Source organism: Papilio xuthus, unplaced genomic scaffold (genome assembly GCF_000836235.2).
Source record: "Papilio xuthus unplaced genomic scaffold, Pxut_1.1 DF827756.1, whole genome shotgun sequence".
NCBI classification, from domain to species: Eukaryota; Metazoa; Arthropoda; class Insecta; order Lepidoptera; family Papilionidae; genus Papilio; species Papilio xuthus.
In genome coordinates this window covers 2,700,568-2,843,287 of record NW_013530893.1, presented here as the reverse complement: position 1 = coordinate 2,843,287, position 142,720 = coordinate 2,700,568, and the positions used below count along the sequence as shown (strand labels likewise).

Here is a 142,720-nt window from a genome sequence, read left to right as displayed (position 1 = left end):
ATAGGATGGATGTTTCTTAGAAGTTATCGCCAGAAAGGCTGCGTAGATCTCGCTGAAATTTGTCATATATACAGAACATAGCCTGAAAGAACACAAAGGCTACTAATAAGGTTTTTTTTAATTCAACCAACCAAGTCGCTAGGTAATTAATAACCGATAAATAAAATTCATTCTAACTGAAATATTTGCAACATTACCTTGACAGTTTGACATTGACCACTTGTCACGTTTAATTTATAAAGTTTAATGATTAATTCATTGAATTAGCGACATATGTTTCCGCATGTTCAACACAACTTTATTTATTTTTAATTTAGAATGCAGAAACTTTAATATGAAATATCTTTCTAATATCTTACTAATGTTATAAATGCGAATGTTTAGATGGATGGATGGAAGTTGGTTAGAAGGTGTGTCCAGAACGGCTGCATAATCATCATCACCTCACTGTATGTCCCCACCGAGGGGGTCGGAGCCTACCCTAAGTTAAGGGTGATTAGGCCATAGTCAACCACGCTCGCCAAGTGCGGGTTGGTTGGCTTCACACATATCTTTGAATTTCTTCTCAGATATGGGCTGCATAAACCTCGCTGAAATTAGGCATTGATTTAAAACATAGCCTGAAAGAACACATAAGCTACAAATTAAGTTTTTTTTTTGATTCCGCGAGAATGGAATTTCAATCGACAGCTAGTAAGTAAATAACGAAGGTATGAAAAGAATCGATAATAATCTTATCTTTACCAATGAAATGACATTAATCATTGCATAACAATCGATTTATTTAATAAAGTTGTAGTCTACAGAAGCTTATCCTTGCGATCATTCGATTGGTGTAAAATAATTATGCAGTCGGCAATAACTAGTAATTGAAATTTATTAGCCTTAAAGCCTTATAAAGGATCCGTTAGTTGGCTCGAGTCAACTTAACACTTGACTTTCCATCGTAAAAATATACCTCAGTGGAAAGTATAATGTGTTAAGATAATCTGATAGGTAAGCATGATCCTTATGTCAATCAAAATACAGGTCATTTTAGCACGGAGTAGTTGATTATAGGTAAAATAAAACGAGGTACTGAGTGTGGACAGAAAGACACTAATTGGTAAGTCATACAAAAACTTACGCACCATCCAAGCTATAAGCAATGATAATATTGTATAATACAGTCATTTGTATGCTGCCTTTGATCAGGCAAGTCACTGGAATGCTATTAATTACCCGTTTATTTATTTGTCGAAAAAGATCATTTTTATTAACATTACGCTAGTTAGGTATTGTAATTGATTATACTATCTTCTATAAATGGACTGGCTATAAGAGGTAATATTTTGTGCTTATTTGATTTGCGCCATTTTGACGATAATGGTAGCGGTTTGTAGAGGTTGTATGGATCCGAAAATGCCACGAAATATCAACAGCGGGTCTAGACTAAGTTCATTCGGTACGAAGCGATTCCATAGCGAGCTTCAAAAATGTTTAGAACTGACGATTACTTTTGATAAGTCACGTAATTGTCGCGCTTCAGTTCCATACATTTTTGAAATTCATTATAGAATCGCCTTGTAGAGAATGCATTTTGTCCAACGAACGAAGCAAAAGATGTAATTTCCAAGCAATCGCCTATCCATTTATAGAGATCCGTGGTTATGCGTAAATGTGAAACTCTACTGTCTTCTCTCTGCATTGACATATATTGTTGTCTTTGTTCTTTTCAAAGAGTAAGACAGGTATGACTACTTATATTAATACAACTATCATATCAGTGTAATAATGACCAGTTTAACCTGACCTATCTTGCAGCCTCGTTTTTATATTACTCAATGAAATATTGCAAGTTTCGAGAGCTCTTATATTTTACAATTTTTATAATGAATTGCCTTTACTACCTTTTACGTGATCTCTCTATAGGGTCAGTTTGTAAATTTTTGTCGTGAATTTTTAAAAGGTTTTAATGGCTGAGTTTAAAAGAATTTCAGTCTTATGCTATATATTAATTAAGTTATTTTTCCTTTAATAAAATTATACGGTTTAAAATAATAATGTCAAGATGATTATGAAGATTTTTTGCGATATTTCTTTTCCGTTTTTAATTATAGGTCAGAAATATCGGAAAATTATTAAATTAATTCCGTGTATTTAACTTTTTTGTTTATTAATAATAACGGTTTACTTGAATATCTTTTCATTATGTAACCGTAAAATTACCACATCTACAGAGCAAGTTATAAAAGTAAGTAAAATTTACTTAAGTTACATTTTAATTTTAGTAACTAAGCATAAATTACATTAACTTTAAACTTTATCCACTACCACCAATATTAAATTAAATTTAAAATAATTTAACCGTGGGTTTCTGTCAGCAAAATCTCTGTATAAACATATTGTCATCCCTGTCTTTTATCTATGAAAAAACAGAGATAACAATATCTTTGAAACGTCGATTTAGTCTTAGTAACACACGATACCAAACTTTTGGCTTTAAAGTTACCAAAGATACATAAGGGTACCAAACTTTAGACTTTAAAGTTTTAATAAAACGAAACATACAACTCAGTTAGTCAATACTTTACAAGATTATCTGATCAAGCGAAATTCCCAGTTTATTTCTTCTAATATTGGCAACTGTTATTCTTTATAATTGCCAATTGCCACCAATAACTAATCCGACCACGCCCTTATCCCGCCATAGTAAACGATTCCATTTGTCAGAGTCGAGTTGCAGAATCGATTACATGTGCATATCGTTTATGTACGAATCGATTTTAATCACACCTTTACACGCGATGTTTAGACGATACATATTAATATAACTATCAACACTCTTTTTAATAATTAAAAGGGGCCTTAAGAATGTCAACCTAAAGTTACAAGTCAACAGTTTACATTTATAATATCGTCGTTCGAATTAATTATAGTACCTGGATGACCGAGCTTTGCTCGGTATTTTTTTTTTGTGAATTGTGTTTATTGGAAATTATATTTAAGTACGAATTCCTAATAAAATGATGAAATATGAATAATAATTTTCGATCTTACCGATAGAAAAAGTTAAATTTATGTTTATGTTGATTATCGATAAAACACGAATAAAACGACATTTTCTAAAAATGATTCCTAGCTAGATCGATTTATCGCCCCCGAAAGCCCCTTATACTAAATTTTATGAAAATCGTTGGAGCCGATTCCGAGATAATATATATATATATATATATATATATATATACAAGAATTGCTCATTTAAAGATATAAGATATTGAAAATAATATTCTCCTTATTATTTTTAATTGTATAAGCTGCTCTACGTCTGTCAATCAGTATTAAAATGTGTAGTTACGTGTGTCATAAAAAAATATTGAAAGTTTTCCACCAACATAAACTAAAGAATCCAATTAAGTTATAAGTCTGTATTGCAGAACGATTTAAGAACAAAACGAGGCGTCTGCAATTCCTTTGAAATTAGCATACACAATTATTAACTCAAACTGGAAGCGTAAAGCCCGGGGCCGCAATCGACAGTTAAGACAAAATATGAAAGATTATATGTCAGAAGCAACATGGCTGCCGAGCGGCGTGATGTTTTAATTAGCCCAAAGGCAAAAGCACTCTGCGGTGTACAGCCAAATGGAACCCTTAGGGCTGATACAAATGTAAAACTGTAATGAGACTCTCGCCACAGACGTTTATTGAAAAATTGGATAGTTCATTATTATTGAAAGCTATACAACGAGTTATTAGATTATTATTTCAATTGTCAAATGAATATAATAATGGTCCATAGTCTGCATGCATTTATAATAGTAAAAGGAATATTTAAAAATAATAATTTAAGTTACAGATATGAGCGGAGAGAAATATAAATAATTGGCAGTAGTTTTGCATTATATCTGTACTAGCTGCAGCGATCTATCCGCGAAATTAAAAAAAAACTTAGTGGCCTGTGTTCTTCCAGGCTTTGTTCTACATCTGTGGCGAATTCCATGCATCTGTTCTGGAAATACCTTCTAACAAACATCCATCAATCCAATCATTCGCATTTATAATATTAGAAAGATTACTTAGAATTCTAATTGTTGCCAACCCTACAAGATGAGTCAATTGCGAGTCCATGAAAATTGTTTTACGCCTTTCCAATGTTGGTAGATCTCTTCATTTGGTCTGCTTAATTGAAACTAAAGTGTGCGAGAAGAATGTGCATTCAAAATCGTCTAAGTAAGGTAATTTAATAGCAGATTATTCTCAAAATCGTTTAATTATATAATTCCAATAGTTTAATTACCATTAAATAGATAAAACTGCATTTTGTTAGCGATTTTAATGTTTTATATTTCATTTTAATTGTTTTAAAATATTTCAAGCACGGTTTTATTGAGTTTTCAATAGTTATTTTGGTTTTTTGACAATTTATTGCAACACGATGCTGTTAATATTATAGATAATTCATAGAAATGTTTGAAATATGTCTCAGCAGACGAGTACAGATTATAAAACACTTAATAGACACAATCAGAGTAACTGACGAGTATATTGACACTAAGAACTGAATTAAGGTTAATACTTTTTAATTCTCGAAACTCTTAGCCACAGAATGCACATTCGAGTTTCTGTACTCGCAATCGGGAGTGAGTTATCAGCTCGAATGCTTTACGTCCGCACAAACCAATTAACGGAACGCCGCTCACTATATTATCCGAGTCGGATTAATCGATTCCAATCGCGATTTTAATATTCGATAACGATCGATGTCAGGCCAGTTATAAAGTAACACAACATGAGTTATATTTATTTGTTTTTCGAATTTGATTTAATTTGACATTTTTTAGAAAAAAAAAACTGGCGAATAAAACTAGCAACCTTCTTATTAATAGTCCTATAAGATAGTCATTAATGTTCAATAAAGAAATTCATCAAAAAGTTACATTGTTTATGGCCTTAGTGAAACCACGCTGGCTCAGTGCGGGTTGACTTCACACATATCTTTGAATTTCTTCGCGGATATGTGTAGGTTGTATCAAAATGTTTTCGTTCACCGGATAAATATACATATGTAAATCGAAAACCAGAAAATACATGGTGGGATTTGAACCCCGGACCTGCAGATTGCAAGTCAAGTGCTTAACCCCTGAGCCACCGACACTCTAAATAAGCTATATAAAGCTCGAAATATATTTATGTATCAATAAAAAACAAACCGATTATTAAACGGCACAAGCTCTTCAATACTGCTGTGGTATTATACAATCTTTGATCAATAATTCAACACCTAAATTAAATACTTATAAAATTTCTAAACCCAAGTCACGTTGCATCGAGTTTGAATCGATATCTGAAAGCCGGTTTCAAGAAACTTAAAATCGATTCTATACAATCGATTCGTAACAACGACCTCATTAGAGCGCTCCGATTAGGTGTAATACTGAAATACTGCAATAATGTTTTATGATAAAATTTATACTGAGCTTTGGTACATGTCACAAGGTAATAGCGATTTGAAAAAAACTCATATCTTAATCTTGAACTTAAAATTCTGGCCCCAACCCCGTAGATATATAAGCTATGTAGTCGGCTCCAACTCCGTCCGCGCGGAATTAAAAACAAACTAGCCTATGTGTTCTCCCAAACTATGTTTCTATGTTCTACATCTATGCCAAATTTCAGCGACATTCATGCAGCCGTTCCGGAGATACCTTCAAAAAACATCCATCCATCCGTCCATCTAAACATTTCATTTTTAAATATTAATAAGAAGTAATAAAGTAAGAATTAATAAGAAGTAAGAAGTACAATAGAAATCCAATATAATAAATCTAAGCATAATATTCCGCGTGGACGAAGTCGTAGGCAACTGCTAGTCTGTATTAAAATGTTTTCACTGTGCTTCATGTGGCTCGAAAGCTCCGTGTAATCCCACCGTTATATACATATGTATTGTCAATACAGCACATCTTCGGTAATTATCCGGAATCGGTTCTCGGAAGCCCACCACACCGGTTACTTTTTGCTCGATACAATTTTCAACTAATAAACATCCCCGTCGCGCTACAATTACGAATTCTGTTTTTTTGCATGCTTTATTTTTAAACGCCCCATTCTTATTAAGAGAATAACAGAACGCTATAAACGTTAACTAATTACGTTAATTCATTGCTAATTTTATTTAATTTATTCTTGAAACTTCTTAACTACATTATATTCATGCTTTTCTTTCTATATTAAAAACAAATGTTAGAAATATATAAAGAGCGTTGTTCTAATATCATCGGCAAAACAATACTTTTTGTCACAAAGAATGGTGTAACCTCGTCAGTTTATGAACTAACGAAAATTGACATTAAAACTATTCTATGTTGAACATTTTTGTCAGACATTATAATAAACTTATATAAAAAACGGCTAAACTCTCACGTATATTCGTCCGGTGGCGGCACCGACTAGTTTCTAGCCCGTCGGGGGCCCTTCATCAGTGAGTGACGGGCCGTGTCTGCTAAATAATACCAGGCCCACTCACCCTGTTGAAGGGCCCCCGATGGGCTCGAAACTAATCGGTGTCGCCACCGGACCAATATATGTGAGTGTTTAGCCGTTTTTATATCAGTTATTTTTTGTCAGATTTACATTTAGAGTGTTATAAAATTCACAAATTAATTTTTAATTCCAAATATAATAGCAGGTACCTATGACTTTGTCCATGCGCATTTAAAAAAATCTAGTATGTCACCCGGGGAATAGTATAGCTTTCCAACAGTGGTATTTTTTAATTAGGTTTAATATTTTCGGAGCCTATTCAATGCGAACAATCGAATCTTTCCTCCTTATAATGTTAGTAAAGACAACAATATTGTTTTTTTATATATTGAATAAGCTAGGTGTGTGCGAAGAGTATTCACATGTGCCCACACCTCGGTAAACAGTGAGTCGAGGGAACCAGAGGGGGTTTAGTGGGTAGGCTCCTTGTCCCTTTAGGGATGTGGAGAGAGTCCCCGAGGCACCCGGTATGCGTAACGCATTCCCCCTCTTAAAAAAAAAGGTCTTCACCACGATCGCACTTGATGTGGAGATGTGGTTTATATATAGCTAATTAATTTAAACTGATGTTTATAATAATGACGTTGAAAGTTAATAAGTGTATAATTTTTTGATTGCAATTATTCCAATTATTAACTGAATAGACAAACAGACAATGGAACAATCGTTATAATAAAAACTGCATCAATTGGAATATTAAATTATAGTGCGACATGCTTTTCTGCTCAGGAAAGAGGGCGCTACTATCGAGGTTTATTCTATTAAAATATGTAAAACCTCTTTGAACATAGAAACTGGCATAAAAGAAAAAACATGACAAAACAGCTAGTACGATAAGCATTTTGTGTTTAATTTGTACTTTTATATTAGAATACGATTTTCATTTCTTTTTACGTATCATTTCTAATATTCTAAATAGCAGTTGGTAATAATTGAGTCATACCTTCCATATCTATATTATTCTGGTGGATGCAAAGGAGCCAACTGAAAACCAGCGCAGAAACTGTCTAGGCTCTCCCTGCATACGCTGAACTGACTCTTTTTGGCAAACATTTCTTTATTTTTTTGTTATAAATCTGGGCTGTATTTATTTTTTTGTGTTGTTGTGTTTGTTTCTACTAGGACATTAATTGGGGGGCGCTTGTGAGCAATCATAATTTAGTTTGACTTATACACACCGGGTCAGATAACTATGTCGGTCTATATTCACAGTCAGATTATCCATTGTCAAGTAACTGTTTGAAATGTCAGAAGCTATGACGTTTTTTTAATTGGAACATCCATGTATTTATGCCAGAACATTATTACGTTAAGCGTATAAATATTTTTTATATGGATATCTTTTTTTTAATGGTAGTATAAGACCAAAAGCAAAAACAAAGTACTGATGTTATTACTACGTAACTGGACGATTTAACGATCTCAACACTCATATAAAACCGATTTAAAAAAACCTTAATAAGTAGCCTATTTGTTCTTCCAGACTATGTTCTACATCTATGGCAAATTTCAGCAAGATCCGTTCAGCCCTTTTGGAGATACCTACAAACTAACATCCATCCATCTAAACTTTCGCATTTGTGATATTATTATAATAAAGTAAGATTGTTTTAAAATTCAATAAACATTTTATAATTCCCCATTTCTTAATATTTTAAAAGCGAGTAACACTTGATTTTATTCCCTTTTAAAATAACCAAAAATATCCGACCATCTTATCCGAAACTGGCTGGTTCTTAAACTTACACACGCCGCCTAATTGACTCCAATTCTAAGAAAGTAATTTCACAAATTACTTTTAGCTACCGGATTTTAAGTTCGACACCGGCACACATACAACCTTGTCACAATAACACGATCCGGTTTTAATGTTGAATTTTAACTCGCTATAAAAATAACTATTGGTGCGACAAAGTTCTTGAGTTACGGATGAGTAAAAAAGCAATGAAATTGAAGCGACTCAAAGTGAATGTCGAGGTAAAGTGAAATCTTTACAGATTATAAAATGTTTTAATGCTATAAACTTTATTATAGCGATGATAAAGATAAATAAAATTAACGACTACTATAAATATAAATCACAATCCGCAAAAAGAAGTTGTTTCTTCACTTTTGTATCTGCGATAAAAATTCAAAGATGATTTTGGTCTAGTCGCCTCTGAGTAAGGATAGATTCCGGGCCCCTCAGTGGGTACTTATATTGACCTGGTGATGATGACGATACAATTAATTTATTGGACTTCTTATTGAGCTTTGGTTTTAGAATATCTTACTATCATTATAAATGAAAATGTTTAAATGTATGTAGGTATCTCCAGAACGGCTGCATGGATCTCGCCGAAATTCGGCATAAATGGAGAAAATAGGCTAATAAATTTTCTTAAATTCCGCCCGGGCAGAGTCGCGGGCAACAACTAGTATTATGTATAAAGTCAGTTTTCTCTCTCACACAAGTTTATAATACACATAGAGCTTCATATGAACTATATTTTAATATGTCGTAATTACGATAATTTATTCTTCCTCTTTTCTAAATAGGTGTGTAATTAATTTCAACTCAGTCGAATTCCAATTTAAAACCATTGGTGTTCTTATTAATCTAACTCCGTAAGAGACGCAACGTTCGGTATCCGATTTTTTTTTATTCCACCCAATTAACTTGTTAAAATCTCGCTTCCGTAGACATGGTTAACATTATCAAAGGCGCGTTCCCCGAAATATGACCATTATCGGGCGGCTACCTCCCAAATAGAGTGAGATTAGTCGAACGATAACACCATCCCACGAGACACTACTAATTGGAACAATAAATTACATAGAAGACAACTCTAAATATCAACCCTTTAACAGCTAAGATATCGCACCGGCTGGAAATAACCGGTTTTTAAATTTAATCGGAAACTAAAAACATTTAATCGATATAAAAAAAAATCTAGTTTACTTTTAATATTAAAATGATGACTATAAATACATTCTTAAATTGATTGTTTTATGAAAATACTAAGGAACAATTGCTATAGGTAAAATAAAATTATGATGGATTATGTAATTTTTTTAGGCAAATATTTCGATAGTGAGTTGCAATCCTTATGTCCTAAAGTCATAGAGCGATGTGGTCTCCGAGAATTATTGAGACCGATTCTCAGAACAAACGATTCTCATCTCTATCGACCCCAATTAATGAACGAACGCGACCAGAATCGCTTCAATATCAAACGTAATAAAGAATTGTCATCTCGTTTAAATTCCATTTACCAATTCGAAAAAACCAACTCATAGTATTTAGTAATCGATTTTCAACTTTATCGTAAATAGTTATGGTTGATAAAAGGTTGGAGTAAGGTTTTTAAAAGGTGACGGCACGGTGACAAAATGTTGGACAGACAATTAAACTTGCTATAGTAAATTCAACTTTATCTGTATTCATTAAAGTGTAATTTTAAAAAGCAGTTTGAGATAGCCGTTGTTATAGAGTCGTCGCAAACTCGCAACCGTTTGTACCCGCGTCATGCGGACGGACGCTTTTTGTCGTTTTTAATTATATTTATTGTTCTCCTTATTTATTTATTGTTTTGTGTTTTGTACGGTTCTCGCTACCGTGCGTGCATTTTAACGATTCCGGAGTAGATAGGGACCGCATCCAAATTAGGATACGACGGACGAATGCAAATCTCCTTCTCTTTTGCATATAAGCCAAAAAATGTCCTTGGCACAGCCCTATCCATCGTTAGCGATATGCTAATACGAATCGGATTTTTAAAAACCAAAATATAGAAACTAATTTAAAAAAAATTGCCGGATACAGGGTACATCCCTAAAGAAAATTGTCTTTAAAACATTTACAAACAAAAGGCCAATTGTAACCAATAAAGTCGATAAGATACAGTGTCTTTCAATGTGGAGACAATGAACATAAATTCAGACTTTTTCTTTTATTTTTAATGATCTGTGAAACGGAGAGAGTTAGTGATGGGCATTGTTGCAGCTGTCAAAATACCCAAGGCAAGTCGCTCGATAAATTATTTTGCAATTTATCGATAATATATTTATATCTTTATTTGTTTTTATACTTGCAAAATTGAATTTAACTTTTCAGCTTTTTATAAATATAATTAACCTTGGGTTTCTGAGGTCTTAATCCCTGTATAAACATATTGTTATATCTGATTTTTCAAAGATGATGACAGGGATCACGTTACTTTTCTATAGAGATTTGGTCTCAGAAACCAACGGTTAATTAAAGATGATTTTTTTTTTATAATTTTATATTTTTATCTACTCGTATAACAAAAGTTAACTGTGTTCTTGAATTGAATATCATTTTGGAGAAAAACACAAATGTAATTTTATGTAAAAACATCACGAAATCGCTTCTAACTTTCTAACAAAAGCGAAACATAATAGAGATAGAAATTATTCTTTATTCAAATATAAGGAAGCTAAATTGTCATAAAGGTAGAGTAATTTATCAATTACAAGATTCATTTCATCTCAAAAGAATTTAATAGACTCCGTATGAGGCATACTACTCAATGGAATACAATTGCAAGATTTACGTAAATTTTACAGTGGATTATGACGACAGTGATATACATATAGCTGTCTCTCTTTTTTACAAAGAGCAAGTAAAAGATAACAATATGTGTCATCAATCGAAACCTAAAGTAATAAGTCAAAACTGTACGTAATGTGGGACAGTTATCACAACATATAGGTTTTTGAATGCGGTCAATGTTTCTGAGAACCTCGACACCTACTCGCCAATAATAGATGCAACATGGTATAGTGCGAGTAATAAAAATTGATACTTTGGAATAATTCTTTAAAAAGTATTTTTCAAGACGACTACCAAGAAAATAATAGCTTTGTAAATTGCAATTTATGTATTTAGTTTATTTATTCAAAATGATAAGGTTATTGAGTCTTTCGTTTGAAAACACTAATATGAATCAGATAAATAAGTAAAATATTTCATTAATGTTGCAAATTAATTTAAAATTCCTCACAAAATACAACCAAAAAAACATTTATAAAACGACTTTCTTTGACAGCGTACAATTACACGCGGTATTTTTAACTTTAAATTGTATTTAATTAAACGACAATTAACCGGTAAAGACCACCCACTGGGTTGATAAAGAATTCAGTAATATTAAAAATGATCAAAAACATTAAGTCGGACTTGATATAATTTTTCCTATTAAAACGTACGTATGAATGAACGATGAGAACAATGAGGCAGTGGGACATTTTACACAAATGCTGTTATGATTTCTTAGAATTAACAATAACAAATATACTATTAATAATGTCTACATACAGCGCCATACTGTCTGCAAAAACAGGTAAGGAATACTGTGCGCGACAGAGACCTTTTTTTTTGTATCGGGGGGGAATCTTCGTAAGATACCCTGCCTTTTGGGGGAAAGACAGGGCTATGATTCTTACTCACTAAAACCCCCTCGGTGGCCAACCTCTATTGCGACTGCGAGAGTCCCGGGATCTACAAAGGAACGCACCGGTACCCTTTGCACTGGGCTTTTGCACGGCTCCAGGAAAATACTTCCTCGTGCCTTCGCAAGATTCGGCAACATCGGACCACGCAATGTTGTCTTCTCGGTATAGCTTGCATTGGCGATCAGGGCCTCCAGCGCGACAGAGACCTACAAGTTAATCTTTGACTTTTAATTTGTCTACTCTATCTCACATATTCAAAACAATTTTACTGAACATAATTAATAGAGGAGAAAAGCTTGGCATATATTAAAGAGGGATAGTATAATATATCCTAACAAAGAAAGTGTTACTTATCATTACAGCTCTTGTATTTTAAATAAAAAAAATGTTTTAATACACAGACAATAGATGGCGTTATTTTAGCTAGTCAGGCTGATTGTACACCTACGACTACGACTTAGGGTCCTTCAAGATGCTAGCGTATCACCGTCTCAAAGGCCGGCATCGCATCCGCGGTTCCTCTTGTATAGCTGATGTCCATGGGCGTCATTGAACACCTCGGTGTTCCCGCTGCTCGTTTGCCTCCTCCTGTTATTTTTTTAATTAAGGTTAGGTTCTTAAAAATAGTACTTTTTCTTATCAGCAAATATATCTGGCGACCTACAAAATACCATTGGGTCCATTAAATATTCTTTTCTTGATTCATTCTCCCAATACTTAAAAAGTGATGACCAGTTTTACCCATATTATTCGTAAAGAATCTCTCCGATACTTATAAATACTTCCTCGAAATATTTATATTGTTTTTAACATTATTCTCTTTAAAAATGGTAAACAGAAATAAGGTCATCGTCATTAATTGATTAAAAAACCACATCCATAATTATAATAACGTAACTTCATTACCAAAGACCTCCAACAAGGATTGAGTATTTCACTAGAACATGCTCGTTAAAAATTTCCCCATACCCTTAAGACATCAGAATGGGCATAATTAATAAAAATAACTCTACCTTGTTGGACAAATTAAATACATTGGCTACCGGTATCTTAATAACAAGTACAATCGTCAACAGAATACAATGCGGACAAATGTAACAATATTTTTTTATTAATTACATGTGTAGACTGTGATAGCGTCATTTTCTATATTAGTTACTTCGAATGCAATAAAAGTAAAATAATAAAAAAAATCATAATTGCTAGATGGAAAGATAGATTGAACAATCAAAAAATCTTAAATAGCGATTGTTTCCCGTTGGGATGATCACCTTACCAATCAATAATACCAATTGATTTTATTTATATTACTATTAGAAACGTAAGAAAATAATTGTAATAACATTCGGTTCATCGAGGTGATCAACGACACCCATGGACATCTGCAACATCAGGGGAACTGCAGATGCGTTATCGGCCTGTAAAGAAATAGTATGCTCGCCTCCTGAAGGATCCTGAGCCGTATTATTTTTATTTAATTCTGAAAAAACAATCAATAAGTATATTAGGATTATTTTGTATTTCGTAACATGGACGTGTTATAAATGTAAAGTTATATTTCTATAAAATATTAAGAAGGTTGTCGTGGAATTAATAAAGCATGATTTATTATACTTAATAAAGAACATAACCTTGTAGATGATTAAATGGATAAGTCTTAGTATTGCTCTCAAGTGATTACCATTTAGTGACAATTAAAATAGAATATATTACCCATATTTAGAGTATAATAGCAAACAAATTACCCCATTGTAAATATCGAACGGTTAGCTACGCGTGAAGAAGGTTGGTCGAAAATGTTTCTTCAATTTATAATATAATTATTCAACATTATTTAACACGTTGTCGTCGACTGTACTTTAATGGTTTCCCAAAAACGTACGACTAAAAACTATCAAGTCTTTTTATATACTTACAACTGACAAGTACATAACAAAATTACATGTTGTCAAAATAATCTAGGATCATTAAAAATTATATCAAACAATAACATAACTCACGACCGTACATAAAGAGGTGGGCAGAGACAACGGACCTTCATTTGGCGCGATCATGGCTTTTTTGCTTTTCTTTTAAATTTCAATCTTGGGAAATTACAAGCAACAGCTAGTATATCTTACTTCTTACTAATATCATAAATGTGATTATTCAAATGGATGGATGGATGGATGTTTCTTATAAGATACCTCCAGAACGGCTGAACAGATCTTGATAAAATTTGACATACAAATAGAACATAGTCTGACAACACATAGGCTACTAATTATGTTTTTTTAATCCAGCGCGGTCGGAGTCGCGGGCGACCGCTAATTCATAAGTAAATCAAGATATAGATTTTGATTTGCCGATAACAGAGAACTTAATGCAATATGTATAGCATAATTAATGTAATCAAGCTAAAACAACTTGCTTAATAATACTTAATGTTAATATAATTGCCGTAATTGTAAGTTGCATTGCATTTTATGATAACCAATTTACTTGGTTAATTAATGTTAAAAGATTTATTATAAAATCAGATTGCGTGACCTTTTCTTTTGCTATATTATGTAATTATTCATGTACTTAGAAACTTCTTAAAGAAACCTTTTTGCTTACGTAATTTGTATTAAACTCTACAAAAGACAATTTTTTTATTTTATTTAAGATTTAAATTATAAGTATGTTAAATACAGATTTAAATAACATCGTAGGCACTATGACGCATTTACCGGGGGTTTCGGAGTGCAAAATGTCAGTTTAAAACATATTGTTACCTTAATTTTGTCAAAACTAATGACAGGGATGGCGACATGTTTTATCCAGAGTTTTCGGTCTCAGAAACCATCGGTAAGAGACTTAACTACTTTGAGTATGATAGTAAACAGCAAGAAGCAGAACAATTGAGTTTGAATATATTTTTTCATGCCATAGAGTTTAAGGATTTCTGACAAGTTTTGATAGCATTATTTATTTCCCTATAAAAATTATCGCTCGTATATTAAATAAAAAGGATACCACTTGACTCAATAAATTCCCAGTATAGTACAATAGTTTCCAAATAATAAAATATAATATTTGACAATACAAATTTTTATAGTTCCACTTTACCTTTACTATAATAGTCTAGTGTAAAAGGTACAGGTTGAAAAAATACAATGCTTCATTCATAAAAGGTTCGTTCATTCATGAAATGCAAAAAGTGACCAAAAGGTATGAAAAATGTTATAGAATTATTATGAGGAGTTATTTTGTTATGTCTTCATTTAAAAACCCGTGGGGCAGACCATGTCATGATTAATCTTTACAAAAGACGATATATTAATAAAATAGACAACCTTATTTGAAATAAAGACATTTCAAATGATTTCACTTGGATATATTTTAAAAGTAGCTGTTGCCCTAGACTCCGTTAGCGCGGAATTAAAAAAAAAACATAATTAGTAGTCTTTTTTTTGTATCGGGGCAAATCTTCGTAAGATACCCTACCCTGCCTTTTAGGGGAAAGACAGGGTTATGTGAGATTCTTACTCACTAAAACCCCCTCGGTGGCCAACCTCAAGTGCGACTGCGTGGCTCCCGGGATCTCCAAAGGAACGCACCGGAACCCTCTGCACTGGGCTTCGGTACGACTCCAGGAACATACTTCCTCGTGCCTTCGCAAGACTCGGCAACATCGGACCACGCAATGTTGCCGTCTTCTCTGGATTGCTTTCATTGGCGATCAGGGCCCCCACCCATAATTAGTAGCCTATGTGTTCTTACTATGCCAAATTTCAAATCCATGCAGCAGTCTTGGAGATACCGTCTAACGACACACACAGATTATGATCCTATTATTCTATTTTTACTTTATAAGAGTTTTTGATGTTAGAAAATGAAATAAAATCAGATAAAATTTTTATGCAAATCTTTTAAAATTATAAAAAGGCAATTTAAGCTTCGTAGGCATAATACTTTTTTAATTATATTCATAAAAAAGCAATAATAAACACAATAATTATATAAATTATCATTTAAAAAATTAATTGTAAACCTTGAACTTATTCGCAAATCTGTCATAACTTGCTCCAAGATATATCATGAATGATAATAATTGGACAAGTCCTTTCCCACGCAAGAAATGTTCGAAAAGTATAATTCAGAGATATCAAGTCTTGACCGCAACCAATTTAACCTTTTAAAGTAAACGGAGTGAAAGAAAACACATTTCGCGCTGTAGTCCCTACTTATTCAAGCCACTGTTCCCACACATCCAAAAAAATCAACGCCATCCTACATTTATTCCGTCTGATTTATTAATAATTCGCCATTGTAATACTATATGACATTCACAGACTATTAATTTCAATTATTAACTTAGTATAAAAGGTTTTTTAAAAGATTGTAACTTTAAATTATTTTTATGGTCTTCATTTTTTTTTATATCATAAGGCTGCAAACGAGCGAGCGGCCGCTTGAAATCGCTAAAATAGCGAAGTGACCGTTTCCCACAGACATACGCAATTGCATATGCGTTGCCTACCTTTAATCGACGGAGGAGAGGATGCACAGGAAGAAACCTTTCCACGCATCCTTTCGTCCGGAAAGTCCACTTCCACTTCCCATCCTTATAAAAAAAAGTGTAGGAAGGGAAACAGGACTAAATTAGGCCTCTGGGACGCACACTCATCAGACGAAACGCGGAATTTCTTCCACTTCACGTCTGTCTTCTGTGTGGTCGCGGTATTTCACCGGACGAGCCGGGCCAAGTCGTGCGAAGATGTTAAAGCGGGCTCTGCCACTGTTAAATTTCACAAATGTTGCGTATTCCGTGGACTGCGAAACGAACAAATAAGTTCATTCTAAACCAACTAAAAATATCCACCAGACTAGCTAGACTAGCAGACTAGAGTCTGATCGATCCACACAGTTGTAAAAAATGCAGATATTATTATCAGAATTTATATCGTAATCTAATTGAACCTTAATGTTTGAGTACGACAATGTTGCCATATTACGTTACTGTCCAATGCCAAAATTACAAAGACTTTTAATTATTTTCACCAAATAATAAAACATCAATTCAAACTTTATATAACAAGTACATTCATGAATAAAAGTAGCTGGTGTATAAATTCAAATTTCCTCTTCTCCACACGCTCATTTCCATATCTCGGTTCATTCTCCCCCTATGCTTTATTAAAACTCGTTGCAAAAACCAACGACACCCAACTTTATTCGCTATCTACGTTCGGAAATGGCATTATCGACGACGCGGCCCGAAGCACACGCGCCTCAGCCAATAGGCAATTCTTATCAGAAAATGACTCATTCCAAATGACAGAGTGTTCTAAAGCTTTAACAAATTTAAAACGTAGCAAAACACATATCTATTGCAAAAAGAAATATAATCTAAAACGTAAACTTTAAGATTCATTTTCGTATGTTCCTCTACGACGTTATAAAGCTCTACAAAACGGCGTAGCTCGTAGCTAGAGGAAATTGGAATAAGAAAATTTGGGGTGTAAAATGAAAGATAGACGAGTACTAATTTCCGGCTATTACTACGTCTCTTTCTTTCCCGCACATCTGTCGCGGCTGTAGGGTCGCCAGAGTAGACTGTCTTTTTCTATCATATATGTAGCTTGATTTTTAATATATCGAGTGACGCGAACTAATATTATGGTTCGAAAATGTGTTTGTAACATAATATGTTAAAAGAAAATGTGATTATGTTAAAGTAAACTCATCATACTTTAAAATTTTAAGTTTATCTTAAGTTTATTTTTACTAGAAAATTGAGTTTCAATATTCGGTTTGTGTTACAGATTCTGATCAATAAATTTTCTTATGATGTCATTTTCATAAAAATATCGATGTTAACATTTCAACATCGAATTTTATCGATATCGATAACGATGTTCATCCCTACGAGAAATTGTTCGATTACCCACAAACATCCTTTGCCGCTGTGCAACCGCTTTGCGGTTTGCTTTGTTGACTGAATTACTATACCTAAAACCAATTTCTAGCTTTAATAACAAATTGATTATTAATAACAAATTGATTTAATCATATTTTTTTATATTATACAATATCAATTTATCTTATTTTAAGGTATGGCAATACAATGCTGCTTATCATATTGTGATGCGAAATCTATGTTTTGATCCAAAGCTGTTAATACAAGGCCATAAATATGTCAACTTAGTGTCATAGCATATATAATATCGCAAATGACACACTTCGTCAATGACATCAAACTTGGACCTGTGCTTAAGCCCCAGATGTAAAGGCATAGAAACTAACATACAGAAGCTATGAAATTAATTCTAGATATATTTTGAAATAGTCAACTTTTATAGAATATCGACAATTCTAAGATGTGACGGGTACATCACTATTTGTGTAAAATTAATCGACTATCGTTCTCGCCGCCACTTGCCACGGTTACTTTGCAAACTGAATTAGGGTTCGTCGCCTTTCTGTTCAAGTTATATTATACTAGAAGATTGATAGCTGCCTTATTGTTGTTAAATATTTATAGCTTATAGCTTATTCTCGTCTGTTTAATGTAAAAAGATATTATTAGTTACTCAATTTAGGCAATAAGGATTAGTAATTGCTTATGTTGAAGGCTCTTTTCGAATCTAATCCTACTAATATTACTTACTAATATTAGAAATGCAAAAGTTTTTGAGGTATGTCCATACGTTGGACGTTTGTTAAGAATTATCTCCAGAACGGTGCAACAGATTTAGATGATATTTGACACAGATGTTGAATGTGTTCTTCCGGACTATGTTCTACATGGATGATAGATTTAATCGAGATCCATACAGTCAGTCCGCAGATACCTTCTAACAAACATCCATCCAAACATTCGCATTTAACAGTGGTAGAGCCCGCTTTAACATCTTCGCACGAATTGGCCCGGTTTGCCCGGTGAAATACCAAGACCACACAGAAAACAGGCGTGAAGTGGAAGCAATTCCGCAGGCCTTATTTTACTCCTCTTTCCCTTCCAACCCTTTTTCTTATAAGGAAAGGATGGGAAGTGGAAGTGGACATTCCGGATGAGAGGATGCATGAAAATGTTTTCTTTCTGTGTATCGTTTCCTCCGTAGATTAAAGGTAGGCAACGCATATGCAATTGCGTATGTCTATGGGCAACGGTCACTTCGCTATTTCAGCGATTTCAGGTGGTCGCTCGATCGTTTGCCACCTTATGAATAAAAAAAATAAAAATATTAGTATGATGAATGAACATAACTTTTCCAACATAGGTTTCAACATAATTGGAATATGATTTCATTATAACTATGCAATCAATTTTAGTGATGTTATGTTATTCGATATGTTTGCTATTATCACGGTCTACCGATAAGTGGCACATTACGACCCTCGTCTTGTCTGTCTTCTTAATTGATCGTAACACTATATCTCTATTATTATTAATACTTATATTAACCCGATAATATGTAATGTGAGTTTCCATTGTTGATATACTTGAATAGAAACATATCACTCCTGTCATTCATGTCAAAAATGATATCTTCATGTAATTAGTAATAAGTTTCTGAGACCAAAATCCCCGTTTCAAACATACTCTGTTTTGTCAAAGTTAATAGCAGGGATGACGATGTTTATACAGAGATTTTTATCTCAGGAAGCAACGGAAAATTACTAAAATTAAATAATTAATTTATGTATAAAACATAAATAACTTAGTATCATGTTGAAAAAATAAATATATGTAATATTACGAAATTAACGAGTCAAGACCGATTTTCATCAAATTAAAGTTCCTCGCTGACAAAAAGTTCACATTTACCACAATTAATTCAAATCGATTTCCACTTAAGCGAACTCTGGTAGTGAACGATCAGAATTTCAAATTCTACTTCGAAGCAAGCTGGTAGCACGGTGTAAAGGTCTTTTGTTCCATTCCAATATGCCATTTAAAATGAAAGCACCAAAAGAAATTGTAGTAACAGTTAGGGATGTATTTATTCGATAATTACGACTTACATCATATCGATACAATGTATTTGACGTGACGATAAATTAGCTTCGAGTTATAAAAATGTAGAATTGTTTTAATATATTTTCATCCCTTTCTATATCTTTAATAAAACAGAGACAACAATATCAAGCTATATCAAATACATTGTATTTCCATCCCAAAATAAAAGGTGTCTACAGTATGATTACAAGACATATTTAATAAACTAGATAAATAATAATTAATGGATTATTTCATGTTTCGAATTGATACATTTTAATTGTACTTCAAGTTACAGTTTATAATTAACTTCTGTTTATTATAATCATATATAGATGAAGACAGTCTAGAAGAAATGAAATTAATAAATAGAACACCATGAATGTACATTTAATTTGCAAGTAAATTTATTTTCCAATTCTTGTATTTAGATCTCAAATATGTATAACTGAACATTTAACTTTTTAATTAGTTGACGTCAGCGATGTTATTTAGGGATTTTGGTCATTCTAATGTTTCATTATGATAAAGGATTACGATAAAATCACATTGTGGTTATTTGACTGAATTATCGATATTTAGTACTCAATCGTTGAATTTACCAATCCCGTACCACGAGATAAAATTACATCGCTTTACTGGAAAATCTATATATACTAAAGCGATTGTTATGAATCGATTTTTTATTATCGATTACATAGTGTTCGAAGTCTACTCGTGTAACGTCTCTAGACCGAGCCGAGGCAAGCGGGCCGATTTTATCATGGCAGTTGGCACACCTGACCGACGCTAATTGGACAATAAATCAATTCTCCCCCGTTTCTTATTGGCGAATCGAGGCATTCCAATATTGAAAATTTGGCCGAGATATTGACGTGATAAAAAAAAACAATAGAGAGACGGGGTAAGAGAAGGGAATGGGGAGGAGGATTATCTGTTTCTTTTGTGACCATCTCGTGGACTTCGGTTCTTATTAAGGTTGATTTGTTTTGTTTGTTGTGCTTCGTCCTATCGCTTAGACAATTTGTTTTCGAGACCTCGTTATTGAATTATTAATATTGTTTGTATGTTTTTTTTACATTTACAAAACAGTTCGTTAGTATATTTATAATACCAATTACACTCTGGATAGAGATGTAAGAGTATTTGTTTTATTAAAGTTGTCGATGATTAATAACTTTTGTATTATTCATGAAAGTAAAGTATATATCACTTCTTACTAATATTATCATTCCAAATAGATGTTTTGAAGCATGTTTGTTAAAATCTCCAGAACAGCTTAACCGATATATTTGGCATGGATGTAGAACGTATCTGGAAAAAGACAAAACTTTTGTAATTAAACATTTTTTAATTCCAGCAAACAGTGTCGCGGGCGACAGCTAGTTATTTATAAAATACATTGCAATAGAGTTCTAGAGTTATATACATTATCTCTACCTATTCTCACCTTTGATTTGTATTAATGCAACATTTTTACTTTAATTTTTTTTTGGTGATTTTTTTTCTTACTAAAAAGTTTCGATGTAAAAACAAACCTCTTTGTAAGCTTTGTTTATAGGATTGCATTGCAGTGAGGTGCGCAGGCGTCATCCATTATTGCTGTTATTAACAAAACGGAACGCCACAAGCCAGCCCTGCTAATCCGGCCGCGCTCTGCCCGTAATTAAATTCTGTGAACAAGCAATCTAATAAAGCTGTCTACACACTAACTTATTCTTCCACAGTATGAGAGACAAAGAAATTTACAATAATATACGATGGAAATAAAAATTTCGATTTTTTTGTTTTTATATTCAATCTTCCCAAGGCGATATAATGTTAATTGTTCGAAAGTAGTCCCTCAAATAGAAGTTGTTAAATACTATAGAAGATAAACACTTACTTATAAATAGTAATAACGTTATAGTTAACAGGACATTCGTTGTTTGTTTTTGTTCTTATTTTATTACAATTTCTATGTAAGTCGTAATAATATCCATTATTTTTAAAAAAATTTCATACACACTTTGCGTATTAATAATAAAATAATACGTGTGCACATAACCTAAATGGAAACGGTAGCGCGACACCCATTACGAAACGGAACGTGCATAATTATTTCGTTCCCGCCCTTTTTTCTTTCTTTGCTCAGTTCGATTTTCGAAAGCGCGCGCTAATGTAGCGTCGCCAGTGCGCGGCACGAAGTCTTGTAAACAATGTCCTCATAAAACCTCATTCAATTATCGAACCTTTTCATTAAATTACATTGATTAATTTTAATTACATTTTTATATTTATGATGATTTATTGTGAAGTGGATTTAAAATTAAATTTCTTAGTCTTGCGACAGCTACTTTTATTAAAAACTAGCTTTCGCCCGACCACGCAGAATAAAAAAAACTTAATAAGTAGGCGATTCGTTGCTCGTTTGCCCCCTTCTCCTATAAAAAAAAAAAAGTAGCCCATGTATTCTTCCAGACTATGTTCTACAACTGTACCAAATATAAAGATCCGTTGAGTTATTCCGGAGATACCTTCAAACAAACATCCATCCATCTAAACTTTCGCATTTATAATATTAGTAAGATTTACCATTTCCACTAGCGCAACTATTACTTTAATAGTAGCAGTCTCTTAGTCGTTTAGTGGAAAAAGGATCTAACATTTATAAACTAATTCCAAATAACTGAAGAAATATGTAAATGACAGCGTCCTTATTCCTTGCAGCTGTCCATTATTTAGTTCAAGTAAAAAAAACTGGGTTAATTTTTCCCTCATCCAGACCACCAACGCATTCGAATAATGTCATATCATTAACCGGTGTACAATGTCTTAAAATGACAAGCGTCGCTGTCACTCGTATAATATTATTCATGGTACGGTATCACGGCCTCTCATCGCTTCCACTCGTACTGTTCACATATATTTTGACAGATGACATAAGTTCGGCGCCATATCACCGAGCTGTCATCTCGAATTCAATTCGGATACAATAATAAGCCTCCCCGTCTTTACGTTCACTGATAAAGAGGTATATGTAAATCAAGCTAATGATCTTATTTCAAATGCAAAGTACGGCGCCTGATTTTTCTAACTGTTTCGACTTGGTGACATTTGTCATTTGTCACAAACATATTGTTGTCTCTGTTCTTTTTTAAATAATATCAGGGATGACAATATGAGTCATGTGACAATTTTTTTGGCGCCATGACACCTAAGGTTGCAGATTACATAGATAATATGAATAGCTAAAATATTGAATCCGACAATAAAATCAAAAACTGAAATTCGTATTTTGGCCTGTATAATAAAAATTAGTGCTTATTAAAAATTAAAACTTTTTATGCACGTAACTAAAACGTTTTTACCTTAAATTAAAAATGAATGCGGGCCGGCACTTTGATACTCTGATAAATTAGTGATGTTTTATTTATTCACGTTCTAATTAATATGTGCTCTATGTATTTAAATATGCACACCTTTGCTCATCTTACATTTTTTTTCAAATTAAGATCCAGCCACTTTTTTCGTTACTGTATTTTTAAAATTGAAATATCCGGAATTATGGCTGTATAATTGACTTTACGGCCTCAAAATATTTTGTATAGATTTTATCGGTTGTTAAATACAAATGATCCTAATACTTTAAACTTAACGTTTAAAATGTGAATTTGATGTTACATTTCGGTATTAAATATTTTTGTGTTATTCAGAGTTGTTATAACATAGTTATTATGTTGAATTCTTATAATAGAATTTTTCGATTTACAAACAAATTAATTAATTCACCTATTTATGCTAAGATTCTGTTATAAGTTTCTTAATTCTTACAGCTAACGCCATCTATCGATAGCTAGTACAACTACGGAAATATAAGCGTAACAGTATCTATTTGAGACATTGGTTTGCTTTCAATTTTAAAATATAAATTAATTAATCATTGTTCAGTTACCCTTGTCGCGATCGTATGGAATGCGTCGCGTGGGCAAGAGTGGGCTTCATTCACTTCTTGACAAATATGAATCAGTATCATCATGACATCTGTCCACGAAGTACGAACGGCTGTTTGATTTAAAATAAAGATAAATTCATTCACGCTAACGAAACGTTAAAATTAATTGAAATAAAAACCTGTTTTGATTTTATTTTTGACAATACAGAGTACTAAACTTCTTGATTACTTCCAGTTCATAGAAAGTACCTAAACTAAAGGTTTTAACAAAAACATATGAATCATTCCATATTATCATATTTCATACGTAAATTACAAAACCTAATGGACTTAACTAAGTTATCATTTATTTGAAACACTCGCAGATTTCTATTTTTTTTTCTTGATTACTCTCTTTTTTTATATAGCAACACTGCAAAGCGTTACTGTCACTTTCAAAATCAAACAAAAACAGCCAAACGTCAAGCTCGCGAATCCAAAATATTTGCTGAAACAACGTCTTACAAACTGGATGTTAACATCAATAGTGCAAATTAACTCAGTTCTAAAATATTCATATCGTAAAATAAGTGTCTAAAACAAGTTTACATTTGTTTGAGACAAAATGGGTGATAAAATGCAGGATGATGACGGTAAGTTTCTCATAACCTATTTAATGTATTTATTTCATATATATTATTGTAATATTATGCTTAAATTATCCTTATTTATAGGTCCATCTGATAGCAGTTTATTAGTGATTATAGTGGATACTAATCCAAATCAACGATATATCACTGAAGACCCGAAAGTTTTAACTGGGTGTTTAGATGCGGTGATAGCATTTGCTAATTCGCACTTGATGCAGAAATCTAGGAATTTACTGGGCGTTATAGGATGTCACTTTCATAAAAGGTAAGTTTGTATAAAATTTCTAATTATTTACGGCAATTTTTAGTTTTTAAACATAAAATGTGTTAGGAAGATAATTTCCAATATATCATAGTTCCCAGACACTGTTATTGTTATATTGTGCAAATGATTCAGACTAAAGTAAAGTATACAAAAATGAAAAATATCTTATTGTTTCAGTGAATATCTTTACCCGTCTCCAGGCAAACCTCTGGATGTAAGACAGATAGATGGACAATATGAACTATTTACTTTAGTAGAGAAAACTATTAAAATGAGGTAAGCCTTCATGGAAATTTATAGTATAATAGCTGGCGCACATGGTTCCACTCTTGCTTACAATTTAAAAAAATAATTAAAAGCCTATGTATCTTTCCAGACTATGTTCTACATCTATGCCAAATTTCAGTGATCCATGAAGCCATTCTGGAGATACCTTATTATAAACATCTTTCCATCCACACATTTGCATTTAAAATTAGTTAAACTACATTTCCATATAATTTTGTAATGTTAGGTAAAAATTAGAGACCTTTTAAAATCTGGATGCCAGCCACATCTAAATGATTTATTTCATTGTTTAACCTTTTATTACAGATTGGTGAATTTAATAAAAAGTCAACCTCAAGAAGATAAACCTGGAGAATCTTTACTGGCCGGAGCTCTTGCTATGGCACTTTGCTTCATATCTAGGGTAATACTTTTATTGTCATATACATTCATCATCAGCGCTACATCACCACTGAGGGGCTCAGATACCCTGTGAGCAGGCCTTAGTCAATCATGCTAGCCTTGTGCGGGTTCATTGACTACACACAAATCTTTGAATTTCCTCACAGTTAGGGAAGATCAGACAGATCCCAACCATGGTTCTTCTTCTTCATCCTTCTTCGATTTCTTGTTATTGCTACTGTTAGGAAGAAAATTAGACACTGTGCCAGTGTATTGGCGCTTATTAAAATTTCAACATTTATGTTCCCTCACTATTCATTCCGACACTTGACTTTGTAACGAAAGCGCGCCATTCGCGCCAAATGATTCTAATAATGTCTAAAACTACTGTTATTATTCAATTGTATTACAGATGCGTCGTGAAGCAACACCTGGTCTCCGAATGAGTAGTCGAATTCTGATAGTAACAGGAAGTTCTGACACCGCTGCTCAGTATATTAATTACATGAATGTCTTCTTTACAGCACAGGTGAGAAAACATTGTACCCATTAAATTGAACTTCATCAGTTAATAATTTACCTAGTCATATTACAAACTGTGAACTTAAATAAAGATATGTGATGATAGTACGTTTTATCAAACCTGGATAAGCGAGAAACCTCCCTAAGCGAGAGTCATTGTCCAATAGACAATGCATAAGCGAGAAACTCTGGTTAGTAAAAAACCTCTATAAGTTAAATGCAATCCCTTGGATTCTTGTTTATCCAAGTTCGATTGTCTATGGGTTTTTACTGCTGGCCTGAACAGCTGAGTCTATTTTGACGGGTTAAGTGTCATAGACAATATTTTTTTCTCTTTAATTAATTAATATTGTTTTATTTCAGAAACAACAAGTATTGATAGATGTGTGTTCTCTTGATAAGCACTTAAGTCTGTTACAACAAGGATGTGACATCACGGGGGGTTTGTACCTCAAAGTGCCTTCACTTGAAGGATTATTGCAATACTTATTGGTTAGTACTATACTTTGCTCTAATCCATATTCTTAACTATAGAGAAACAAAATACGCTAAAACTCAGAAAAAAAATCTATTATACTAAAACATGTTAAAAATAGCTTTCACATTAGCTTCCTTTAGTTTACATAACCACTTATGTTTGGATGGATGGATGTTAGTTAGAAAGTATCTATAGAGCGGCTGAATGGATCTCGCTGAAATTTGACATAGTAGAACATTGGAAGAACACATAGGCTAGTTAAGTTTATTAATATCGTAAGGACTGAGTCACAAGTGACAGCTACTTTTCTCAAATAAAACCATAAAAATATTAAATAGCATCATGGCCGATGTGTATGGAATTTGATAAACATAATGTGAGCGTTCAGTTGGTATTAGATATAGATTTAGGTATGTGTTCAAGCGTGATTCAATGTCTTTCCTTTAAATGGCGCCACCAAAAAATAAAAAGTACTGGCACATATTGGCACTGTGAGATTTTTATGTTTTTATCAAACCGAGTATTCTTTTGTTTTTTTTTTTTTTCATTATAAGCAAGAATGAGTTTTTGCAATGAGCTAAGAAAGTGTTCTTAAAGTTCTTATTTAATATATCGTAGTGTCTTTTTGTATCTGTTTTGTGTAAAGTTGTAATGATAAATTCATAATAAGCATTACAGTGAAGTGTGTTGGCTTTTTTTTTATCAGTATATTTGGTATATTGTAGTGGGTATTCCTGCCTGAAGCATCAGAACGTAACGAGCTAGTACTACCTGGGAGAGGTAGAGTGGACTATCGCGCAGCTTGCTTCTGCCATAGAGAACTACTGACTATCGGATATGTCTGCTCTGTTTGTTTAAGTGGTAAGTTTGAATAACTTTGGCCTCAAATCTCTTTTTCTTATAAGGAAAAGATGAGAATTTGATGGAGGAACAGTGGGGGATGTCGCTTCGATGTTTTGGCGAATTACAGTGGCAGCTCGTTTGTTTTGCTCGTTTATATATGTAGTAGAATCAGCAAAATGTTTTTAAAGCTATTGAAATAAGTATATAATATGGGGTACATCAAAAGTTATTGTCAGTTTTATATTTTTTTGATCAGATTTCACTAATCAAACGTTACTTTGTCTATGAGGGCAAGCAAAATACTAAAGTATTTATCGATTGATTGTTTAATATATTATATATTCTTACCTTGATAAGCGAGTAATTGCAGTCCCGGCTGGCAACCTCCATAAGCGAGAAAATCTGTTAGAGAGAAACCTACATAGGCGAGAAAATATCGCAGTTCTTTAGAATATTAGTTATCCAGATGAAGACATTTTCAAACTATGTTTTTTATATAATAGTTTGTTTTTAATAATGCCTTTATTTCAGTTTTCTGCAAATTCAGTCCAATCTGCACAACGTGTCAGTAAGTATCATGTTCTTTTTAAATGTATTATATTAACACGCCTCATGCCTAATGGGGTAGACAGGCTTACACATTGATACTAAACATACACGTCGATTTCTTTACTTAAATACGAATTTTATAATTTAATAAAATACAAGCTAATTTGGATAATCGAGAGTCCAAGGGAGCGAGATATTTTTCTCGCTTATGGAGGTTTCTCGCTAACGCTGGTTTCTCGCTTATCCAGTCTGTATTTTTTAAGCAATAATATTAGAGTTATATTTAATCGATATTTTTTTTTCAGTACCGTATTTAAAATTGGCGGACCTCTACCGATTAAGCCTAAAAAGAAGAAGATGAAAGTCTGAAAAGATTTCTAATAGGTTTGTAAATAAATTATTGATTAAGTAATTATATTTTATTATTTTTATTTTAATAAACAAATCTTTGTTTTTTTTTGACCTGTTATATATATCGGAGAATTCCGAGCGGTTGGCTATTTAAATGGTCGATATTACCGTCAGTCAGTCCGTACATCGTCGCGGGGTCAGACTCCAGGCCACGCACCACAGTCGGTAAAAAGTTTCGTCCAACGCCAGTAAGAAGCACTGAGACAACCACACTTTTATTCTCCTTGAAAAAGAAAATAGCACTCAAAAATGTTTTTCGAGTGAGCGGTCACCTGAAATCGCTGAAATAGCGAAGTGACTGTTGCCCATAGATATACGCAATTGCAAATGCGTTGCCTACCTTTAATCGACGGAGGAGAGGATGCACGAGGGAAAATATTTTCCCTTTCCATGCATCCTCTCATCCGGAAAGTCCACTTCCGCTTCCCATCTTATAAGAAAAAGGGTGGGAAGGGAAAGAGAACTAAATTAGGCCTTCTCCTGTGTGGTCGTGGTATTTCACCACACACATATTATATATATATATATATACATATATATATATATATATACTACTGTGAAGATTAATAATACATTGAGTATATTATTCTTGACTTAACAATTCTGAGTACAGGTAGTAAAGAGTTGTAAAATTACTAGTTGTAGCTCGCGACTCTACCTGATATTAAAAAAAAAACTTATTAAGAAGCCTACGTGTTCTTACAGACTATTTTCTACATGTATGCCAAATTTCATCAAGATCCATACGACCGTACTGGAGATACATTCTAACAAACATCCATCCAAACAATCGCATTTATAATGTTAGTAAGATTAGATGTTATCATTTAATCTTTTTTTTTAATCCATTGCGTATTTGATTTATCGGCTTCGGTTCAATTATAGTTTTCTGAAAATAAGTTATCGATTTATTATCTTTTTTAATAATCTGAGATTCGTTTTTATGCAACCTTAAATATCAAATCGAATAATCGAAGTTTCTTTTTATTATTGATTTAAATCCGTTTTGTAATGATTTTTAAAACTTTCGAACATGCTACAGGAAATAAAAAACACAGTACTTTTAAGAAGATATTTAATTTCTTACATCTATGTTATTTATATAATACTACACTCAATATACTAGAAAAATCCAAACCATAACTACTAAGCTTAAAAACTATAAATTAATAACTACATCACAAATCATTTTATAACTAACAATTTTTATCTCAAAAAATAAAAGTTTTTTCTGTCTTCTTTATGAAAGGTTTCCTGTCTTAAAACTTCGATGACTCCCACGTATATAATCGTATATTTTCCTTCAAACTTTACTACAATAAATTACGCTATATCATCATCAGCTCATTATACGTCCCCACCGAAGGGCTCGGAGCCTACCCTAAGTTAAGGGTGATTAGGCCATAGTCAACCACGGGCCGCGGACGAGAGCGAAAGAGTGCCCGTGGTCCCGTCCCGATGCGTTGGAGGAACAGAGGGGTTTAGTGGGTATGCCTCCGCTATGGAGGAGAATCCCACATAACTACCGCGTTCCCCCCCGGGGCGCGGAGTATGCATAAAGCATTCCCCTCTGAAAAAAAAATGGCCATAGTCAACCACGCTGGCCAAGTGCGGGTTGGTTGACTTCACACATATCTTTGAATTTCTTCTCAGATATGTGCAGGTTGCATCACGATGGTTTCCTTCACCGTAAGAACGTCGGATAAATGTACATATGTAAAATCGTAAATCGAAAAACACAATGGTATATGGCGTATTTGAACCGAGGAGCTGCAGATTGCAAGTCAAGTGCTTGATCCCTGAACCACCGACGCTCTCAATTACTCAATTACGCTATATGCAAAATGATAATAGACAATGGGGATATAAAAAAATATTTTACTCTCAAATAAACACATAATATTTTTTACCAAGAGCTTTAAAAAGGTATAAAATATTGTGAATGTAGCAATACATTTTTTTAAATAAAATGAAATACAGTTTATTGACAAAAAACAAAACTGTTTACATTTATTAAATTATTCAAACTTTCGTGAGATAATAACCTTATATAAAAACGGCTAAACACTCACGTATTCGTCCGGTGGCGGCACCGATTAGTTTCTCCCTTTCTGTTTACAGTTACTAAAAGTATTAATTTACGTGGGAGTCATCAATTTATATAAGAGTTCTATTTATACAAATTTTAAAACGTTCTTTGTCCAACTATATCTTAAATCTCAATATAAAATGAGATAGTATAGTCTTTAAGTTGTAGAACATATAAAATTGGTAAACGCGCAAGATTTTATTAAAAAAATCATGGGTAAAACAAGATAGATCTAATCTCTATATCTACACTAAATAAAAACTAACTTGACAACATTAGTGTAACAAATATGTCTGGCCCGATGAAATGGCGTTATCGCGGTTTGTTCGTTAATATGGAAAATTTACGGCTAAATTTTCATTCCGGCACCGACTAGTTTCGAATCGGGATTACTTCAAGTTGAGTTTTTATTCTGAGTTTTTCGCGGTAGCTCGCGCTTCACACTGATACCGGTTAACCTAATATTAATAACACAAAACTCAAGCCTATATTCCAGAAGGGTAGGCAGAGACCACGGATCGCCACTTGTTGCCCTTCCGGGACATGAATTTGCCGGGTGAACCGCGTCGTCGTTTTTCCTCTGGGATATTCCGTGTATTAATCTGTTTATAATAATTCATTTTCTCGCGAATCTATGGACATGGAAAATGACACAGGAGATAAGATAGCTACAGTCTGTTGTTGCAGTTTTTTTGAGTTGTTACAGAGCGCCTATTTAATACACCGGGCCAGATATGTTTGTCGGACTATACAAACGTACTTGTCATATCTTATGTTTTATCAATGACATTGAATGCTATATCGATTTCTTCCTCAGGTGTCCTCACTTCCATACTGTGTCGCCTTTCAATTTTGTCTTCTTGTTTGAGATCATTTTTGACTGATTGATTCACTGGCTTATTGACGTGGTATTCCACCGCCTTTGTCTTTTCTGTCGACTGGAGATTCTAAAAAAAAAAGATACACTCATCTGGCGTAAAGAATATTTTTTTTTATGAGATTTGATACTTTATGTCGGATAAATTCAAATAGCCCATAGTAAAGAAATTTGTCATCCCTTTTCATTCGCCGTTCAAGTATAGTATGGACAAAGTGGTTTAACCATAAATATGTATCACCACACTACTTTCGGTATGTCAAGAACTCATTTCGAAAGCCTACGATAATGTTTTAATTAGCCATGATTTGTCAAAAAAATCCACGCTGGTTAATTTATTTACGGTATAAAAAGGTTGACGTATGCTTAAGCTAAAATGTATTTGAAAGATTGTCTAATATTTTATAGTAAAGCTCCGATTCCCAACAGACAAATAACTGTGTCAAATTTCACGTTTATTAGTAAGCGTAATTACGTTAAAAAGGGGTATAAATTTATCGCTTTACTAATGATTCAAACACATATGTTGGCCATCAACTTGACACAATCTTATTGTATATTTATTTAGTTATCAAGATTATTAACATTATATACTGAAGAAGATAATTATTATGTGCAAATTGCATTGTTTATCAATCGGCGGCATGAATTGATAAATGTTTAGTGCGCTTTAAAATTAATGCAGTTTTATTGTTTCTATGCGTGTTATAAATTTAATTAAACTTATAAATGCATTTATTGATTTACAAAACCATAAACATTGTTGTGGTGACAATTTCAAAGACTAAGGCAATTTTTGGCCACCATAAACAAAATAGATTTCGTTTTAATTTAAATGGTTACATTTTTAAACAATAGATTTTTTTTATATACGAGTATAATTTTATAGCTATGGTTTTTATCATAGTTGGTAGTTATTTTGTACTATATAAACTCATTTTTCTTGTGAGTGGCGTGTACGCCTGTTGTCCGTATGTTCTTATATTGTTTGTCTAGTATAATTTTTCTAGTACTTCTTGAACATGCAATTGGTGTATTTTAATAAATAAATAAAAAGTTGTGTTCAGTAAAATTGCGTATTACAGACAAACAACTTATAGACACAATCTCTATAAGATAGAAAGTTATTTTGACATGTATAAGGATACAAAATATATACACAAACAGAGATTCACACTGAGCCTACAATTTTGTAGTGTTTATTAAAAATAATCCTATCGAGTAAAAGCACTTGATACAAAATAACTCTCGATAGCCTTGTTCTATGTTTCGTTAAAATCATTTACTTACCTCGCCGTACATATCTAAAGATATAGAATGTCTCTTCTTGTTACTCTGTTTCATTCTACCCGACCTCGATATAGAGAGCTTCCGTCTTCCGCCGAGAGGTGGCGTTAATGTACCATCATCTTCGTTACCATATTGAGAGTTCCTCCTCTTGTCAGATGGTGTTTGAAAGAAAGATTTAATGAACTTCGCCATTTTTCTTCCAATGCAACAGTTATCGGATATATTTTTGCATTGTATTTGCTAGTTGCTTCCTAAAAAGTGAATTCATTTTTATCGATTATTGTATAGGACTTAACAGTTCGTTTCGTCTTCCATAACACGTCTAATATTAAATCTTGTTATCCCAACAAAGGCAGCTATATATTACTTCTTACTAACACAGTCAAACCTGGATAAGGCTCCTCAATAATTTGCTTTAAGCTTACAAAGATTTCTCGCTAATCAGAGTTTCTCGCTTACGAAGTACATCCGACGGGACTAGGCTCTCGCTTATAGAGGTTTCTCGCTTATCTAGGTCCGTGTGTGTTGTAAATGCAAAAGTTTAGATGGTTCAATTGATGTTTCTTACGTATCTCCAGAACTCTTAAGATCTCGCTGAAATTTGGCATAGATATAGAACATAGTCTAGAAGAAAATAGACTACTAATTTAGTTTTTTTTTTAATTCTACATGGACGGAGTAGCGGTCAAAGCAAGCGTCGCGGCAGTAAAGTTATGTTACACGACATACAAACCTTAATTGATTTTAAAACCTACTTATTTAATAATTATTGTTAACTGATCTTGATTATTTAAACAGATATGAATTAAAACAACACTTTGAAACATGACCACACATTTTTCGAGTGATTATCAAAATTCGAAACATTTTCGTCCGCGCGCAATTAAAATAATAATAAATATTTCTTAGCAACCGTGTTTTTCAGAGACCAAAATCGTCATCCATATAATCATCTGACAGAGATAACAATATATTTTAAACAGAGATTTTGGTTATAAAAACCCACGGTTAGCTTATGCGATCATCCATCCTTTCAGTCGCTTTGTAGTTACTTGATAACAAATCTATCTAAACTTTCGCATTTATAAAAATAAAGATAATTCTATTTATTTCAAACGTAAAATAAATTAGTCTAATACCTTTTGTTAACACTCACTGATTTCAAGCACTTTAGACCGTAACGCACAAACACTCGCGACGTATTAATTACACTTCTCAACAATGATAAGTTGCAAGTCTTGCATTTGATAAGATCTTAAAGTTTCTGACTGTAGATTTTGTATAAAATCATATTGCCATCCCTTTCATTATCTTTGAATTAATAAGAGACAAGTCACGGTTCACATTAAGTCAGAACTTGCACTGAAATATATTACAGCACTTCGTAATAACCTATCATATTGATAAGATATAAAACTGATATATTGATAGACTAATGATAATCATAATGATGTTAATAAAATTGCCATTTTTTTGGCAATTCTGTATACATTTGAACCTGGATAAGAGAAACCTATGCGAGAGTCAATGTCCTATCCTGACGGGCGATCTTTGTAAGCGAGAAACACTGGTTAGAGAGAAACCTTCATAAGCGAGACAAACATCGCAGTACCCTGGACTCTCGCTTATCAAGTTTTCAAAAATTTATAAATAATAAAAACCTTCAGCCAGTTTTAAAGCATCGTTATGTTAAAAACATAGATTTTAATTACCGAAACATCTGAATTTTCTTGTAAGGAATGGATGAGAATGACAATTGGACTAGGCGAGGGAGACGCTTAGTAAGGAGAAATACTGTCTATAAATCCCTTCCCTCCATTTAAAGTAGGTAACGCATAGACAACTTATTTGAGATGTCTGTGGGTAGATGTCGTTTCATTTTAGCGAAATCAGCTGGCCACTTGCTTGTTTTAATTATATTATTTATGTTACATTTTTGGTAATTTATATAAAAAAATATTTCTAATAGTTATATATTATTCAAGTGGTTATATACTTACGTATCATATCTAGACATTATCTATAATCCGATTGTATAGTTTAACATATTAGATAGAGCAAACGCCGTCAAAGCTAAGTTTTTATACGTTTAGATAATGATTCAGATCATCGAGATAGTTTGTAGACTTCTAGTTCATATTTATAACGCGAAACACATTGTTCTACCAGCAATTACAATATACTTTTGTAATAACAGCAGTGGAAACGCTCTTTAACTTTGCTACAATATACCGCCATTTTGCGGCGGCCATCTTGGACCGATTTATATCAAGCATAGCTAAGAACACTCCAGACTAATTCACAGGCACACACAGGCACGTCAAACTTATACCACGTCGTTTTTGCGTCGGGGGCTTAATCCATTGCAATCTTGGAGAGTAAAATTTTTGTTACATTGCCTAAGAAATAAATAAAAAAAACAGTCTTGATAAAAATACCTTTAATCCAACTATACAACTCACAATATATTTAATTAAAAAGTTAAATATACAGAAAAATAACTGGGCTCTAGAGGCATTCAGTCTAGCAGACAAAGTTTAGGGGGCGTCCATACTTTATACTTCTTCCAATCTTACGTTGGAGAGAGGGGGGATCTCTGCAAATATCACGCAATTTTTTTCTGATTGAAACAAAAAAAAGCAAAAGCACGAAGCAAATTTTTTTTCTTTTAACAATAACAATCCAACGAGTTTACGTAAGAAACTCACATTTTGAAAAATCTCACGTTGATTGGGGTGGGGGACGGGGTTGAATATAATTTCACCAAGTGAGGGGCAGAAAATTTAAAAAAAACACCTCGTGTAATTTATGGACGCCCCCTTATGTGTTTAGAAAAATATATAACATAATCTTACAATCAATAGACGAAACAAAGTGTTTGTATATTAACTCAAATATTTTAAAACCATAACGGCCATTATACAATAATTGTAAAAATCATGTGAATTCAATTTTACAAAGAACCTTTACTTGAACTATTTTAGAGCAAATCACAAATACCTTAAAATATAAAACGAAATTTAACACGTACATTGGAAATTAAACTCTAATTTAATCACCAAAAAGTCTAAAATGAAAAGACCTTTCCAAACATAATTTATATGAGTAAAATGAAATATATTTGGCAAGTTTAAAAAAAAAGACCCAAAAATAAATAATCTATTACATCCACTGAATAGCACCTAAAAACATAACATTAAAAATACAAAAATCAGTACATACAATTAAAAAATAAGACTAAAGTATTAGTACAAAAGTGATATACATAATATTTTCATCAGAAAGGCACGATTAAACACTCAATAACAGTGGGTTTCTGATACTTCAATCTCTATATAAAACATCACCTTATATTTCACCTTTGACAGAGATAATAATGTTTTAAATGGACAATTTTGACCTCAGAAACCCACGGTAAGTGAACTTCATATTTTTATATCATAATATAAAATCTATTTACTGCAATTTATTACTAAGAAAGCATATTACATATATGTATGAACATACAAACACTAAGATTACGTTACTATGTTAAAATACATTACCGTATTTTTACTCCAATATCATATTGTCGTCTCTTTCACTCTCTTTGACAAAACAAGACAGCAAATACAAATATCAAATTCGATGTAAGCAATAAACAACAAGACTTTAGTTCTATGACGTCATAGCGTTTGTTAACCGTACCAAAATATTACCCAATAAAAGTAATTCTTCACAATTAAAAAATTGCTTGTATCTGTTTGTAATATCGTAAAAAAATCATTTTCTAGAACGTGATGTAATTTTGTTGCTTATAATATTATTTTTAAATTCCTTGCTGACGAATTCGCGCGCCACCGCTAGTCTATTTATTGTATTTTTGTATGTAACATATAAACTCAAAAACCACTGGACCGATTTCATAAATTATATTATAATTAGAAACCTACGTAATCACTGAGTTAACATAGTCTATATTTATTAGTATTTGGGCAAAAGCTAGTTAAAAAATAATTGTTTGATTATGCGTGGGTTTCTGCCGTCAAAACCTCTGTATAAAACATACTGTCTTCCTCGTCGTACATCTTTGACAAAACAAAGATGACAATATTTATTAAACGAAAATTTCGGTCTCAGAAACCCACGATTTATCGTTCAAAACCCAATGGTATTAGTTATGACACTTGTAGGAAGAATATGAATCAAGACATGTCAGCCTTCAATATCCTTGTAGTTTAAGATAGAATTAAAAAAAATATATATGGCTCAAGGTCACCTGCGTAGTGCTCTCCCCCCGCATCCCTCTATTCCCCACGCGTAACATCGTGTTCTGCGCTTGCGCAGCCACTCGTACGATGTTCCGAGCAAAAATTTATAAAGAACTCAATAGATAGAAATAGTTATTATTGAACGCGTATAATGTATACTCGAATACAATGGAAATGAGAAATTATATCAATGGCTGTCAATTATTGTCTATAGATTTGTTTACATAAGTTTTAGTATTAAAATTTCTCATTTCTTGGTTCCTTCACTGGTTTAAAAAGATGTACAATTTCTAGTGATTTTCGTATCGTATTCGATTGAAAATAAAATTTTTAGGTTATAAATTTAAAAACGCAATAAAATATCAACAGACAGATATGTATTTCAAGTAATTTTAGAAACATTTATAATACACAGGCTTTCTAGATATTTCTATAAAGAGAGATATTGTCAATAAAAATCCAGCGATAAAATATATTTACATAAAATCACAAAATATCACATAACATAAGTACAGTTATCGTTAATATTTACATGATTTAAATCGATATTAAAAATATCGATTATCAAAATTAAAAATCGATATTTAATCGATCAAACGACTTGTTCGGTATCGTCTCTATTCTCATTGGTTTGTACATTCGTAGCTCCTCTGTACAATTTAAGATTCGATTCTGTGTAATCGAGTATTTTCCTACTCGAATGTCTGATATAGAGCATTTGTTTATGGTAGATTTTTAACGCGCCTTTAATCGTAATATAAGTTAAACCACCGAGTATAGTTCTGTGAAGATTATTTTGTATAGAACGGAAGAATAGTTTGCCTATTATAGTAGATATTGTGGGTAAAAGTAAAGCGGAACAGAATATCCTTGTCGGAGATAAATGCGTCTCTGTATTATTGGCATTGGTCGTTTGACCAGTCACTAAAGCACTTCTCTCGCCGTCCACACTGAAAACAGAGTAAACAATATATCTTACTAATTTTACTAATATTATAAATGCGAATGTTTGGATGCATGGATGTATGTTTGTTAAAAGGTATCTATATGACAGCTGCATGCATTTAGCTAAAATTTGGAAAAGATGTAGAATATACTCTGGAAGAACAAATAGACTACTAATTAAGGTTTTTTTTAATTCCTTGCGGACGGATACTTAGTAAAAATAAGTTTACAAAAATCTGTTTATTCTCGAAATGGATCAATAGACATCTAAACGATATATATCAGATTTTAAGATCGCCATCACAATTCTTAAATAAGTTTAATCAATAAAATAATACTGAAGATAGTGAATTCAGAATTGTCTGATAGACATACTATAGTTCTTATCAAATATCTTAGCAACCCAAGGTTATTGAGTTCTGCGCAGACTCACGCGAAGTTAAGAGCCACCAAGATATCTGAAAATAACTATACCTACATATCCCGACAAAGAAAAAGGCATAAATATGACTGAATGTGTACTCACTTTCCAAAGGGCAGTATGTATGTTAGAGCGGGTATTTTAGCACAGTACTTCCTCAGGAAGAGAAGCACCGAATCCTCCCAATTGTACATCTTGGCACTGATCAAGGTGACGGGTATCGTTGGCAGGAGGACGAGCAAGACCAATGGGTCAGCTGACTCCATCATCTCTAGACCCTCTCTATGTCCCACCACCTGGAAAAGTCAACCAATATTTTATATAACTTATTGTATTTACCATAAGATTATCTCTCAAGCGACTGCCGAATGTTGTTCATACGATTCTGGCTTAGGTCTAAATGAACCCTTATGGTTAAGGGTACGGATATCCGATCGAGCACAAATTCTTGAAAAAGATTATTGTAAAAGTTAGTAAACTATTTTGAATTTACTTCTAATATTTACATCATAAGACGGAAGAGAAAAATATTATTGATAAATGTTGCAGAATAGATGTGTTATAATTAAGGTCATGTTAAAAATAACCTAATTCGGTATTTACTAACAGTTGAGGCTTAAATTTTGTACGCCATATCATTATTCTGACATGACCAACCCTGAATTAACAATACATGAAAGGCGTGACCAAATTTTGACAACAAAAACCGGAATAAATTTGATGGCTGACAATTTGTACGAAGTGAACAAAATGTACTTTTAGTGTGTTTCTTTTTTACTTTCAATCTAATCGAAATATTCCAAGGGATATTCTGCCTTCATTTTGTAATAAATATTCTTGCCTTTATTCATAAATAATTTAATGACATTCAAACAAATTTTATCGACTCAGTCAAATTAGCTGTTTCTGTGAATTGCCTCTCACGTTCTCTTTATAAAAGAGTTCCGGTGATGAAATTTTACAGATAGATTCATTTTTTATTGTATTATATGTTAAAATATATGTGATTTACAGTAGGTTTCTCAGATCAAAATCTACGTTTATAAGATTTATCTCTCCTTTGTCAAAGATAATAAAAGAGATGATGCATTTACAGACATTTTGGTCTCAGAAACCGCAGGTTAATCAAATTTTATACGTAAAAATATACTTGTAAATAAAAATGATACGTTAAAAATTAAATAAAAGACTGCATTTACGAGTTTATCGTGAGAAAGTTATAAAAACAAAAGATAACCGCTCTGTTTGTTTACATTACAACTGGATATTTTAAAATAAACTTAAAACTGTGGTCATATTGAATATACAGCTAATATTATAAATGCAAAAGTTTGGATTGATGTTTGTTACTATGCATCTCTAGAACAACTCAACGGATCTCGATGAAATTTGGCACAGATGTAGAACATAGTCTGGAAGAAGACAGGCTACTTATTTTTTTTTTAATTCCGCGCGTACGAAGTCGCTGGTAAAAGTTATACTTACAATATCTCTTTCATTATATTCACAACAAAAGGTAAAATGTTTAAATCATGTTTGTAATTTTTTATCTCTGTTAGGTAGTAATGACTTTTAAACTGTAATAAAGTCTTCGTCACAGCTGACTTTTTTAAAATGGACTAAAAAAACTACTTTTAACCTTTTTACCAATAGACGGTGTGATTCATAAAGAAAGTTTTTTTTACAATTCATTGTAGTTTTATGCAAAACTAGCTGTCGCCCGCGACTCCGTATGCGCGGAATAAAAATAACATACATTACAACAACAATTACATCGACAAATTTCAACGAGATCCATAAGGTCGTTCTCGAAGATACCTTCAATGACATCCATCCATCCAAACCTTCACATTTATAAATTAGTAAGAGTAAGATAACGTAAAATAAAAGGTTGGTTATTTAAAAAAGAAACCTTGGTATATGTTCGGCGATTGGTTTATTCAGGGTTTTTTTTGATAAAAAGTAAAATAAATACACCGGAATTATTAACTAGGAACTTGTACGCGGATATAAAGTAAAAACAGGCCTAATTAAAATTATAAATATACATCTATATCATTTAAATTGTAATGGAAACAAACTTGGTTATAGTAAAAAATCAAAATCGGAGCACCAGGGGTGGAGTTCCGCGCTAAAAAAAAAAAAAAATTAACCCGACACACAGTTACTAGATTAGCAAAACCCCACTGGGTTACTTTTGTTATTGTTTCTCCTAGTTACTTGAAATAAGTGAATTTTGTGAAAAATTATTTTTGGTCCGATAAAGTATTTTATTTAAAAAAAAATTGCTTATAAAGAATATTTTTTTATCCAACCCACACTAGTTCGAGCTGGTTGTCAATAGCCTGGTCATCCCAAACTTGGGTAGGCGCCCGTCAGTGGCGACATACTTAAGTTGACTTTAAAAACGAAAATATTTGATCGTTTTAAAAAACTGTGTAAACTTTACCAGTTAACCCACTAGCCGCAATTCAACGAGAATACCGTTCAAGTCAATGAAATGACAAATAAATATGACAAAAAACCTATACAGTTATTTTTTCACATATGCTAATTATAGAAACACGAACAACATGACCAATTCAACATCTCACAACATTTTCGAACATTTATGAATTTACAAAGCAAATAATATACGCATACAAAGCATTATAATGTAAAATATTCAAGCTTGTTACCAAAACGAAGTGGGTAAGTGCTTAAATGCACGTAAATTATTGTGAAGCAATTTTTTTTTATATAGAATAAACCATTGTTTGACCACAAACCCACTTGATAGTAAATGGCTATGTAAAGGATGGTACGCATTAGCTTAGGAAATACATAATCACCCTACTCTTGAAGGCACCCACATTATAGCTGGGCGTATTTAGGTCTAAGGATTGTTTGCTGTAAAAGTAAATCTAATATAACATGAGAAAGCTATTACTATTAATATTATTGTGATTGTATTACAAGATTTAATTTTTCTATAACCTTAATTTTCGTACCCCGTAATGACATCTTAATGTAATTTGTTAGTTACTAAACATTCCATCTGATAGTACTCCTATGACACTCGAGAAAGGTATAAGAATCAAATGACACCTCACTTGCTAAAATTGTGTCATTCATTTAGTCTCTTAGCCGTTACAAAAGAACTCACAAAAATAGAAACACATTTACATACATAAATACTTAGATACAAGAAAAAAACATTAAATAAGGATTATTATATAGACTCCAACATACCTGCATAACAGTAACTGCACCATACGTAATAGCAATCCAATATATAGAACCGAGAAGCACCCCACCAGCAATGAACGGACTGATCTTATGTGTAATCTCCTCGAGTGCATCCAACAAAGCTACAAATGTACCCATTGAGGGGAACACAACAATGTATTCAGCTTTGCACTGTGGGCAAAGCACTTTACGCGATATATTGCCCCGTTGCTTCTCATCAACCCAACGTTGTAAACAGCTTTGATGTACCTGAAAGAATTTAAACTACAAGGTGATAATGCTTTTTAAGTGTGTTCATGATGTTATCATAGGTTTCCCCTGCCCTGCCAAACTACCTGTATAAAGGCTTTGTCATCTTTCAGAACAGTTTTAAAAAAAAAGAGATCTTTAGAGAAATAAAAATCTTACTAATGCAAAAGTTTGGATGTATAGATGGATGGATGTTTGTTAGAAGGTATTTCCAGAACGATTAACAAATCATGATAAAATTTGAAACAGATGTAGATCATAGTGTGGAACAAATAGGGTATTTACTAAGTTTTTTTTTTAATAAAAAGGGATTTGTGTAGCGTCTTAAAATTTTGGATCTCTAATTTTACTTAAAGTTTTGCTTCACACAGATGTTTATTACTTCATAATGTTCTTAAACTTGAAGTTATTCAACTTACAAGCTACATGCCACTACAATTTAGAAATGTTTTCACCCGACAAATGCCACTAAATCTGGCAATTATATATCTTTTTTAGTAAGTCAGTAACATATGTTCCGAATAGTGTTTGTACTCACCAAACAATATGTAAACAAATGTTTAATTATGTACTCTTAAAACCTATTATTTTTTTCCATATCAATTGGTACTTATCAACCACAGTAATAATTAATATGATAAAGGTATTAACACCAAAAACTTATCAAAAGCAGATAATATTTATTGCATATAACATTAGTAACAATGTATTAAATCACAATAAGAAATATTTGAAATTTGACCGAATAATGCAACTTTAGGATTTAGTTTGTCCTGGCTAAATTACATAACAATTTTAGGGGTCTTTTGACGGTAAAAATTAACAGTAACATTTTTTACTATCTTTTGTTATATTAATAAAAAGTTTTAACATAGACTTTGGAACCTTCAGAATACCTAAGACTACTAAGTTATTGTATTGGTAGATCTATATTTTTTGAGAGTTAGTTTCATAAGTAGTAAATGAAATATATGCATGACTTCTTTATTAAAAACTATAACTTTTATGGCATTTATTATTTTAAAATATGTGTTTGATGATTTGTTGTTTATCATTGTAACTGCAAATTTAAACTATTGTAGTAATAAAACAAACACATGCAGAATAATTAAACTTTTAAAACTACATACAGGTAAAGTAATTTATTATCTAGATGTTTGTTGTTTATAATTTTTTTTTTGTGGAGTGTCTCCAGAACGGCTGCCAGAATCTGGATGAAATTTGTTATGGATATATTGCACTGTCTGGAAGAGAGCATAGGCAAATGTTTGTGTTTTAAAACCGCATGTACCATGTCTCATGTGACATCTTAAATCTATCATAAATAAAATTATTTATTTTTAGAATCTTTACAAATACTTTTTTCGCAAGAACAAAAAACAACAAATGCAAACTATTTACTACTTTCTTCACGAACAAAGTATTGTTTAAACTTAACAATCAATCATTAGTTGACACAACAACAAACATGTTAAATATGATAAAGATATGAATCAACAGGAAAATAAACATGTAAACAAACAGGCTTTTATTAAAAAACATTGTTTAGCTATTTTTAAATGCAACAAAGAGATATCCATCATGATAAGGGAATTACAAAAAATACGTGTGAGAATATAATTATTAAAACAGTCCTATTTTTATATATGGGAAAATACTTAAAAAAATTATTGTCTTATTTTAAAGAGATCGAATGAAGGGGAATCCCTTATCCTCATTCTTTCTATGTTTTAGGAGGGTGCCCTTTTCTGCCTAACACTACTATACTATTGACTTTGTACATTGTTATTGAAACATTTTAATACCTACACATATTTTTTTTTCGATCTACAATTTAAATGTCTAGTTGGTATAGTCAGTCTAATGGCATACATTTTCACAAATATAATAAATGTATCTCTCTTAATAGATTTAAGTATAGTAGATTAAATCATACTATTTTTAAACCCTAAAAAAAATGGAAGAAATGAGGAACTAAAAACTTTGTTCTGAAAGCAACAAAAGAGTAATTTTTTGTTTAATTAAAAAGAACCATGACCTTTAAGCTACGTACTCTGTGCAGAATTACAGTTGTATATGTTTATGTACCTAAATATTTCATGACAAATAATGCAGTTTATTTTATGTTGATTGATATTTTTAATATGTTTTGAGATTAAAATTCTGCTTTAATTTTACTCACCCATTTCGTAGTGCCAATGCACTTGCAGGGTTGCACCCATGCTGCTAATCTGTCGTCAGATTCTGTTGCAAAACAAACCCAGCAAGACTTTTGGTTTTCATCTTCTGTAGTTTGCAGAGCTTGTGAAGCACTCGGATTAACACTTGAAGTCGCGGAATTAGATTTATCCTGGTTAGCCATTATGTACGTAAGCAATATAAAATGGATTCACTCCTAGAACTCGATGTCTGATAAAGGTTTTACTTGTTGAAAAATAATAAAACACCGTGGATATTGGACAGACTGTAAGATATCTTTACACCTCGAAGTCGTAAGTATTAATCGTAATTCCAAGTTTTGAAGTGAAAGGTTAACGTTATAAACATAAATGAAAAATAAATCCGCATTCCGCATTTACATTTGCAGATTGACGTTTGCTTTCAAAATCAAAACTCTCCAGTTGTCACTTCTGTGTTCTGTCACTGATAATCTGCAAAAAAATAAGAAACATTTTATGTTATTTTCGTTCTATGATTAGTGGTTCAAAAATTTCACACAAAATTATATTTTACAATCATGAATAATAGAGGGGTGCAATTTAATATTTATTTTGATACGAAAAAGTTATCTCACTTTCTGGCAGATTATAAAGTGAATGCCCAACGAGGAAACTTTCCATTATGTTCTCTTTGACATCGCTTCTTTCTGTCTGTATCATACTCTTTGAATTTTGAACCGACTTGACATCTTGTCAATTTGACATTGACATTAACATCATTGAAAATGTGTTCTGGCTCGAAGGCTTAAATTTATTCGCTTTTAAAGTTATTTTATTTATTTTAATGCTAACATATCACCGTTTATTTCAAAAGTTTATTAAAACCCAATAACAACTTTCAGCTGAGGACCTATACAGAAACAACTGTAAGTTTTTCTTAATACTTACCTACTTTGAATAAAACACGTATACTACTGAAATAATTATTTAAATATTTTTTAAATATTTATATACATGTTCTTATGCTTCATATTTATTGTTATTGTGTATTCAATTTGACCGGCACATTTCGAAAACTTTTATGTAATTATCTCAACTATCTAAAATTAGTTACAAACTTTTACATAACTACTGAGTTCTTTAACAAGCGCAAGCAATACCTTTTTATACCTGAAATGAAAACTACGGCAATATGTAACTTAATCTAGTGCTTGTACTAGAGGTATTGCATAACCAGGTAAGTCTTTACATGTTTTGATTTCAGAATAGATTCGAAAATTATCTTTTGTTGTAGGTAATTGCACATTACATGTTAACCTCATTTTTTATATCCCTTTTTATATAAAAGAAGAATTAAATGAGCAGTTTATTTTTATCCAATTTGCTTATACTTCTAATAGTACTTAATAATAACATGCTTTCAAATTAAAGTCATCTTAAAGATTATTTATCAATATTAACTCATAGTGTTAAATTAGGGTGAAGATACTGCAAGACTGTAGAACTTGAGATACTTGTATCATAAGATGCCAAGGATCTCCTTTCTAACTAAATGCAGCATCTCTGCACCATCTATTTAGAAGAGATTTGATTATTTGTTCTGAATGTAGTCATAAACTAGTATATCTTTTTATTTAATTATTTTCTGTGTTTGTTTTTAATATTTGTCTACCTTTCAAACTTTTATGTTTAACCTAAATTTTAACCTAAGGTTAATTAAATTAGCTTTTAGATCATTAATTTGTTTATTAAGATGTAAACTAGTGTTAACTTAGGTCACTTCAGTGTTTTCTGTTACAAAATTAGGTCCATAATTACTTTTATTATATTTTTTAATAATAGCATTCTTGAAGTCATTTTATTTGAAGTTTTTTTTTTCAAATTTAAATTAAATTTATTTTAAACCAAGCAATCAAATAAAAATTCTACACTATGCATTAGTCTGCAGTAGGAACTTAAAAATATTGATTATTACTTCTTGTCATGGAGTATGTTACTTAAATTACACAGTTTGGAATAAAAACAAAGTTGTATTCCAGAAAAAAAACTTCTAACCTTGAGAATAAGAGAGGGGAATGCTGTATCACTAAAGATGCAAACTTAGTGCAGTGTTACCATTAAATGAGATTTTACCATGATTTGGGGAGTTTTCCATCGAAATAAAGTAAGAAATAGTTTTTATTTTATAACTGTAGAGAAAGTAGTAGTAAATATTCTTAATAATATTTCAATCCTGAATTATTCCGTATTGTGATATTGGTTTTAGTAAATCTTGAAGATACTGTATTAATTGCGTTTTAATTGCGAATATTCTACGTAATATTATATTTAGTAATACATATTACTAAAACAATAACAAGGAATTTGGTAGGAAATAAAAACGAATTCATGTTAATAAGTAATTTTTATAATATTTTATGGCAACACCAATTAAAATGAACTCTTGACCGTCAGTTAAAGCGAGCGACTCGCAAAACTCGGTCGTCGTTATCATTCGGTTTCGCAACTAATGTGAGTTTTTATTTTAACAACTTTCACTTATACGAGCCTGTTTAGTGTTACATCATCTATATTATGGTGACACGTGATGTTACTATATCGTTTATATACTACATAATATTTAATACATACTCCGGTATATATATGTAACAGTAACAACATGCTTTGGTAAGGTTAAGCAACGTTTATCGCGTTTATAAGTTTGACTTAACTTTCTAAAATCGACGTATGTGATGAAAAAGGTTACATCCCTTGGTAGATATGTGACTCTTTTCGTCAGAAGTGTCTAGATGTTTTGTTTTAAAATTTATCTTATTGGATAATTTATTCAAATAAGAAATATCAATTATGGTGGTTTGTATTTTTATGTCTTTACTATGGTCGAAGAAAAATGTAAAATTATATTACTGTCTATTTTTTTTCTGATACTCTAGAAACTGTTATAGAATACTTATTTCGGCTAAAATATACTTTGTATTACTGTGTCCTGCAGCAGTTCAAGGTTAAATAGTAATTTACTTTTTACTACAAGTAAATAAGGACTAGTTTGAGCAAATAATTTGTCCATTTTATGATTCAAATAAGTTTTTCCAATTTGTTTCCTTCATGACGTTTAAAAGAGTAAAAAGAGCTTTTAACAAAACAAAGAGGTTTTGCCATAACTTTAAAAAAAAGTCGTATTATTTATGTTATCTGTACTTATATTATAAAGAGGAAAGATTCGTTTATTTGTTTGCATTGAATAGGCTTCAAAACTACTGAACCGGTTTGAAAAATTCTTCCACTGTTGCAAAACTAAAAATAAAATTTTTAATTCGGCCGACAAATAGTTTAAACATTTTACTAAACAGTGTAACTTCTTACGGGCGATTTACAATACACAAGAAATTGACTCCCAATCCTTTAACCTCCCAATCCGGTAATAATAAAGAAGTAACGGCCCGAGCCGAGGTTCCTGAGGGAGCCCTGTAGCTTAGTTACTCTTAAACGAGGTTTAGGCTAAGTGCCATCTGCGCTCGGCCACCTTAAGCCCGGTGAAGCTGTAAATGCCTCCTTGAGGCAAACAGTTGCAATTCAGTCACAAAAAACAAAAAATTGCCATTTTAAGATATAAAAAAAATTAAAACTATTGTGTTGCTTTTACAGCCTGAATTTAAATTTTAAATGTATCAGTTTTACGTATAACTGAATGAATTTGTGTCGAACGTCACATCCTGTATGGCAAATGATTGTGTATTAACCCAACACAATTTATAGAATTTGACGATTCATTCACCACTCTGAGTTCCTTTGAATATTATCTATACCATGAATATGGTAAAGTTTCCTTAGATATTTTTGACTTGCATTTTACCCCGGATTTACTTAGGTACAGGGACAAAAAATTAGTTAGTAATTTCTAGTCTTACTAATATTATAAATGCAAATGTTTGTTAGGTGGTATTTGTATCACGCCTCAACGTATTCTATGAAATTTGATATATAGATGTAGAACATAGTCTGGAAGAACACGTAGGCTACTAATTAAGGTTGTTTTTTCGCGCGTACGGAGTCTCGGGTGACAGCTAGCTGTGAAATAATTTAGAAAAAAGTTTCAATATTTCTTAATTAAAAATCTCAACAAACGCAATCAAAAGAGTTTTTATAATATAGATCAAAATGTCAGAGGTAAAAGATCAAGGGTATAAGGTAATAAACCTTTACCCTATAATATTGCATACATATCTTTATATATTAATATTATGTTTTTGCTTAAATATGCGATTTGCAGTGTAACTGATAACACTTCACCTCGACTGATAAAATGCAGCCTAATTATAAATAAAAAACATCATTACGATATCGCGAAAATGTTCCCGGAAAAAATATCGAAACAGAGTTTTTAATTTTTGCTAATTTCAATGTAAAGAATATATTTTATTAAAAACATATTGTAAAGAAAAGTCCATATTGCAAAATGTTTTACGAAAATAGTTACATGTCTTTAGATATTATATATAATAAGATGGAACTTTTTTCTTTTCATTTTATAGGGGCCTATAGAGGGTCGATATGATCAAAAAAACATTGACTATAAATTAAAGGTAATATAATTCGTAGGCCGATTCACATAAATATTTATTACAAATTATAAAATATTTTTTTTATAAAAATACTGGCCGTATATATTTTTTGTCCTGAGATCTGTATTGTTAAATGAAATTAAATCAATGAATTTAAATAATTTGCGCGCGACTGTCTGTTGTTGAATTCCAAATTTGAATTTTTTTATTTATTTATGAGTGAATATAAAATCCGATCCCAAAAAAGTGTTGCCAGTTGAGAAATCTTATGTCGTGGTATATTTTTAACAAAGTATTTTTAGTGTAAAACAGATTTCCTTGGTTTAATAATAAAATATGAAATTTATGTTTATTTTGTCCGTAATCACCCATATTTATTTCAATAACAATATATATTCCTTGAAAAAAAATATACGTACAGTCTAACAATATAAGAAACTTGTATATACGGTTATTTTTATTGAGTTTTTTTAATATATTATAATATATGCTGCAGTCGCTGCTAAGATATTATCAAAGACATTGACCCCGCTATATATATAACGATTACGTTTTGACTGTTTGTCATGCTAAACAATATTACTTAAATAATCTACATTTCTACTGACATAAACACAATGACCTTTTATTGTAACCACTAGCTTTAGCACACAACTTCGCGGTCGCCTATTGGTCGATATTAGAACGTAGAATTTTCTTTTTTTCTTATTAAACATAGCGTAAAGCACTATTTTTCCATTAACTTTATCTTTTTCCGTAAATTTCACGATCATACGTTTGCGCAATATCCTTAAAAAGGTGTACAAAATTTTCGGTTCAAGTATTCGGTTCATAATTATTCCAACTTTTAAGTACTTCCAAAGTAATATAGCACTTCATTATACAATATTCAAATTTGTAAGCGAAGCCGAAGGAATAGAGTAGTATTATTACTTGAAATTGTTGATTAAACGATCTGGTAGGAAATTATCTCTTGGTTTTTATATTCTTTTCATTCCATTTAAATGTTATTAACACTTTTATAAACATGTAATCAACGTTTATTGTGTTGTACTTAAAGCTGGCTACACACGTACAGTTTGAAAAGTCTAACTGTACAGTTAAAGAGCATAGGCAAAACTGAAAACTGAACAGTTTAACTGAATACCATCATTAAAACATATTTATAAGCATTTTCTTTCAAATAAAGAAGAATTACTACTTGACCCTCAAGACTGGCGATATTTTTGATGCATTTAGAAAGTTTTCAAAGAGAAGTTTCAAGATAGTTTTGAAAATCGAAGGCTATATAAAAAAATCTGAAGATTTATAAATTCTTACTTATTTGTGCAAATAATTGCACAATTTACTTCCTTCACAGCAAAAACGTCGGATAAATGTACGTATGTAAATCGGAAATCGAAAAACACATTGGTACATGGCGGGATTCGAACCCAGGACCTGCACAAGTCAAATGCTTGATCCGTGAGGCACTGACGCTCTAAATTAATTAATTAAAATTTATTGCAATAAAACAATAATTTTTAATACGTTTGTGCTATTATACAAAAAAAACTGCAGAATCAGTGCAGTAATCATTTTTTAACGCTATGTTCGATGCAAATTTACCAAATGTATGTATAAATTAAATTAATAATGCTTATTTTTTTTGTATTTGTCTAGTCATAATGACAAATCAAATTTGCTTCTTACTAATGCGTAAGTTTAGATGTATAGGTAGATGGATGTTAGAAGGCATCTACAGAATTACAGATAATAGTCTGGAAGAACTCATAGAAGTCGCGGCCGATAGTTACTTATAAGATATTCGTCAAATAACCATTTATCACATTTTTTACAAAGATAAAAACTTGATAAAAATTTCAAAAACTACTAAACTCATTCTGAATCATTTTACCGATAAAAAAACTCTTCTGTGTGTGAGTAATAAATTCTTTTTTTTTAAACCAAGCTATGTAGAGTAAAAAAATAATGTGTTTTATATCTGTAGCTCGATATGAAATGATGTTCACTGTCAACAATCTCATAATAAGGCTATGTAAACAATCATACCGTCACTGAACGAATTGCAAACTGAACTGCACGTGATTGTGACTGTACTAACAAGTACAGTCGCCTGCATAAATAAAATAAATCTGATTAGATATTTTTTATTTATCTTTCATGTAAGTTTTTTCTAGTTTTATCTTTAAAAAAATACTTTGCGTAACGCAATATTGACTCAAGCACTTCACAGAGTGTTTATTGATAGTGAAGACGTGACTTATTTTTCTTGGCAAGAAGTATATATCATTATCTAAAGGTGTTCTGAAAAACTATAAATGGCTTTCAATTAATAGAATCTTCTATTTAGGTTGCTTAAATACAATTTACTTTTAGCGTTCTTATAAGAATTTTGTATAAAGATATGGAATTTTACAATATATGTAACATGGGAAAGAAAAAGAAGATTATAAATGTAGTTTGTATGTTTGTCTTCGAATCATTCTTGAAGCTTACTAATATTATAAATGCGAATGTTTGGATGGATTGTTGTTAGAAAGTATCTTCAGAAATGCGTAACGGATCGGACATAGACTGGAACAATATATAGGCCACTTATTAAGTTTTTGTAATTTCGCGCGGAGGGAGTCGCTGGCGACAGCTAGTTATTGAATAAATTCTTATTAAATTAGAATATTGTTGAGGTTTTCTGAATATCTTAATCTTATTTTTTTCTCTAAAATGCTTCAATAAATTCGAATAAGCAAAGTACATTTCCGTAGTGTAGTGCGATTTTTTTAATATGCAAATGTTTAAAATCGTGATCTCTATAGTTTACAATAATTTTAAACTTCCTAACATTTTGATGATACCAAAATACACAGCAAATATACGTAAGTGCTAAGCACTAATACTTTATCTTTCTTGTTATCAATAATATAAAAAGAGTAACACGTAGACTCGTTATAAAAATGAACTCCTATTTTCTTGGCTAATGCATACTCACGTAATATGAGGATTAAATTACATTTATACACGCATTTAATTAACCACATGTGACCTTAAAGGCGTCGGTGGCTCAGTGGTCAAGCAATCTGCAGGTCCTGGGTTCGAATCCCGCCGTGTACCAATGTGTTTTTCTATTTTCGATTTACATGTGTACATTCATCCGACGTTCTTACGGTAAAGGAAAACATCGTGATGCAACCTGCACATATCTGAAAAGAAATTCAAAGATATGTGTGAAGTCAACCAACACGTACTTGGCCAGCGTGGTTGACTATGGCCTAATTACTCTTAACTTAGGGTAGGCTCCGAGCCCCTCGGTGGGGACGTATAGTGAGCTGATGATGATGATGACCTCAAAGGTACGCGTCTATTAGCCCGCGTCGGACGAACCGCACGCACCGTTTAAACGGATTTCCTTTGTCTTTCGATGCGGGCGAAGCAGATGATACACGCTGCGCTTTGTAAATTCATATATAGCAAACTAAAATTCGTTACTGGTCGTGAGTGCGGTGCGTCCGGTGCGGGCCAATAGAATCATACCTTTATGATAAATATACGTGTCTTATTAACCAAGACAGAAAAAAATATCAATGCTATAAATTGCTAATTATGCCGAGTATCTACTTCAAATGAAAAAGGTTACATCTCTTAAAATATCTGACAGATGCAACTCTTTTCATCCGATAGGATTTTGTTTTTGATCGTTACCTGTAACCTTTATTAATTTTAATGTGTATTCTGACGATTCCCGAGATCAAGTCAATAATTTTACCAACAAATACAGTGTGTAAGCTATACAATGTATGCTTAAAGAATGCTAAGAAGGATATGATAGTATTAAATTACAGTAACATCCTGTACATACTTCATAATTGTTTTGCCTTGCAAGCTGTAAACACAATTACTCATGAATTTATAAAATGTTAAATCTACATAAAAGGCAATACACATATACATAAGTAAATACACAGGACATTATAAACAAAACGGTCTTCTCTGAAACATATAGTTTTATAATACTAATTTTCCTATGTAATTTTCGACATATTTTTATGTTTAATAGACATCAAAATGTCGGGCATTGATTCATTTTTACTCTGTGCACGTATTATGCAAGTTACAAGGTCAATCTTAATAGCAGAAACCGGTTTACGGATGTATTCAATAACATCCAGTTATCGTTATAAATAAGCGTTACTTTAATGCCCTAGAGCAGGGTTGGCTAACTTAAGACTAAAGATCTGTTTGCTGACGAAACCCTGTGCCATCTACCAATTACAAACTTCTTGAAATCTTAAATGAAACATCATAATTGACTACACAATTATATAATATTTTTTATTCAAAGGGAAATCATGAAACGGCAATATTTTTAGAAATAATTATTTAAATTGTCTAGTGTCTGAGCAAAGTCCCCGCATGACCGATCATTTTCATTAGTCGTTAGCACATAATCGGAGACTATCTGCATGGTGTATAAAGACCGAGTTATCGACGAATGAGATTGCGACTTTAGTATGATGCCTTCCTTTCGCTTATAGTAGCGGCGTTAGGTTAATAAGACAAAATGGGGCGCCCACGAAAGGCGCCAGATATAAAAAAGTGCCCGGCGCCCCTGAAGATAAGACTCTATCTTTGGAAGATTTCCCCCCGAAACTCAAAATGGGCGCCAAGAAAATCTCACCTGTGGCACCGGTAATGCTCATGAGTCATGTAATTTTTGTATACAAAAGAGCAATACCACTCGATTATATCTTTTTAAATGATCCATCACTGACTTTATGCTAAATACATTTTTATCAGTTGTTATCAGTACGTGACAAAATCCACGAGAGGCTATTTCACGTGCACGATCGACAATTTTACAGCAAATGTAATTATATCAATTACTTTGAAAACATCTAAGATAATGATTGGTCGGAAAGTTTGAGAACCACTGAATATACAGTTAGTAGTAATCGTAATTGGTAGACTAATCAACGTCTTAGTAAATGATTAAAAAAATATTTAAGATATTGTGATTAATTAGTGAAGTGAAAAGGAGGAAAAAGTGAGTGACCTTAACAATTTAGTTATTAAATATAATCCACCATTCTCCATTAAGAATTTTAAGAATGTCGACTATAGGTCATATATGTTTCTACCAAGATGCTCTAGACATAATTGGAGTTTTTCACAAAATCTGACCACCACTATACTTCAGCGTAAATAATATGTGAACAGGTTTTATTATAATATTTAAAAACTATAAAATTTGCTTGCTGAAGGCCTTATTTTGGTCTCCTTTCCCATCCCAAGATAGGCAACACATCTGCAATTAGATATGACGCTATTTAGACGAATGTGGTGACTGGTTATTTTTTGCAATTTCTGTGATATTAAAAAATAAATTCGGACAATAACATTTTGGTGAATTGATTAGCTTTCTTTGCGCGTGATTTTGATATTTGATATTTATGTGATAAATATAAACGACAAGACGAAAATTAACAGTGACAATGAATTGCTATTTAATTATTTTTTTATATTATATAAGATAACATATATTATTAGATTATTATATTAACGATTAATATAATAGATTAGACGATTAACTTACAAATTCCTGAGTAAATTATAGAATTTTTTGTAATTTTTCAAGTCCTTACATAAATTTTCGGTAACTATTTTTTTAAATATATTATTATTTTTAAATCGTCGGTGGCTCAGGAGTTAAGCACTTGACTTGCAATCTGCAGGTCCTGGGTTCGAATCGCGCCATCCAATGTGTTTTTCGAATTCCGATTTACATATGTACATTTATCCGACGTTTTTACGTTGAAGGAAAACATGCTACCTGCACGTATCTGAGAAAAATTCAAAGATATGTGTGAAGTCAACCAACCCGCACTTGGCCAGCGTGGTTGACTATGGCCTAATCACCCTTAACTTAGGGTAGGCTCCGAGTTACTCAGTGGGGACATGTAGTGAGCTGATGATGACAATTTTTTAAATGATAACAAAATTTGCAGTTAAATTGGGGATTGAAATTCATTTATGAAATGACGTGATATGGAATGTATAGGTATTTATTTGGTTTTTATGTAAGTGGTAACAAGCAAGGTGAGATATAGATTATCACGCGACTTTAAATGTTTAATTATTTGATAAATATTGTAATTAGTGTAGATAAATTCAGTCAAGTTTTTATTGAACGTAACTAAATTTGCGACGAATTTATTCGTATCCAATCTGTTTAAATTTAAAATAAGTTTTCCACCGAAGGTATTCACTGTCGAAACATGCAAAAAACACTGTCATCTCCTTTATATGAGACAAAGACAATGTTTTTGTATATGTATATCTGCAATGGAAACTCCAATAGTCACACGAAAACTGCTGATTCCAAATTGTTTTAATTACATATTTAAGTTACGCCGTAAATGTAAAATGTTTTATGTAAACCACACACTTTAGGTTATGCATAATTAACAAATCCCAGCTTGTTAGGACATTAAGTTTATTTATAGAAAAGCGTTTTTGTCAATCTTGGGCCGTCTTAACGTGAGGGTCCAAAGGTTGCGGGTCGTTGACGCGCCAAAACATAGAGACGTATGAGTATGAGTACGAGCCAATGGACGTATTATTTTTGGGGGCGCCAAATTGACTTTCGCATCAGGGCGCCCTTTACAAATAACACAGCCGTTTTTTTGTTTCTGAGGGGAATGCTTTAGTCATACTACGTGCCTCGGGGAAGGCACGGTAGTTATGTGGGATTCTCTCCCCGAATGGGAGCATACCCACAAAACCCCTCTGTTCCCTTATAGCCATAATGTGGGACGCCACGGGATCGTGTTAACTTACCACCGCGACGTCCCACTGAATTAATACAGCCCTGTGTTTCGTCTGCAATTTTCAAAACCTAACATGTGTGGACGTTAATAAATGTATCTGTCATCTGTATGAATGTGTATGGGACATACATACAACAATTATATGCTCAAACAATGCGATTGTTTTCTGAGCAAGACATTAATCGCTCTATATGTCGTAACAATGAAATTCTTTGTACAGTCTGAGATACATAAGTGTTTGTTTGGACTAAAAGAATGAATGGTTTGAAGTGTTTTGTACATATTTTTACGAAATCAGAGGACTGTTAAGATTTATAAGTAAAGAGGATAATTAACCTTGGGTTTTCATTGTTTTAATATTACTATAAAGAGAAAAGATTTTATTGTTTATACCAGGTAAAGTGAACACTAAAATAACTAACATTTATCTTATATCGAGTTCAATATACGATTAACATGTAACCTTTTATTATTTATATACTTCACTACTATTGTATTATGCATACAAATGCTATTTACCTTTTAATAAAAAAAAAACACAACGTAGAGATATATTTTATAAATACGGTTATAAGGACCACGAAAAGGAAATTCATTGGTAATAAATGATAGTTTTTAAATATCGATTTTGTACTATTTTAAGGCAGTTATATGAGTTTTAGTCGGGATTTACGACGAAAACATCTGGTAGCGATACATGAAAGACGTAACTCTTTTCGTCACATAGTATGGTTTATCGTTGTAAAAGTCTGTCTTGTATTCCAGTGGGCCGCGCCATGTGTCCGATATGGCCCCTCCACATCGTGATCCTGTACATCCTGGCACTATGCCCCATCTGGGTGATGTGCCAGTCGGCGCCGAACCTCCTCGCCACATTCAAACCCAACAATCTTAGTCTGCACATGGCATATTATGATTTCATCGATGTTGAAGTTAAAGGTAATTTTATTTAATTATTGCATTTGCTATGCCTGTGTTGATCCAACTTGGTGTTAACTGGGGTTGTGAACGAAAGACACAACAGTTGAATGCACACGCATGACTTGGACAATGGGAACGTACTGACGCCAGAAACTTGATCCAATCCTTTGTTTTATGCACGAGGAATGATGATAATGTTCCCAGCCTTTTTTATAAGGAAAGGATGGGAAGGGATATGAATTCTACGGAGGAGGGGACGTATAGGAAGGGGAAATGTTTCTGTGCGACATCTCCTCCGTCAATTAAACGTAAACAACGCATCTGGAATTACGAATGGTCATAGGTTTGCGGTCGTTTCGTATTTCAGCGAATCCAGGTGTCCGCTTTGTCGTTTGCCACTTTTAAAAAAAATATTTTATTTGTACAGCTTTCATAAAATCTTGAAGTTTTATTATGTTAAACCGTTTAAATTCCCCAGGTGATGGGTTACAGCCAGCCGACGAGTTCCAGATAAAATCCAGGAATCACCACGTGGCCTACGGAGATTGGAATTCAACGTATAGAGTGGACGAGGCTGCATCTAATTGGAAGGGACGGTTTCAGGTCACCGCTGAATTTCTTGGTAAGTATTGATTTTTTTTCTAGTTTTAATGTATCTGTGTACGTACGTTTATAGTTTTACGCTTGTTTCTCTCTTATTCCATTTCATCGTGGATGCCTAATTGATTGAAATTAAAAAAGTCTGCTTTGATTCTTACTAATAAGTAAGACAGTTGAGTCTTTATTCCACGAATAAAGACGTAAGTGACAATAGAACCTTTAGTGTAAATTGTGTCCAGGTCGTACGGATTTATACCTGGAAGTGAAGCGTGGTACTACAGAGTTCCCGGTGAACGGCACACTGCCTGTCACCGTGTTGAGACCTCAGCGAGTCATTGACACTATATTCACCACCAGTGTTGCCGTTTTCGTAAGTATATTTCTGTATGTTTAGTGATATTTAAACTAACCAATGTGATAATTTAAAACGAAGTTTTAGTGGCGATAGATTATTCAATTTTCTGTTAATAGTCAGCTGACATGAAGTTTTTATACGTCGTTGTAGCGATTTAAAAAAGATGTATTCTTTATGACTGCTCGAATTAAAAGAATTAAAAAAAGTGCGCCGTAGCCGGAATACATCCCCAGATGAAATAAAGCTATTTTTAGTTATAAATAATTTGTGAAAAATATATTTAAAAAATTACTTATTTTGGAAATTTTCGTGCATAATTTGTCAGAAGTCGTTGCTATGACTACATTCCAAAGAGCACTTTTTATTTTGTATATCTAAAATAAAGTTTTTTTTGTATATCTAGCGTTTTTGTAGTGAACAAAGAGCAATTCTCCCCATTGTTATAATTTGCTTATTCAGTTCATTTTTACAATATCTCCAAGTTTTTCATTCTAGTTGATTTTAATTTGATTGTAATTGTTACATATTTGAAAGTAGAAATAAATTAATTTTCAGGTGTCGTTAATCTTTATAAACTTCGGATGTGCGATGGACTGGCCCACAGTGAAGGAGTGTGTGCGCAGACCTATCGGCCCAATCATCGGTCTCTGTGGACAGTTTGTTTTTATGCCACTGGTGAGTATAAAGTAGTATACTTCGAACTATCTAACGAAAAGAGTTATATCTCTTATGGGATTTATTAACTCTTTTCGTTGAAATGTAACTTTTACTAACAGTACATTCTGAAGTTAACCGTATACTTTTAACATACATTTTTTTAACTTTGAATCATATTTGATGAAAAAAAACAGTTTTTTTTTAAAGTAATAATGTGAAGAACAATCTTCTTTGTTGTAAATTTTACTGTATTTTTCCTGTATTCCTAAAGTAAAATAAAAATTTTATCATTGTACCAGATGTGTTTCGGTCTGGGTTTCCTGATCTTCCCCACTCTGCCGGAGATGCACCTGGGCATGTTCTGCACGGGGGTGGCCCCGGGGGGTGGAGCGTCCAACATCTGGACCTTCGTACTCGGTGGAAACCTCAACCTGTCCCTCGCTATGACCACTATATCTACACTATCCGCTTTCGGTAAGTAATCTCACTTGTCTGACCATTTCAATAAATACTTAATTGGTCTTTAATTAATAAAGAAATCAAACCATAACTTTTTAATTATGCGTAACGAGCTGTCGCCCGCGACTCCGTCCGCGCGGATTTAAATAAAATTTAATAAGGAGCCTATGTGTTCTTCCAGACTATGTTCTACATGTGTGTAAAATTTCATCAAGATCTGTTGAGGCGTTCCGGAGATACCTTCTAACAAACATCCATCCATCTAAACTTTTGCATTTATAACATAGGTTAGGTTACGATTAAAAGATTTTATTCATTAACTAACAATAATCGTTAATAAAAACCTTAAACCAAAAGACAAATAAGACTGAAACATTATAAACTTGTTGCAGGATTCATGCCTCTGTGGTTATTCTCATTGGGCCAGTTGTTGTTCCGTAACGCGAACATAGCGGTGCCGTACCAACACATCGGCATGTTCGTGGCGGGCCTGGTGGTGCCCCTCGCTATAGGTCTCGCTATGCAGAAGTTCACGCCGCGCCTCTCCGCCTTCATGGTGCGGATATTGAAAGGGTTCTCCACTCTGTTGCTGCTCTTCATCATTGTCTTCGCTATTATTACTAATTTGTACATCTTTGAACTGTTCACTTGGGAGGTAAGGATATTTTGTTGTTATTTGACATGTCCAGCGAAAACAGTTATATCTAACAATAGATGTAACTGTTTTCATCGGATGGTTCGATTTTTGTTTTTATTTTAAAACTAATTAAAAGAGTTACATCTTAAAAGGTTTCATAAGAGATTTAGCTCTTATGAAACCTTTTGAGATGTAACTCTTTTCGTCGAAATGGTCGTTTTCGTCACTATCCCTAAGATATTATATTCCACGATGTACTATCGGGTAATCTGGTGATATTCCACCGTAAACTACAGACGTGTCGAATGTATTAAGACGTTGACGTAACCTATGGAAAACAGCTTTTAAATTTGCTTACTACCAATGACTTGACTAATCAATTAGAAATTTTATAAGAAGTAGTAGAATTTATCTCGTTGCAAGGAATAAGGCACTTTTTCTATATGTGAATGACCGCGGATGACCCTGACTGTACATGTATTCGTAGATAATAGTAGCGGGTATGGGTGTGCCGTGGCTGGGCTACATCTTCGGGTACCTGGCGGGGCGCGTGTGCCGGCAGCCGCACGCAGACGCGCTCGCCATCTCCATAGAGACCGGCATCACCAACACCGGCATCGCCATCTTCCTGCTGCGCTACACGCTGCCGCAACCTGAAGCTGATCTCACCACTGGTAACTATACATATATGTTGATGAATTCAAAGTGTCTGTATGTACGCATCTGTTACGGATAATCTTCGGAACATCTGGACCGGATTTTGACGGGACTTTAACGGACTATATGATGTATACAAGAATATAATAGTCTTCTTTTCTTTATTTTGTGCAAACGAAGTCGAGGGCGATCGCTAGTTTATATAGTTAGACAAACTTGTGTGACATTTTTACGATCTCATTATATGTGGTAAAAATGATACTCTAAAAAACAAGTTCAAGTAAAGGAAGTTGACAACTTTAATGTCGAAAAAGTGTCACATGATCCTTGTCGGATCATATCTGTCTTGTCTGTCTTCACCGACATCGAAGAGACCGACAGTATTCCCAATAATTGGTATTATATTTATAATGAAATTATACGACATTCAGCTGGAATGTATTATAAGTCGTATTAAGCGGTATTAACATATTTTCCAGTTGTCCCAGTGTCAGTGGCCATTATGACACCATTCCCCATGATGGCAATATACATATATCAGAAAATAAAGGCTTGGTGAGTACTTTATGTAATTTTACGAGTGATTTTATGTTGTTTTGATTGTGTTTTAAATCACGGAGTGTTTTTTTTTTACATTTTTATGCACACATTATTTTTATTTATGAAAATACTTCCACAGTTTTAGATTTTTAGAATTTTAATATTGGACCCAAATAGCTCTTCAAATTTTAATGATTTTTTTTTACCAGTATACTTTTTTATTGGTTACAAATTTAAAACAGTCAAAATATAACTTTTCTTCTAATTTTTTCTTATGCATTTAAAACATGAGAAGGGGAAGGAATTGGGAAGGGAAAGGGACACGGAATATGTTTTTTACACTAATGTCCTATCAATCCGTTATATTTTGACTTAAATATAAACTTAAATTATTTTTTTTTATTTCCATAATATTGTCACCACCCGTCATCATTACCATACCGCTTAGTATGGGAGGTATGTCGCAGAGTTTGATATATACCAGACACAATCGACGAAAATAGTTACATCTGTACATAAAACCTTTTACCTCATAGGAGATGTAACTTTATTCGCCGAATGAGTCGAACGGTGGTGGTTGGTCGTGGTACATTAATTTGGGATACAAATGGCTCGCGCTTACATTGCTTTCAGTTATTTGAGAGAATCGTTATATATAATTTATTCTATCTCTCTAAAAATAATTTATTTTTGTTTGCTCTCAAATTACTAGAAGCATAATAATTGCTATTTGCTTATTTTTTGTTGAATGCTTTAATTAGTTTTTGTTCAATTCTTTTTTTAGTAGTACGTAGCTATTTTAAGATAGATTTTAAGCGAAACTTACCTTTCTAATATGAATATTTCTTTGAATGGTCATGGTCTTGCAAGAAAAAGCAATATACAAACCATTACTCACTAGTACTATCCTTACTTTTCGACTGTTGAAAAGGGTTACATATCTTAATAGATGTAGCTCTTTTCATCAATCACCTAATAAGTGATAGTATAAAAAATCTAAGTAATATAAATACTTTTGCAGTTTCAAAAAGCGAAGAGAGGACAAGAAAATCCTCGAAGAGAGTAACACCAGCTTCGTACCCGGGCTCCCCCAGCCCGCAGTCCTCGCTCCCCCTGATGTCAAGTGAGCCCTGAAGGTGGCGCTGCAAACTCTTACCATACACACACTCGCACTCATGTCATGTCAAAACTGTCTAAAAACAATACAATATCAAATGCTTGATAATTAATTAATAGTTAATTTCTTATTAAATCTACACTTAGGGCCTGTTTGCGTGACTATTAAACTTCTTTTGTAAGTATGGCCTTTCTGGGTATATGAAAAACTGCGTACAAAAAGGAAAAAAATAATTGGTTACAGAATATATTTATTAGTATTTTTATTCTCTAATTGTGGTAAGAATTTGCGAAGCGAAATGTTTTTTTTTTATACACTTGTCAATTATATAATATATTGAATGTATCTTGATATCGATTTTTGGAGCTCAATTTAAGAGCTATTTTTATATTTTAAAGAGGTTTTATATATTTATTAAAAAAATAATAAATGTTTTATACTCTACACACGTGTGTGTGGCAGATGCCTTCATATGTTTTGGCGCCGCACTGACAAATGTCACATTCCGTTTGACATTTATAATTGGTTTAGTATGACAAACTTATCTGGCCCGGTGAGTGGAAGTCATTGCCATTAAGTCTACTAGAAAAATATGTAAAACTTCTCACGGTATAGAAAAGGCGACTATATTTAAACAAACATATCTGGACCGATGAACACTGCTACTGCGGTTAGTATGCCAGAATAAATGAGTGGGCATAAAAAATTCTATTAAAAGAAAAAAAACATTACACTACAGTAAGTAAAGCATCCTTGTGACAAGGGGCGCTAGTGAGCTATCGTACTTTGACTGATGACCAGATTAGATATCCTTGTCGGTCTACAGCGACAATAATCTTGTGTCTTGTTTTGACAGTAACAGGGTGGTTAGTAAGCTAATTTAATTTTACTTAACCACCGGGTCGAATAAGTTTGTCGGGCTGTGTGATTCACCTATAAAAATTTAACCAGTCTGCATTAAAATCTATCTGCCCACGACACTTTCAATTTAAGTTTTCTGTTAATTTAAGCATTTTATAATCGATTATATTTTATCTTATTAAGAATCCTCACAAAAAGTAGATTTTCCCTGACACTAAAAGTAAAACTGATTTTATGGAAAATAATTTATTCTACGTGCTAAAAGATTTTTTGCATTAAATTTTCAAGTTGAAGTTGATAAGAAAGTAATATACTAGAAACAACATATGTATGTTTTTTTAAATGTTTTCACTCCAAAAACAATATTTGAAAAGTTTGTTGGAAAAAAATTAAAAAGTAAAAAGCATTTTTGTAGCATGTTTGGAAATAGTGTTGGGCAGTAAGTATATAGATAGTTATTTTTAAGTTTGCTTTTCGTATATATTTTATGAATGTTTATTTTTCGCTTTTTATTATACTTGCTTCTTCATTATTTTTAAGGATATCTGATTAAATCAGTTCGCAGTTTCTTCACATGACTGGTTTTATAGGTGAAACAGATGTGATATAAGTCTGCTATTTATTTGAAAAATATAATGTTTTTTTAGATCAGTATTTATTTGATCGTTTATGTATGAATAATAAAATGTTTTTATAAAATTATTTCGTTTTATTTTTATCTGACAAAGAAGGTACTTTCTCTTTAACCCAAACAATTATGACCAATTTAATGAATGGGTCCGAGATAGTATATGATTTTACACTTTTAGAGGAACTTTCATACTTACGTCAATTGGTAATTTTTTTACAACAGGAGATTTTTATTCTTCTTCTGCTTACATTACTAATATTTTAAATAGACGCCTTGGACTATTATAAATATTTTTATTTTAAAACATATATCAAAACTTTTTTCTCAAACCAACAACTCTCCGAAAAAAATTAACACCCATAGCCAACTGATTTCAAAAACGTCAAACGTCATTCCGCGTCATACCACGATCAACTAGAAATCCATGTAAAAAAAATTCAAACCATGACCTAATAATAATACCCTCAAATATCACAAGAACCATGTGATTTCATACAGTAGTACCAAAACTCTCAGGATAGCTAGCTCACAATGCTTAAGCCAAAGTACGATCCGCCGACTCCGACGTTCCCATACAAAATCAGAAGACGGTACAACATGCTCAGTGTGCCGAGGAAATACTTCACGGACACGGGCGAGGGAATGCCGGCCTACACGCCGCGAGGCATCCGGAAGTCCGCTCTTAATGCGCACATATCTGACAGGGTACACGACGCCGCTTGGCCATATTTACGGTAAGATTTGAACAACTTACATGAACAAAAGCATGTCATCTCATTCTTTCTTTATATCAAAAGGGAGACATGCTTTGGCTCACGCGACTCAAAGTATAAGGGATTGCCAAAGCATAAATACTTCACAGCCCTAGTATTCTGCCGCACTAAACAACTCTCAACTCTCTCTCTCTGTATTGCCAGCGTTGAACAACTATTTCGCTTGGCACAGGACAGGAAAGGGTTCGCTGAGCTGACGGCCAACCTCCAGTAATGGAGAGGCATTGGAAGAAGAAGAAACAACTCTCGTGTGAAACAAGCATTATGACGAATTCCGCTAAAAGTATTATAGTTTTCAAATATCTTGGCAGCTCTTACATTCGAGTCGCTGCGCAGAATACAATGTTAAGTGTATTAGGGCGTTATGGGATGCGGGTGGAGGACACTGCACCTTGAGCCGGCAAGATATTTGAAAAGAACAATACAATTTATAATCGTTGTTCTTTACAGTCGCATGCTACTAACAAAGCGTGCGTACAAGAGTCGTTTCAGCGTGGAACGTCTGGAGCGCTTGGATCGTATGATTGAAGCCGCGAATGCGACTTGCTATTCGAAACTCGCGAATTGCGTCATTGATTTGAAGAAACAAGACACTAAAGAGGTTAAGAAGAAGAAAGGTTGGACTGAAAGCGAATGGAAGAAACATATGGATTATATCGGACAGATCGCTGGTCCAAAGAGAGACTTTAGACCACCACCTATAGTGGTATGCTTTTATTTAAGTTAGCGTGGATTTCCACTGTCGAAACACAAGACAATATGTTTTAAAATAAGTGTTAACGCAGTGGAAGTACACGGTCAAAATACAAGACTAGATTTTATTTACAAAAGAAAAAAAGTTAAAAAATTTGTTCTCCAATTAGGGCATAGTTAATTTTAACTGCGACTTTTAATCTATTATTGTAATGTAATTTATCAGCGAGGACCGTTCAAGCCGCTAGAAGCGCTGCTGCCGCGTATCAAACTGATGACCGCGGTGCCCAAATTCAAGATCTACAGAAGATTGTCGCAAGATTCCAACTACAGAGACCCTATTAAGGTATTTTTCATAACTATCAAATTACATATTACAGTGATTATAAAAAAAAAGTCGTGACCTTTGAAGAAATAAGGAAAAGCCGTTGAAACACTAAAGAAAATAACTGTCCATTTAATCAATTAATGTTACACATTTGCGTATACTAAGTTTTACTAAATCTACACTAAGGGGCTCTCATAGTAACTTTTTAAAGACTACGGCAATAAAAATGAATAGTTTTGAAATTAATTCAAAAAACAATTACGCAAATTTTAAATGTAAAATTTAAATAACCATTTAACAAATCTTACGACAGTTTGATTTTTTTTATATTTAAAATAAAAAAAAAACAAAAACTTACCTCTTTGCGTTCCACTCAAAACTTTTTTTTTTGCCTGTACAAGTTTTTTTTATTGCAGGTCCCTCCAGCCGCTCTAAAATACGTGCTAACAGATAGAACAAAGAAGCTAGCTACCCCGAGAGTTATCCCGCAGTTCTAGATTTACGTCTAAAGTCAAAACTAATCGAATTAAAAAAAAACATCATAAAAAAACTACTGTCAGAAACATCACAAAAGCAATAGTCAAATAGTTCATAGACAATAAAACAATCATAGACATATTTTTTATTTTTATTTACAATGGTAACATTTTCAATGTCAAAATGATTTGCAGATTCATAAATACTGAAATAAATAATAAATTATTCTTAAACTCTATGAGTTTAGTTACAACGATATTCAAACGAGGCTATGAATCACAGCGTAAGTAAAATCTTTGGTCGTCGATTGACCTCCCAGGTCTTTGGTCCTTACCTTACCGTCTGCGAGAACTCTGAAATATATATAAAAATATTATTTTTTTACTCTCAAATCCAACTAAAGCCGATAACCAAATTCTATAATTATTTTGAAAGTCAAATAAATTATCATCCTCCATAGAATCGTCCTCTTCACTTATCGTTGATTCCTGAGATCAAATTCTGTTCTTAAAGTTAAGTAGAGGTGATGATAAAGAGATATTAAACAGATTTTGGCATCAGAAATCAACCATTAGTACGTGAAATTCGAAATTAAAGGGGATGGCAAAAATAAATGGGGTCAAACACCCTTACATAAGATTACTATATAAGACTACAATCTCATTATTACTATTATAGAAAATCAGTCAAAAAGTCTTTAAAATAAGGTTATAGGTCTAAAAAGGATATCTAGACCTACAAGAGACTAATCGCGAAAAGTTCTTTAAGAATATATGTAAAATCAGCCATAATCAGGAGGGCGCTAGTGAGCTGTCTGTTTTAGTTTAACTTATGACCACCAGGTTAGATATCTTTGTATGTATGTATGGATAGATATTAGAAAGTATCTGAAGAACGTCTGCATCTTGATTAAATTTAACATAGATGTAGAACATAATCCGGAAGACCACAAAGGAAACGGAAGGCACGGGCGACAGCTAGTATGTATATACTCACTTGTTGACAGCGTTCTTGATCATCTTAGAGTAAGAGTGCAGGTTGACATGAGCCAGCAGGTTGGCGGAGCAGAGCAACATGGCGGTCGGGTTGGCGATGTTCTTACCCACAGCTCCGGAGAAGATGTGACGCGCACCCTTCATACAAATTATAATAGATATTGAATGAAAGGGAAACACATAAAGGTTTTGTTTACATAAAATCCATTGGATATAATGTATGGGTTGGGTCTATATCCCATGGATATCCATAAACCTATTATAACAGGATACATCAATGGGTATCCGTAATCCATATTCTAACATAAAACATCCCACGCTAAGTAGCAGACACCCCCTACAAGTGTGTGTCATGGAAGAGTAAAATCCATCAGATGGATATATCCATACACGGATTGGATATGGATACCTATTCAAACACAACACTTTCGGAACTATAAATAGTAGACTCTCGCTGCCCAACATACTAAACTAGGTTAATTTGCTTAAGTGTTTATCAATGGATATATGGATACATGGATGGGATACGGATACCTGTTCGAAGACTGCGCATTCCGCGCTGTAAGATGCGCCTGCGACGACGCCCGCACCACCAACAAGGCCACTGGCGAGGTTATCAACGATGTTACCATACAAATTGGGTGTCACCATCACATCGAACTGGTTCGGGTTGGATACCATCTGCATTGTGCAGTTGTCTACTATCATCTTCTCGAATTGTATGCGAGGGTAGAGCTTCGCCATCTGTAAAAAAATCCATCATTTCTCCTTTTCTCTTAAAATGGATATCCATATCCACACAATTTATCCATGTTTTCTTTGACCTTTTTTTTACCTTAAATGTTTACATTTACACAAAATATTAAACTTTAACGGTAAACATTATATTTATAGTCTCCTAGAACCAGGAGACAGACATAGGATACTTTTTATCACGTTTCCTTTTTTTAATTCCGCGCGGACAAAGTCGAGAGCATAGAGTTCTTTTATACAAATGTTCCGTCAATCGAAACGAGTTGGAAGTCAAAGTGTTAACCTCTTCGCAGCTGCGCAAGAAGAGTCCGTCACCGAGCTTCATGATGTTGGCCTTGTGGACTGCAGTGACCTTCTTACGGCCCATCTTCACCGCGTAGTCAAACGCGAACTTTGCGATGCGCTCTGACTTAGCCGCAGTGATAATCTTCAGACATTCCACCACACCTGTAAAATACGATATTTTTTATCAACAACAATGTATTATGTCAGTTGAATAGCTTTGACTTTTAAGTGACAGGACTCGTCAAGCGATAATATCTTCTGTGAAATAAAATCTAAAAACAAGTATTAAGCTATTAAATTTTGAGTCTGCATGTATTCTTAAAGCAGTGGTTGTCGGCATGATATGTGCATGTGTAATTATCATTTGTACATCACGCCCCGCGAAGAATATCCGAATGAATGCATAGTCCGTTCCTTTATAGATTACAAGTACAATAAAGATTGGACAGTGCCACTGTCAATAAATTATTGAATTTCCATGGTCAAACAAGACCTGAATCATATATAAAACCTATACAAATAGAAAATGACAAAAGAAAAATGATATGACAATTACAGAGCAAAGAGGAAATTGTAACATTTTTTATTTTGACAGGGGGCGTTAGTGAGCAGTCAGTTTAGTTTGACTTTTGCCCACCAGTTGAGATAGCCTTGTCACTCTATACCAGTGTCGTTGTCCTTGTCATTATGTCATGTCATTGTGTCATGTCATTGTACTACAACTCACCGGGCACAGATTCATGTTCTAACGCGGAGTACTCTCCTTCAGTCTGCTCTCGGATGATGATGCAGTCGACGTCATGATGACGACACTTCACGTTAGGCAAAGACTTGACGTGGACCACATTGGCGTACAAGTCCAATGCATTCCTCAACTTCATGTTGAGAGTCTGCAGCTCACCAGTGTGGGAGAAATCTGGCGTTGCTAGGATACCCTGGAAATTATCACAACGAAATCAGCGGGTAATATTCATATGAACCAATGTCAGATTTAGGTCTACTAGAGCCCAGGGCGAAGTTTCTGCGGCGCTGTTTGTCCTTTGCCCTGGGCGGTTACTCGTCCTAGCCCTACCCAAACACCGGCACTGTATATTTATTTATAAGGCAGATATATAGTATGAAGTGTAGATGTATGAATGTAGAAGAGACAACAGAAATGTGTAACTGCGCCAAGTAAATCCATTGTCTCTGCTTACTCTTATAGTTTGGTGTCGGCTTGTTTAGTCGCTGTAACCGATATGTCATTCTATCCGATATCTTATTTAGCACATAGTTATTTGTACTTACTGTTAGGATGAAAACCCGACACTGTGCCGGTGTATCGGCGCAACACTAGCCTTATTAAAATGTCAATGCTTATGTCCCCTCACTAATCAATCTGACATTTGGTAACGAAAGCGTGCCATTCGTGCCAAAGAATTCTAACTAATAATGTCTAAAATTACATACCTTAATACAGATTTTATTCTTGGCAATAGAGTTGACAACATCTTCAAGAGGGGCACTCAATGTAGGGTTCACCTCGGAGAAAAAGAATGATTCAAAGTCCACTGGGATATTTGCTGCCTGTAAATTAATTATCATCATCAGCTAACTTTACATCCAAACTGAGGGGCTCGGCCTATCCTGAGTTAAGGATAACTAGGCCATAGGTTGACTATAGTAGCTGGCCCATTGCGGATTGTCAAAAAAGGAAAATATAAGTATCTTTTTAATTTTCCAACCCAAAGAAAAATTAAAAATTTTGCCTTTTTTCATTTAATTAATTTTTTATTAGTAATACACGTAAGTGACAGCCCTATGAATAGCCATCATTGAAACCTATAAAGTAACAAAAGGCCTTGACGGCTACTATAAGCCGTTTAGCACATTGTTTCTGTTATGGATGTGTGTAATCTTACTAAATTACTAAAACAAACACTTAAGTAAAATAAAAACCATGTTATAACATACTAAAGGTGGCTAAACTTCATTTAAAAATATATTATTATATCGTGTTCCAACATAAAACCTAAATCTATACTAATACTAGCTGTCCTACTAGTGTGAGATGTTGGCCGATTCTCAGACCTACTCAATATGCTCACAAAATTTCATAAGAATCGGTCAAGCCGTATCGGAGGAGTATGGGAACGAAAATTGTTACACGAGAATTTTATATATAAGATTATAAAGTGGAAAGATTTCCTTTCCGAAACCACTGAACCATGTATGGATTTTGTTATTTCATTGTTTTACATTATTTAGATGAATAATTGTAATAAGATGTAGTTTAAAAATGTATACAGACCTTAAACACTTCTTGAACGGAGTACACCATTTCAGGTCCCACACCATCTCCGGGAATGAGAGTGCATTTGATGCGACCCTCTTTAGTTTGCTATATTAATACACATAATAATTAATATTTATAATATTGTCGTGAACAATATATACATAAATATCGATCAAATATTCTAATTATTTTACTTCGATTTTTAAACTAAAATATTTTAACCAAAGAACAAATATATCATAAAGTGCCAAACGACCCAAAGCCACGTGAAATTCGCTGTAATAGCGAAGTAACCGTTGCCTATAGACATACGCAATTGCAGATACATTGCCTACCTTTAATCGACGGAGGGATTTCCAAATAGGGATAATATTTTTTTTTACAAATTTCTAATTGTGATATGACACTTGAAATCATACAGATTATTATAAATACAGATAATATATATTGACACAACATCAAAGTTATTTTTATTAAAATACATTTGGACGGCACAAACATACCAAGGGACATGCTTTATTATATATAATAACATTTAAAAACAGAACAAGAACATGCTTCAGTTATATACTGAGCCATTCTATTCTCTCAAATATATAAACCAAATAACCACTAATTATGTATATGATCAATACATATCAATTCCAATTTACCTCTTACTGTGGGTTTCTGAAACCTAAATCCACATTTAAAACATATTGTTATCTCTGTGTTGTAAAAGATAATGGACAGGGATGACAGTATGTTTTATAAAGTTATTTCGGTCTCAGAAACCAACAGTTACACCACTTCAGCTAAGCTATTTTTATTTGTCAGATGGGTTAAGTCAATAGACAAATAGTAATTTTAAATTTTTGTTTGTTCAAGTGTGAATTGTATGTTATCATGTATACTGTAGAACTATTAGAGTTTTTGCATTGGACCGATTAATCAGAAGAACATTCCGCCAAATAGAAAATACTTAATATTGACAAATATTTTGCCTATAATTTATTAACTTGTCTATTGAACTTTTTTTTTGAAAATGAAGTGTTTTTTTGTATATCAGTGGAATCAAAATCACCCAATTTTTGTATAATTTGTGTGAGAATGTAGAATGGCTGTAATGTATGGAATCATGCAAAAAAATATATAATCTTACACATATATACCAGTTGATCCTGAAGAAACTAATAAATTCACTTTAAAGAGCACTGATATGTCTTCAGATTTTTTCCTAGGCAAGTTCAAAGTTACTATGACATAACATATTAAGTTCAATCAGTTTTAAATAATGTTGCTATAAAAATTTGTATGGAGTCATACAAATTTAACTCGTCTCATTTAAATCTGGGATAAATAGAAAATATTACATAGGAAAATTTGAACATATTGTTACTAATTGCCTTCAAATAGCAATCGTAAAAGAAGTCATTTTAAAACCAATAATGTGTTTGTGTGTGTGTAAAATTTTGACATAATTGTATAAACATAATATTCTAAATACCAAGGAAAAATATAGATTTTTATGTAAAATACCAAGCAATGAATTATTTTAATATTGTTTTTATATCACATTATACGTAAAGTATATGAACATAGACTACATAAAGCTGATTGACCGCAACTCCCGTTTGATATCAACCAATTTATATCAATTACAAGCTGCAATTATTGAGTACTAGCTATCGCCCGCAACTCCATCCACATGGAATTAGGAGCTTATGTGTTCTGCTAGATTATATTGTATATGTGTTCCAACTTTCATAGAGATCGGTTCAGCCATTCTGGAGTTATTTTCTAACAAACATCCATCCAAACATAGCTAAAGATAGCAAAGATAGCTTGTCACAAAAACTATGATGGAAAGATGGGTAGCTATGGTAGTGGAAAAAAGATTTATATCAAATCTAAAGATGTGTTTTAATCCTTAACTATGCACGTAATAAATTCGTTGGTATATTTTTCATTGCTTGTTATTTTTTTTAATACTTATTAGTAAACCAGTTAGTATCTCACCAGGGTGCTGATTGTGTGTTGCGCAAAACATACGTTTTTATCCTTGTTTACCGCTGTAGTGTGGACGCCTTTGCCGACATGCTGCGATCCCTGAAAAACAATTGCTCTCATTGATATAGGTACCTACATCACGTGAGATATTTATAGTTTTATAACGTCATAATTTCTATGTTGATAAATGCGACGGAAAATAAAATAAATTTAAGATTATGATATTACTGACAAACCCTACGTTTCTGTGAATTAATAAAAATAGTTTTGAATTACACGTTACGAAACACATTTAGACACTTAGCCTAATGTAATAAATAATGTAGGAAAAGAGCGAACACAATATGTAACTCACCTGCACAAGGGCGCGGAAAACATTTCTAGATATTAGAGACATATTAAACCTTTTTTAAAGGTATATTTTTAATATTATATTAGAAAATTTTCTGCACATCTACCGTCGCAAAGACGACACTTCAAATTTGCAAATTCCATTTCATAGCAATTGTCAATCAAAAGTTTAAGTAAAAAATGATTAATTAAAGCTAAAGATGAATATAAATGATAATTTAAGATACATTTAACAATATAAATAGGATTAAATTAGTTTTTGATTGCAAGATAAAATTGTTCAACACAAAAAAATGGAATTTGCAATCTCTAGTATGCGTAAAATGAAACGGAAAATTTGGTAGAGAATAAAAAAGATGCAGAATGACAGTGACCAAACAGGACTATGAGTTTATGAAATTGATAAAAATTACGAAATTTATTTTCATTAGGCATTTTCTTATATTTATTTTATTTTTGTAAAAATAACTAAACAAAAGGCAAAAAATTATGTTTCTCATTAAATCAGAAGAAATATCATATTTCATAATTTTCGAGACTGACAACACTAAAAACCTTAAAGAATTGATTTTTTGTGTCATTCTTCAGATTCTTTTGACGGCGCAACATTTAAACTGCATATATCATTTAAATCAAGCCCTATAACTTAAATAATCAATTAAAAAATGAATTCGTAACACGAAAGGAAAGCAAGATATTTTGTTGATCCAAGAAAATCATACACATTACAAATAACTGTCTATACTGCTCCTAAGTCATAGGTATGTACATTTTTCAAGTAAATGCTTTTAGAATTCCATATCTTTTAGAAAATAATTTTAATAACTAAAATTGTGCAGTTTTTCCGTTTAATTAAGCTCGGTCTGCCTCAAAGTGTTGTTGTAAAAATTTAAAAAGCTTTGGTCACATTATCGATTATTTTAATATCAACTTGACAGCGTGTGTTGAAAAGACCTGATAATAAGGTTGTGCTGGGTCAGGGCTTCCATAGATATGACTATTATTTCATTAATTTATTTATAACTTGGTCAAAAATAATGAGGAATTACGTAATACACTATATCAAGAATATATCTCGGCTACATAAAACTTTCCTTGTTTCTTTTAAATCTTATCGTTCTTTTTATATATTATTTTGATCTTATCAACATAATCGATATTATTTTTAAGTAAGTTGCACATTAATTATCTAAAAAAAAAAATTAAAGAATAAAAATTGCTGATAATTTTAAATTATTTAAAGTTTAAAATCATCTAAATTATTGGAAATTGTTTATTAGAGATATTTTCCAAACGATTTTGTTACTATGAGTTTTATTTTAAATTTTTTTATATCAATGATTTTTTAAAAAAATGAGTTGCGAGCGCTAGACCACGAAATATTTGCTAACACCGCTCTCTGGGTTAGTTTTTTTTTTATTTTTAAGAACTTTTATTATTTCAAAACAAAATTTATTAAATAAAAGTAGCTTAACTTTCGAACGAATTAAACCCATTTCGCAAAATAAAACTAAACGATTATCATCTTTTAATACGAACCATTTAACTGTGTATTTCTATTGCCGAAACAACTCAACAAAATATTTTCATATCTCTTTCATTATCTTTGTTAAAACAAAGATGATTTTTTTTAAAACAAGCCTTACGGTAGTGAACAAGATATTACGCATACAAAATCACTCTAGGGCTTTTTTGATTATAAAAAACTTTAAAAAGCATATTATACTCTTTTTTATTTTATTCTATCTTTACATAAATACAATATGTCATGTCATCTTGACGCGATTTATGTAAACAATTGTCAAGTTTGTAATATTTCTATTCATAATATTTAAAATGAAAATCGATGCTTTTAAATCTAACGGACATGAAGTTAAATTAAGTGACGAATTAATACATTATCAGTTTTACGAGCTATAGCAAATGTGAGTTGTTTACAATAAAATTAGAATCGGAAGAAACAGCTTGATATTCTACTGTATCCGAAAGTCTTGTAAGGTAAAGAAATTGAAAAAAGGTTAGTTGCAAAGCGTAAGCAGCGTTTAAGGTTATAAATAATAATACATATAAGCTATCTTACTTCTTACTAATATTATAAATGCGAATGTTTATGGATGGTCTGATGGATGTTTGTTAGAAGCTATCTCCAGAACGATTGTATGAATATTGCTGGAATTTGGCATAAATGTAGAACGTAGTCTGGAAGAATACATAGGCTATTAATTATTATTTTTATTAATTACACCTGGACGGAGTCGCGGGCGATAGCTAGTACAACATAACATTAGTTCCATTGACCTAACAAACATAAAACGATAATCCCTGCCCTGACAAACAATGTTCTTTGGTGTCGAAATAAATCGATAAGAATATGTCACCAGTTCAAAGTTAATTATTATACTTTGAGTTTCCACTTCCGAAAAACCCTTACGAAACATGTTGTTATCTCTTTTGTTTCTATTAGAATAAGAGGGATGTAGAATATGTTTCGTTACAAGTTTGTCGGAAGTTGTATCACAAGGTTAAAGTTGTAAGAGATACTACGGTTAGAGTTTGGATTGAATTGTCCTAAATTGAATAGAAAAAATCCAACAGAGGTATGAACGCAGGCTAACTTCCGTCAGAATAACGGAAGCAAAGAAATATGGTTATTGGCTTTCTAATGCATCCAATCTCCTGCTTAAAACTGTAATAAGAAAAGGGTAGGAAATTTAAGACGAGTAGAATTAGGCACTCGACACACAAATAATCAATTACGATAGAGTATGCCTCCAAGTACTAAATTGCCTCAATATGATTAAAAGCTGTCGCCCGAGACTCCGTCACCGCGGAATTAACAGAAAAAATATAATAAGTAGCCTATGTGTTCTTCCATACTATGTTCTACATGTGTGCCAAATTTCGTCAAAATTCCTTCAGCCGTTCCGGAGGTACAATCAAAGAAACATCCATCCATCCATCTAAACATTTATAATATTAGTAAGATATACATATATGTTTGTAAACAATGTTTGTAGTAATGTGATATATTACGTTTTATGTCAGCCAAAAATTCGCGGAAGAGCCACCTTCTAAACCAGTTTACCAAACGGGTTGGGTTCGCATTATTTAGTTTGGTCAAAAAATATCGTACGAATAATTACTTCCCAGACATTGAGAAGGTCATCGCAGACTCGATTAAAAAATTAGAGTTATTTTGAGTAGAACGTAAGATGTGAAACTTGATAAATTGTTATAAACTTAATGTAATCCAAAGTAAAATTACGTTTTATTTGATACCGTGCAAAGCAGAGTGGGATTATTATAGTATTGAGTTATTTTAAATAAGCAATAATCAAACTGATTCTATTTAAACGTATCTATTTGGCCTTCACAAGTTCATGACGTTCTATATTATTAAAGGATTTCATCAGTTATTAATTATGCACCGCTCAAGTCGGTTGTTTCGCTGAAATAAATATTGATTTAATTCGATATAAAAAAAATTGTACGCCATAAATAGTTTTGAGGTTAATTTTTATAAGTATAATCCTAGTGTTTTTATAAGTGTTTATTGTGCGTATTATTTTGTTATTTCTAATATTATGTTATTCCTACAGATTACAAAATATTTAAAAATTTATAAGGAGGATATATTACGAGAATGTATTTTTTTATAATATTTGGCCCAGTACAATTAAAATAAAATAATAAATAAAACATTACAAACATAAGTGCCAGAGTTATTATAATAATAGGATCGTGTGTATTAAAAGTAATATTTTTTATTTTATTTCTTTTTCTGCTCTATTTTTGAAGAGTCAATTAATATACGACTGATATTTAGTTAATTTTAATCAATTCTTAACGTCTATTTTCTACTTAACTTAGGCCAATCTAATTTAGTTGACTAAATAACCCTTTCAGTGTAAATTTTACAAAATAAATTTAGACCTAGGCAAAAAAATATGTATTTTTTGTTATATTTTAAATTGATTTGACAGCTTGAAAAACTATCAAAATGAGCAATATCGATTTGGACAAGCCGCGCTACGACCAAAGCACGTATACAGGTCGCGCGAAACACTTTCTCAGGCTCACGAATCCTCTCAACGTCTTCGCAAGTGACAAGGATCTCGATGAAGCTAAGAAGATTGTCAACGAGTACAGGTACACTGTTACACTATTATTCCACTAAGCAACTAGACGTCAGACACTGGACGCACTTCACAAGTTCCAAATAGTAAATTTGATGGTCTGCATTCTTGACATTTCGGTCCGTGTATTCACGGTTTATAGTCCGTCTACTGATGATAATGCTCATGGAAGTTCGTGTATGTCGGCCTTTTATTTCCACTTGTGTTGGCATATCTCACATTCTCATAGAAAAAACAAAGACAACAATACCTACCAATGCACGAATTCTGAATTTTGAACAAACATATTTGTTCAATAGGAGGTCTCGTCGGATGCCATCCGGGTACGACGCAGACAAGCTATGGGAGAAGAAATATTTGTATGACAGTGCCTTTCACCCGGACACTGGAGAGAAGATGTTTGTGCTAGGCAGGATGTCGGCACAGGCCCCCATGAATACACTTATCACTGGCGGTAAGTTTTGCTACTCAGGCGCAATAATTTGACACCCGTATATGCAACTTGAGAACGTAAACTTTTTAATGCAGCTATGATGTCACGTCTGTGTTGTTTTTTTCTTTGACATTTAAACTAAAAAGTAAATGCGGGTAAAAAAAGTTGTAACCATTTCCGGTATACGGCAAAACATTTTGACTATTTGCGGTTTCCTACAATATATTCTGACTATATTATCGCTTACAATTTTTTTAATGACATATTATTTATTAAGATATTGTATATTTTAAAATTGTTATTAAAATTCTAGCTCAATTTATCGATTTCTATAATATTATCATAGTCTATAACCATTTTAAAAATAGTACCCATGTTACTTCTCATCAGCGTCAATTGATTTGCTTTACATCTTGAGTAATTGATCGATTGCCATTCGTTGCCATGGAAACCAAATTACGAATATCGCGAATCGCATTGACTAATTACGTATCTAACTATGAGATATATTGTCATTTCTCTCATTCTTAAGGAAATAAACAGAGACATGTATATTTTAATACATATACGCGAATTTTATTACTTTTGTTAAATAGTTTGTTTTGTTTAGTTTGTTTTGTACTTATGTTCAGGTTACTAGGTCGGTGCAAGGTTGTGACATTTTCAATGATGTTTATTGATAACTCTTGACGTATTGTTATATTTGATGACCGTGTAATAAACCTGCCACCGGCCACCTGAAATCGCTGTAATAGCGAAGTGACCGTTGCCCATAGATATACGCAATTGTATATGCGTTGCCTACCTTTAATCGACGGAGGAGAGGATGCACAGAAAGAAAATATTTTCTCTTCCATGCATCGTCTTATCCGGAAAGTCACCTTCCTCTTCCCATCCTTTTCTTATAAGAAAAAGAGGACTAAACTAGGCCTCCGGGACGCACACTCATTAGACGAAACACGGAATTGCTTCCACTTCACGTCTGTCTTCTTTGTGGTCGTGGTATTTCACCGGAGGAGCCGGGCCAATTCGTGCGAAGATGTTAAAGCGGGCTCTACCACTGTTAAATAATTAAAGATACCAAATATTAAAAAAAAAACATCTTCAAGTTTCATACGTAATTTCATTTAAATTATGCACTCGTTTTTCCGAACAGATGTCATTTAAATATATAAAAAATATATCTTAGGTGAACATACTTTTTAAATTGTAATCAATAGGATTTTTTCATTTTTTCCGATGAAAAAAATCCAAAAAAAAAATGTTTTTTTGGAAAAACAATTTCAAACAATCTCGTCAACGTCAAGTAACGTCAGCTCGTATGACTGAAGTGATGGATTTTTTTATGAAATTTTTTCATTTTTTTTTATTTTTTTAAATAGGTATGATAACATTCTACAAGACGACACCAGCGACAGTATTCTGGCAATGGTTGAATCAAACATTCAACGCACTCGTCAACTACACCAATAGATCTGGTGATGCACCGATCAGTACCACGTGAGTGTGACGAAGACATTTTTTTTTATATCATAAGGTGGCAAACGAGCGAGCGGCCGCATGAAATCGCTGAAATAGCGAAATGACCGTTCTAAACATTCGCATTTATAATATTAGTAAGATTTGGAACCATAACTATTCTTTTTTTTTAAATGAGACTTTATTTGTATATTTCCAGGCAACTTTTAGCGTCCTACTGCGCGGCTTGCGGCGGAGCTCTCAGCACGGCTCTATTCCTCAATAGCAAAGTTAAGGTAAACAAGACACGGACATTTTTTTGTATATTTGATTTGGCACGTAGAAAACAAGAGAACTGTTCTACCCGACGTGCCAACTTTACCGGGATTCATAGTTTGTACATGACCAAATAACTTTAACATTTTTAAATAATTCGACTATTTAAAGGTGTAAAGGCTAAAGGAAATGACACTTTAAAATATATTTACTTGCTGAATAATAAAGTGAGGTAATATTGTAATTAACAAAATTTAATTCTACGCGAATACAAGCAATAAACAACTAGCTTTTGACCGCGACTCTGTCCGTAGTTACGTACCTAAAAAATTTAGTATTGTAGCCTATGTCTTCTTTCAGACTATGTTCTACATATATACCAAAATTTATCATATCCATTGAGCCGTTCTGGAGATACTTTCGTTAAACATCTATCCATCCATACATCCAAATATTCGCATTTATAATTTTACTAAGATTTGTACTATTAGTTTTTATTTCTATTTCCTCATTCGTCTAACTTAATAGTAAAAATTATACTTTTATCTGATCTAGTCACGTCACTGACATTTGTACGACAACGTCGTAGTCATAGAGGTGTGTCGCCTTTAAAAACAGGCGTAGTATAAGAGCACATCCACACGAAACGAGAAAAATCGCATGATATATTTTCAAACGTATTGTGTTATGACTAGGTGGTGTCCGCGACACCGTCCGCTTGGAATAAAAAAAAACTTCGTATGTCGTCTATGTGTTCTTTCAGATTTCGAAATGCGTTGAGCTGTTCTGCAGATATTTCTAAAAAACACCCTTACTTACAGTATTAATCTGACCTGACCTAAACTGAATTTCTGTATCGCGTTTGTTATATTATAAACCTCAAACCCGTAGTAATTATTGGAGTAGGCTAGAGTATACATTTTCTAAAACTTCCATTAACATTCTGTATAACAATATTGTCTTCCCTCTCATCTTCTTTGAAAGAAAAGAGACAAAGACACTTTTGAATTTTTATTTAAATATAGTTGACTATACTTTGACTACATAACAGCCTCGTAACCGCATCGTGCTGTGTGGAATGAATCTAATATAATTAGCACATACTGACGTAAAACGTTTTATTTATATGAATATTTTCACAAGTAATAATCGATGGATTATTTATGTAAATTAAAGTTCTGACCCTCTTTATTTAATTTAAATCGTAGACATTAGATTTAGAACTAGTTGTCGCCCATAACTACGTCCGATATTAAAAATAAACTTAATAAGTACCAAACAAACATCCATCCATTCAAACATTCGCATTTATAATATTAGTAAGATGTAATATATGTATATTCGTTAAATGATCTTCGTCTATATGAGAAATGTTATTAAATTGACAATTAAATAACGGTATACGACGAGAGTTGCCAGGTCGCTAAGCCTTATAGCCGGACAGACCATCCAGTTTGGCCGGACATTTGAGTAGAAAGGCCGGACACCCTACATTATTCAAGATTTCCCTAGATCATTGAGGCGCTTGGCCACTCTCATTTGCGAAATGTAAAAAACAACAAAACCATACAACCCGGACACCGTATTTAAGTAAAAGCTTACTTATGTCCGGCTTTATCCGGACGTCAAGCAACGGTATATGCGACAGTTAGATGTCAATAACTAAGGTAAAAAATGCTTTATCATCGATGAAAAAAAACACTTTGATAATCTTTGATTTTTGTTTATTTCCGTGAAACTTTATCTTTAATATCTCTTATCAGTCAAGGCGAATGTCTTCGTCGTAGTTGAATGAAATGTTTATCGTAATTTTTTTACACAAAAATATAACTAATTGCGTTTAAATAACTGTTTATTTAACGTAGAAAATAACCATGGGAATAAACGGTTACTTGTTTCAGTAAAACGATAGGCTAAGCATATCCACAGATTTAAGGATATTTATTCTTTTTTTTAAATTCATGACTTGAAGAGCTGCTTTTTATTTAACTTACTAAAATTATGAATGCGAATGTTTAGATGGATGTGATGTGGGGATGGATGGATGGGTGTTTGAAGATATCTCTAGAACGGTTTCATGGATCTCGTTTAAATTTGGCATACGTATATAACATAGTCTGACAGACATAGGCTGCACTAATTAAGTTTTTTTATGTATCCATTGGGACGGAGTCGCAGGCGACAGCTAGTAACACAAAATAATTTATCATCAAACATTCGCAATACGTAACAGCCAACGCCTACTAATCGAAAAAGTTTAGTAAACATGCAAACCGGAAACTACTGCGTTTGTTTCAATTTATTCCCAAAGAATGAGAGAGATGGTAATATTTGAATGTACCAACAGTGTAAACCTACGGTTAGATTGTGATGAGAAAGTAAACATTCCGACCTGTTATTTGGTTCATTCACTTACATGGAAAATTATAGATTAGATAAATATTTAAGTGTTTAAACATGCCTAAAAAAACATGCCTTAGTCTTGATGAATGATCTTACTACGATCTAAAAATGCCATAGTTTCAAAACATGACTTGGTTACATTAACTATTTAACCTAGTAGATGAAGGTTAAACGTACGTTTCTAAACAAAATATTCCTCCCTAAAGACCGGCAAGGCATCTGCGGTTCCTCTGGCGTTTCGAATGTCCATGGGCGTTGGATCAAATAATTTTAGGAGATTCGTTGCTCGTTTGCTCCCTTCTTCTATAAAAAAAACCGATTATTTAATATTATAATCTTACTAATATTATAAATGCAAAAGTTTGGATGTTAGAAGGTATCTCTAGAAGATGTATGGATGTCGATGAAATTTGGCATAGATGTAGAACATAGTCTGGAAGAACACATAGGCTACCCCCTGAGTTTTTTTAATAACGCGCGGACAAAGTCCCGGGCGACACCTAGTTAAATATAAGATTATGTATTTACAAAATTGTAAGGACGCATCTCAACTTCGGGTTTGCAGAATTGAATAAACCATGTCATCCCTTTTATCAGAGTAAAAAATAATATCACATTCTTTCGTCAATCACATATTAAACTTTTGCTAAAAATATTCTAGCAAAAAATGTGTCACAATGTACGTTGACACAAAGATTATGTCTTCAAACAATTACATAAAAGACATGATAAAATAATTATCACGAATATGCTAAATAGATAACAAGCCCCCTAATAACAAGCATTATAAGTTCTTACGTGATATATACGTCATTGTTCCGCCCACATTTTCATATCTTTATTACATATTAGTCACTTTCAAGGTCAATTTCTTTACGTTCTTTAAAAGACAGCAGTTTTAGAAAACATATAGGAATCTATAAAAACTAATACAGAAAATGTTGTTAGAAAAAATGAAAATATAATACTTAATCGTTAATTGTTACCCTTAGTTTAGATTAAGTTTGAAATTTACAAACAACCACACTTTTATTTGTAGAACATGCCGCCAATATTCGCTCGCCTTGTGCCTTTCGCGGCGGTATGCGGTGCTAACTTTATCAACATTCCTATGATGAGAAGCAAGTAAGTTTAAAACATCTTTAATCGTGGGTTTCTAAGACCAAATCTCCATATAAAACATCGTCATCCCAATGAAAAAACAGAGATAATATTTTTTAAACGAGGGTTTTGGTCTAAGAAATCCACGGTTCCAAATTTATGGAAGATGAACTGATGTCTTATGAATGAATATTTTACAATTGTATACAAATATAACATTTATTTAAAGAAAATTTTACAAATAGCCGGAGACAGAATGAAAGATGTAATATTCAGGGTTTAACACGTTAAACGCCATAGTACAAATAGGAAAAATCACTAAAAACTTTTTGCTGGAAATAGACGCGTAATGTCAAAGCTTTAAAATATCTGGTTTAGGGTTCAAACAGAAGCTGGGTTCCGTAGATATTATAGAAAAAACCTTGATGTCATAGGTGCTTTACGCTCTTAAATGCAGGCAGGGATTTGGTCACCTGTAACCTGAGTGGCGTTTAACGTGTTAATGAAAATTATATGCTCATATTTCAGATCTAATAAGCTTTATGGTTTTTTCTATATTGTGTTTGATATCCACTATAGCATAAAGCTTTAATTGAAATGGATTCAAGGAATGTAAAAAACCAAAAATTCTCGTAGCGAGCTGATGGGAGGTACGCCTGTGTTTACGCCGGCGGGAGATCGCATTGGGGAGTCGAAGCGCGCGGCGCAGCTCGGCATCATGCTCGTCTGCATCTCACGCACGTGCATGGCTCTGCCCGGCATGAGTTAGTATTGTATACAACGCATTTACACTGCACACACATGTTGCATAGTCATAGCTGATATGGCTCTATCACACAGACACAAACATTCGTTATGTCTTAACAAAGTTCATATAGGTATATGAACTGGAACAATTTCAAATTTATTTTTTAGGGTTCCGTACATCGAAAGGAAAAAACCAACCATCCAACTGTCTGTGTGTCAAGACACTTTTTTTACTAAACTTATATAAAAATGGCTAAACACTCACGTATATTCGTCCGGTCCTCGAAATAATAGCAGTCCTCACCCTGATGAAGGGCCCCCGATTGGATCGAAACTAGTCGGTGCCGCCACCGGACGAATATACGTGAGTTTTCAAATTTAGCCGTTTATATATTATAATGTCTCACGAAAATTTGAATTATTTAACACATTAATGTTTCAAATTATATGTTTTAGTTATAACGCAACTGAATTAATATTTTTTTATTCAATAAACATTAAATAATATAATTATTTTCAAATAATTACTTAATATTTTTGTAAATCGGGTTTTAGACAGGTTTAAGAGATAATTTGAAAAAATAAAATATATATTACGTTTTCGCGTGACGAAAAAATTATACCTAAATGTGGTCGCATCTTAGATTTTTACTGAATAATTTTTAAAACAACTAAGATATTGTTTATTTTTGTGTGAAATTTCAAAACAAGTGAATTTAAGACGGATGCGATATCGAATCGATAAATTAAGTTTTCTTTTCTTTTACTTAATAAAGTAGTTATAAAATGTATTATATTTAGATATTTTTATATAAAGTATATAGAAATTTAAAAAACATAAAAAAAAATTATAAATTTAAAAAAATGGTATAAAAAATTAGTATTTTAGTGGGTATATTGACAAAAAATATTACTAGGTACTATTAGCTTGTTTAATAATTTTCTAGTAAAGTGTAGTTCACTGGATAAGTCACAAATAAATTAACTTACATATAAAGTTCCTGATAAAATAGTTTGCATTTCACAAGTTATTTGGAGTTTGTGAAATTCCAAGGACTTTATTGGACAAAAAGGTTCTATGTAGTTTATTCTAGACTTGGACATTGTAAAATAGGATTCTATAGTTTTACGTACTTTTCTTTTTTTAACGATTGATATAAAATTTATCAAATTTTCAGCTTTAACCCCCATATTAACAAACATGGCGACCAAACGTGGTCTATTCAACAAATACCCGCTGGCCGTGATGCCATTCCAGCTGGTGTTGGTAGGTATGTGTGTGACCTTCGCAACACCAATGTGCTGTGCGTTCTTCAACCAGCAGGCCACCATCAGCGTCTCCAAGTTGGAACCTCACCTGCAGGTGAGGATAAGTCTACCGATATGACGATGTTTAATTTTCAGAGCCACGAATTTGCACAACGATAATATACTTCTAACTAATCTACCTTCTAACTAATATTATAAATAAGAATGTTTGTATATATGGATGGATGGATGGATGTTTTTTGGAATGTATCTTCAGAACCGTTGGATAGATCTCGCTGATATTTGGCAAATTTGAAGAACACAGTCTGGAAGAACTCTTAGGTTACTAATTAAGATTTTTTTTTATTGCGCACGGACATAGTCGCGGGCGACAGCTAGTTTTGGTACACAAATATTAAACGATGTCTTATAAGCAAAACGAATCAATATATATTGTTGAGTTCTGATCGTAAAGGAATATGATTTTGGGGTTTGATTCCTGACAGAAATGGCACTTTGAGTTCACTTACAAAGTGAGGGTATTACAAAAATAAAACTTTTTAGATAAATATGTGAATCAAAGCGTTAAAACTGTATAATATTTTATTTACAAAAGAAAATGTTTTATAGGAATTATAACATTTAGAGGTAGTTCAAGTTTTCCATTTTTTTTTAAACTACCTACAATTTTTTTTTTCAATTTCAGGAGATAGTAATGAAGAAACATCCGGATGTAACGGAGGTGGTATTCAACAAGGGTTTATAAATCATAACGAAATACCTGTAGGGTAGTTTTGATCTTGTTGCTAGAACAATTGATTTTGTAGGTAGTTTTAATTTTAGTGCAGTTATGTTTAAGTTATTAGTCAAATGATGTACTTTTTCAAATACATTAGTCAATTTTTCGAGATAATTATCACACAATTATTATATGTTTTAGTTAATTGTGTATATTTTAATTTTGAATTTGTTATTTACGATATTCTCTGTTATATATTATATATTTACATATATAAAACATTCCATAATTTACATTTTAAAACTTTAGTTGCTATAAATATATATGTTATATACAATAACACGTGTCTCGTGAAATATCATGTACAGTCAAATAAGTTCGCGGTGATGCAGTTACGAAAAAATATATCAGAAACTCGCTAATAATTTACTACACCTTTACTAAATAAAAGGTGTAATCGACGTTTGAATCATAGAAACAACGTGCATTTTTTTATTTATAAATAATTAATAATTTTTTTTAACTTTTTGTCTTATAAAACGATATCCGACTTATGTCTGTGGGATCTAGATATTACTACATTACTACATTTATTCTGCTTATTTCTTTTGTACCCAATAACATACACTATTTTTACAACTAGTATTATTTCAAAGCGCTATCTCCTTTATGGAACACAAAGTGTTAATCATTGGACGGCTCAGCCTACCTAACAATCGGTCCTATAAGATTTTTTTCTAGGACTCAGTTAACCCAATGGAAAAAAATCAAATCTAAGCAAATCGGCTCAACGGTAAACAGTCGGAACAACATTTGTCTCGATTTTTCTGTATACTGTACTTTGTTACGTAATTGCATTGAAGTCTCATGTTATTGTACACGTTTAGTAGTTGTTTTTAATGCTCAATTTTTTAGGTTGTGACTTCAAAATGATCTGATTTTTATTTAAACTCATGCGGTTGCTTCGATTGTAATTGAATTGTGGATTTGGTTAAAAACCATTCCGTGCGAAATAAGACATTCCGTAATTCATTGGTTTTCCTCTTTAATAATTTTTAAGACATTTTTTTTAATATATAAAATGAAGTTTTAAAATTTACGTATTTTTTTTTTGACACAGAAAACTTAAAAAAAAGCCATTTATTTAGCTGTGATTAATATTTAACAATTATTTATAATTTTGTATGTTTTTCGTTGATTGTGATTTCGTAATTGCGTTATTTATGAGATAATTCTATGTTTTTTTTTGTTATTTTATATATATATTATAAAGCGGAAGAGTTTGTATGTTTGTTTAAACGCGCTTATGTCAGGAACTACTGGTCCCATTTGAAAAATTAAAAATTATGGCTATAACGTTGCACGCATTCCATTTTTTTTTAATTCCGCGCGGTCACATTCGCGGGCGTCAGCTAGTTTATCATATTGATAAACAATTGTTATTTACTTTTTAAATTGTGATTTAATTGAACCGTAAATTTTTTTTGTACTGGAAATATCTCGTAAATAATTATAAAGTTTTTTTTTTAAATATATTAAACGTTGACAATAATAACAATTGTGAAGTCGCCTTTATTATGTTAAGCTACACACGTACAAAATATTTACAAAATAAACGTATACATATTACAATGTGGTTTTCTAATTTTTTACCCTTGAAAAAAGTATTAAAATTCACAAAAATAACCTTAAAAAAATATTAATATTTATTACGAAGTATTTAATGTTTAAATTAAATTTTATTCATAATTAAAATGCCTTATTATTTCACATTTATGTATAGAAAAATTTCTGGATGGGAAAAAACGTCAACTTAAAAAAAAATTGACAAACACAATGTTTGTAGAAATTACGAACTGTCAAACATTGCGATGTCAAAACTTATTCATCAATTAATTTCAGTTATATTTTGGTTATAATACACAAATTACCGTTGTTTTCTCACATCAAAATATCTGTATAAATCTCGTAATCCCTGTCATTGTCTTTGACAAAACAGAGATAGCAATATATTTTAAAAGAGAACCAGGCGGTTACAGAAATTTTATCTGTGGATTTCGACTGACATAACATTTGTATTGTCGTCTCTTAATTTTTTTAATATATGTGAGAGAAAACATGTATTAATATAATGAAGTAGATTTCTGGAATAAAAGCATATCAAAATTAAATATATTTCCAGCTTTAACACCCATTCTAACGAACATAGCGACGAAGCGCGGCATGTTCTGCAAGAGTCCCATGATGGTGATACCCTTCCAGCTGGGTCTGGTGGGTCTCTGTGTGGTATTCGCCACACCACTATGTTGCGCGCTGTTTGAACAGCAAGCGTCTATCGGAGTCGACAAAATTGAACCCGAATTACAGGTATTCCTAACCTCACTACAAACTTAACAATTAGCAAATCGATCCTAAACATAGTTTAAAAAATAACCTAAGTTACTCCCGCATAAATCAGCTACCTTCCAGTGAAAGTCCTGTCAAAATCAGTCCAGCCGTTTCGGAGATTACCCGGAACAGTAGTGTGACGTCATAGCCTCAAATCGTAAAACGTAGTCTGGTATTAGTAAAACAGATATTGAAAATATTTTTTTTTATAAATTTTCGAGTTCTATAAAAAAAAGTTTATGCAAAATAATATTAATATATGTTTTTTTAATCTGTACTTTTCTAACGACTTTTGACAGGTTGAGGTCATTGACCCGCACATACCAAAAGAGGTTAAAAATGATATTAGTTTTTTGGTTACAGAATGTCGTGAAGAGGAAATGCCCTTCTTGTAAAGTTGTTGTTTTCAACAAGGGCTTATAACAGTCTGTGAAACATTTTATATTAATACGTTATTGAATAGTATTTTTTTTTCGATGTGCTTTTAACAAAATTATACGAATGCCTTAATAATTGTAATTTTCAATTATTTATTTAAGTTATTACATAATATGGACTGTATTTATTATCATCGAAAATTGGGTTTTGTACATTTAACCTGTTTGTTGTTTTTTTTATAATGAAGTTTTGTATATTGTATTTGTTTACATTATAGTATTTTTCTTTATATTTATCAGTTTTTTTTTAATATTATTTTAATCGTTCATATCCAACACAGTATCACTCCTAATAAATAACATGCTATAAGGATTTTATTATTAACCTAATAACGAATATCGTAGTTACATTTTGTTTGCTTAAATATTAAAGAAACAGAAAATAATAGTTTCAAAGCTATTAAATACAAAAATGATTCAAAATAAATTGTTGCATACCTTTATAAGAGTTTTATTTATGACGATTCATATTACCTAATGGTTTAAAAGGTTAACCTGACGCAATCAAACGGTAAGTTGGTGAGGGAGCTTAGAACGGGACGGACATTGGACATATTTTTCGTCTACTTTTATTTAATTCCGGGCGGACGTAGAAACGTGTAAATGCTAGAATGTCCATAAATATTTATATTGAAGATGACTTACCACCTCGATGCCCTTGCACTGCTGATGCCTGCACTCTTGTATACTTTGTTTACACTATTCTTAACCAAATTAAATACTTTTTAATTTAATTGCAACAATTAGCGATCTGAACTACGAACTAACAAATGGCACGCGACCAAGCGGCTTCGCGTTTAAAACGCAACTGAATGATTTTCAAAGTACCCACATGTGAGAGATAAACACTATTATTACGGGTAATTTTTCTTCTACTACCTACAATTAGGAAGGAAAAAATAACGTAACCACGAAGAAATTATTTAAAATGCAATTTTATACACAAATTATTTTTTTATTTTTAAATAAAATTAAAGAGTATTAAATAAGACAATCAATATTAGGAGAAATATTTATTGATACTAGTAAAAGCAAAGAAATTGTGTCAATGAATAAAATAAAACCAAATTCACGATATTTAAAAAGCAAATACATTATGCAACTTAAAAATAATTTTAAACTAAACATTATAACTAAAAATCTGCTATTTTTTTTTGCTTACGAAAATCACGTAAAAATACGTAACGAAAACTCATATCATGGGTTTCAATACTAGAACATTGTCATTTCCCACATTATTTAAATGAGACAACATGTTTTTATGCAAGTGTTTCGACAATGGAGACACGATTATAGTAACAATTATTTTGAAATTACACTATATCCTAAAAACTTACAAAAACAGAATTTTAAAACAAATATTTAGTCATAAATGACCAAATTCAGACTACATAATATAATATTAAAAAAACATAATTGTAATTATTGACCTTTTTTTTTAATGTTATACAAATAAAAAATACTATAATAATTATCTCTAGTACGTAAAACTAAATTTTAAATTATACCTTCTTACTGAAGTTTACAGAAAAACGACTTAAACATAGAAAAAGAATCAATTGATAAATATTAAACGCATCGATTCAATAATTCATATACATATTACATAATTTTTTATTTTTGAAGCATTTTTTTTATTTTTTTTATTTGAATAAAATATGGTTGTGATATTCTGAAATTTATATTGAAACTCTTAAGACTATATAATTTTTTTTTTCTAATATTCCTTTTTAATTTTTTTTGTCATATTATACATGTAATTAAGAAAAAGCATATAATTTTAAGAAGCTTGTTTTAGTATTATTACTAGACCTAGCATTTTTTTTTAATTTTTTACAAGATTACTTTTATATTAGTTTTTTTATTAATCTTTGAATCACAATGTGAAAAGAATAATAGAAAAAAAGGGAAGTAAAAAAAAGCAATGTGTATTTTCTGTTAATGTTTGATTACCTTGTATAAATGTATTCAAACATCTCGGTAGTTCGGAACTTCGCAGAAATCTTTACAGAATACAATGTTTCGCAATAAGCATTACCTTTGCAAAAAAAAATCCTACTTGTGTCACTAGATCTAGTCTAGTTTATTGTCTGACGATCCCCTTACTTGCCCCTTAGTAGAGACTAATACTAATACTAGCTGTCGCCCGCGACTCCGTCCGCGAGAAGTTAAAAAAAACAATTAGCAGCCTGTGTGTTCTTCCAGACTAGGTTCTATATGTATGCCTTTCATGGAGATCCGTTCAGTTGTTTTGGACATTTTTTTTATAAGAGAAGGGGGCAAATGAGCGACGGGTGCACCGAGGTGATCAACGACACCCATGGACATCTGCACCAGAGGAACTGCAGATGCGTTGCCGGCCTTTAAGGAAATGGTATGCTCGCTTCTTGAAGCTCCCTAAGTCGTATTGTCGACAGTCGACATACCTTCAAACATCCATCCATCTAAACACTCGCATTTATAATATTAGTACCTTTAGACATTATTATTTAGTAGCTTTGATGTGAATGGCGTGCTTTAGTTGCTAACTCTAGCGTCAGAATAATTAGTGAGGGGACATAAACATAGACATTTTAATAATTTTCATTCTAACGGCAATTGTAAGATGATGGTAATACAAAGTTATTCATCATTATAAGAGATATAAGCGTGCAAATAATCAACATTGTCGAGCTCCACTTTCTGCGGGACAGGCGCGGAGACCGGCAATGTAGGCGCCTCCATCTCACGGCGTCGCTTCCTATATACAGAAATACAAACATTTTATTTATAACATAGTAAAATTCTACATATTGTATGATAAATGTATGATGGCTGGTAGAAATGTATGGAAGAGACATACAACCCATTAATTTTCTATAAATGGATAGGAGATTGCTTTTAAAGGTAATGATGTTATCAACATGCGCGACAATTAACTTTTTCTTTGTAACTAGCTGTCGCCCGCAAATCTGTCCGCGCGGTATTAAAAAAAACTTAATTAGTTGACTATTTGTTGTTCAAGATTATGTTCTAAATCTATGCCAAATTGCAGCGAGATCCGTAAAACCATTCTAGAGCTACCTTCAAACAAACACCCATTCATGGCGAGAATCAAATAGACACAAAATACTTTGTCCTATAGCCTGTCCATTTATATAGGTCAGTTATGTTGGTATCATCAAGGTGTATATGTTCCAGGGTAAACAGTGTGGGCATACCTGTTCTTCTTGTCCCACGGTGCGTAAGGTATCTTGAGATGTACAGTCTGTATGTGCAGTTTGACAGCACTGCTCTGTGTGAAGCGTCGGCTGCATAACTGACATTGGTAGCGCTTCTCACCGGTATGCACCTAAAATATTAGTTTTTTTTTTCATTTACATAATGCATTTTCTTGATTTTTTTTGCTATACATACATATGTTAGATAGATGGTCAATGGGGAGAAAACTGCCTTTTGTTTACTATATGTCAGTTTGATTAAGTCGCACTAAATGTACCACAGATATACAAAATTTTTTTTATATATACAAAGTACAAAATTTGTGGAATGTAGTCAGCAACGACTTATGTCAAACTTCACTCAAAAGATGAAAATAGGAATACATTTTTAGGTGCAAATTTTCACGTATTCTAATTCGACACCCATACATGACCCTTATTTAATAAATCATCATCATCAGCTCACTATACGTCCCCACCGAGGGGCTCGGAGCCTACCCTAAATTAATGGTGATCAGGCCATAGTCAACCACGCTGGTCAAGTGCCGGTTAGTACTTCAAACATATCTTTGAATTACTTCTCAGATATGTGCAGGTTGCATCACGATGTTTTCCTTCACCGTAAGACACCCATACATAACACTTATTTAATAAATGTATATATGATAATGTATACTAACAACAAGATGCCTGTCCCTGTTGCTGGGCATGCTGAAGCGTCTGTCGCAGTGCGGACATTGGTACGGCTTCTCGTTTGTATGCACGCGCATGTGCACCATCAGGTTCGCGTATTGCTGTCGACATAAAGACAAAAACAATCATAGCCAACGAAATAACATTTTTTTATTTCGATATTACATACAGACACACTATACTAATATTATGCGAATGTTTGGATGGATGGATGGATGGATAGATGCTTATTATATTTGCAGACTCAACGGATCTCGATGAAATTTGGCAGAATACATTGGGTACATACTTAGTTTTTTGCAATCAACCACGCAGACGGAGTCGCAGGTAAATGCTAGTTTTATTATATATATATATATGTACTAGCGGACCCGACAGACGTTGTCCTGTCTACACGTCTTTAATTTGAATAAATTAATATGAAGTTAATATTTGATGAAAATTGTGAATCTAAACCATTCCCAGATCCCCTTGAACACACACAAAAAATTTCATCAAAATCGGTCCAGTCGTTTGAGAGAAGTTCAGTGACATACACACTCACAGAAGAATTATATATATATAAAGATAAATATTTACCCTAGTCTTGTGTCCGCAGACGTCGCACATGTAACGCTTGAGGTAGTCGACGCCGGGATGCTGCGCCTCGTAGTGCTTGCGCGCAGCCACGTCGTTGTGCAGGCACACGCCGCACTACATACATACAAACAAATACATACAATTTTTTTTTCATATAATAAGATGGAACAAACGGAGTATCCACCTCAATAGGCCGAAATAGCGAAGCCATATAAATAAAATTGCAGACGCGTTGTATACTTTTTTGTAGACGGAGGAGGGGACTTTCAGAAAGAGAATATTTCCTGTACATGCATCCCCTCCTCCATCAAATCCACTTCCACTTCCCATTATTTCCTTTTAAGAAATGGGTGGGAAGGCAAAGAGAACTTAAATTAATCCTTCGGAAAGCACTCATCAGTCTGTACTTGGAATTGCATCAACTTGAAGTCTGTCTACTGAGCAATGGAAAAATGTTGCCGGCTCCCACAACTGTTAATTATTATATGTTTCACACAATCCATACATCATTTATAATGTATGTATGACTCACAACTTCACATCTGGTGACGGTGGGCAGACCATTGTTGATGATGACAGAGGAGTCACGTCGCGTCACACGACGTTTCTTAGCCTCGCCATTCTGAGTGATTGACCTGAAATATAGAAAAAAAAACAATATTTAATTTATAATACAGTGTTATTGTTATCTTACGGTGAAGGAAAACATCGTGATGCAACCTGCACATATCCAAGAAGAAATTCAATAATATGTGTGAAGTCAACCAACCCGCACTTGGCCAGCGTGGTTGACTATGGTCTAATCACCCTTAACTTAGGGTAGGCTCCGAGTCCCTCAGTGGGGACGTAAAGTGAGCTGATGAGTGTGCGTCCCGGAGGCCTAATTTAATGCTCTTTCCCTTCCCACCCTTGTTCTTATAAGAAAAGGATGGGAATAGGAAGTGGACTTTCCGGATGAGAGGATGCATGGAAAGGAAAATTATTTTTTTTCTATACATCCTCCCCTCCGTCGATTAAAGGTAGGCAACGCATATGCGTATATCTATGGGCAATGGTCACTTCGCTATTTCAGCGATTTCATGTGGCCGTTCGCTCGTTTGCCACCTTATGATATAAAAAAAAAAAAAAAATATTTTGATTACTTTTTATAAAACAATAATATTATTGCACAAGTTTTTACTTACAAATTAGTAGTGGAATGATTCTTGGAGCTACCAAAATGTGTGGTGAAGGCGTCTTGGTTCTTGAAGCAGATGTTACACTCCGCACAGTACAATGGATTATTCACATCCATCTTTACCTCTTCATTCACTTCAATTTCCTGATGAAAAAAAATAGTTAAAACAAAATATTTGTAGCTAAAGTGATATCTTAGTCGATCTAACATCAAATAATTATACATTCCATCGTATTTATTTTAAACTAGCCTTTTTACGCGACTTCGTACGCACGGAATAAAATAAAACTTAATTAGCAGGCTATGTAATCTTTCAAATTATGTTCTACACTTATTATAGAGTTCACTAGCTGTCGCCCGCGACTCCGTCCAGACTATTATACATCTATGCCAAATTTCATTGTGATCTATGCAGACGTTCTGGAGGTACCTTCTAACATCCATCCATACATCTATACATCCATTTATATTAGTAAAACTGTGTGAATATGATAAATTACCTCATTACTATGAGTTATTCTCTTATGACAATACAATCCAGTCTCGCTGACAAAGCTGTGTCCGCACAATTCACATATATTGGTCGATGGATGCTTTATCCTTATATGTGTTAGACGTGTTGATGATTTCCTGAAAATATTAATTGCAATAATTCAATATTTTGGATGTACAAACATACATATATGCTAAAAACTAGTAAATACGTTAAATATTTCTTGTCAAACAATATTTATCAAGTAAATAGCTGTCGCCCGCGACTTCGTCCGTGGAATAAAAGAAAAACTTAATAGCCTATGTGTTCTTCCGGGCTATGTTCTACATTTATGTAAAATTTGCATCTACCGGGGATAGTTTCTAACAAACATCCAAACACTCGTATTTATAATATTAGTATGCCTTTGTAATACACTATCCATAAGTGTACCAAAAAATAAGATTCCACTGAATGTTTCATATTGATTAGAATTTTTTTTAATAGTTTAGTTAGGGAATTGTATAATGACAATGTAAACTCACTTGAATACTTTGTCGCAGTGTTGACATTTGTATGTGACATTCTTATGCCATTTGTAATGCAAGTGCGCTTGACCCCTGGAACATAAAACACATAATGTAATTGCTTGACATAACTTTAAAATTTCATACAAACACCTTTCTTAGCATTTCATGTGTTAAATAAAAAAAATCCAGCTTGCTACCTTCACGCGTTTTTGAGAATAAGGGTCTTGACAGACAGACTGACAGACAACAGTAATCCTATAATATATATATACTGTTTTTTCTTTTTAAGGTACGGAACCCTAAAAATGAATTGTATAATCCTACTTTTAGTTAAACCCAATTACATAGGATGTTCTAAATTATAAAATTAGCAAAAAGATTTTATGTTAAATATTTATGAGATATTTATGTACCAATAGAAACCCATTATTATACAGTCATCATCAACCTTTATTCCTTATTATCTTTACGAAGGGTTGGCACAGTATGTACTCCTCCATACATCTCTATCAGCCGTCATATTTCAATTCACCTCCCTCTTACGCATATCCTCTATCACACAATCCATCTACATAAGCACAGATAAGCAATAGACCAAGGAAGCTACGATATTTTTCTTGCTTATAGATTTCTATGACCAAGTTAAGACAAAAACTCTCGCTCGAGATTTACATAGATCTCGCTTATCCTGGTTTGACTGTATTTTTTTTAAATTACTTACTTGTTATAGCATACATAGCTGCACATTTGACAAGAATATTTGTACAAATGAGTAATGTTCATATGTTTGTACATCTTCCTTAAATCTTTGAAGTAGAGTTTGCATACATCGCATTGGTAGTCTCCGGAGAAAGCCTGCAATAACATTCTTATACTTTACTAGAATTAAAAAAAAACTGTTAGTCGCAGCCTAATGTTTTATATCCTTAAGCCTTCCTCTATAAATGGACTATCCAACAAAAAAATAATTTTTCAAATCAGACCAGTACTTGCTAAGATAAACGCGTTTAAACAAACAAACTCTCCCGCTTTATAATATTAGTATAGATAATATATTAGTGGTAAGAATATAAGTAGCCTACAATTTGCCTGCGTGTATCAGACAAAATCGGCCTTGGAGACAGACATACAGACAAAAACTTTAAAAGTATGTACAAAATATGTTTTTTCAATATTACATTAATATGTAAAGAATGTAAATATGTACAGATTAATATTCTTTGTTTCTTCAATGAGAAAAAGAGTTTTTACATATATTTCAGCCGTAGGAAACCATAGCTGTGTAAATTTAATTTCAAATTATCGAATTTGTAAGAAATATTTACTAGAGAATATAAAAATGTGTAATTACAAACTTTTCATTGCATTTGATTGTTTATAAAGCTCCCATTTTGATTAAATTTGTAAAATAACTAACAAACTAATATCTTTTGTATTAAAATGTAAAAAAATATTTACCGGATTATGTTTCTTCATATGTTTATTGTATGTAACAATCTCACGGAAGCCTTTATAGCACAAATTACACTTGAATTTTGCTTCCACATAATTCATACTTGTTTGTCTCGCTTCTACAATTTGGTACTGCTCTTCGTGAGCCACAGGAGTATACACCAAGAAGTCATCGGGTAACTTTGTGATTCTCCGTACTGGACGGAGTGAGACCACACCCTTTTGTCTCTTCCCTCCTCGGTTACTCAACCATGTAGGTCGAGTTTCATACCAGTTGAAGTCTTTTGAATTTCCCTTTTGTAGATGCGACCAAATGAAATGTTGCTTTGCTGAGGTTCTGAAAAATTAAGTATGAGAGACTAAATCTAAAGTTATTTTATTTGTTACTTAATGTTGCTTATTATAGTTACCATGGGTTTTTGAGACCAAAATCTCTGTATTAAACTTAATCTTTGTCAAAATAGAGATAATCTTTGAAATGGAAATTTTGACCTGAGAAACCCACAGTTTATTACCACATAATTACTCTGAATGTGAAAGTAAGTTATTTTCATCTACAAATAGGACACTGACATCATTATCAAGGTTTCTCATCATGTAGGTCAATCATCATAAAAGAAATTCACAAAAAGAATTTACAGTTATGATGACATATATGTGATTAAAAAAATCTGACTTACCTATCAAAACTAACTTCAGGACATTTTCTACATATATATTTGTACATATGTTTTTCAGTCATATGAGTTTTTAAAAGAAATTCAGTTTTATAGTAATAATCACATAACTTGCAGCAATAGTTACCATTTGTATGCTGAAAGAAATAATTAGATATTAATTTTAAAAATAGTGTAATTTGGTAATAAACTATTTATCAAAGATAGCAATTGCTACCTAGAGTTACTAATATTATAAATTCAAATGTTTAGATGGGTGGATGATTGTTTGAAGGTAGCTCCAGAATGGCTAAACAAATCTCGATTAAATTTAGCATACATATAGAACATAGTCTGGAAGATACATGGCAGGCGCCAGCTAGTTTTTATATAAAAAACTAGTATAGATATAGTCAACCATTTTTTGCTAGGCAAACTCATTACAAATTCAATTTCAGTATTTAGAATTAGTATGGAACTTATAAACACAGATGAATATTGAATACACTCCAACCTAGATAAGGGAGCCCAAAAGAGACCAAGATATTTTCCCAATTTAAGGAGGTTAGTTTATCATATATGAAGGTTGACCATTAGGCTCTGACAATGACTTATCATCATAATCAGCCTAAATTTGTCCACTGCTGGACGTAGGCCTCCCCCATCGATTGCCACAATGCCTGGTCCTGTGCCGCCCGCATCCAGTGCACTCCCGCAACCTTGACCCGGTCATCGGTCCATCTTGCATCTGACAATGACTCGCTTATAGAAATTTCTCACTTAACCAGGTTTGACTGTATTGAACATATAAATAATACAAACCTTATCATGCATTCTCGTATGTACCAGCAGTCTCTTCTCATTAAAGAATGCTTTTCTGCATACAAGACAAGAATATCTTCCAAAACCAAACATTTTGTAAACTTCCACAACAGCCTTTGCTTCTTTCATAGTTATTGGTACAACAGTAGCATACTCCTCGTCCAGATTACAACCGTCTACATCTTCATTCTCCTTTTTTATTTCAACATTGTCTATGACCTCTTCAACATACTCATTATTATCACTTTCTTGGTTACTAGCGTAGTACTCTTGGTATACATTTTCATCGTTTAAATACTCTCCTTCTTGCTGTAAAGTCTGGTTTAAATCGTCAGATTCCTTAATATTATCTGACTCCATACTAACATCTTGCTCAATCCTTTCTTCCTCTACTTCGGTTTTAATAGCATCATTTTTGGGTATTTCAAATTTCACCGTATCTGTTGTACTGTGATGCATGATTGGTACTTCACCTTTTACATCACTAAAGCGGTTGTGTTTTACCCATCGAAATTTTACTTGCTCATAATGTGTTCTGTTACTCTCTAAGTAAGATAGAGATGGCTCAACATTTAATAACTTACGATCAATGGCCTCAATAGTGGCTTTTGTTACCTGTAATCAAGAAAATATAATAATTGTAAACTGTTATGAACAGACTATTTTCATTAATCTGATGATAAAAAATGACAGAACAATCTAGAAAGAAAGGATAACTCCTTTGCTGAAAAAATTAACTTGTCATTGATTTTTCATTTTTGTATCTGTTAATGATCTCCTGAAAATCATTTTAAATTAGGTAACCTGTTTATTCGTTGTCTATTCCATTAAAAAACAAAGTCAACTTACTTGTTTTCTGTTGTCAAGAAGTTGCTTGAGAGCATAATGGGTTCTCTGGCATTTATTTCTAAATTTCATGAAACGCTTTACGTAGGCGAAACACTCGTAACAAAGGTACCCAGGAAAGCCATCTCCTTTACATGTCTAAGAACAGAAAAACCTTTCAGTAAAGAAACAAAACAATGTATTTACATTAAGTTCAAACTTAAAACAAATCAATTACTCGTAATCCTGATACTATGTTGTATTCGACTCTTAAACCGACATCCATTTCATAAAATTTCACGTCAATGGAGTCCGTGTCCGTAGTCAAACATATTGCACATGCTTTTAAATCCATCATTTTGAAATTATTATAATATTATCACGCATCAAAAACACTTTCTGTAATCATTTTACCGCTCAAACTTATTTTTCAAAGAGTATATAAGTTAAAACGTTTATTAGAAAAATACAAGCGAACATCAATCCCTAAACCAAAGAGTATATGAGAATTTTGTAAAACACATCATGCCGAACAAGATGGCGACGAAAACCATAGAGCACTGCACACATAAGTAAGAGTGCACAGATAAACAAAAGTGTGTTCGATACACATTTGATAAACAAAAATCTTCAAAATGTGTCTTATGAATTACTAAGATATGAAAATTTATTTACAATGGACGAGTGAATAAAGCAGAAAGTTAATAAAAATAAATTTTAACAGTTAAAACGCGTAACGTAACTTTTGAATCAATTTAAACTACCTACCTCATATTGTCTTTAGTTTTTAAGAAAACGAACTTGGTGAATTACCTTACATTCAATTGCCACTGACGAATTACCTGTCTCTAAAAATTGTTATCTGTTTTTCAAAGAGAATTAAAGGAATGTCGATATGTTTTTATACAAGGGTTAACTGAGACACTTTGAAGTATACCCAAACAAATATTATACATCTAATATCACAATTTATTTAACTTTACAAGGAGATTATATATAAAACAAATAGACACACATGGTTTATGATGATAATTATAACAGTTCACAGTACTTCTAAATTGTGAAACATGCAGCTTCATTATCTATTCACACATCACAAAAATTGTGCTATATATTTAAAAACTTACTTATTACTGCCTAATTATATTTAAATGTACATGTTTTATGATTAAAAAATTGTTTAAATACAAACAAAAAGTTTTTTTACAATTTTAATAAATATACAAGTTTCCATTGAATTAAGACAAAAATATATTGTGAAAAAAAAGTTTGGCACCATATTATAACTATATTAGCTAGCTACATAACTTTATAACACAAATTAGATAATTTAAGTTACAATTACTTTAACATAACTTACATACAATGTTCTCAGTCTTAAATGAAATATATTTATGTCTAATAAGCCATAATATATGTGAGTATTAAAAAAAATGGACAATTATAATGAAAATATCATTACAAATTACTAGTTGTGGTTGATAGGTTTTTACTAAATGAAGTTTTATCCATCCATCTATTGCAGTAAATTTATAAATTAATGTATTCATTTAAACAACACCTTTTTTTAAGGAAGGGATTTGACTTTCAAGAATGATAATAATAAAAAATAACAAATGGTGTTGGCTTAGATTCAAATTTCACAATATTCTTTGATTCTATATCAAGTTGTTACGGCAGAAATTTGCAATTGCACTTCCTATGCTTACTATTAAATAGATTTTTCGGTACAAGTGTTATCCAAGGATTTCAATTTATCTTTGTGACTATTTAGTTCTTCAAGTTCAGTATGGTTATTGGTCAAGTTTGGGAACTCATCCACAACAGAGTTAGAAATAGCATTTTTCTCCGTAGAGTCACTGATACTAAGAATAGGTGTGCTTGTATTGAAAATATTCTCAACTGCCTTGTTCAAATGTGGGGATTCATTTGAAAGTAACATGGGCCACAAAAAGAGTGAATTAAATCTTTCAAGTAACTGAAAAAAATGTTCTTTTAATAAACAATTTTTTCTTATTAGTGCATTCAAATTAATATCGCATTCTCTATTTTTTTTACTTTCTGATACCCATGCCATTAATTGTCTACAGCCAACTATAGTTGCATAATGCGGCGGCAAAACATATTCTAAATTGTCTAATGTGTTGGTCCCAAATATATCAGGAATTTTTTTTACAACTACTTTTTCACATTCTTTTTTTGAATAGGATTTCTTTTTCACTAGACACACTTCTCGATGGCCTTCAATTAAGTCAGGAAATTTTTTACTATACTCACAATTTATCAATTTGCTTTTGTTCAACTTAGATTTAAATAAAACAAGCAATTTCTTTATGTTTGTTGCATTTAAAACTTGAGGTGAAACAACAATGTCTTCTAAAAATTCCAAAACTTCATTTTGTGATTGTTCCAATTTTTTAGCTTCTTCAATTTTTGTGATTTGATTAACTAATGTTGCCATTATACCATCTTCAATAACGCTTTCTGGTGATTTGATTGTAATTTTTTTGCATTTGCGTTCTTCCACTTCCGACTTAATTCGGTTCTTTAGATCTTCAATTGCCTTGTGTAAATTATTATCAGAAGGTGGTCCATGACCTAAACGTCGTGCTGCTCGCCTTGGTGCTCTTGAAACATCGCTATGAGGATGAAGTTTCATCCATTTCAATAACGTCATATGTCTACTTCTTATATGCATTCTATCTTTGCCAGGGAAATATTGAGTCAGATCTGAATATACTGTAGGAGTTTTTTTGTTTGCTAGTAATTGCAGAAGTTTATTATCTTCCTCTACAGTCCACACCGTTGAAATTCTTTGCTTGGCTAAGATTTGATACCGTATACGCAATTGTCCTAATGAACGGCCTGGTAAGTAATTTGTCATTCTCTTAAAGTCAAGTCCAAATTTGTCTGCACATGTGAGAATAACTGTGTCCTCTTCGGGTAAAAATCTTCCTTTTCTTTGCTCTGTTAGTCTATTATATTTGTTATATACCTGTATTTTAGTTCTATTTTCCATTGATGTAGCCACTTTACCCCAAGGAATATACTTATCTTCTCTATAATAATCAATTAACCTCTTCAAATATTCCTCTTCTTCTTTTGTCCATTTTTGACCGGTGAATGTGTTGTTCATGTTTGTCCGGAAATAAACGAAACACTGATATCCAGTTCGTTTTGTCCCTAGTTTGGCAGCAATATCATCCCAATTTTGAAAGTTATTATTAAAAGCAATTTTCTGTAATGATGTATGCTCATTTTTAGACCATGCATTTTTATTAATATCGGGATGTAAAAACAATTTCCATAGAGCTTCATATTCTTGTGCGGAATGGCGATTATTAAGCCTTTCAGCTATAGACTCCCAATCATATTCCTCACCTATTGGTAATGCTGATTGCTTTAATGTCATTTTATTAATAAGAACAATTTCATGTCTTAGGGTTTCTATTTTTCTATCTATTTTAATACTTGGTTTTATCTTCTTTTCACGATTTAAGTCTGTTATCTTTGCTTCAACTTTTTTCTTAAGCATATCCAGTGAGACTCTATGAATCATTGTAAGAAATTGACTTTTGTCTCTGACTGTCCAGCCAGGAACTGGACTTATTGTTGAGAAGTTATACATTCCATTATTCAACATTGTAATAGTGTCTTTGTTGTGAGGAGGTGTAAAATTAGATTTATCTTTAAAATATGGTTTTCCACAGCTTACGTACCTGAATGTTTCATTTTTGTCAAAAAACTTATTTCTCTTATATTTAGATTCAATACTTTTTAATTTATGATTGCATTCGTTTAATCGTAACATAAGAATTTTTTCCAGCCCACGTAATTTTTCGTCGGCTAACTTGTTCAGTGATAATGCTTCATCTATTTTTGAATAATCTGGTTCAACTGTATCGTGATTAATGGACGGAGAGATAATTTGTGATGTTGATGCAATACTTGATGGGCCAATACAGTCCAAGACCGCACTAAGCTCTTGTAAATCTTGTACTTCGACATCAATATCACTGTGGTCAAAATTAAAGTCTCTAAAACTCATTGTTATAACTTAAAAAAGAAGATCACCAGTATCGCAAATACCTTTTATTGTTATTTCCTTATTTGCACCTTATAAACCACTTGTAAAAGTATAAAATTAAATACACGATTTGCTAGAAAATTCAAAGTGTAAGACTACTGAAGACAACAATTGACATTGACAATGTGATTTGTTTTTTTTTTATTTTATGACCTGGTAACATAGACCTTTAGGTCTGATTTGAGATCGAAAGAAGTTATCAAAGCGTATAGAATGTCATATAATCAAAACTATTCATTAGATTCCGTGTTAGTTTATAATAATTCATATTAAATTTTAAAGATCCATGTTATCTCTATCAAATTCTGTCAAAATCGTCCAAAGCAAAATCAAGTACCAAAGAGTATGTGACATTTACTCAAAGGCCAAGGCAGGCCAAGTGTGGTAACTCTTTGACTAAGAAAAATGCGGGAAACGTCAAACCTAAAAGGTCTTCAATGTTTACGTTTTCAAAACTTAGAATTTTGTTATAAAATAATATGAATCTATAATGGCAGAACCAGGAATTATTAGAAAATTAGACGAGGATGTTGTGAATCGTATAGCAGCTGGTGAGATTGTTCAAAGACCAGCCAATGCTCTGAAAGAATTAATCGAAAACAGGTAAGTTATTCAAACTTTAAACCTTTTCACTTACTAAAAAACGTTTTTTTATCTTCTTCTTTTAGACATAAATCTTAAATAAATTAATAATTTGATAACAATGCAGTAGACTGCTGTAATCAGATCCCTGGTCCTGCGTAATCCAACATAACCATTTCCATGCAAAGTTTTTGATTATTTAAATTTATTTTATTCTTTATTCACAGTTTAGATGCACATGCCACAAACATAATTATAACCGTTAAAGCAGGGGGCTTAAAGTATTTGCAGGTAAATTCAGATATTGATTTTATTACAACATAATTTGGCATTTCTGTTTGCACACTTATTCACATTAAATCTTTTTAAATTTCTGTTTCTTTGTTTCAGATCCAAGACAATGGTACTGGCATCAGGCATGATAACTTAGACATTGTTTGTGAGAGGTTCACTACATCCAAACTTCAACAATATGAAGACCTACAGGAGATCAGCACTTACGGCTTCCGGGGCGAAGCCTTGGCTAGTATCAGCTATATCTCACACCTCACTATACTTACGAAGACAGCAGCTGATAAGTGTGCTTATAAGTATGATTCAATTCAATTACCTAATCATACTGGCCTAAAAAACCAGTGGGTGATGAGTTTCTCAAAGAATATGATTTATCCTGTGACATCATCTTACATTGCAATTTTCAATCTTCTTGCACACTGGTCTGTTGAGGTGGAGATATATTTGTAATCTATTATTACCTTTAATACAAGTTTATTTCCAGGGCTTCATATGAAAATGGTAAACTGAAAGGTCCAATAAAGCCATGCGCTGGTAACAATGGCACACAAATAACAGTTGAAGACCTCTTTTATAATGTAATAGCTCGTAAGAAATCTCTTAGAAGCGCAACTGAAGAATATTCCCATATAATGGAGGTTGTAGGTGGATATGCCATACATAATAGTCATGTTGGTTTTACACTGAAGAAATTCGGAGAGAATACAGATATCAAAACAGCGATTAAATCAACAGTGGTGGAAAATATTAGGATTGTTAGTAATATTTTATTTTTTAATTAACACAATCAATGCCTCTGATTCGCTCTGCAAGGTAACTTGAAGTGTATGTAAAAATTATGGCATTGAATGTGTTAAACTATTTGCTGCCTTACTAAGATCGTTACTAGAATTTAGTATGAGAAATGTATGGAAATATTTAACCATTACATGAAAAGCTTTTAAATAGTTATTTTAGTATAAAGGATTTTTATGTTGTATAATTTAAGATTCATGGAAATAACATCGCAAGGGAGTTGTTAGAGATTGAATTAAAGGATGAAACATTGAAAATGTCACTGCATGGATTTGTTACTAATGTGAACTATTCACATAAAAGAGGAACCATGTTGTTATTCATAAATCATCGTTTAGTCGATTCACAGAGTAAGTTTTTATTTTTATTCATAATAAACATAATTCTTTTCATAATCTTTTTTTATTAGTGAGTTTTAAATGTATTTTTTTTATAAATTATTTTTTAGGTATACGAAAAGCAGTGGATTCAGTTTACTCAACCTATTTGCCGAAGAATGCACATTCCTATGTCTACCTTAGTATTGAACTGGGTAATTTTAACATAGATAAATTAAAGACACAACTGCATCCCTTATCGTGGGTTTCCGAGACCAAATTCTACATTTAAAATATATTGTTCTATCTGTTTTGTCAAACATAATGACAGAGAGGATGATATGTTTCATACAGAGATTTTTGTCTCAGAAACCAATGATATATTAGTTTAAAAAAATTGTTTTATGTTAATTAAAATTGATTTTTTTTTCTAATTAGATCCAAGAAATGTAGATGTGAATGTTCATCCAACAAAACATGAGGTTCAATTTTTGTATGAAGAGCAGATAATTGAGAAGATTAAATCTTGCATTGAAGCAAAACTGCTCAGTTGTAATTCATCCAGAGTTATGTATACACAGGTAAACATTTTTTTTACCAAGCAAAGACCTATATTTTATGCCAGTATTCTTTGAATTATATTAACTGACCAAATAGACTACTATGTCTTAAAACGTAATAACCCTTGTTCCACTAATGGCACAAGACGGAAGATTTGGTTGGATTTCTATTATATTAACGAGAAATAATGTATCATTCACTGGTGGTTTACTATAATGGCAATAGCACAGCTTAGTGGATAAGGGGTTTGGGCAATTTGTAATATTTCAATTTTACACAGGCTCGTCTACCAGGTGCGACAATGGTCGATGAAATTATTAAAAAAACAACCGACGGAGCAAAAGTTTACGCCAAAAATTTGGTCAGAGTCAGTTCGGATACACAGAAAATTGATAAATTCTTTCAAATATCTTCCAAACCTAATGAAAACTATATAAATACGAAAAATATTGAGGAAGTTATTCCTGAAGAAGAAAATAAAAATGAACCAATCGTACAAATTAATGATGAAACTTCAGATATTCTAGAAAATTCTCTAATAGAAGAACCAAAAGAATTAAAAGGCAAGGAAAAATGGAATTTGCATACTGGAGTTGACCAAGCAAATATAACTTATATTGATCCAAAAGAATCATTTAAAACGAGAACATTTAAATATGAGAGGGTAGAAACGAAACTGACAAGTATTAAACAAATTCGTATGGACGTAGAAAGTAACTGTAATATGAATTTGAGAGAAATCTTAGCGAATTTAATATTTATCGCTTGCATTGATTGTCATCAATCTTTAATACAACATTCTACTAAATTATATTTGTGTAATACGACAAAATTAACGTGAGTATTACGTTTGGATGGATGGATGGATGGATGAATGTTTGTTTGAAGGTATCTCTGGTGCGGCTCAACAGATCTTGATGAAATTAGGCATTGATGTAGAGTGTAGGAAGAACACAGACTACTGTTTTTTTTAATTCATCGCGGACGCAGTTGCAGGCGTCAGCTAGTATTCGATTTTGTTAGACAGGGGTACAAATTTTTCGTTGAAGTACTAATATATAGATTTATTACTGTGAGAGCATCCCTGAATGACCGATTAAAAAATCTGAGTATGCAATTTGAGACTAGTGTTGTGTGTTTTTAAAAATGTGTCAATTAGCAAATTTCGTTAGTTGAAGAAGATAGACATATATGTATTAAATAAGTGTGAAAGAGAACGATATACTGACCGTGAAATGTGTTGCAGGGAGGAACTTTTCTATGAGACATTATTGTACGACTTTCAAAACTTGGGTTTGATCAAGCTATCCAATCCTTTGCCTCTTGAAGAACTGATGATGTTAGGTCTGAAGACTCAGAAAGCAGAATGGAACTCACAGTATGGTAAAAAAGATAATCACTATAAAAAAAAATAAGTTTATATATCTGTCTCTTTTCGTCCGCCTAAATGTTATATTCCATCTCTTTCATGTAACGAAATGTGACAGATTCTTGTATTTAATTAATCTGTTTTTAACTTCCCAATAAATTTAATTCGCTCATAAATACGGTAACTTGTTCTTCATAAATAAAGTCGAAATAAAAACTACCCTAGCTTTTATGTTAGAACAAATTAAATGCTGTTCAGAGATTTTATCAAGTATGGTTTATGTCAAAGTTACAGTAAAAAAATAAATAAAAAAACTCCTCAGTATACCTGTGATTTTTTTTTATTTGTTGGTGTTTATAGTTTTTTTTTTCAGGTGAAATGTGCGAAGTGGCGAAGCAAATGACATCACTTCTAATCAGTAAGAAGGAAATGTTGTTTGAATACTTCTCACTGGAAATGAATGCAGATGGTGAACTATTGGCGTTGCCTTTGTTGCTTGGTATATTATTTTTTATTTAATACTTTTGGATTTATATGTAAAATTGGTTAAAGTATATCAAATTGTTATTTTTTATAGTTTTAAAGTTGGATAGCAAATGCGTTGGTTACCTTTAATCGACGGAGGAGAGGATGCACAGAAAGAAAATATTTTCCCTTCCCATGCATCCTCTCATCCGGAAAGTCCACTTCTACTTCCCATCCTTTCCTTAGAAGAAAAAGGGTGGGAAGAGAAAGAAGAGTAAATTGGGCCCCCGGGAATTTTTTTAAATGATGGACAATAGTTTATGTTTTAGTAAAAAAATTTACTTCTTTGGCAATTAATTTTTTTCAGATGGTCACACTCCATTCATGGGCGCATTACCAACATATCTAGTTCGTTTAGTTTCCGAAGTGAATTGGGATTCAGAGAAGGAATGCTTCGATACTTTCTGTCATCAGACAGCCATCTTTTACTCACAACCAAACCCCGATTCAACAACAGAAACACACAAATCAGAGGAATGGAAACAAGAACATGTCATATTTCCAGCGATAAGAAGAAATTTTCTACCTCCGAATAGATTTGTGACTAACGGTGTGATATTACAGATAGCAAATTTAAGTGATTTGTACAAAGTGTTTGAACGGTGTTGAATATAAGTGTTATTGAATTTGAGTTTTATTTTAAAAAAGGTACATTTTCCAAAAAAAATATTAGAATTTCATGAAAACTTGTCTGTTCCGAGTCAATTGGCAAAAAAAATCGGTTAAAATTCGTTAAATATCCATGAGGCATTGGGCATTTACCGTGGGTTTCTGAGACTAAATTATATTGTAATCTCTTATGTCAAAGATAAGGACAGGGATGATAATATGTTTTTTACAGAGATTTTGGTGTCTGAATCCAACAGTTAGTTCAAATGTAGGAAATCAATTTTATTAATTTATACTTACATGTATTGGCTATAAATAAAAAATTAGAGCCTGAAAGAGAAAATGCTTAAATAGGTGCTTAATTTGTGACAGTTGACACTTCACTTTTGACACAAACTTAACCCTAACAGTAACCATCCAAAATTGAGTTATAGTTACAGTTAAATATGACTTCAATTTGACGATTATTAAAATGGTGCAACGAATTTTTGCGCAACCGTAGATTTAACTGATGTCAAGGCGCGGGTTAAAGTTATAGTTAGTTGATGCAAGTCACCCTAATTATTTTTATATTGTAACTAGCTTAATATTAATAATGTTATTTACAACACAGTAATACAGATTTTTCATATATGTACTTCTCATAAATTAGTACCATAACTTTTTTTTAAATAAGGTAAGGTTTTATTAATTCTTCTTACCAATTGTTATATAAAGAAGGATGATGCTAGAACAAAAAAGATTCTGTTACAGTTGTTTTCAAATATCTTAGCGGCTCTTAATGTCAAGCGAGTCACTGCTCAAAGTTTACCTTGAGCCGCCAAGATATGTGAAAAGAACTATATAACACATCTAGACCACTATAAAGATATTTACAAATGTATTTTGTATGTATATCATAATGCATTAAAAATTCGTTTATAAATGATTTTTTTTAATTCTTATTATATCTTACTTCTTACTAATATTATAAATGCCCATGTGTAGATGGATGAATGGATCGATGTTTGGAAGAAGCTATCTCAAGAACGGCTCAATGGATCTCAATGAAACATGGTATATGTAGAACATAGTCTGGAAGAATAAATAGGCTACCTATAATCCTGGAAATGTGTACAGTTCCTATTGGATTTATATGAATTAACTTTATAACCCACAGGTTTCAACACATTTTATTGAAATTTGGCACAGATATAGAATATAATCTGGAGTAAAAGTACTTTTTACCCTTTTTTTTATTCTGCGCAGACAATGTCAAGGGTAAAGGCTAGTTAAGAAAATTAAAACCACATACATCAATTGTAGGATGAACAACAAGAACAATGTTATCATCTAAATCTTCTTTGAACTTAAGTCTTATTGAATCTGGGTCTTGAGTGGGCTGTTGCGATTTGGTGCTGGAACAAAATGAAATAAATTTATATAATTATGCGAGCGTCGGTGGCTCAGGGGTCAAGTACTTGACTTGCAATCTGCAGGTACTGGATTCGGATCCCGCCATGTACCAATGTGTTTTTCGATTTCCGATTTACATATGTACATTTATCTGAGGTTCTTAGGGTGAAGGAAAACATCGTGATGCAACCAGCACATATCTGAGAAGAAATTCAAAGATATATGTGAAGTCAACCAACCCGCACTTGACCAGCGTGGTTGACTATGGCCTGATCCCCCTTAACTTAGGGTAGGCTCTGAGCCCCTCGGTGGGGATGTATAGTGAGCTGATGAAGATGATTACATAGTACATTAAGTTGAGAGTAAAATAGATATAATTTTAATGTTTTTTTAAAACTTTGTTAGAGTCCTTTTACACTAAGCGACTTAGCTCATATCTGCGGGCTACACTTGTGGAAAAAGATATTTCTCTATTGCAGTTGCAGTAGTGGAAAATAAATAGGTTTAAATGAGAAAAGACTAATAAAATGTTAAGTATTTATATATTTACCTTGTTGTATGTATTTGATAATGATTTTTATGTGTTGATTTGACATCTGACATAGTAGAATCTGTGGTACTGCCAAAATCACTTAATGTCGGATTGAAGATATTTGGCATGTCAATATACATTGGATCTAAAAGTGATTTTAAGGGCAAATTCATTTTCCGACATTTTGTTTTTGGACTGTAACATAAATACAGTAAATTAAAATGTTTTCTGTTAAAAATATGTAAATTCTTACTAATATAACATTAGTTAAAATTATTTTACTTATCATAGGTTTCCGAGACCAAAATTCCCGTTTAGAAAATATTGTAATCTCAGTTTTGTCAAAGACAATGATAGATATAAGAATGTGTTTCATACAGAAATTTTGATCTCAGAAACCGACGGTAAATCATTTTATTTTATCTCATAATTTAAACAAGTTTATGTTAATATTTTTTGTTCATTCGGAATAAAATCAAATAGAATTTGTTTTTAATATAATTAAATTAAAATGTAATATATGTTTTAAATTGCTGAAAAGTTTTTCATTATTACCTTGTCTGACTAATTAGTCGATCTTTAATATGATTAGATTTAAGAGGAGATTTTGTTGTATTAAAGGTAATTGTTGCTGGACTGAAAATATTCGGTACTTCAATATACACTGGATCTAATGGCGATTTTGAAGATAAATTTGTGTTTTGACATTTTCTTTTTATACTGTAATAAAAATAAATATTAGGAATACATACGTCAAACAAGAATATTTAGTCAAATGAAAGAGGTACTGGCATTGCACTTGGTTCTATCAGAAAATATGTAAAACCTACATGGACATGGGAAAATAGAAAACGGTAAAAAAGAAAAAAACACACCACAGCTACATATGGAAAAGACCTTGTGACATATTTTGATATTAACACCATGGCGCTTGTGAGCTATAATAGGATGGACAGATGTTTGTTTGAAGGTATCTCCAGAACATTTGAACAAATCTTGATGAAATCTGGAATATATATATAGAACATAGTCTGGAAGAACACATAGCCTACTCATTAAGTTTTTTTTATTGCGCAAGGATGGATCTATAGGCGACAGCTAGTAATATAAAGTTATTACCTTGTTACATTAAATAGATTCTTATTTGTTTTATTAGATTTGGCAAACAATATTTTAGATTCTTCTGTTGTACTCTCGAACCCACTAACCATTGGATTACAGATTTTAGGTAACTCATTGCTAACAGGTTGTATTATAGGAGCTGATTTTGGTGTTAAAGTTTTTTGCATTAATTTTTTCTTTGAACTGTAAACAACAAACTATGAAAGTTGTACTTATTTTTTGTTTTTAACTGTACTGGAAATAAATTTACCTTATAAGAATACTTGGATTCTTTGTAAGATTTGTTTTGATGCTTGATACACTTGTGTTATTTAAGTTTTTACTCTTTGATATGCTAAGACCATAAACCCTAGGATTGCTTTCTTTGGGTACCTTAATATTGACAGCTTCTGCTGATGATTTAGTTGACTGATTGGTTTTTCTCTTTCTTCTTTCACTGTAACGAGAATACAATATTGTGTATTTCCATTCCAAATAAAACCTCAATTCATCATTGTGATAACAGCTCATTTATATGTCCCTACTGAGAAGCTCGGAGCCTTTTCTTTATCGAATTGTTTGCTGTACAAAAAAAAATAATAATTTAAATGGTATAATAGCGGTCATGGAATGTGACGTTCGTTTACATAATTTCGTCGTTGGATTCAAAAGGAGTTATACAGTGTTATGTACAGAAAATAAAACTTAGGATATAAACATTTACTTAACTTATAAAGATATAAAATTTTATATATTTAGCGTAACTAACCGTACTTTATTTGGAGTGACGAGTTCGTTGTCTTCCATTCCACTTTTACCGTACTTTTCTCTGGTTATTCGACATACCGTATTCGTACCAATCTGCAATGCATCAGAAACTCGCTCGACAACACGAGTGAGGGGCAGTAGTGGCCCACCATTTTGCTGCTCACGTTCAAAATAGTCTCGCAAAAGTACTACGAATTCACGGGCTCGTTTTTCCAAAACTGATTTCTTTGGTCTTCGTGACATGTTTATTTTAAAACCAAAACTGTACCTAGAAGATTACTTTGCTAATGTTTACATTGCAAGTTTTTAAAATTACTTTTTAAGTTAGAATTTTAAATAATTCCTTTATTGTTTCGGTTCAGTTTCGATTATTGATGCTTGTTTTGATAATGTGACAGTGACAGCTGCAAATTGTGAGAAACCAAAGAATTGGAGTAGCCTTGTTTTTATTTAATTTTATGACCTGGTAACATAGACCTTTAGGTCATATCTTATTTGGAAAATGTTCGTTACTTTGGAGGAGTAGCCTTGTATGGAATATTGACCAAAGATTATGTAAGGTAAAATGTCTTCTTTATATCCATCTGGAAGGTTAACGGAAAATAGGCCTTATTGCAGCGATTTGCAAAATGTAAGGGGTTTACTATTTAGAAAAAAAACCACAAGAATTAAAAATCAAATCATCATTCATTATTTTAAAAAGACCAGCTTAATAATTAAAAAATTAAAAATCAATTATGCGTCCACAACGAAGTTAGGGTGAACGACTAATAATGGATCGTCTTCTATCTCTTGTTCTGATGATTTCTGTGTCGCTTTTAGACCAGTGGTTGTTAAAGGTATTATAACTTGATCCTGAAACAAAAAAAAACCTAAGGTAGACACAAACTTATTTCATCACTATTTTAGACAATCCCTTTTCCTTTCTTGAAGAAAAGCTTAACATATGAACGGATAGCTATACTTACATGATACATGAGCCGTTCAATAACTTTTTCAACCAGAACTTTCCTTTCAACCAACTCGTCTTCATTTTCTATCTGTCCTTGTGTCACCAGTTGTTCTAAATACCAGTTGACGACTGCACTCTTTCGCATGCCTGCGCTCTCCTCACCTGCAAGGATAATTATATTACTATCCAGGTACTATAACATGACACCTGCATTACGTGTGCGTTTGTGACACAGTAAAATAATCTAATGAGTTACTTAAATAGTCCATAGTGTATATTTAATCACACTAAATGCTCTTAAGAACTCTCAGTGCTAAATGACTATTAATACTAAATAATACCACGCAAATACTATTATTTGCGCGCGTAGTAAATGATTTTATTAACTACTTCTTCTTTTTCTTTTATTTACTAATGGACCCCATCGTTTAATTTCTATGATTTCGCCAACGTCAAGGTTGAAGGTAATTGAAAACGTAACAAGAATGATTAAAAGAGTAAATAACAAAAAAAAAATATTAACTAAAAATATGGTACGGTAGTTTATTTGTGATGTCCATCGTTTTCTTAATCTTCACTAATATTACTAAGGGAAATTGTAAAAAGATGTAATTAACTCAAAAACTACTGGATCGATTTTAAAATATCTTTTGCCATTAGTAAGCTACATTATCACTGAGTATCATCGGCTATGTTTATTACGAGTTTTTCTTTAATTCCTTGAGAATACGTCGCTGGCAAATTCTTCAAATACATATAACTTACCTCTAGATTCCGCTTCGCTTTCCTCTTTCCTCATAAATACAACAAGCATGACGCTTAGTGATTTGTATTCTTCAAAGGATAGGGTTAATTTCTTCTTTCCAGATGAGTCTCCATTCACTAGAAGGCAATAAAAAACTAATTATTAACCGTGGGCTTCTGAGACCAAAATTTCCGTTTCAAACATAATTGTTATTTCTGCTTTGTCAAAGAAAATGACAGGGTTGACAATTTGCTTTATACAGCGGTAAAATAACAATAATTTGTTTTTCAACTAATAAAATATAAGGTGCCTTAATCTTGGCATTAGAAATAACATAATACTCACCAGTGGTAGCTGTAGATGGGTCTTGGTCAACCTCCATCATTGGTTCAGATTGAGGATCGTCTTCATCTAAATGTATATCAGGTTGCTCCACTCGGATTATTGACTTGTTTAGTAACCTGCAATAGTTTTGCGGTAAATTTGTAGTCTTGGAACTTACGTTACTAATTATTCTGGTACAGAAACTGACTTCATAAATATATACGCGATTGCTTGGAAATTGTAGCCTTAAATTCGTTCAGATTTAAATACGCCTGATGGTGATAGTTAATTCTACCTATAATAATTAGTTACAATCAAAAAAATGCTAAAATGGCGAAAATCAAATAGGCACAAAATACTAAGTCTCATAGCCACTCCATTTATAGAGGCCAGTGGAAACAGAGTATACATATTACGACGGGTTGCTGAGACAAAAATCTTCACTTAAATTGCTATCCCTATTTTGTCAAATATGACATGGATACGTTTTATAAAGATAATTGAGAAACCAAGTTAGTGACATTTATTTGTTTATATATAGCGTGTTCATTTGTAAGACATACCTGTAAGCTTCATGTACATGGTGTTCAGTGACAGCACCGCTGCAGTGCAATTTGGCGACTGCTTCCGCGAGACGTACGAGTGACTCCAGCTGACGTACTGTGATACGCCACGCCCCCGACCCCGCCCCCGAACCGCCCGCGTCACGCCCCCGCAGGGCTGTGTAGTACTCTACTAGTAGCTTGCCTGCTTCCTAGAATGTATAATTAAGAGTTGGTTCTCACTACCTTCACAATCTAAATATTCACAACTTTAGCCCGCGACGTTGTTCGTGCGAAACTAAATATTTAGTATGTAAACTATCGCATTTAAAATATTAGCATGAAATATGAAGCAATTAACATTTTTATGTTCCTACTATAATAGCTGTCGCCCGCGACTCCGTCCGTGCGCATTTAAAACAAAACCTGAATTATCTTATGTGTTCTTCCAGGCTTTGTTCTACATCTATGTCATTCAGCGAGATTCATGTAACCTTCCAACAAATATCCATTCATAATCCAACAATTCGCATTCATAATCCAGGGTTAACTCCGAGCCCCTCAGTGGGGAAGTATAGTGAGCTGATGATAATGATAATATTAGTAAGATTGATTGATAAAATGGTCAATACTCACTTCAGTGATAAAAGGCTTGAAGGATCTCGCAAACGCAATATATCTTAATAGATCTTCTCTTGAATACACACAATCATAAGTTTCCTCCTTATTACAGTGTAAATCGACAATTTTTCTTGCAATCGCATAATCAACCATTTCGCTACTCTCATCTATGAGTATGAAGAATAGATCAAAACGTGACATAATAGGAGCACTTAGCGCTACATTTTGTTGTAAGGACTTCGCTCTGTCATATCTACCACCTACAGGATTTGCGGCTGCTAATATTGATGTCCTAGCATTCAAAGTTGCTCTTACACCTGCCTGAAATGATAAATATTGTTATTCAGTAAGTATATTTTATACTAACTGTCGCCCGCGACTTCGTCCGCGCGGGATTAAAGAAAAAGGCTCCTAAAGGGTTTTCCCGGCAGTTATTCAAATTTTTTTCACCTTTTAAACCCTCAATAGACCTCCACGAACATTTCAAGACCAAGATAAGATAAATCTGTTAAGCCGTTTTCGAGTTTCAGCGACACTAACGAACAGCAATTTATTTATACATATAGATAATCCGACCGCTTGGTTTCGGAGACCAAAATTTCTATATAAAACATATCGTCATCCATGTCATTATCTTTGATAACAATATATTTTGGATGGACATATGAGTTTCAGAAACCCATGTAAGCCGGAGGCCTAATTTTAGTTATCTTGCCCTTCCCTTTTTTGTAAGGATAAGGTGTGAAGACGAAGTGGATTTGACTGAGGATTGAAAGCCGAAATATTCTCTTTCTATGCCTCCCCGTTCTCCGTCGATTAACGGCAATACATGGAATTGCGAATGTCTATGGGCAGGGGTCGCTTTGCTATTTCATATTTTATAAAAAAGTTGCACCAACCTTAGCAATAGATATGGTCTGCTGCTCCATAGCCTCGTGTATGGCGACCTGGTCTCCGGGATCCATCTTGTCAAACTCATCAATGCAGCAAACACCATTGTCAGCCAACATCAATGCTCCAGCTTCGATCACGAAGTCAAATGACTCCTCATCCTGTGTCAAGAAGGGTAAAGGGTAAATACAATCGAAGTTGAATAAGCAAAAGGGATCGGATATTATTCTCGCTTTTATAAGTTTCTCGCTTATGGAGGCCAGACATGACCAGACTCACTTAAAGAAGTTTCTAGCTTATCCAGATTCGACTGTTTTATGAATATAATAGTGAAATTGTGGACTATAAAAAATGGCAGAAATTATTAATGGTTTGTTTTTAAAAATTGGAGACAAATTCAAATATACTATAGAAAGTTTTACAATATTATTTTTAATTATTAGCCTATGTGTTCTTCCAGACTATGTTCTACATCTATTCAAAATTTCAGCGTGATCCATACAGCCGTTCTGGAGATACTTTCAAACAAACATCCATCCATCCAAACATTCGCATTTATTATATAATATTAGTAAGATACTCACTCTGACGACGGCTGCAGTGAGACCAGCGGCTGATGATGCTTTGCCACTGGTATAGACTGCACGCGGTGTCATCTCACTGACTTGCTTCAATAACTGAGACTTAGCAGTACTCGGATCTCCTACAATGCATACGTTGATGTCACCGCGAAGTGTGGTACCTGGAAATATTGTGCGTTTACACTGATGAAACATGTTTAAAACTAATTTTGGTCTCCGAAGATCTTTGAAAAATTGATATTTTTTTAGTTTCCGGCAGTCAAATATGGGCATTATAAATATTGGGGTATTTCTTAATATTACAAATCGTTTTTTCTTATATAAAATCATGCATTCCTATATAAACATCTTACTAATATTATAAATGCGAAAATTTAGATGGATGTATGTTTATTTGAAGGTTGAATCTAGAAAGGCTGAACGGATCTTGATGAAGTTTGGCATACTTATAGAACATATATAGAGATCTATGTTATGCTGCGACCAATAGTTTTTTTTAATTCCGCCCAGATGGAGTCGCGGCCGACAGCTAGTCAATCATATCAATAAGACAAATTACTTTTTACACAGTTAACTAGATGGCGCTGTTAAACAAATTCAAAACATTGACCTACCTTCAATAGTAGTTTTAGCAACACCTCCAAATAACATGAGTAATATTCCTCGTTTTACTTCATTGTTCCCATGAATGCTTGGAAATAAGCTGGTTATTAGATTGTTATACAGATTCCTATCTTTTGTCATCTCGTACACCTAGATAGAAAACATATTGAAAAAAAGAACACTTAAACCAGTGGTTCCCAAACTTATTTTGTCTACTGCCCACTTTGAGAATAAATATTTTTTTAGCGCCCCCATATTTCCACATATTTAAAAACCACTATAACTTCAAATTAAATTAATTAATTATTGTAACCTATATATGTATATTAATGGAGAATTGTAAAGGATACTTTTACTATAACCCGCAACTTGAGACCCGCATCGCCCACAAGGGGGCGTTATCGCCCACTTTAAGAAAGACTGACTTAAACGGAAACATTCGGGTATGTCTACAGAACATAGTTGACGGTTACACTAATAAAAAAAATAAAAGATTTAAACGGTAAAGTAAATAAACACACTAAATAGGCTAACAAAAATAATTTAAATTGTCACGATACTTATAATATTACCTATTTAAATACTACATATTCACTTAATTTACCATGGGTTTCTGAGACATGAATCCCCATGTCAAACATATCATTATGTCTGTTTTGTACATTTTTCATACAGAGATTTTAATCTCAGAAACCAACAGTAAATCACACAATTTTAGAAACATTTCATTTACTATTGATTTGAAACAATATACCTGGTTCCACTCCTTATCTGTCATGTGTTTCCTCATGTCGTCAGTTGTAAGGTCGTCAGCAGTTATCTCCGCTGTACCAAAGCGACGCGACATCGCCTGTACACTGCACGCGAGGAATGCTGTCCTGAAAACAATTTATATACTACACTAGCTGTCGCCCGCGATACCGTCCGCGTCGAATGGAAAAAAACTTCATTATTTCCCAGAAATTATTGGAATTTTTCTCAACTTCTAAACCTTCCCTAGACCTCCACTAACATTTTAAGATTAAGATAAGATGAATCCGTTCAGCCGTTCTCGAGTTTTAGCGACACTAACGAACAGCAATTGATTATATTTATAGCCCACTTTATCACAACATACCTTCCCAAGAAAGAAAGAATTCTTCAAACCGGTTTAGTAGTTTCGAGTTCTATTTAATGAAAACAAACAAACAATCAGTTTATAATAGTAGTATAAATTTGTAAGATATCTCGGTAAATTGTTCCTGAACGTTACAAAGAAACCGCCTGGAGTCATGACCCCATGCTTGCGGTTGGATTAGGTAAGATTTAGTAAAGCCATTAGACTATGTATAAATGACCTCAACTCACTTGTAGTGCAGTTCACGTACACCCAATGCTTTCAATCCCTTGATACCTTCCATTTGACCTTCATTCCCCTGCCTAGTCCTTGTTGTCAGCTCCGCTTTTGCACCAGGTAATGAAAGGGAGCCAACATCAGGTACTACTATAAGTGTACCTGTGAAATCGTATCTGTCACCTGCCTGTAATGTGAAAGAAATTTATAGCGAGGTCAAAGGACTGCATTATTTGTCTTTCTTATAGAGGTTTTTCTCTAACCAGAATTTTCTTATAGATGGATGGATTTCTTATGGAAGTTGACCATCAAGCCAGATAATAACTCTCTCTCTCTCTCACTTATAGAAGTTTCTCACTTATCTCGGTTCAACTATATATTTAAAGATTACATTTTTATATTATAATCTTAACTCACTATGAATTTTTTAATATATGTTAAGTGGCCCTTAAATGTATTTAATAAATACTTATTTATACCAAACTTAGTCAAACGGTGGGTATACTATGTTACTCTACAATTATAAGAGCATAAAGTTAATATTCAAAATCATCACGGAGATGTATTCAAAGGTGGTAAATACCTGTACGGATTCCACAGCTTCTGCTCTTAGTATGACTTCAAGAGAGCGAGGTATACAGCCACGAGGTAACTCTGCTTGTGTCTCTTGAATTCTTATCTTTTGGAAGTCAACAAATACTGATTTGTCAGCATCTAGCATGAACCGTCTTCGATTCGCGCAGACTGGATTCCGACAAATTGCTGGTAATGTATACTGTAAATAAAATTAAACAGATTAAATAATGTAATACATAATAATTTCTTTAAGTAAAAGGCAATTGGAAAAATTAAATTTAGTTAAGTTATTTTTTTATTATATTTCATACTAATCCGATGTTCATGTTCCATTCATACCTATGTAAGCAAGAGTCCAAGGGACTGAATAATTTTTCTCGCTTATAGAGGTTGTAATAATATCTCACAATAGAATAAACAGATTTTTAAAGGTTTCTAAACATATAAACATACCTTAAATTGCTGTTCAACATTTTTAACAACAGTCTGACAATCTAAACAGACAAATGTACCCAAAACTAACTCCGGATGTACGGGATGAGTTCTCACAATTTGTCCTGAAATTCTTATCAATGTTCCAATCTTAGCCGTTGTTAATTCTCGTACTTTATGCCTTGTTGGCACATCTACAAAAGACACATAGCATTCTTTGCCTACAATTTCCTTTTTAACATTACTATCAGTTATACTTAACACATAGTTTAATATAGCTTGGTTGAGAAACGGATATATTCGGTAATATTCTTCAATAATCGTTGTAGCCAGATTCTGATTGTATCTTTCAACATCATCAAAACTAACTTCTAAAGTACTGGCTTCAGGCTTTATTAATTCTTTTGCCGGTTTCTCATATTTAATTTCATTGTCTTCTTTGAACCTTAAATCATTAAACATAGTTATAGTACACTTTTTAATATAATTTACATAAAATTCTTGTTTTTGAAAAACTTAACAATTTGTATAGTTTGCAATATAAGTTAAACTAGTCCTTCACAATATTACATTAATTACTAATAAATGTACTAGTATATTATGTGACACATACTGAAAGTCTCCTAGGAATTATAGACATCTCCTAATGTAAGAATTGCCCTTAATTTGAAAAAATATTTTAATTTTCCATGAATAAAATGTCACAGTACTTTGTAAAATATTTCTTTAGTTGAGTTTATGTTATAAATATTATAAATTCGGTAAAAAGAACTCACTCTTCTAGAAAATCTTGGAACAGCTTTTGACAACGCACGCCTACATCATCTTTTACTTGCTTTTGGGTAGAATAAGTATCAGCTACATCCATGTTTAAAAGTATTAAAAATTGTTTAAGTTATTATTATTTTCAAATAAAAAGCTTTTAACTGTTTAACAAACTGTTGACAGGTTAAGTCCCTATTTTTTACTTTAGCTTACACATGTGGGGGTTTCCAGATAAATCACTTATGTCACAGCTTTCTTTTCGTATTCTTAATTAAAACTTATTTATTTAGATAAAAGTGGTTTCTTGGAATGAGAACTTAGTTTTTTATTTTAAAATTTCAACTTTTAATAAAGTTGTTGACTGGGTTTGTTTGACAAGCTTCAATTAATTTTGGCGCGAATTCAAGTGTTCCTTTATTTTAAGCTTTGGATACAACATTTTTAGACAAAAATTATTTTCTAATAATCGTATTTCGTTGTAATTATACAAATTCAATTCCTAAAATATATTTTTTATTTACTTATGTTCTATTTCTCTGTACATTATTTAATAATATTTTCAATGTAACAAAGTGATAAAATTATATTCTAACAAGGATAACTAACCCGCTGTTATATAATATCCCGTTTATTTTTAAGTTTTTTAATTTAATGTTAAGCCTAAGATACATGTTTAGCACCATATAGAAAACCACCACTTAAAATTTTTGAACTTTAACGTAACTGTCAATTTCACATCAAAAATTGGATTAAAGTCATTTTGACATCTGTCCCTGCCCCTGTCCATAACACAAAGCAATATAAAGTTTACCAAATAAATATTTACACAAGTTAATACATATTGCATTTGTTAATGATATTGCCCGAATATTTTGGCAATTGCCTTAACTGTACTTCACTCAATTGATTACAAAAGAAGATGACTGAAAAACGAATAGGATTTTTATACAAAGTAGCAACTAGATTAGCAACTGTACCACAAGAGAATTCGCAAGTACAACATCTTAGAAGTTTTTACTTGTAAGAATCCTTATCATAAGACTTTCTTTTAATTCCTATATTTTACATATTAATTAAAATATAAATTATTATTCTTTTAGGATGAGATGTAAGGAAATAACACAAGGTTATGGATTACCACAGCAACAATTCTCAGTCAAAAGCCGTTGTCCGCATTGTTGTTTAGAATGGACAAAAAATACTGTTTCAAAAGTATGACACTTCTGTTATTTCATAAGTATACATATTTCATATGGTTCCTATCACCATTATTACTTATTTTCAGGTCAAATCATTACAACTCACCAAAAGACAGAGAAAAAGAATCAAGAAAAATAAAACAAAAAAAGATTTATTACATAGCAATAAGCTTGTAAGTATAATGAGAAAACATATATTTTGATAACTTATTTTTATCATTATTTACTCTGCTTGTCTTTTTTTAGGAACAAATCTGTTCTTTTTGCAAACACAACACTACTAGGACTGTTTTAAAACCAAAATCGAAAGATAAAGAACTAAAAAAGGTTGAATTAAGAAATACATATACGAAAAACATAAAATCGAAAAATGTTATAGAAAATAAAGAGGACCTAAAGGCGACTGAGAAGAACCAAATACTAAATGCATATATCACATCCAAGGATGTATTTTCATTGAGCAACAAAAATAATACACTATCAAACACTATTAAGGATAAACCTAAAATAATAAAAAACAACAAAAGGAAGAAAGATAAATTTGCTGGTTTATGTAAACAAGCAGTATTGGCATCTGCTAAATTAAAAGTTGAAAAGGAAAAGCCGAGTAACATTTCTTTATTTCTCAAACCATGTTTATAGAAAAATATTTCTAATAATTATTATTGTCTTTTAATGCATATTAAATGAATATCCATCACATTAGTGTTTGTATGACCTGTTATTACATGAAGGGAACCATTTTTAAACTTCTTATAAAAGTTATATGAGTCATTATTATTCAAATATGAATTAACATCTAGTTGTTCATTTTTACAATCTGATATCAAATCAAGATAGCCAATACCTCCAGCTGCATCTGTAGGTCCATCAATACCATCAGTTCCTGCACTTAGAAAGTAAATATTATAATTGTTTAGTTCATCTTTTATATCATTCAAATAATAAGAGTATTCTAAAGCTAATTGTTGATTTCTTCCACCTAACCCTGTTCCTTTTACTTCTACAGTAATTTCACCACCAAATATCAAACAGATATCCTTCTCTTTTATACTTTCAAGAGAATCTATGAAATGTGAATTAAGTCCTGGTATACTTAAGTTGTCTATGATGTCTCTTAATGTTGCTGCATTAATTTTGTTACTTAAAAAGTCACAAAATACTTTTGTTAAATTTGCATATTCGAGTGCAATTTCTTTGACATTACCAGTTACAATATTTGATAATTGAATAGGAAAATAACTAAGTGCTTTAGCTTTATTAGCAGCTGCTTCTGTGGTCAATTTATTTGAACCAATGATAAAGTTATTAACTATTTCTTTTGGAAAATGTTGTTGATTATTCTTATCTAGCACTGTAATTATAGATTGTGGGAGATTATCATATAAATTGTATTTCTTAATAATATTTAAAGCATCTTCTGGATTATCTGTATTCTCTGTTGTAGGACCACTAGCAATTAAGTCTAATGGATCTCCAACTATATCTGATAGTATTAGTGCAACAGTTTTGTTTGCTTTACTTTTTAAAGCTAATTGTCCTCCTTTTAGAGCAGATATTCTTTTTCTAACAGTATTTAACTCTTTTATATCTGCACCTGAATGTGCTAATTGTTTAATTAATGTAGTTTTTTCACTTAGCTTTATTGGTTCTATTGGCAAAGGTAGTAAAGCCGAGCCACCTCCTGATATTAAGACCAAAAGGAAACCATCTTTTCCTAGATTTGTTATAAGATGGTAAATTTTTTTAGCTGTAATCATAGCTTCTTTATCTGGTAAATTATCTTTGGCACCCTCATAATAAGATATATTTGTTTCAATTAAATTCTTATTTAAGCTTCCTTTGGGTATACTAATTATTCCTTCTGTGATTTTGCTTCCTATTAATTTCTCAACTTCAATAGCCATATTTTGTGCAGCTTTTCCAGTTCCGATTACGTAAACTTTTTTGTTTTTTAAGTCATAATTTTCTTCGCAAACTTTTAGATTTTGTGTTATAGGACTGTAATTTAAACATTTTTTTATGATATTCTCAGGCAAGACTGCCGTTACACCGCTTTTAAAAATTTGTATCAAATCATTCACAATTGTCTTTGCCATAATTATTTAAAGTAATAATTATTTTTCGATTGTATACTGTGCTGTAACGTCGAACTCTCGTATTAGATTTATCACATGCGTATATGATAATTTGATAATGAAAATTATATTGACGTTAAGGTTATATAACAATTATAAACATTTCATTTTAAGTTTTAATCTGCATAAATTCTTCCAAAGTAATTACATAAATAAATTATATTAAAAGTTATTATATATCATAGAAATCAAATACATTTTGAATTGTGCGCAACAAGTGTGTAACAATTTTCCAATTTCGAAATATCCATGTTGCCGCTAGACAAAATTACCTGCCTGCTTAGTTGTCATTAATATTTCTTTCATTTTTTTTGTTTACAAATTTACAAACTTGTTGTTACTTATTATTTATATTTTATTTATCATGTTATCCTGTCTCAAATATTGAAAAACCGAATACTATACAAGACCTAATTTTTTTTTACCTTTCATTAAAATAGAATCTTAAAAAGAAACGTAATGACATGTTTCAACTTGTTCGAATTTCGAATACAAGTTGCAACAAGTTGCCGCAAAATTTAAATGCATTTTGCTTAACTAAGCAAAGTACCGAAAACATGGGAATTTATTTAATTTAGTTATTTATTATTTAAAATTGGTGATTACAGTTTGTGTATTATGGATAATCCCATATGTTTCTCTCATTACTTTATAAACAAACAAAATATTAGAACATTTAAAAATGTTCTTAATTTGAAATATCTAAAAGAAAAAGATAGCAAATTATTTTGTGAATATATACTTGAAGACAAATGTTTAGCAGACGAATTACCCGGAACCTTTATTAATTTCATCGACGAGGTAAGAAATAATGTTAGAATTAACTGCAAAGAAGACTTTAAACAATATTTTCCTCGATGTATGTATTCTGAAATTATGAAAGCAGTTGCAAAGGAAGATATCTTCATTGGATGTATGAAGGCTTTACAAGATTTAGTACCTAAATACTTCTACGGTGGGAATCATAATTATAAGATATTTCGCAAACTAGTCCATACAATAATATTTAGTATGAATAGACAATATTTATTTTTCACAAAATTATTGAGAAAATGGGACTTTTCTATATTCCCATGGACAACGCTTCGTATTGACACGTCTATGAAATTACTGTATAGATTTCTATATTGGGTTATGAAATATATTTTATCAGCTATTATAAACTTAAATTTTTATGTGACTACATGTAAATTAGATTCAGATGAAAATAAGCTTTATTTTTTTAAAAAAGAGCACTGGCAAAGTTTTCACGACAAAACAGTCTACAATATGCTCCATACCAAAGTTATTGAAAAATATGAATTGAAATTGGGTAGTAAATGTATAAAAAATTCCAATCTTCAGGAAAGATTGTGTCTTAAGAATCTTAAAAAAGACATCCCAAAACTTCATTTAATACTTAAGCCTAATAATAATTGCAGAATAATTGTATGCTACAAAAATAATCAACTAAGTAAAGATGAAAAATGTAAAATTAAAGAAAAATTATTTTTTATAAATTCATTAACTGGAAAGACTCAAGAGAAAATGGGGAAACAGTATGAGTTACTGCATGCAACATGGCTTGAAAAGAATAAACCAAAACTGTATTTTATAAAAACAGATCTTACTAATGCTTTTGGTTCTATTAATAAACAGCAATTATTAAAGATAATTCATAAAAGACATTTAATGTTACAAGAATCAGAGAAATGTATTTATATGAAAAGAAAGTTAGCGCAGAATTTTAAGGACATTATGTCAGAGTTACAAAAGCCTTTATTAATTCGTATTGGATCAACAATTTACGAATGGAAGGAAGGCTTAGTACAAGGGTACAAATATTCACCAGCCCTTTCTGAACTATACTACTCTTATATGGATAAAATTTATTTTTACGAACATCATACAAATGTAAAAGAATTGAAACTATTTACTCGAGTAGTTGATGACTATTTATATATTACAAACTCATTGGAGGATGCAAAATCATTTCTAAATGCTTTATCTAGATATAAAAATGTTAACTACGATAAGACATTGGTAAATTTTCCTCATGAATTTATTAAATTTACCAATACAATGACATTTTTGGGCTATTCTTACAATACTGATACATTAAATGTCAGTCGGGCCAATAATGTATATTCCGGCCAAATGTGTTACAAGATATCCTTTTCTCATGCTATTACAAACCTTTATAAATTCTTAGAGAATCGTATCGGAGTGTCTGGGATTCAAATAAGTGGTCATATTTTTAATCTGCATTATAATACTGAGGAATCATTATGGGAGCATATATTTATAACATTTTGTTTAGCAGCTAATAAATTTTGTACAATATTGTCTATAGTCTGTGACGAGGATGAGATTGATAAATATTTTTTTCTATACAAGAAAAAGGTTACAGTTAAATTATGTAACTTGATTATAGAAGTAATAATGAAGAATAAACCGAATAATGTAAGTTTTGTACATTGTATAAATCATTTAAGATATATTTCATATAAAGCATTATTTTTATGTGCAAAATTAACATCAAAATGTAGTAAATTGGTGCCTATTATCAAATCGGAATTAGCTAAATCAAATTGCATGTCTGGTAAATGGAAAGAACATGCAAGTATATTATATACTAATGGAAAAGTTTGTAAATTTGCTATAAAAGAAATATGCCGTAGACCGGATTTGAAGATTATCATGGAAAAATTTGAAAACTTACCCGATGGATTCCAATGTTATGTTAGTAATAAATTATTAAATGATAAATAAAATATCTATTTATTAAAATTGTTTAATTTGATTTGTATAAAATATATAAAAAAAAGAGATTCACATGGACGGAATTCATTGTCAAACATTCATCAATTAATTTCTAAAACATAAGTAACAGAACTTAGATTTAAAAATCAGACACAGCTTAATATAAATCAAGATTTCATATTCCCGCGTTCGAACTTTGTAGGAAATGCTGCGCAGAATACCGATAAGGGGGGGGGGGGATTAAGGAAAGGCATAGTACGCAGCGCGTAGTTGCCCTTGAGCTACTAAAAATATAGCGCAGTTAATACAATTCTGTTACAAATAAAATAATATAAAAAGAGATTCACATGGACGGAATATTTTACATAAAATAAGTAAGAACAATATACAAAATATGTAAGATATTTTTACTTACATATATTAATATTTCACAAATATGTTCATTTTTTTTCTAATTGCAAAAATTAATCACTTACCTACCTTCTATCTACCTTTCGTGTCTTACAATCTAGTTTTACTATTTTTTTAGTCTACAATCAAATCAACATTTGACATAAGAGTGAGTAATGTTGCCATATTGCTATCAAAATTACTTTTTTCAAGCTTAAATGAAACAGAAAATGTCAGTGCACATTTAGAAAACTATAAATAAATCAACTAAGTCCACGTAGGACAGGAAACTGATGAATAATTCATGAAAAAAAAACATTTTTAGCATGTCACTGGCAACATTTTAACCATAGTCTTACTGCGTTATTGCATTAAAACGACCATAAACAACGTAATAGCCAGTACATGTCCCATAATATACGTTCTGTAGGAATGTGATAAGAATTCCGGATCGGGAGCTACATAGTATGATGCTTGTGGTGCATCACATGACACTATTCTCGCAGCTCTGAGTAGCGCAGGTCCGGCTATCATCTCAGCTGATCGCTTGCTGTGTGGCAATGGCTTTAGACGGACAGCCGCATCGCTGAAGATGAGGTCCGCGTATGGTGGTTGAGAAAAGAACATGCTAAAACTGTAACAATTAATAAGCATTATTATAAATTTACTAGCTGCCGCCTGCGACTCCGTCGAATTGAAAAAAAAAATTAAATAGTGACCTATAGGGTCTACCAGATTGTGTTCTATGAAAAAATTCATCAATATCCGTTGAGCCCTTCCGGATATATCTTCCAACACCCATCCATCCATCTAAACATTCGGATTTATAATATTTGTAGGGATTAATTTGTGACATGTGAGTAAATTTTCGATGAGATTTGATGTGAACTTTTTCGATTTTATGACGTCACAATATGGCGGAGGGCTTAACAGCTGGTAGAAACAATCTGGTTACCAGCAGTGTTTACATTCTTTTTATCTTTTGAGTCAATACTTTGAATTTTTGTACAAAATGTTATATTTACCTGAATTCATCAGAAGTGGCTGCACCATATAACTGTTGTGCGTATATCATTAGATTTGAATATGTATCAAGCTCGGTGTGATTGGCGCGACCCATTAGTACCGCGCCGGGTACTTTGCCTAGATTGCAATGTTCATATTCATGCATCTTAGCTCGAGTACCTGTAAATAGTATGGGTTAAGAAAGTTTTATCATAGCATATTTTGTAGTTTGTAATACCTAGTGTAGGATATCTATATACTAGGGTTCCGTACCTAGAAAGGAAAAAAACGGAACCATAGGATCACTTCGTTGTCCGTCCGTCTGTCTGCCAAGACCATTTCTTTTAATATTTATTGCTCACTTTACTATAAATTGATATAACTGATACTTTTTTTTAATATTGTTTGTCTATGAGTCTGTCCATAAGTCCGCGTAATGTACGGCTGGACTGATTTCAACAAAATTTGAGAGGAAGGTTCCTGATAAATGCGGGAATATTATAGGCTTGTTTTTTTTGTCCGCTAGCATGGCATGTAACCGTTACTAAGAAAATAATATGTAAAACAATGTAGTATGAAGATGGCTGGTATACCATCGGGACAGAGTAGCTGCAGGTCGTCGGGCAGCAGATCGCGCGCCCACCACTCGCGACGGCGCCCACCAGACACCTCTGCGGGCGCGGAGTGTCGCGCGAAGGCAACGTCACCGCCCCCCTCCACCATACAGCGCAGTGCGCCCACGTGCCCGTAGTACGGCTCGCTTGCATCACGACGGCAACGTCTGTACAACATGGATATTATATATTTTATATAATCTTACTAATATTATAAATGCGAATGTATAGATGGATATATGTGTGAAAGTATCCTGAACGGCTGCAAGGATCTTGCTGAAATTTGAAATAGACGTAGAACTCAGTTTGAAAGAAAACATAGACTACTAATAAAGTTTTTTTTTAATTCCGCGCGGAAGGCGTCGCGGGCGACAGCTATTAGTCAAATACCTAATGAAGGAAGAATGTAATGCATGGAAAATGCCATAAAAGAAAAACATGACATGATAGCTACAGTACAAAAAATCTTGTGACAGTATTTTGACATTGTCAGGAGGGCGCTAGTGAGCTGTCATAATTTAGTTTGACTTATGCCCACTATGTCAGATTAACAATGTAATGTGTTTTATGCAGATATGTGGTGCCGTTATCAAACAAGCGCCCTGGGCGGTCGTCCAACCGCGCCCTCATGTTACCTGAAGGAAGCTCCATGACAGAGATGACAGAGATTGTCGTGCGGCACAGTGGCGGAGTCCACGTACTCCGTACTGAGGGCGCCGGGTGCACACGACTTGCTGAAGTACTGAGCGGCCGCGTGGGCGCCATCGCAACCGTACGGCCTGCAAAATGTTAAAAACTTCGATTTAGGAAAAAGTTTCAAGACATGAAATATTTAACGGTAAATTCTTGGTCTATAACCCGATTTAATCATAATAACGGCAAATTATAAAACGCGTATTTACCACCTTCGGCAAAATCCCCGTCTAACCCTAGAATAGCTATGTGTGATATTGAAAAGGTATTTTGGAGCTCAATAAAAGTTGCTATGGCGCTTAATTCCAAATCTTAGTTCGTTTCTATACCCATTCAATATGTATGTATGTACTGTGAGTATCAAGACTCATAGTTGCTCGGGCATCACATTCATACAAATTTTTGATATGAAATAACATATCCATTTCTCATACCTGATCCATCCATTGGATAGCAGATAAGCCAAGGGATATATCCATCCCGCTGCTGTGCCTATACCAGTGTGGCAGGTGTTCTTGCCACGTAGATAAGTCAAATCGGTGTCAGGATCTTGTTCTTTAGCAACTGCAACTGCATAGTACCAACTTTCGCCGCTGGTATAGACCTGGAGAAATTATGATTACTGTTGTACAGAGTCGTTAAGTGGTCTTTAGTATGATAATTAACACGTTAAGTAATCGTAACAGAAGTTTTGAAGCAAAATGCTGCTGAATACTATAAAGAAGGAATGTCGGTGGCACAGGGGTTAAACACTTGATTTGTAATCGGCAGGTCCTGGATTTAAACCCCGTAATGTACCAATGTGTTTATTGCTTTACATATTTAGATTTATACGACATTCTTACGCTAAAGGAAAACATCGTGATGCAACCTGCACATATTTGCAAACAAATTCAAAAGATATGTGTGAAGTCAATCCGCACTGGGAGAGTTGACTAGACCTACTCTCCAACTTAGGGTAGACTCTGAGTCCCTCAGTGAGGACTGACATTACATACCTCCTGCATGAATGGCACTAGCCGGTGTTTGTACGCGGCGTGCAGCATGTCCGCAGCATCCAGTACAGTGAAGTCAGCACTGCCTTCAGCCACCGCGCGCTCGCAGTGTCGCGCGCTGTGACCGCGCCAACACGACAACGTGGGTGATAACACTGCAGCCTTCAGTGCTATCTGGTATCAAGAACTTCAATAAGCTAACCATACATACATCTTACTTAATATTATAAATGCAAAAGGAAAAAAACAGAACCCTTATAGGATCACTTTGTTGTCTGTTCGTCTGTCTGTCCAGACATTTTTTTAATTTTTTACGCCATTTTATATGTCCATGTAAGTTTGACATATTTTCTGACTGATGGCAGCGGCTCTCTCACAGATACAAGAAGGATCATTTGACACTTTTTGTATCTTGAGAGAGGCGCTACTGAGCTGTCATATTTTAGTGTGACTTATTCCACCGGGTCAGATAAATTTGTCAGTCAATAACCTTTTATGGATTAACTTAATAGTTAAAACTGAAAGTTTACATTAACCAGGATATACTAGCCGTCAAAATTAATAAGTAAAGTTAAAAAATTCCAATTTTTCTCAAACTAGGTTTTGAATTTTACTCAATAACAAAAGTTACTAAGTTTTAAGTGAACAGCCACACTTTATTTCATTTTTTTGTGTACTTAGTTCATCGGGATATCTGTTAGTATGTCTTTTTACAAAGATTTTTTTAAACTTACCCTCATTTTTATACATTTATCCATCTCCGGATCACTTGTAACACACAGTATAGCTCTTTTCAATGGACATGCTCTGACACCCAGCACCGCTTTCTCTGCCTGATCTCCGACATACTTATTGTTCAATATATGTTTTGATGCTTGTTCTTCTTCATTTAACATACGGAAGTTTATTGTTGCATCCTAAAGTAAAAAAAAATATAAAAATTTCGATCTTAGAAAGGTTTGAAGGGAATTACATTGATATTTAAAAAACACAGTCTTGATTGCTTCATAATAAAACATGTTTTTATAAACAAGTATTATATTTATAATTATTATGGCGAATGACATATTTTACTTATTTTAATAAGTGTCATTAAGTTATTTTTCATCACAAACTTTGCTTTTTACTAGTCAATGTAACTTAATGATTCCCATAGAGATTTAGTGTGGGAAAGAGGCGAAGTAAAAGAGAGGAAGAGAGACTTACCTGTAGCAACAAATCAGTAGTTTCATTGGAAACAAACAACTGGAAAGGCAGTTCAATAGGTTGTCCGGAACGATCAAGTCTTGTTTGGAATGGAGCGAGTGTACTTACTCTAAAACAAATTATAGAATCTCATGTAACAAAGAGATAACAATATTGTTACACTATATGTTTTACGACTAGTCATCTTAATAATATTAAAAACTAGCTGTCGCCCGCGACTCAGTCCGCGTGGATATATAAAAAAAATTAGTGTAGCCCACCCATCCGTCCATCCACATCACATCCATCTAAACATTCGCATTTATAATATTAGTAAGTTAAATAAAAAGCAGCTCTTCAAGGTATAAATTCGGAAAAAAATATGATAAATAGTATCCTATGTCCGTCTCCTGGCTCTAAGCTACCTCCTCACCAATTTTCAGGCATATCGGTAAAGCCGTTCTTGAGTTATAAATAGTGTAACTAATACGACTTTCTTTTATATATATAGATGCGAATGTATGTTTGCTTGCAGGTATCTTCAGAAATGCTTAATGAATCTCGATGAAATTTGGCATACATATAGAACATAGTCTGGAAGAACACATAGGCTATTTATTCAGGTTTTTTCTTTAACTCCGCCCGAACTAATTCCGCGACTTAACTTGTCTTACTAATATTATAAATGCGAATGTTTAGATGGATGGATGTTTGAATGTATCTCTAGAACAGCTGCATGGATCTTGATAAAATTTGGTATAGATGTAGAACATATGCTGGAAGAACACATAGGCTATATATTTATATAGGCTATTTATTAAGTAATTTTAAAGAATTTACCTATTTGGGTCATTATCTTGTTTCTCGTCATAATTGAATCTATTTCTTCTGTACGGGTCGTATGTATCGTATGAATCTCGTTCAGTCGAACTGAACGGATTGCCGTATTGATCCCGGTTCTGTTGTCCGAATGTATTATTTGGATTCTTATTGGATGGATTTGGTTCGCCGTATAATTGTACCAATTTCTGTAGAAGATTTTGATAACTGAAAAATAAAATGTTTATTTTACACAGCGCAGACAATTAAGAATAGAGACTAGATTTGTAATATTCTTCATTCATCACCAGCTCACTATACATCCCCACTGAGGGGCTCGGAGCCTACCCTAAGTTAGCAGTGACTAGGCCATAGTCTACTCAGGCCTAGTGCAGGTTGACTTCACAGATATCAGGTTGCATCAATATGTTTTCCTTAACTATTAGAACGTCGGATAAATGTACATATGTCAATCGAAAAACACATTGGTATACAACCGGATTAGAACCCAGCACCTGTAGATTGTAAGTCAAGTGCTTAACCCATGCCACCGAAGCTCTAAATATAATTAAAGTAATAAATTGTCAATCGACTATTTCTGTTATGTAATTAAAATTTGATTAATAATATTAAATATAATTTTTTCTACAATTTTATTAGTGATCCCAAACTTTTGTTCAAAAGTATACAATATAGTACCGCTTCCTTTGATCCTGTGAGGCAGCACTGCTGGTCACAACAGCATCAGCTGGGATCCGTCCCCAGTTGCACTTCTCCCATGACGTGACGGGAGCGCGGGAACCGTCGCGACATATCAGTTCGAAGCTATCTTCACTTACTCCACCTAAATATACATTTATCTCTGTTTATTCATAGAGAATGAAAGGGATAACAATATTCGTACAACACTCTGATTTTTATTAAACTAGCTGTCGCCTGTGACTCCGTCCGCAGCGAATTAAATAAAATAAAACATAGTAAGTAACTTATGTGTTCTTCCAGATTATATGTTCTATATATGTGCCTAATTTCATCAAGATCTGTAGAACTGTTCTGAAGATACCTTCAAACAAACATCCAAACATTCGCATTTATAAGATTAGTAAGAAGTAAGATTGCTTCAACTATTTAAAATAGATCAAGTTTAGGCAACAGAGTATCACACATTATTAACAAAATCTTTAGCGAGGGATTGTGTTCATCTTAATCTTTAGTATTAATAAACTATGTATTCAATGAAAAAAATCATTACACATTTAGTTTTAGTTACATCTCTCTCTCTCTCTCCCCAGCTTGCATCCCACAAGGTGGTGGGGTCAGCTTTCCATAAACATTAAAATAACAACTATGAACTGTAATTAATCTTAATAATCTTACTTCTTACTAATATTATAAATAAAGTTTAGATGAATGTTTAGAAGAATGGCCTTTGAACAGAATGGCTTAAAAAGCTCACATACATAGACGTAGAACATTGAAGAACATATAGGCTACTAAATTAGTTTTTTTTTAATCCCGCAGAGACGGAAATCTTACTAATATTATAGATGCGAATGTTTGGATGGATGGTTGTTTGTTTAATATTTATCTCCGGAATAGCTGAACAGATTTCAATAAAATTTGGCACAGATATAGTACATAGTCTGAAAGAATACATAGGCTACAAATTAAGTTTTTTTCATCCTGCACAGATGGATTCACAAGTTATGTATAAATCATATATTGAATGAACTTACCTAATATCTTATGTGATAATAATGCATGTTGTATGGTCGTATCCCTTACAAAGGCAATATCGCCCGAGTTATTGGCGACGAGACACTTGAGAGCACCTTCGTACCCGGCGTATGGATCCGCTAATGTACAACGTATACCCGCCCCACCAGAACACAGCTTGCATAACCTAAATTTATACACTTTAGTGAACTAATGTCGATATTTAAGTTTTTTTTTAATTATAAGGCAGCAAATGTGCAACCAGTTAGCTGTATTCGCCCATAGATATTGGTAATTATAGATGCGTTGCATACACTTAATTAATATCGGTGTTTGGTCAAATTCTCATCTCATCTTTTTCTCATAAGAAAAGTGCGGGATGGGAAGTACCATTTAAATTAGGCCTCCAGTACCAGAATCATCAGACAAAATGTGGGATTGCTTCCACTTGACGTCTGTGTTTTGTGTGATGCGATGATGTGATGCTCAAATCCCATTGTTACCTAAATTTATATTCTGTATAATGAGTTACATGATGTTCCGAGCCAACAAGATGTTTGAAATTAATCCAAAGATTAGTCTATTTTTGAGTTTTCTTCATAGATACAAGACTCAAGGGAACATATTCTCTATCAGCGTCCCCTGCTCTGTGAATCAATGGGCAGAGCATCACATGGGCAGAGATCGCTTCATGATTTTGACAAATTCACATGGCCATTTGCTTGTTTTCTACCATATACTAATAAAGAAAATAAAAAAAGTAAATAATTACTTGTCAGGATTATCTCCAATAGGATTGTAGATATCCTTCAATGAATTTGGTGCGCACGAGTCTCCAAAGTAATCCACCGCTGATTTGATATGATTATTACAATCTGTTATTTTCAAACCACCTTCTTGCATTAACTGAAAATAATTTGATTCTTGTTAATTTCAAATAAAATCAAGTATTTATTTTAATGTTTATTGTAACTAAAAAAAAAATCAGTGCTCAAATCTTATTGTGAAAAACAAACACAATTTCGAAATATAAGACGGTTATCTTATTAATATTATATATGCAAATGTTTAGATGGATGAATGGATGGATGGATGTTTGTTTGAAGGTATCTCCAAAACAACTTCATGGATCTTACTGAAATTTGGCATAACTGTAGAACACAGTCTTGATAACGCATAGGCTACTACGTTTTTTTATTTAGTGTTAATGGAGTTGCAGGCGATAGCTAGTATGTATATAAAGAATAACTTACAATATGTACTGGCATAACCCATCCAGCCAGTGCTCCCACACCGGGGAAGCAGGCCTTTGCACCTCGGAGTCCATGCAATCCTGTACTCGGCTGAACTGATGGAAGACTTCCCTTTTTCACCACAGCCACAGAATATTGGTATGGTTCACCATTACCATATAACTAGAAAAATATTATATACTTTAAGAATTTAGATGAATTTAGAAGAAGAATAAGATTTAATCATACTAATAGTATTAATGCAAATGTTAAGATGCATGGATGGATGTTTGTTTGAAGATATATCCAGAACCACTGAATGGGTAAGGCTGAAATTTGGCATAGACATAGAACATAGTATAGAAGAACACATAGGTTATTAAGTTTTTTTTCCAAAGATATATGCAGATATGTATAATACCTCTTGAGCTATTGGTACGAGGGAATGATATCTGCCTGCAATATAGACTTCACCAGCATCTAAAGCTAAAAGCGTAGCTTCTCCTTGATCCACCCATATCATACAGTCTTCAGTATCAAAAGCCTGGAAGAATAGTTTAAAATATCTATAAAAGTAGAAATGTGTAATCTTGAATTATGGCTGATAATATACACCACAAGCCAATCAGTTTAATTTTCATGTTTATGATCTTTGAGAAGTACAAAATTCTACTGCATTTAAGGTAATCATGAACTTCCTATTTTACGGAAAATATATTTAGCATCCTGAGTACAATTATAAATATTAATATTCAAGGATTTTTTATAGCAAATGGTGACAAACAAGTAAGTGACTATTTGAATTCACTTAAATAGCAAAGCACTTAAAAGCACTTAAACACTCTGTAAAGTGGACTTTACAAATCCCATTAACAAATATGCCCTTCCTTGTTTTCATCGACTTACTCTTTTGCATCCAATTTCTCTGTAATCATCACCAAATAGACCCTTATCCTGCATCACAGCTTTCGCCAATTTTTCACATTTTTCCTGTTCTAGGATTGATGTAGTACACCATATAACTAGTTCTCGATTCTTTTCTTTTTCTTTTTGTAATAGAACTTGTGATAAATTGTCATTGTAGTAATATGCTTCTGCAAAACCTGAAAGATTGGAATGAAATTGAAAGAAAGCAATTTGGCGACCTTTCATCGATTATAGAAAGTTAAATTAAATTTGATTTTAAAAGCTTTTTAGGGTTAGAGTTAAACATAATAATAATAAATAAAGCCTATTTAATATTATTTGTAAATAATTCTAGCCTACGGAATTAGTACATTATGAACTTACCTATTAACAGTAGTATTACTAAACTATACATAGCTGTCATTTTAATGTTTTTACTACTTTTATATTTACATTTGTAAACAATATCTTTGTAAAGTGATAACTTACAAAATAATATTTAAATGACACACCCAAAACAATTATTCGGTATTTTGAAGTGATGAAGACGAAAGAGACACAGACAAACAAGCGCAAAGTAGTTATAGAGAAATGTTTTATAACGGTTTTTTAAAGTTTTGTAGCTACGAATAACGAATAACGTTAAGAAGAATTCATTAAAAATGACAAATTCTTAGTTATGTGGAACGCATTGTAATTCTCTGTATTTTGAGTATGGTTGAATTGTGAATAATATGCAATTATGTTTTACATAGAATAGGTGTAAGTTTATAAAAAGGAAAAATAACCATTTACTACACTATACTTACTATACTCTTTGGTAGGAACGTCAAATATGAAAAAAAGTTTGAATTACAGCACATTTTGACAATTCAACATTTTTGACATTATTTTCTTCATTTTATTTTTATTTACTCTGTCGTCATATGTTTAGCGCACACGTGTTTATGTTATAAAAATTCTGGACCTTTAAGTTTTCTGTTAGTATACAAAAATAACATAAATCATAAGTTTCCTATATTATACCATATGCACTTTTCATACATATTGTAATTCATTTTCTTCCTCAGGGGTTGACCGGATTATCTCAGTACTAACGAGATTCTAAAAGAAGAGATGGTAGTGTTTACATGTGGACATTGTGGGGAATCTGTACAAAAACCAAAAGTAGAAAAGCATTATCTCACGAAATGTAGGAACCGTACTCCTAACTTGTCCTGTATGGATTGCTTTAAGGACTTTCTGTGAGTATTTTCATTCAAATTACCATTTATTTGATATGAAATCAATATACGCCATTTCTGAATTTGATGTGCATTTGTTTAATTTTACATTTTAGCTTTTGTTTTTAATTTTTACATGAAAGTAGCATTCTAAGGATTACACCCAAAGTACTCTGTCACTTTATGAAGCAAATACGCAATTTCCCAATTAAATATGAGCTAAAATGTTCGATAAAAGTTACATAGAGTATCAGTTTGTACTTTTAACACAGTATATGACAATTTTGTTAATCTTGGCATAGTCAAATTTTAGCTATGGCAGTACCTTAGAGTACTGGTTGTATAACTTACTAGGAACCAACTTGGCAAGTTACAACCACTGAATTTGTGTTTGCTGTGAGTGAAGTATTTAGATAATTCTTAATTTCAATCCATTGTGTAAGTTTTTTAACCATTTTCTAAAATTTATTTTAAAGATAATATAAGACTTTAAATGTTTCAGAGGGAATGATTATGAGGCTCATATCAAATGTATAACGGAGGAAGAAAGATATTCTGGCAAAGGTTTTACAGCTAAAGAGAAAAAAGGCGAGAAGAAACAAAATGCATGGGTTGAGATGTTACAATCCGTGTTAGACGAGACTGAAACTAAATCTCCTAATGTACTTAGAATTATTGAAACAATTAGTAAACATAATAATACTCCCAGGAAGAAGCCAAAATTTATTAATTTTGTTAAAAATGTCTGTGGACAAAAAACAAATCAAAAAGACATTGATCAAGCATGGGATCTGATATCAGTTAAACTGGCAGCTTTATCACAAGTGAACGGACATAACAAGAATAATAGCAAAGAGAATGTAAATGGTGATTGTAATGGAAAATCTAAAGACAAGCCAAATGGGAATACTAAAGACAATATAGAGAATGGTGATAAAGTTGATAATGCCACTGAAAAGACAGATAATGAAGCTGAAAGTAATGTGCCAATAAAGAATGGTAACTGTGATGTACCAGATAAGAAATTGTCTAAGAAGCAGCGTAAAGAAGAGAAGAAAAAGAAGAAGTATGAAGCTGAATTGCAGGATGCTGAACAACCTGCAGAAGAAGAAGTAGCAGAAGTTCAATCGAAAAAGAAAGGCAAAAAGAATAAAAATAAAGATAATAAAACTAATGGTACAGATGAAGCAGAAGATAATATTGAAGGGAAAAATAAAAACAAAAAGAGAAAACGTCAGGATACTGTCAACACTATACCTGAAGTTGTTGATGAGATTGCAATTGAAGAGCCAATTAAAGTAAAAGCTCAACAAAAAAAGAAAAAAGTAGACGCAGAAGAAGACAGTGTTACATTGCATGATCAAAATGTAGCTAAAAGTGAGGAACAAACAAGTAAAAGTGACAAATTTAACTGGCATGCAGTTATAGTGTCTGTTTTACAGAAAAAAGATAATGAAGTACCATTTAAAAGGTTGCAAAAGAAGGTTCTATCGGAATATTCGGAAATTACTGGCAATGAAGTTGATGATAGGATTGCTGAGAAATTTATAAAGAAATTAAAAAGTGCTCCAAATGTTAGAGTTGATAAAAATCGAGTTGTTCTGGTACAAGAAAGTGATGATTAGGTGAATTATTGTTTCTCAAGGAAATACTTATTTTATCATAATAAGATTATTATTATAGCAGTTTTATGATTTCTACCATGTGTAACTAAGTAAAATAAATAAATTGTCTTTAAAACACCGTTTTAATTTATTAGATGTAAGGATCTTCATTATAGGATAAAAGGAAGAAATATGCAGTTTGCTATTTTTAAATCTTTAAATCGGACACCTAAAGTAGTCCAACTGAAGCCATAAGGATTAAATTACTGTCCTATATTAAATGGATAGGCTAAAAGACGTGATATTTTGTGCCTACTTGATTTTAGCTATTATGGCGCTTTAGGGGAGTTGGTGAGGATTGGAATTAATAGAGAATTACTGGACGATGCGGTAAATAAAGTTGAAACTTCATTAGTTATGGAAGATATATTTACTATAATCTATTAATTTTTATAATGCTCAAGAGAAAATGTTTGGGATCTTTGCCTGTGATGGACAATACCAAAAATCTTGTCCGAAGTCTACAGAGTCAGGACATTTGAAACTCAATAAATAATTTTCATCGCTACAGCTTGAGCCGTTATTATTCATATTAATATTAAAGTTCTGTCTTGTAGTGTTTGCTTTGAGTTATTTACGATGGAAGTATTATGCCTGTATAATTTTTCGAACTTTAATAGCGCATGTTACATGTAACTTAAGTATATTTCAAGTTATTTGTCTTACATGAAATATATATTATTTAAATAATACCAACTGTTTCCACATAACATTATGATAAAGTTTTCTATGTGCTGAAGAACATAATTATTATGTTTACACAAACAAAGAAACGTGTAATTTGAACCATAATTTAACTTTGAATAACTTATAAGGTTTACGATAAGAATAAAGAAACCATTGGATATGTTCGTAAAAAAAATCTTTCGCATTTTTTGATTTTGAATAACAAAGTTTTCTCATTTAATTATTCCTTGCATCTCTTTATTTACTCCTTTCTTTTTGATGTTCCGTTAAATTGAATGAGAATCTGTTTTACGTTCATTCTTTTATCTCAGCTTAGAATTAAGATAAAACAAAATGAAATTAGACCGCTGCACACCTTCAATACAATTACTAAGTACAGTTTAACAGCTCAGTTAAAATAGAAAGTGTATAGCAGCCTTTATGCAGTTATAATGTTTTTATTTAGTAGCTCTATGTCATTAATAAAATTATCCTATAAATACACGCTATTTCTATTCACATATAAGACGTACTAGTAAGACTTGGGGAAAATGACGGAGTCGATAGTGAAAGCCGAGTTTTTAAAACAATATAATGTTTCTTTACGATATATAAAATGTATTGGATTTGATGTATTTGATAGACATAATTCTGTTGTTATGAAATCTTTGTACATTATTGAAATAATAACTCTGATATTATGGTCTGGTTCGCACATGGCTTTTTTGTTCACTTCTATCTATAACGATGCGGATATTATAGATTTATCCCTTGAAGTGTCTTTTTGTTTGGCAGCTGCTGAAGGTAATAAATTAAATAATACTATTCATTATTCATTATCATATGCGAAATATACGTCCCCACTGGCTCGACGACTACCTTTAAATCGAGAAACATTTGAGTCGGCAGCATTAGATTCGACCTGCTCATTGCAAGTCAAGTGTCATATAACCCGTGAGCCACCTCACCTACGTTCAGTTATTTTTGACTATTACTATTAAGCAGCATTTATTTAAAAACCTGCTGTCTCCATATGCGCGGAATTAAAAACAAACTTTATAAGTAGCCTATGTGTTCTTCCAGCCTATGTTTCACATCTATGCCAAATTTCAGCCAGATTTATTGAGCCGTTCTTGAGATACCTTGAAACCAAGATCTATCCATCCATCTAAACATTCGCATTTATAATATTAGTAAGATAGTAAGTTTTTCTCCATTCTAGTTTTATTTATTTCTACTTTACAAAATAATTGTTACGTTTTAGGTTGGGTGTTACATCCGATTTTGTACTTTGGCAAGCAACGAATTAAGAGCTGTTTGCTTAAAATAAGTGGACAATGGCGCAACGACAGCGACTTGGACCAGGATTTGGTTATTGTTAAGAAAAAGGAATTGAAATCTATTTACTCTTTTAAATATAGTGAGTTTCAGGCAATTCATAATTTCTTGTTTACTCGAGAAAAGCGTGTCATTTAAATCGATTATCATCTGTTTTTCTGCATATGCAATCAGAATTTCCGTAAATATCAGTCTATTAGTAGGCACTATAAGGGTGCAGATTTTTGGCCTTAGGAGTGAGTTTCCTACACAATTCCCTGTCAATCAACATTCCCTAGTCATCCTTTCATTATAAGAGAATGGTGGAAAGAGGAAGATTACAATTGAGTATATAAAACTTTGAATTGAATTAAAAAAAATCAATTTATAGTTTTTTTTTCAGTATACTCCACTATGATAATAGGATTTGCTTTTCTCTATATTTTGGCTTCACTGATGCAAGTGTTAACTATGAAGTTTATACTAAGAAAGGACATCGCCTATGTTACAGCATTTCGATTCCTAGTACCCTTTGAATGGGAGAATAACTTCGCCTTGTATGTCATGTTGTGTGTAGGTGATTTTATAACTGGTACGTAGAATCTTACTAATTTTACTAACTTACATAAAAACGTCTAAAATACTCACGTATATTCGACCGGTGGCGGCACCGACTAGTTTCGAGCCCATCGGGGGTCCCTCATCATGAGTGGGGGTGGTATTATTTAGCAGACGCGGCCCGTCGCTCACTGACGGTATAACGCAAACTAGTTCATACCGCCATCGGACAAACATACGTGTTTCAGATGTTTTTATATAAGTTTATTTTAATGTCGCACGAAAGTTTGAATAATTAATGATACTAACTAAATTATATAAGTAACTTTAACTTTAAAGTAGTATTTATATAATAAATTACATTTTAGTTTATCATATTCAGGCTGCAGTTTTTCGCCAATAAACTGCTCTTGAAGTTTGGTGAAATTATTTTTTTGTATAAAATGAATGAGAAAAATAAATCTGTAATATATATATTTTTAAATATATTTCTAATAAATATTTTTATTATTTCAGTTATGAATCTAACTGTACTTATAAACATAGGATTGTTAACGTTCACGATTACTATGAGCAATTTAAAAACATTGTTTGTTATTTTACAACATGAATTTAAAAAGTTATTCGACGCCGGAGATGAATTTAAAGAAGAGGAAATGAAGAGGATTTTAAAAATACACATAGATTTGTTAAAGTAATAATTCTTCTTTTAGAAATTTTTATTTTACTACCGCTACGAAACGCTACGTACCAACCTCGTAGTGCTCGGTAAACTATCGTAGAATTTATTTGAAAAGGTTACAAAACGTCAAATTAAAATACTATCAAATTGTTTGGCAAACATTTTAAAAATATAGTTTTTCAAATGATTAATAACAGTTTTTAAGATCATATTATAATACAATTGTATTTTAACAAGGGTAGACGCCAGCGCAACAATAGACACGCGCGACGCAAGAGTAGACATTAGTTGAACGAATGGATCGGCTCGCCCGGTGTAATACCACGACCACACAGAAGATAGGCGTCAAGTGGAAATTATTCCGCGTTTCATCTATTGAGTGTGTATGCCGGAGATCCTCTTTTCCTTCCTACCCGTTACTTACAACGAAAGGACGGAAATGAGAAGTGGATTTGGCAGAGAAAGGGACGCACAGGAAGGGAAAATATATATCTGTGCATAACGAGTTTCGGCAACGGTCGCTTTGCTATTACGCCGAATTCAGCTGCTTGTTTGTTTACGATGTAAAAATTTTTTTTTACAGTTTAATAGAAGATTTGAGTAAAGCTTTCGGCAATGTATTTGCGGTTCATCTTATTTTTGTATCTGGTACTATAGCTTTCTTTTTCCTTTCTCCAACTGTGAGTATTTTTAAAATATGTACTATGTTACTTCATTTTAGTGTTTTTAAAACTTTTTAACAGTGGTAGAGCCCGCTTTAACATCTTCGCACGAATTGACCAGGCTCGCCCGGTGAAATACCACGACCACACAGAAGACAGGCGTCAAGTGGAAGCAATTCCGCGTTTCGTCTGATGAGTGTGCGTCTCGGAGGCCTAATTTAGTCCTCTTTCCCTTCCCACCCTTTTTCTTATAAGGAAAGGATGGGAAGTGGAAGTGGACTTTCCAGATGTTTCTTTCTGTGTATCCTCTCCTCCGTTAATTAAAGGTAGGCAACGCATATGCGGTTGCATATGTCTATAGGCAACGGTCACGTCGCTGTTTCGGCGATTTCGGGTGGCCGTTCGCTCGTTTGCCACCTTATGATATAAAAAAAATACATTTTTTAAAATTTAGGTAAACGGCGTGGTTGAGAATCTAAATAATATTGTTGCTTCAACTTTGGTGATTGCAAATTTTTATTCAGTCTGTCTATATGGTCAACTTTTGTCTGATTCAGTAAGTACTGCGTATATTTGGTAGAGATATTCTCATATAGAAATTAAAATCGTCGTTTTATCTTTTTTAATGACGTATATTTTAATCTTTCAGAGTGTAGATGTCGGTACAAAAATCTACGACAGTGAATGGTACAATCTACCAATTAAATATCAAAAAATTATGATTATTATAATGCAGAGGTATTTCTTTACTTTTCCTGAATTACATTTTGTTATTATTTAGTTAATTACTCAATATACAGGGGAATGGAATGACACAAATTCCTTCGCCGACGTATCACGATTTAACTCATATTTTTGACCTAAGAATCTATGATACTTCGATGTATACGTATACAGGACACCCTATATAATTTTGCAGATCACAAAAAATCAACTATGTCCAATCGATTAGTCTTACAGAAGTTTCCTTGACTATTTTTACTAAGGTAAGTTTTATGGTAAACAGTAAGATAAATATGTACAAAAACATATTTTTTTACGAAAATAATGTTAATATTATGTATTTAAACATGTTTTACGGCAGTGGAAACTTAGAATAGTTATGTTAGACGCAGTAAAATGTATGTATTAACCCAGAAAAGCTGTAGATCTTTTTGCAAAGTTACAGCAAAACATTTAAATACAATGACAATTGTTACATCCTGTATTTTCATCAAGAACCCTAAAGTCGTATTTATTTTGACACATTCCAAGAAATTGATTATACTGTAATTCACGATTATTAAATTTTTGCTAAATTAAAATTGATTTGCGAATAATTTTAGCTTTAGCTGTTAAAGTTACGTCGGTGGCAAGAGTGAGAGAAGAAAGAAAGGATTCCACCTCGACACGTGCTCTGCCGCAAATATATTTTTTTTATTTTTCAGGTTATGAAAACGACTTGGTCAATTTTATCACTCACCACATCAGTACTAAATAAAGATTAAAGTCTAATTTGTGATTTCATTTAACTATTTCCATTCTAGTGATCACATCTATTTTATATAACAGATACACAGATTAAAAATCTTGCATATCCAATTCGTCCACTGCTTAATCTCACGTCTATCTTTCTTCTTCTTACTAATTACAATATTATTAGTGAGAAAGTTTGGATGGAGCGACGTTCGTGACCACATTATTCCAGTAGGACTGAACGGATCTAGGTCGGATAGATTACAGCCTGATATAGCGTACAGAATTAAT

At 32.5% G+C, this 142,720-nt stretch overlaps 17 protein-coding genes across 27 annotated transcripts; 8 read left to right on the top strand and 9 right to left on the bottom strand.

Moving 5' to 3' along the window:
- Positions 1–24,322: 24,322 nt before the first annotated feature.
- On the top strand, positions 24,323–28,220 carry Tfb4 (transcription factor B4). The gene is made up of 9 exons (XM_013309946.1): positions 24,323–24,514; positions 24,596–24,776; positions 24,954–25,052; positions 25,371–25,467; positions 25,858–25,974; positions 26,331–26,459; positions 27,171–27,306; positions 27,820–27,856; positions 28,143–28,220. The coding sequence occupies exons 1-9, from the start codon at positions 24,487–24,489 to the stop codon at positions 28,204–28,206; spliced, it is 888 nt and encodes a 295-aa protein (XP_013165400.1). The 5' UTR covers positions 24,323–24,486; the 3' UTR covers positions 28,207–28,220.
- A 2,695-nt stretch (positions 28,221–30,915) lies between these two features.
- Positions 30,916–33,848, bottom strand: LOC106116191 (uncharacterized). The gene is made up of 3 exons (XM_013309945.1): positions 33,644–33,848; positions 32,505–32,755; positions 30,916–31,284 (listed from the first exon to the last, which is right to left on the bottom strand). The coding sequence occupies exons 2-3, from the start codon at positions 32,694–32,696 to the stop codon at positions 31,108–31,110; spliced, it is 369 nt and encodes a 122-aa protein (XP_013165399.1). The 5' UTR covers positions 32,697–32,755; positions 33,644–33,848; the 3' UTR covers positions 30,916–31,107.
- Positions 33,849–37,024: 3,176 nt separating this feature from the next.
- LOC106116425 (E3 ubiquitin-protein ligase MARCH5) lies at positions 37,025–44,222 on the bottom strand. The gene is made up of 4 exons (XM_013310257.1): positions 43,780–44,222; positions 41,352–41,597; positions 38,226–38,416; positions 37,025–37,704 (listed from the first exon to the last, which is right to left on the bottom strand). The coding sequence occupies exons 1-4, from the start codon at positions 43,957–43,959 to the stop codon at positions 37,347–37,349; spliced, it is 975 nt and encodes a 324-aa protein (XP_013165711.1). The 5' UTR covers positions 43,960–44,222; the 3' UTR covers positions 37,025–37,346.
- Positions 44,223–44,529: 307 nt separating this feature from the next.
- Positions 44,530–62,166, top strand: LOC106116383 (ileal sodium/bile acid cotransporter). 5 transcript variants are annotated; one of them, XM_013310201.1, is made up of 11 exons: positions 44,530–44,682; positions 55,908–56,081; positions 56,542–56,685; positions 56,903–57,033; positions 57,574–57,693; positions 57,975–58,149; positions 58,527–58,789; positions 59,259–59,445; positions 59,908–59,983; positions 60,417–60,424; positions 60,990–62,166. In XM_013310201.1, the coding sequence occupies exons 2-11, from the start codon at positions 55,919–55,921 to the stop codon at positions 61,100–61,102; spliced, it is 1,380 nt and encodes a 459-aa protein (XP_013165655.1). In that variant the 5' UTR covers positions 44,530–44,682; positions 55,908–55,918; the 3' UTR covers positions 61,103–62,166. The 5 variants fall into 5 exon arrangements, with proteins under 5 accessions (XP_013165655.1, XP_013165653.1, XP_013165656.1 ...); XM_013310199.1 differs by lacking the exon at positions 44,530–44,682 and adding an exon at positions 45,844–45,920; XM_013310202.1 differs by lacking the exon at positions 44,530–44,682 and adding an exon at positions 46,206–46,267.
- Positions 62,167–62,946: 780 nt separating this feature from the next.
- Theg (Testicular haploid expressed gene) lies at positions 62,947–64,989 on the top strand. Its single transcript, XM_013310176.1, has 4 exons — positions 62,947–63,311; positions 63,801–64,056; positions 64,270–64,389; positions 64,788–64,989. Exons 1-4 carry the CDS (start codon positions 63,109–63,111, stop codon positions 64,866–64,868), a joined length of 660 nt encoding a protein of 219 aa, XP_013165630.1. The 5' UTR covers positions 62,947–63,108; the 3' UTR covers positions 64,869–64,989.
- Idh3b (isocitrate dehydrogenase [NAD] subunit beta, mitochondrial) lies at positions 64,984–71,634 on the bottom strand. Of its 2 annotated transcripts, none has more exons than XM_013310169.1 (9): positions 71,501–71,634; positions 71,155–71,244; positions 69,172–69,261; positions 68,331–68,447; positions 67,609–67,816; positions 66,880–67,043; positions 66,378–66,587; positions 65,845–65,981; positions 64,984–65,201 (listed from the first exon to the last, which is right to left on the bottom strand). In XM_013310169.1, the coding sequence occupies exons 1-9, from the start codon at positions 71,540–71,542 to the stop codon at positions 65,108–65,110; spliced, it is 1,152 nt and encodes a 383-aa protein (XP_013165623.1). In that variant the 5' UTR covers positions 71,543–71,634; the 3' UTR covers positions 64,984–65,107. The 2 variants fall into 2 exon arrangements, with proteins under 2 accessions (XP_013165623.1, XP_013165624.1); XM_013310170.1 differs by having other exon boundaries at positions 71,188–71,244.
- Positions 71,635–72,089: 455 nt separating this feature from the next.
- Sfxn1-3 (Sideroflexin-1-3) lies at positions 72,090–87,024 on the top strand. Of its 4 annotated transcripts, none has more exons than XM_013310172.1 (9): positions 72,090–72,257; positions 75,480–75,645; positions 75,932–76,086; positions 77,448–77,565; positions 77,744–77,819; positions 81,242–81,327; positions 81,940–82,067; positions 86,220–86,404; positions 86,789–87,024. In XM_013310172.1, the coding sequence occupies exons 2-9, from the start codon at positions 75,497–75,499 to the stop codon at positions 86,846–86,848; spliced, it is 957 nt and encodes a 318-aa protein (XP_013165626.1). In that variant the 5' UTR covers positions 72,090–72,257; positions 75,480–75,496; the 3' UTR covers positions 86,849–87,024. The 4 variants fall into 4 exon arrangements, with proteins under 4 accessions (XP_013165626.1, XP_013165625.1, XP_013165627.1 ...); XM_013310171.1 differs by lacking the exons at positions 86,220–86,404; positions 86,789–87,024 and adding exons at positions 83,229–83,413; positions 84,005–84,207; XM_013310173.1 differs by lacking the exons at positions 72,090–72,257; positions 86,220–86,404; positions 86,789–87,024 and adding exons at positions 73,304–73,421; positions 83,229–83,413; positions 84,005–84,207.
- Positions 87,025–89,312: 2,288 nt separating this feature from the next.
- Positions 89,313–101,445, bottom strand: LOC106116298 (zinc finger protein 90). 2 transcript variants are annotated; one of them, XM_013310076.1, is made up of 14 exons: positions 101,358–101,445; positions 97,293–97,427; positions 96,444–97,058; positions 95,646–95,779; positions 94,972–95,302; positions 94,235–94,368; positions 93,529–93,603; positions 93,012–93,141; positions 92,519–92,655; positions 91,867–91,969; positions 91,335–91,448; positions 90,743–90,856; positions 90,063–90,193; positions 89,313–89,602 (listed from the first exon to the last, which is right to left on the bottom strand). In XM_013310076.1, the coding sequence occupies exons 2-14, from the start codon at positions 97,359–97,361 to the stop codon at positions 89,485–89,487; spliced, it is 2,205 nt and encodes a 734-aa protein (XP_013165530.1). In that variant the 5' UTR covers positions 97,362–97,427; positions 101,358–101,445; the 3' UTR covers positions 89,313–89,484. The 2 variants fall into 2 exon arrangements, with proteins under 2 accessions (XP_013165530.1, XP_013165529.1); XM_013310075.1 differs by lacking the exon at positions 101,358–101,445 and adding an exon at positions 97,507–97,781.
- Positions 98,564–101,431, bottom strand: Pbp95 (proximal sequence element A Pbp95). Its single transcript, XM_013310077.1, has one exon. The coding sequence runs from the start codon at positions 101,314–101,316 to the stop codon at positions 98,980–98,982; it is 2,337 nt and encodes a 778-aa protein (XP_013165531.1). The 5' UTR covers positions 101,317–101,431; the 3' UTR covers positions 98,564–98,979.
- A 98-nt stretch (positions 101,446–101,543) lies between the features above and the next one.
- On the top strand, positions 101,544–106,421 carry Mlh1 (DNA mismatch repair ATPase Mlh1). The gene is made up of 11 exons (XM_013310078.1): positions 101,544–101,958; positions 102,165–102,228; positions 102,328–102,527; positions 102,716–102,986; positions 103,220–103,376; positions 103,475–103,558; positions 103,782–103,924; positions 104,185–104,741; positions 105,151–105,287; positions 105,647–105,772; positions 106,106–106,421. Exons 1-11 carry the CDS (start codon positions 101,846–101,848, stop codon positions 106,405–106,407), a joined length of 2,154 nt encoding a protein of 717 aa, XP_013165532.1. The 5' UTR covers positions 101,544–101,845; the 3' UTR covers positions 106,408–106,421.
- A 656-nt stretch (positions 106,422–107,077) lies between these two features.
- Positions 107,078–110,580, bottom strand: LOC106116301 (uncharacterized). The gene is made up of 7 exons (XM_013310079.1): positions 110,205–110,580; positions 109,707–109,892; positions 109,454–109,639; positions 108,890–109,054; positions 108,353–108,529; positions 107,702–107,804; positions 107,078–107,134 (listed from the first exon to the last, which is right to left on the bottom strand). The coding sequence occupies exons 1-7, from the start codon at positions 110,444–110,446 to the stop codon at positions 107,105–107,107; spliced, it is 1,089 nt and encodes a 362-aa protein (XP_013165533.1). The 5' UTR covers positions 110,447–110,580; the 3' UTR covers positions 107,078–107,104.
- Positions 110,581–110,906: 326 nt separating this feature from the next.
- On the bottom strand, positions 110,907–118,964 carry Mcm6 (minichromosome maintenance 6). Its single transcript, XM_013310292.1, has 14 exons — positions 118,580–118,964; positions 117,825–118,248; positions 117,379–117,570; positions 116,810–116,982; positions 116,217–116,340; positions 115,474–115,612; positions 114,863–115,020; positions 114,287–114,439; positions 113,403–113,708; positions 112,788–112,978; positions 112,246–112,361; positions 111,921–112,037; positions 111,172–111,317; positions 110,907–111,058 (listed from the first exon to the last, which is right to left on the bottom strand). Exons 1-14 carry the CDS (start codon positions 118,669–118,671, stop codon positions 110,939–110,941), a joined length of 2,451 nt encoding a protein of 816 aa, XP_013165746.1. The 5' UTR covers positions 118,672–118,964; the 3' UTR covers positions 110,907–110,938.
- Positions 118,965–119,328: 364 nt separating this feature from the next.
- On the top strand, positions 119,329–120,422 carry LOC106116352 (uncharacterized). 2 transcript variants are annotated; one of them, XM_013310144.1, is made up of 4 exons: positions 119,329–119,562; positions 119,669–119,780; positions 119,854–119,940; positions 120,014–120,422. In XM_013310144.1, exons 2-4 carry the CDS (start codon positions 119,670–119,672, stop codon positions 120,407–120,409), a joined length of 594 nt encoding a protein of 197 aa, XP_013165598.1. In that variant the 5' UTR covers positions 119,329–119,562; position 119,669; the 3' UTR covers positions 120,410–120,422. The 2 variants fall into 2 exon arrangements, with proteins under 2 accessions (XP_013165598.1, XP_013165596.1); XM_013310142.1 differs by having other exon boundaries at positions 119,329–119,588.
- Positions 120,407–122,013, bottom strand: LOC106116351 (glycerate kinase). The gene has a single exon (XM_013310141.1). It carries the CDS (start codon positions 121,864–121,866, stop codon positions 120,430–120,432), a length of 1,437 nt encoding a protein of 478 aa, XP_013165595.1. The 5' UTR covers positions 121,867–122,013; the 3' UTR covers positions 120,407–120,429.
- A 397-nt stretch (positions 122,014–122,410) lies between these two features.
- On the top strand, positions 122,411–124,668 carry Tert (telomerase reverse transcriptase). The gene has a single exon (XM_013310140.1). The coding sequence runs from the start codon at positions 122,524–122,526 to the stop codon at positions 124,654–124,656; it is 2,133 nt and encodes a 710-aa protein (XP_013165594.1). The 5' UTR covers positions 122,411–122,523; the 3' UTR covers positions 124,657–124,668.
- Positions 124,669–125,167: 499 nt separating this feature from the next.
- Positions 125,168–134,744, bottom strand: Tsf2 (transferrin 2). Its single transcript, XM_013310139.1, has 16 exons — positions 134,587–134,744; positions 134,203–134,399; positions 133,718–133,840; positions 133,318–133,479; positions 132,837–132,970; positions 132,085–132,251; positions 131,048–131,192; positions 130,370–130,576; positions 129,551–129,659; positions 129,079–129,261; positions 128,348–128,518; positions 127,784–127,953; positions 127,292–127,435; positions 126,636–126,823; positions 126,063–126,222; positions 125,168–125,671 (listed from the first exon to the last, which is right to left on the bottom strand). The coding sequence occupies exons 1-16, from the start codon at positions 134,624–134,626 to the stop codon at positions 125,401–125,403; spliced, it is 2,571 nt and encodes an 856-aa protein (XP_013165593.1). The 5' UTR covers positions 134,627–134,744; the 3' UTR covers positions 125,168–125,400.
- Positions 134,745–135,064: 320 nt separating this feature from the next.
- LOC106116132 (cell growth-regulating nucleolar protein) lies at positions 135,065–137,133 on the top strand. Its single transcript, XM_013309871.1, has 3 exons — positions 135,065–135,182; positions 135,273–135,446; positions 135,928–137,133. The coding sequence occupies exons 2-3, from the start codon at positions 135,319–135,321 to the stop codon at positions 137,048–137,050; spliced, it is 1,251 nt and encodes a 416-aa protein (XP_013165325.1). The 5' UTR covers positions 135,065–135,182; positions 135,273–135,318; the 3' UTR covers positions 137,051–137,133.
- The last annotated feature ends 5,587 nt before the right edge of the window (positions 137,134–142,720 follow it).

Bases quoted from the DNA above. Each gene is read 5' to 3' on its own strand.
- Tfb4 (XM_013309946.1), top strand. From the start codon at position 24,487: ATGGGTGATAAAATGCAGGATGATGACG. The intron at 27,307-27,819 runs GTAAGTTTGAAT...CCTTTATTTCAG, and splicing joins CTGCTCTGTTTGTTTAAGTG to TTTTCTGCAAATTCAGTCCA. The intron at 27,857-28,142 runs GTAAGTATCATG...TTTTTTTTTCAG, and splicing joins CCAATCTGCACAACGTGTCA to TACCGTATTTAAAATTGGCG.
- LOC106116191 (XM_013309945.1), bottom strand. From the start codon at position 32,696: ATGGCGAAGTTCATTAAATCTTTCTTTCAAACACCATCTGACAAGAGG. The intron at 31,285-32,504 runs GTAAGTAAATGA...TTTTTTTTTTAG, and splicing joins CTTTAGATATGTACGGCGAG to AATCTCCAGTCGACAGAAAA.
- LOC106116425 (XM_013310257.1), bottom strand. From the start codon at position 43,959: ATGGCTAACCAGGATAAATCTAATTCCGCGACTTCAAGTGTTAATCCG. The intron at 38,417-41,351 runs GTATGTTGGAGT...TGACTTTTCCAG, and splicing joins GTGCAGTTACTGTTATGCAG to GTGGTGGGACATAGAGAGGG. The intron at 37,705-38,225 runs GTGAGTACACAT...CTCTGTTTTCAG, and splicing joins TACATACTGCCCTTTGGAAA to TGTGGACGGCGAGAGAAGTG.
- LOC106116383 (XM_013310199.1), top strand. The intron at 57,034-57,573 runs GTAAGTATATTT...ATTAATTTTCAG, and splicing joins CCACCAGTGTTGCCGTTTTC to GTGTCGTTAATCTTTATAAA. The intron at 57,694-57,974 runs GTGAGTATAAAG...TCATTGTACCAG, and splicing joins AGTTTGTTTTTATGCCACTG to ATGTGTTTCGGTCTGGGTTT.
- Theg (XM_013310176.1), top strand. From the start codon at position 63,109: ATGCTTAAGCCAAAGTACGATCCGCCGACTCCGACGTTCCCATACAAA. The intron at 64,057-64,269 runs GTATGCTTTTAT...GTAATTTATCAG, and splicing joins TTAGACCACCACCTATAGTG to CGAGGACCGTTCAAGCCGCT. The intron at 64,390-64,787 runs GTATTTTTCATA...TTTTTATTGCAG, and splicing joins ACTACAGAGACCCTATTAAG to GTCCCTCCAGCCGCTCTAAA.
- Idh3b (XM_013310169.1), bottom strand. From the start codon at position 71,542: ATGTCTCTAATATCTAGAAATGTTTTCCGCGCCCTTGTGCAG. The intron at 66,588-66,879 runs GTTAACACTTTG...ATTTTTTTACAG, and splicing joins TCTTGCGCAGCTGCGAAGAG to ATGGCGAAGCTCTACCCTCG. The intron at 65,982-66,377 runs GTATCCGTATCC...ATTTGTATGAAG, and splicing joins AATGCGCAGTCTTCGAACAG to GGTGCGCGTCACATCTTCTC.
- Sfxn1-3 (XM_013310172.1), top strand. From the start codon at position 75,497: ATGAGCAATATCGATTTGGACAAGCCGCGCTACGACCAAAGCACGTAT. The intron at 77,820-81,241 runs GTAAACAAGACA...TTTTATTTGTAG, and splicing joins TCCTCAATAGCAAAGTTAAG to AACATGCCGCCAATATTCGC. The intron at 86,405-86,788 runs GTATTCCTAACC...TTTTGGTTACAG, and splicing joins AAATTGAACCCGAATTACAG to AATGTCGTGAAGAGGAAATG.
- LOC106116298 (XM_013310075.1), bottom strand. From the start codon at position 97,626: ATGATGGATTTAAAAGCATGTGCAATATGTTTGACTACGGACACGGAC. The intron at 97,428-97,506 runs GTAATTGATTTG...TTCTGTTCTTAG, and splicing joins ACATAGTATCAGGATTACGA to ACATGTAAAGGAGATGGCTT. The intron at 89,603-90,062 runs GTATGCCCACAC...TTCTGTATATAG, and splicing joins CCGTGGGACAAGAAGAACAG to GAAGCGACGCCGTGAGATGG.
- Pbp95 (XM_013310077.1), bottom strand. From the start codon at position 101,316: ATGAGTTTTAGAGACTTTAATTTTGACCACAGTGATATTGATGTCGAA.
- Mlh1 (XM_013310078.1), top strand. From the start codon at position 101,846: ATGGCAGAACCAGGAATTATTAGAAAATTAGACGAGGATGTTGTGAAT. The intron at 102,987-103,219 runs GTTAGTAATATT...GTATAATTTAAG, and splicing joins TGGTGGAAAATATTAGGATT to ATTCATGGAAATAACATCGC. The intron at 103,925-104,184 runs GTAAACATTTTT...AATTTTACACAG, and splicing joins CCAGAGTTATGTATACACAG to GCTCGTCTACCAGGTGCGAC.
- LOC106116301 (XM_013310079.1), bottom strand. From the start codon at position 110,446: ATGTCACGAAGACCAAAGAAATCAGTTTTGGAAAAACGAGCCCGTGAA. The intron at 108,530-108,889 runs GTAATAATGAAA...TTTATGTTACAG, and splicing joins CGACTAATTAGTCAGACAAG to TCCAAAAACAAAATGTCGGA. The intron at 107,135-107,701 runs GTATGTGGTTTT...TTTTTGTTCTAG, and splicing joins TTGTTCATCCTACAATTGAT to CATCATCCTTCTTTATATAA.
- Mcm6 (XM_013310292.1), bottom strand. From the start codon at position 118,671: ATGGATGTAGCTGATACTTATTCTACCCAAAAGCAAGTAAAAGATGAT. The intron at 118,249-118,579 runs GTGAGTTCTTTT...TAATGATTTAAG, and splicing joins TTCCAAGATTTTCTAGAAGA to GTTCAAAGAAGACAATGAAA. The intron at 115,021-115,473 runs GTAGGTCAATGT...CAATATTTCCAG, and splicing joins TGCTAAAACTACTATTGAAG to GTACCACACTTCGCGGTGAC.
- LOC106116352 (XM_013310142.1), top strand. From the start codon at position 119,488: ATGACTGAAAAACGAATAGGATTTTTATACAAAGTAGCAACTAGATTA. The intron at 119,589-119,668 runs GTAAGAATCCTT...TTATTCTTTTAG, and splicing joins CATCTTAGAAGTTTTTACTT to GATGAGATGTAAGGAAATAA. The intron at 119,941-120,013 runs GTAAGTATAATG...GTCTTTTTTTAG, and splicing joins TATTACATAGCAATAAGCTT to GAACAAATCTGTTCTTTTTG.
- LOC106116351 (XM_013310141.1), bottom strand. From the start codon at position 121,866: ATGGCAAAGACAATTGTGAATGATTTGATACAAATTTTTAAAAGCGGT.
- Tert (XM_013310140.1), top strand. From the start codon at position 122,524: ATGGATAATCCCATATGTTTCTCTCATTACTTTATAAACAAACAAAAT.
- Tsf2 (XM_013310139.1), bottom strand. From the start codon at position 134,626: ATGACAGCTATGTATAGTTTAGTAATACTACTGTTAATAG. The intron at 134,400-134,586 runs GTAAGTTCATAA...CCAATCTTTCAG, and splicing joins AGTAATACTACTGTTAATAG to GTTTTGCAGAAGCATATTAC. The intron at 130,577-131,047 runs GTACTATATTGT...TTTATTTTTCAG, and splicing joins TCACAGGATCAAAGGAAGCG to TTATCAAAATCTTCTACAGA.
- LOC106116132 (XM_013309871.1), top strand. From the start codon at position 135,319: ATGGTAGTGTTTACATGTGGACATTGTGGGGAATCTGTACAAAAACCA. The intron at 135,447-135,927 runs GTGAGTATTTTC...TAAATGTTTCAG, and splicing joins GATTGCTTTAAGGACTTTCT to AGGGAATGATTATGAGGCTC.